At 38.5% G+C, this 144,179-nt stretch overlaps 7 protein-coding genes, 1 non-coding gene and 4 pseudogenes across 25 annotated transcripts in view; 5 read left to right on the forward strand and 7 right to left on the reverse strand.

Annotated features, from left to right (window-relative positions):
• Positions 1-812, forward strand: part of LOC146474808 (gamma-aminobutyric acid receptor subunit beta-like) — a 31,949-nt gene extending 31,137 nt beyond the window's left edge. For all 11 annotated transcript variants that reach the window (XM_085116583.1, XM_085116580.1, XM_085116576.1 and 8 more), the window contains one exon: positions 1-812. This exon is cut by the window's left edge and continues 211 nt beyond it. In XM_085116583.1, the coding sequence (XP_084972709.1) occupies positions 1-122 (122 nt within the window). In that variant the 3' untranslated portion in view covers positions 123-812.
• Positions 813-5,899: 5,087 nt separating this feature from the next.
• On the forward strand, positions 5,900-17,529 carry LOC146474810 (gamma-aminobutyric acid receptor subunit rho-2-like). The gene is made up of 9 exons (XM_085116265.1): positions 5,900-5,996; positions 7,458-7,528; positions 8,670-8,791; positions 9,062-9,129; positions 10,164-10,384; positions 11,134-11,216; positions 12,780-12,917; positions 15,993-16,378; positions 16,790-17,529. The coding sequence occupies exons 2-9, from the start codon at positions 7,458-7,460 to the stop codon at positions 17,171-17,173; spliced, it is 1,473 nt and encodes a 490-aa protein (XP_084972391.1). The 5' UTR covers positions 5,900-5,996; the 3' UTR covers positions 17,174-17,529.
• Positions 17,530-18,501: 972 nt separating this feature from the next.
• Positions 18,502-23,989, reverse strand: LOC146474811 (QRFP-like peptide receptor). The gene is made up of 2 exons (XM_085116266.1): positions 23,150-23,989; positions 18,502-21,633 (listed from the first exon to the last, which is right to left on the reverse strand). The coding sequence occupies exons 1-2, from the start codon at positions 23,862-23,864 to the stop codon at positions 21,320-21,322; spliced, it is 1,029 nt and encodes a 342-aa protein (XP_084972392.1). The 5' UTR covers positions 23,865-23,989; the 3' UTR covers positions 18,502-21,319.
• A 5,098-nt stretch (positions 23,990-29,087) lies between these two features.
• On the forward strand, positions 29,088-35,125 carry LOC146474812 (neuropeptide FF receptor 2-like). 2 transcript variants are annotated; one of them, XM_085116600.1, is made up of 2 exons: positions 29,088-29,837; positions 33,798-35,125. In XM_085116600.1, exons 1-2 carry the CDS (start codon positions 29,150-29,152, stop codon positions 34,145-34,147), a joined length of 1,038 nt encoding a protein of 345 aa, XP_084972726.1. In that variant the 5' UTR covers positions 29,088-29,149; the 3' UTR covers positions 34,148-35,125. The 2 variants fall into 2 exon arrangements, with proteins under 2 accessions (XP_084972726.1, XP_084972727.1); XM_085116601.1 differs by having other exon boundaries at positions 33,761-34,056.
• A 5,925-nt stretch (positions 35,126-41,050) lies between these two features.
• Positions 41,051-66,687, forward strand: LOC146474813 (QRFP-like peptide receptor). Of its 3 annotated transcripts, none has more exons than XM_085116544.1 (4): positions 41,051-41,171; positions 52,535-54,153; positions 62,357-62,606; positions 63,454-66,687. In XM_085116544.1, the coding sequence occupies exons 2-4, from the start codon at positions 53,487-53,489 to the stop codon at positions 63,716-63,718; spliced, it is 1,182 nt and encodes a 393-aa protein (XP_084972670.1). In that variant the 5' UTR covers positions 41,051-41,171; positions 52,535-53,486; the 3' UTR covers positions 63,719-66,687. The 3 variants fall into 3 exon arrangements, with proteins under 3 accessions (XP_084972670.1, XP_084972668.1, XP_084972669.1); XM_085116542.1 differs by lacking the exon at positions 41,051-41,171 and adding an exon at positions 43,014-43,273; XM_085116543.1 differs by lacking the exon at positions 41,051-41,171 and adding an exon at positions 52,104-52,387.
• On the reverse strand, positions 63,274-63,346 carry Trnav-gac (transfer RNA valine (anticodon GAC)). Its single transcript has one exon. It is a non-coding gene; the product is annotated as a tRNA-Val (tRNA).
• A 3,394-nt stretch (positions 66,688-70,081) lies between the features above and the next one.
• LOC146474815 (protein FAM149B1-like) lies at positions 70,082-102,291 on the reverse strand. Of its 2 annotated transcripts, none has more exons than XM_085116569.1 (21): positions 101,862-102,291; positions 95,371-95,632; positions 93,844-93,928; positions 93,469-93,526; positions 91,874-92,020; positions 91,293-91,354; positions 89,887-89,983; positions 89,594-89,729; positions 88,957-89,011; positions 88,412-88,521; positions 86,760-86,878; positions 85,634-85,670; positions 84,784-84,881; positions 84,403-84,469; positions 83,060-83,097; positions 82,383-82,448; positions 82,013-82,085; positions 81,762-81,805; positions 77,009-77,087; positions 75,791-76,022; positions 70,082-74,502 (listed from the first exon to the last, which is right to left on the reverse strand). In XM_085116569.1, exons 1-21 carry the CDS (start codon positions 101,954-101,956, stop codon positions 74,435-74,437), a joined length of 2,028 nt encoding a protein of 675 aa, XP_084972695.1. In that variant the 5' UTR covers positions 101,957-102,291; the 3' UTR covers positions 70,082-74,434. The 2 variants fall into 2 exon arrangements, with proteins under 2 accessions (XP_084972695.1, XP_084972696.1); XM_085116570.1 differs by lacking the exon at positions 101,862-102,291 and adding an exon at positions 98,348-98,661.
• Positions 102,292-102,733: 442 nt separating this feature from the next.
• On the reverse strand, positions 102,734-106,844 carry LOC146474816 (uncharacterized; annotated as a pseudogene). Its single transcript, XR_014866010.1, has 2 exons — positions 103,838-106,844; positions 102,734-103,501 (listed from the first exon to the last, which is right to left on the reverse strand). The product of XR_014866010.1 is annotated as an uncharacterized LOC146474816 (transcript).
• Positions 106,845-112,847: 6,003 nt separating this feature from the next.
• On the reverse strand, positions 112,848-115,601 carry LOC146474817 (histamine H2 receptor-like). The gene has a single exon (XM_085116267.1). It carries the CDS (start codon positions 114,751-114,753, stop codon positions 113,626-113,628), a length of 1,128 nt encoding a protein of 375 aa, XP_084972393.1. The 5' UTR covers positions 114,754-115,601; the 3' UTR covers positions 112,848-113,625.
• Positions 115,602-122,924: 7,323 nt separating this feature from the next.
• Positions 122,925-129,611, forward strand: LOC146474818 (large ribosomal subunit protein uL1-like; annotated as a pseudogene). Its single transcript, XR_014866131.1, has 4 exons — positions 122,925-122,929; positions 124,020-124,417; positions 126,819-126,987; positions 129,381-129,611. The product of XR_014866131.1 is annotated as a large ribosomal subunit protein uL1-like (transcript).
• Positions 129,612-129,843: 232 nt separating this feature from the next.
• On the reverse strand, positions 129,844-130,642 carry LOC146474819 (fibrinogen C domain-containing protein 1 pseudogene; annotated as a pseudogene).
• Positions 130,643-136,159: 5,517 nt separating this feature from the next.
• LOC146474820 (ficolin-1 pseudogene) lies at positions 136,160-138,233 on the reverse strand (annotated as a pseudogene). The gene is made up of 2 exons (XR_014866011.1): positions 137,932-138,233; positions 136,160-137,099 (listed from the first exon to the last, which is right to left on the reverse strand). The product of XR_014866011.1 is annotated as a ficolin-1 pseudogene (transcript).
• Between the last annotated feature and the right edge of the window lie 5,946 nt (positions 138,234-144,179).

The following is a 144,179-nucleotide window of genomic DNA, read 5'->3' on the forward strand; positions in this document are numbered from 1 at the left end:
TGAAGCAGCGATTTAGGTCTGAGAAGGGAGTCCATTACTTGGATCAATACTCGCGATTTTTGTTTCCATTGGGCTACGGCACATTTTTGACCATCTATTTTGTCATTTACATGGTAAACTGACTAAATAACAGGTTTCCAAGAAGGCTTGAAAGAGAGTTGTTAATTGAAAGTCATCATCCATCGCTGTCAAGCGAGGGGAAACGGCGACTTTGCAAAGTTGCAAGAGGCTTGCCAGGAAAAAGATCATGTGCCAGCCACATGGAAGCATTTCAAATTCGCCGATAAATGCTAACGTTTATAACTTAAACGACATCATTTCTCCACAGTTGACTGTAACGAATTTTAGTTTACGGGGCGGTTAACGATAAATTACAAATAATGAATGTTGCTGACGAAATCTCAACAACCAGGAATTGATGAAATCCGATGATGAATTGATGTTGAATTTGTGTACCAACAACAACGCAATAGCATGTAGTTTACAAGCAACTTTATGTAAATTGCGGACAAATAGTGGCACGCATGCGCACGAATGTTTGTATTCCAAGTTTGCATTTACTATAATGTCGGCCGACACGGAAAAGTAACCTGGCCGCGAAAGACAACCGGCGAAGTTTGACGAGTCTGCGAACATAAGTAACACTGAGTTTAACTTGGACAAAACTAAATGACAAGAGTACTTGTATGATAACTCAAAGAATTAAATTTCAATAAATTTATTCTAAGCTTCATTTTGCTACCAGGAAGGTCACCTCGGACCGGGCGAGTCTGTAATTTTACTGATTGTTAATAAACAATAGTCTATCGTCATATTGACCATGGAGATATTGATGTATGTTGCGTAGAGATTTTTAAAAAAGTGCTATAATCTCCTGGGTTAAACCTGCTACAAAATACCTAGTCCATTTACGGAAAGTACATTAGCATCAAATGGAGACAACTATTACTTTTTGGGATTACCAATGAATGTAGAACTTTTACTTTTTTCCTTTAAAAAAAAATCGTAACGGTTATAAACATAGAGAAAAATAAAAAGTTGAAATAGAAATGCGATAATCTGTCTTTGTTGCCGATTATAAGGCACAGGCATGATTGCTATCATACTTGAGCTTCAAAACATTATGGCTCGGTCAATTCCAGGCGTGCGACCCCCCCCCCCCCCCCCCCCTTCCCCAGGCATTTGTTTGGCGTATGTCATTTTACATTTTCGACAACTGCAAATATCAGCCAATATACACTCGATTGCAAAAACGTTGTCACCTAAAAAGCATTAACCGTGAACGATGAGACACAACGGATTTGTGGGTAGTGTTTAAACAATAACTCATTTCCATAATGAAAAAAAAAAATACAGCGCTGACTTAATTCTTCCGAATAATTTCCTACCAAATATTGCTTAAGTTCATATACTGATTTGAACTTAGGCAAATTGCGATTTGTATATCACTCAAATTTGCCCTGGTTGGCCAACGTGGACAGTTAAGGAAAGCTTCCAGTTTCCATCATTCACCACGTGCAACTAATTTTGGTCATCAACTGTCGCACGAGAATAGAATAATATGCAAATAGATTTAGTACACTTATACCCATAAAGCCATTGGGTCTCATCGTTCACGGCTTATGCTTTTTAGGTGTCAACGTTTTTGCAATCGAGTGTATCCAAAAAGGTCCCACAGTATAGCTTACAACTGAGCGCACAAATGCTCACGGGACAAGACCAGAGTATATTTTCATGCAAACAAGCTAGAATTCTCAATACCAAGCAGGAAAATAAATACAGTTGAACATCATTAAGAAAAGAACTTTCAATATTACTTTAACATGGCATTTTAATTCTGAATGTCGCTGACTGTGAAACGAGCTGTCTTGTCTTTACTACAAACAAAAATGATTGTCAATATTTTTTATATCAAGCGATGTTCACTGGTAATTACCCAGAGGGTACTGAAAGGGTACACAAACTAAACAGAGGACGAGGCGTTTGACACTAGCAATAACGTGTGAATTTTCCCATTGCTGGAAAATATGACAAACAAGAAGCTGTTTCCAGCTTATACTCGGGCCATATTTGACTGTGTGGTGCGTAAAGCCTACAATCGTTTAACAGTGATAACCTCCAGCATCGCCAATTCCCCCAAAGAGATAGCATGCGAGCAAGATCTCTTGGGGGTGGATCCTCTTTCCCCCTCCCGCCCCCCACCCCCAAGAGAGCTTGCTCGCAGGCTACCAAATAGATAGATACAGAGATATAGTGAGGCAATAAGTAACCACCAGATAGAATTGCATTTCTTGCAGTCAGAATGAAGTACAGGGGAAAACAACATTTGTCATACGAATGCTTTTTATAATCCCCGGGCTTTAATTCTTATGTTTTCACCTTTCGTTTAGAAACAGAAACCATTTGTACGGTCCTAATATGCATGTGACACCGGGTCAAAGACGGATCTTAATTTTCGGTATGATCTAGACCTGGGGGGGTACTCCCTTATGTGACCTTAACGAGGACTTGCGGCCCGATAGGGTCTTGAACGGGGTATCTATTTCATCACTTTCTGTCTTAAATAGGGTATTCCTACATGAACTAATGGCTTAAACCGATTGTGATTGCCAATGCATTAAAATACAGTAGGAAACTAGTGTATTCTTATTTCATTCTAAAATTGTAAATGGTTTGAACCCAGGAGTCATGTCATAAGTACGTAAATTATGATCATCCGGGTGAGTGTAGTCCTGAGAAGGACTGTTTGTGGTGACTTTGACTGACGTTTCGACAACCTGAGCGGAAGTCATCTTCAGAGTCAAGTGAATTGTGGAACGTCAGTAGGTGGTATATATACGTCTCTGGTTGTTAACCTGATTGGTCAACGAAGTCCAGAAAGTCTTAAACAGTCTTAAACAGTCTAGTCTTAAACAGGGTGTGATTTTGGGTTAAATGTCTTAGAAAGGGCCTGAAAATTTTGAGTTCTGGCTTAAACGGGATAGGGAAATCGGAGAATTGTGTCTTAAACAGGGTCAGGGTTTGAACGCCCGGGCCGCACCTCCCTACCCAAGCATCTGATGGGTACCCCCCCCCCCCGCCCCTGTATCTAGAGTAACGTTACGCATCACGCGTACGTTTATATCCTTGTACGTTTTTTCATGTTTCGCTGTTTATATTTTTAAATGAAATTCAGGGTGAAAGCATTTGTTATTTACCTTTCATTTGAAGACAGAAAATGTTTCTACATTGATTGTTTTTCTATAGTGAACATGAGACATCTTTATCTATCTTGGCCCGCGAGGTCATACACTGATTTAGTTGCCAAATTTTCGGTCAAACAAAACTAACCTTGAGGCACTCAGGTTAGCCCAAAAAACACTCCGGTTAGCCTAAAGAGCACTCCAGTTAGCCTAAATAGCACTTAGGTTAGCTTAAATAGCTCCTCAGTTAGCCTAACAGTTAGCAGTTTAAGTTGGGGTTGTTCATGCCTCACATGTTTTGTTCATGCTTTGCACGTCTGGCTCGCATATTGTAAACACTATTCACGGCCCGAAAACAAAGAACGCGACTGAGAATTTAATGAAAAAAATAACACGACAGAAAACGTAACTCGTACCAGTCGAGTACAAAAAACGAGACCGAGAACAATAACTCGAGGCCCGAAGTCTTATCTCTCGGCCCATCGCGACCCCAAAAAGAAAAAGAAAAATTGATAATGCTACCGAACCCTTAACTCGGTCCGCCTTACGACCCGAGTAATAACTCAAAATGAGAAATTCCTTCAAAGGGTTATTTTTAAAATAGGGAAACGGGAAATCTTGAAAATTGAGAACGTTTAAAACGGAGAATCTTCAAAATAGAGAATTTTTGAAACGTGGACTTTTTAAAACAGAATTGACATCAGTGAATATCATTCTTGATAACTTGTTCAGATGGGTATAGGCATGGGTTGAGGCTGTTGTTGACCCTTTTCATCACCAGACTTACAGGTGCGGTTTTCGCGCGTATTTTAAAACGCGTAAGTGGTCTTGTTTATCGCCCTTGTTTAATAAGTTCAATTTGCTATAGTTTTGTTAGTTCAAACTGATTATTTTGATGTCAACCTTTGTTGATTGATTGCTATGTGTGTCAAAACGACTCTTTGTTGATCTGTACATGTAAATTTGTAAATTCTTACTGAAAGGTCGAAAACTACCAGACAGATTTAACCCTATCTAGGCCCAGGGGTCGCGATTGTGCCCAAGGCAACTTTGAATCTGAATAACTTTTTTAATATTTGTGCAAACGTCCTCAAACTTCAGGACTTTTTCAGAAATTGATGTGGAAAACTTTTGCTGTGGTCGGTTACACACTGTTGGTTGACTTTGATGTTACCATGGCAACCAGTTTTTTGACAGGCGGTTTTTTCACAAAGTAGAAAATCCCTTTTTTAAAATGAAGAAAAATCATTTTTCTTCCCGTGACGTTTATGTATTTAGCTCATATTAGTGTTCTTTTCTTGGTCTTGATTACTTTTCGTTCAATTTGGGCGCTTTTCTGAAAAATCCAGAAATCCAAAATGGCGGATGCATGATGACGGCCATTTGGTAATCATGACCTAATTACCACGCCATATGACGTCATCACTTTCATGATGAGAACCTCAAAGGAGACACCTTTGGACGTACTATCTATCCTCCAAGTCTCACAATCGTAGCTTACATACTTGCGAAGTCTTGGAGGGGGCACAATCCCCCCCCCGGCACCAAAAGGCCTAAAAAACCCTGGGGTTTCAAGATAGCCCTTGAAAAGTGCCCGTGGGGAGGGAGGTGGTTACCCTTCACTGAGCCATTTACTCAAATGTTAACTGCGATGCCAGACTATGATGTAAACGGCTGATATTTTTAGGTTCAGAATTAATCTTCCATTTAATTCACCTACCGGTCTACTGTTTTCATTTCATACCCCCTTGAACAAGGGATGCAAACAACTAAAATAGTGATGAGTGGACAGATTTCCTTTCAGAAAAATACCGTTCTTTTCTACAGTTTTACCGCTCTATTCGTGGCTAGTCTGTTGTAAATTCTGCTATAGAATTATTTTTGGCTGGTGAATTTAAAGGAACTTAAAAGCTGATTTTTCTTTCTTTTGCTTTTTGTTAAGTATTTGAATATACCGCACAGGAACTTTTCACATTGGATTACAGCTCCCATGTGAAGTTTACATTATTAAAATGCGAATTCACCGGTCGATAAGATTAGTTTTATAAGCAGGGGTGTCATCGGCGCTATAAACGAATTCAATGACTGAATGCATAAATGTATGAGTCACACAATTCTTTATTATTATTGATGTAGATTGATTTGAATCCGAGTATTGGAGTTTTCACTTCAATTGCAATGTTTAAACGTTGCCCCTAAATTCTGTAATCAAACAAATCATAAGCACAAATAGTAATTGTTCAAAGACGATTGTTCCTCGTGAACGTATGACTGTACCGTGTGTGTGACGAAAACTGAAGAATTACTTCGGGGTAAAATACTTACCTTTTTTTCAGAGATACTGTTATCACATTAAAATTCAGAAAATGTTAATAAAAAGATGTTTAAAAATTAACATGCACCTGCGAGGTTTTTTGTTTTGTAGTTCTCGCTTTTGAAATTTATGAGTGTTAAGATATCATTTATCTAAAAGGTACTTGTGAATCAGGTTAAGTGAATTTCTATCTCTTGGGTAAAAAAATGAGTTGATTCGCAAAAGTTGTCGTTGCTTTTCAGAGACGATTTGTTATTATTTGAAATGAAATTGATGGCATAGTTTCCCCGAAGTTAGAAGACAAATGGTTCCCCGCTGATCCACACGAGGTTACCATGAAATAAAACAATCCTTTATCCTTACGGACAACTGATTTGCAAATCATTCAAACAGTACGGTAGGGTTTATGTTATTCATTCATTTCTCCATAAAGCGAAAGGCAGTAAAGGTAGAAAATTTTGAGATGAAGGACGCGGTGCTGACTTCCAAGTCTTTTAAAGGTAAAACATAGCAATGAATCATAGTGCATAATATCGAAAAAACATATTTAAATAACTTTATGAGCTTACTGCTGTAGATGTTTCACTTCATAGTGTTATTTCCATTGATATCTGCTCATCAAATGAAATGATCGATCTAAAAAATGCATATGAACTATAGTAAAATAAGGGTATAGAATAATTTCTTTGTCTTTAACATGTTTTGAAAATCGATGACAGAGTACAATCTACCCTTAGCTACCTGATAAATGAAACAAATTTTTGACAGCCATTATTACTAAGTAGATTAGGTCCGATTGAAATTGGAATTGATTTTAAGTACTCTTTATCAATTTTCTTTCGAGGTTGAGAATACATTTTCTAACATACGAGGGAAACTATTTCAATCCACCGTGGTTGTTTTTTGTTTAGTAAGGACCCTTTTGGTACTTATGATAGAAAATATCAGATATTTGTATCGAAAGGTAAAACTTAAGCATCCTCTGTTTCCGTGAAGGACTAATTTTAAAGCGAAGGTTGATCCGACTTAACATTCTTTTAATTAAACGTTTTGAGCGATTTAAACCTGAAAACGTTCTTAGATCTTATTTAAGTATTAAGAGAAGTTGGCTTGGTTATGCGGGTCACCCTCCTTGCAGGGCCAACGAATACCTTTTAACGCGCGATTTCAATAATCATGTAAGAGAAAGTACCCCTGTTGACCGAGTCAAATTTGAAACTACTTAATTATTTAAAACCAAGCGTACTCAGTACACCTCTTTTCTTTGGATTTGTCTCCATAATTCACTCACTGTGGTCAGTTTTTATTACAATTTATCTTCTTTCATGTAAATCTCTGGCGAAACTCTCGCTTTTGAGGCTAACCCGGACTTAACGGACATGCGCGCAGCAAGTTGGTCTGTGTAGGCGGTCACGGTGTTTATTATATGAGAAAATATCGTCCCGCGTAGGGAGGTCACACTACCTTGACAAAGAGTGATTCTTACGGGAGGGGCACTCCGCCAGTGAACTTTGAGTTTCTCATGATTATGCGAAGAAGAGCGTTCTGTGAGGAAAGACAGGAAATGTCTCAAACGATGGTTCGCCTTAAATTTAGCTTTCCAAAAGAACTTAATTTTGGCTTGGGGAACATTGGCAAAATAAATAGTCTTGAGACTCCAGACCTTCAAGGAACAAGTCCACCAGAAATTTTTGACTCTCTTACTTCGATTTTGCACCTGAATTATATCGTTCTGCAGACCCACTAAAAAATATACCGTATTATTTTGATCCTTATATCATATTGTTGTAATTAGGTTTAAATTTTAATACTTGTCATTGTAAATTATTACGTAATTCAGCCTTTAGGCTGCGAAGAAATTTTAAATAAACTATCTATCTATCTATCTATCTATCTATCTATCTATCTATCTATCTATCTAGTTACGGCTTATTTTTCCTCCCAATATTTGCATATTACAGATGGCATCTAGAGGTACAAAGGGGATCGTTCTGACGTTTCTCTTCGCTGAATGTTTTGCTTCTGGCATATTGTGAGTTCGTAGCTTCTTTGATCGGGTGAAAAGCAAACGGTTTCCAGACCGTGGTCGTTCTTTAAGTGCTTGCCGATTGCCGAATAACGGTGTTCGTCAATACGTTGGTAAATGTCGACATTTACACCAACGTATTGACGAACACCGTTATTCAGCAATCGGCAAGCACTTAAAGAACGACCACGGTCTTGAAACCATCGGCGACCTTACCGAAAAGCAAACGTTAGCCGAAAACAGTGGAAGTTCTCGAAAGTGACCCCTGTTAAAAACAAATAATGGATCAGAGAATTAACTCTGCAATGTAAGCTAAGGCGCTAAAGTGAACCCATGAATTTCCCACTTCAAGCATTGGCCCTAGTAAGGAAATGGGAGATCGCACGAGACAAAGAAAAACATATCCGACCTCGGCGGGAATCGAACCCACGACGTCCGGATTTGATCGTCCGTTGGTTTACCGACCGAGCCAGGAGGCCAGCCGGGAACAAGTCGTGGGTGACAATGGTGGTAATGGTGGTAATTTGCGGCAATGTTAAGGTTACAAATGAATGTTGTGAAATGTTCCTTCATTTCTACTGTTCAAAACAGTCAAGCATTAAAGTAATTAAGCAGCTAAAACTCGTTTTGAGGAAATTTATTTACGGGTGTTTACAAATTTTGGTTGAGAGACTCAAGACACTCCTTTATCAAGAATTAGGACACTTCCGAGAACTTTTCACTGCTTTTTGTCTTATATTTGCTTTGTAACAAGACTGTTTTAAATTATGATCTAATTATAATGTTAATAAATGTGATACTTCCATACCACCAAGGGGAAGGCACCACGAAGTAAATTCTCAGAGGAAGAACGATACACGGTATTTTTTACGTTTATTTTCAGTTTACAGCAAGAGGAAAGAATTTTAAGTTTTAAATTGAAAGTTGTTGTAATTCACATGGAATTAACCTAACTAGCCAAAATCTCGGTTGGAAATTAAAATTACGGACATAAAACCACATTTGCGCGCTTTGCGCGAGACGTTTTTCTGATGAGGAAAAGGAGACCAACTCGGTCAATACTGAGGGAAGCCGTCGATGATCCCAAAAAGCACAGACAAATTTCCGTGTATTTTTTCAACTTACTTTGTTTTATTTTTTCTTTCAGACAGGGTAGCAAGCACACAGGAAAACCAAATTCTACGCTTATACAGCCAGGCATGAATATGTCTAAACTGCTAATTGCGATCATGATAGATTACGACAAGAACATGAGACCATTTTACGGAGGTGAGGCTTTTTCTAAACCTTCAGGCCGATTCTTATCTCTGGAGTTTTAAATACGCAGGACGATTTTTCTCTCTAGTTGGATGCTAGTTAAATCTCAGTGTTACCCAAGTCAGAAATTCTTTAATTTTTCGGAGCAGGTCATTGGTACCCGTTGTACTCTTACTCGAAGAGAGACAACCCGAAGAGCACTGTAGGTTTACACAACTGGTTAGGTTTGTGTGTGTTCAGCTTAAACGTCAACTGCTAACGTACTGATTACGTCTTTTCTAGTGAGATCTGTTGATGTTAAAGTGGACATTTTAATCTTGTCATTTGGCGAAATTCAAGAAGCAAATATGGTGAGCATGAATGGATGAATGAATGAATGAATGAATGAATGAATGAATGAATGAATGAATGAATGAATGAATGAATGAATGAATTTTGCTATATAGAAAGTAAGTTTCTTTCCCAGAGGGGGAATTTGATTTGTGGCACACTTTAAGCTTTTTTGTACGAGAAAAACGGTAATCGGAACGGGTTTTCGTTTTTTATAGTCCCAACTATCACAGTATTCCAACTTCTGTTCATTCCTCAGTAATTTCGTAAGGTTCCTAGTCTGACATGCGCAGCTGCGGTTGTTTTTTGTTTTTTTAGCGAAGTATTTCAGTCTTCTTCTTTAGTTCTCTTGAAGAATATACAGTAGAACCCCGGTAACTCGAAGTCCCGTTTCCCTTGGATTTAGCCCTACTTTTCAGTCACTTTTACTCGGATAACTCGAACTCGGATAACTCGAATTGCTCGCTAACTCGAGCTAAATTTTGTTTCCCATGATCGAAATTTACCCCGATAACTCGAAATCTGGTTCTTGCAACGCACCACTGATGTCATCCCATTAGCTCCTCCTGTAATGTTATTGGTAAAAAACACTGGAATTGACCCGAAAGCCTCAGCTTACATGGGACTTACAGTTCCTGATGAAAGTAAGTTTAATTTTTCCTGGGTTGTATACTGAAGTGCTGATAATCAACAAACTATAATTTATTTACATGAAAAGTCGAATTTTCGATCTACCCCGATAACTGGTACCCCCGCTAACTCGAACAGTTTTTCGTCTCCCTTCAGAGTTCAAGTTACCGGGGTTCTACTGTAATCGTTAAACCAAAAGTCTGTGACACCTTCCAGGCGACATCCAAAGATGTTTCTTTGAAGTTCAAAGAACTTTTTTGTTATCAAAATTGTCACTTTTATTGAAAGTGACCTTCAGTTCTCAAAAAGCTGCCGTACTCCTCAACTAGTATGATCTCATTCCCTTCTTTCTCTTCTTCCATACAATTAGAGTCCTCCAGTAGTTTTTAATAGTAAACACTTCCTTATTTACTTTCCTTCGTAGGAGTTCAGCATGGATCTATATCTTGGCTTGTTTTGGCAGGATCCAAGGTTTGACTTGGGTCTTAATCAATCACTTACACTCGGAGGTCACTTCACCGATAACTTCTGGCTTCCGGACACGTTTTTTGTCAATTCAGTTCAAACAAACGTTCATGAGACAATCCTACCTAACAAAAAGATCTGGGTAAATCTAAATGGTGGACATATGATGCTCAGTGCGAGGTATAATCAGTTTTTTTATGCTTGTTTTAATTTAGATAGTAGCATTGTTTAAAGTCTAATACATCTTGCAGTTAATTGTTGTTTTTCTTTCCCTTTCTTTTCTTTTCTTTTCTTTTCTGTTTGACTTGGACAAATAACACGAACCAACTGTATATCAACCATTATCAAATTTAACTAAATTTTAGAATTTTTGTAGTTTTAGCTTTTTTGCTTTTATATTTCTTATTTTTTATCAATTTGAAGTTTTTAACCCCATCGATGATATCTTTGTAGTTTCAGCTTCTAGTTTGAATTGCTGTTTTTATCATTTTGTAATTTTGTCTTATATATTGTATTTTTTAACCTTTTGTATATTTAATCTTTATAGGACCTTTCTGAAAACCACGTTTAGTGAACGGAAGGTTCCTAATAAAAGATTATTATTATTGTAACTGTAATCTTACTTTTATCATAAATTAAATGAATTATATCTTTTCGATTAATTTCTGAACCGTGTTAATAGTCTTGGGCCAGCCTTACAGCCACTTAGATAGTCCAAACTTCTTGCCAGATTTTTATGTTCAGCTTTTCTTTAATTTAAATTTACCCTGCAATAAAGATTGTTGTTTAGTTATTACATTATCCTGTTTTAAATAGGCAAAAGAAAGGTCATTGAATTGAATTGACAATAAAAAAAACTTTTATTTGTAACGAATCGCAACCTAATGATAACTATCCTACAACTGCTAACGGCTATAGCGTTTCTTTAGGATGAAATCCACTGCCTCCTGCAAAATGAATTTACGGAAGTATCCAATGGATGATCAGATTTGTCACTTAGCTTTGGAAAGTTGTGAGTATATAGTTATACCGCTCCGTATGATAATGTTGTTTAAATGTTGGTCTACTTATTGGTTTACTGAATGGGGGCGACCTGGAGCCCGTTTTTCGAAAGTCCCGGTAACTTATATCGGGCCCGATAAGTAAATTTTTAAATGTTTTTTCGCCGATTAAACAGTGATTACAGACATGGTACTTGGCCAATGTTTTCAAACAATTAAAATATTTTAAAATTTAGTATTTAAAGCTAACAAAAATTGACTTCTTTTAAGAAACATTAATCACCAAAGACACTGATCGGGCCCGGTAAGTTACCGGGACTTTCGAGAAACGGGCCCCTGCACCGTTTGCAGTCTTACATGTTTCGGCCGAGAGAACAAAAGAACGACCAATGGAACAATGATCCCAACCCTAAAAAAACAATGCAGCTGCAGGTTATCAGAGTCCAGTGAAAATAGAGCTTTTGAAAGGTGCAGGTCTACTGTAAAGATTCTTTGATTGACAGGGTAATGTCAATTATGGCCTACTAAAAGGAAGAAAGCGCAATGAGAAGGAAGCATAGAAGGCAGCATGATTTCGAAGACGAAACAAACTTTAAAACTAGTCACTGCCTAGTGCAGATTAAAAATATTTTTCCTTTTTCAAATTGTGCTTGCTTATTGACGAGGTACATTTCTAAACGAAAATTAATTTTGGGTCTCGGATATCGGTCGTTGGTCACAGTGGTCAGGTTGATGGGACTTTTAAATAAGAGAGTTACTGAGCTTCTATCTCGGCTACGAGGAGATAGTCATATTAACTGAATTAGGCCTTTAGATAGGGTGGTCTCTTGGGTCATGATAAGTATTGACGAAATATTAGGGTTAAGGTTAGGGTTGGGGTTGGGGTCAATTTTAGGGGCGTTAGGGAAAGACTTGGGTTAGACTACTGATCTTGATAATAGAAAATGGCTTCTTTTCTATTGATAATTAGTTCTAAACATTTGTCGAAGTTCAGGAGCTGAGGTGCTCTCCACTTACATGGAAAACACAAAGCTTCCGGAAGTTCAACTAGTCCGCGTAATTTCATTTGGAAAGTTTCTGAAGTTATGGAGCCCCCTGTTGAGGCGATGCTTTTGTTAATTTTTGTACGTAATTTCATCTTTCGTCAGGACACGCTAAATCACGTACTTTGTACGAGTGAAATTTCCAACTGATTGCTATAAAGGGCCTCTGTTATCTAATAAGGAAACTTGTGGTATAAATAAAATGTTAATTGTACATTGGAGTAATTAGAAATGGCATCTAACTAACCACTTTAAAAGGGCCTTATTCAGCCACACTTTTGTTTTTGTTTATGTGCGAGAGTTTGGCTATTATAATTTATTCGGAGCATGTCGAAATGAACGAAATCACTGTGAAACTACTTAAGATAATGAAACAATTATTTTCAGGAATACAATTACAGTAAAGTAATAAGATTTCGCCTCACCATGCAATATCAATAATTTCGATGGCATCAAAAATGGCGGAGGCTGACTAGGGTCCTTTAATATTATCATTTTATCTTGTGGATTGCCGATCTAATACCTTTTCAGTCTCTTATGACAAGGACGATCTGCAATACACCTGGACGAAGGAAGTTGGACAAGAAATTTACATATATGACAAGGAAATGGCACAATTTACAGTCATAAACGCAACGAGGCAACTCAAGCACCCACTGTACCATTCAGGTAACAGCTGAAGGCGAGATAGAAAACAAAACTTTCAATTACGTATCAAGAAATGGTCTATTGTTCCGGCTCAACTTTGGTCATTGTGCCGTTAGACAATAGTCTTTTTGTCCTTGGTAGCGCTGAGGGACTTTGGTCGAAGCTAAGCGGAAAAGCTCATGACTGTTCGGGAAATTGTCGGCGTGACAATTTAGCTGTATTGGGGTAGTGGGCAGAGTAAATTTGCACTCGACAGGTCAATTGTCACTGGTGTACCCCAAGGAGGATTGACCACCGGTGCGCGCATACGCGCATCAGACTGATTAGAAAGTCGAGAGTTGAACAACAACAACAACAAAAAAGTCCGCATGAGTCTCATTCAGATTCGACCACCTCTCTCTTAATAAAATGCCCGGTATAACTCGAAGCACTAAAACATTTATATTTTATTGCGGCGTAATCGAAAGCTAAGTAGCGATCAGGGGAACAATGCCCGGTGTATGACTTTGAGGCGCTCAGCTGTGCTTAGGGTCTGTGTATAAATCATCGAATTGGAATTTGGACATTTCTCCTTCTTAAAACAAGCCTTATGCTAGCTTTGAACATTCTGATCAAGAATTTTTCCTTGTTTTCAGCGAAGCGCTTACAGTATGATGAGCTTGCGGTCGCTACGAAAAAAATTACAGGTCTTGCGCGTGTTAATCTCTCTCCGAAAAACTGTCATAGTTCTAACAGTCTACGTAAAGATATTCTGTTCAAAAAAATTTTTTTTTCTAGTTTTCGCCGAGCGTGCTGATTATGACTTTTCAGTTTGTTTTCAGTCGAGCGCGCGGCGTTTCATAAAGGAAGTGTGATTTTTCTTCTTTCAATCAAGCGCGCGGCACGCAACTAAGGTGTGACTTTTTTTGTCATTAATTGTAGAGTAAGTCGAATAACAGGTCTTGCTCGCTGGTAAATAGGTATCCAATAGCTTTTAAAGTCTTAAACCGAATCCTAACAGTCATTTTAAAAGAAATGGCGTTTAATTTTTTTTTCAAGTTTTCACAGTGCGCACACATTTACGCAAGTTGCATGTCTGACACGGTAGTAAACATAAATAAACTTTCACAATAGAATACCGCATGCTTAGCCAATAAGCAATTGTATTTCAAAGCATATTATTATGTGCAAGGAGCGCTTGTATTATTTCAGTTTGATTAACAGTCACTGGAAAAAAAGACTGTTCAGAACATTTTTTTTTAGATTTCGCAAAGCCTACACAACTTTGTAGATATCAATCGAGCGAGCGGCACGCAACGAAGGTGTGACTTTTTTTTCCATGAATAGAATATGCCGAATACTAAAGGTCCTGCTCGTGAGTAAATCGGTCTGTAACGGCTCTCAAAGTTTTAAACCGAATTCTTACAGTCATTGGAAAAGAAATACTGTTCAGAACATTATTTTTAGTTTTCGTAGAGCCCACGCAGTTTTGTAGATATCAAATCAATCAAACGCGCAGCACTCAACGAAGGTGTGATTTTTTTCCCATAAATAGAATAATAGGTCTTGCAAGTGAATAATTCTCTTTCCAAAGTTTTTCATACTTCTATTGTTAAAAGTTTTACTCTAGTTTTCGCAGAACGCGCGCAACGCTCGAGTAAAACTAAAATGGGCATTCAGCAAATGATTTCACAATTGGATTTAACAGTAGCTATTACAAAGTCACTAAATTTTTTTCTTCTGCACACTAAACGCGGTACTAAATCTGATTTATGTAACGCGACATTTGAATGAGCCAGAGCGGCGGAGTGATGATTGAAATACCCGCTGAGCGTAAAGCTAAAATATAAGCGCCCCCAATAACATAGCGCCTCCAATTTTCGTGGGATATTGTCCGCTCCCGAATGCTTTTTCGCCGGACTAAATGTTCGCACTGGGGAAAGAGGCGCCAGGTTCGCAGCGCTTCCAAGCATTAATCGCTGGCCAAATGCATGCTTTCACCTCCAGTGCACTTGCCACGCGTAGTGCGCCTCTAGATAAAGCGGTTGAATAGTTCTTTTGCCAGCAAACACTGGCAATGTCATACTTGTAACCTACACGGCAGCTTTTACTTTTGAGCACAACCCTCGCCCTACCAGCCATCCCACAGTAACTATTTGCATCGAGATAATTATACCGGTACCACCTCCCCCGGGGAGAATTTGTCTTCCGATCGTTCAAATTTCCCGCTCGTATGGTAATCGGAAATTTTTGAAAAATCGCGCGATTCTTTAGAAGCTGTTGCCGCCATTGTTCCCGTCATTGTTCCTAAAGGCCATATAAGGTCAATTTTAGTTCGTATAACAAAGCCTATTGTTGTCAAAGTTGATCCGCTTTTCTTGATACGATAAAACTACCAGGTTACAGCGGTTTTCAATTGAGTGTCGTGAAACCAAACCCAGAGGAATTACTCTGACCAACAACAACAGGGGTAAACCACGCAATGAACCAATCAGAATTCGATGCAAATAAACGTAGCCGGCGCCAAGCGCGGGAAAACGCGTGCGACAAGGTCACGATTGGTTTTGGTTTTGCTTCTCATGGTTAAGAAAGTGGCGCGTGTTTTGCTAACCAATCACAAACATTAGTAAAGCGAAACCAAAGCAAACGCGAATTAATTTCGACACAATTGAAAACTGCTCTAAAACTGTAACTCTCGTTACATATTCAGCAATACCTCTTGTTCTTTGTTTCCTTTTGTTTTTTGTTTGTTTGGCTTTCCTTTGTTTGGTTTTGTTTTGTTTTGCTTTGTTTTGTTGTTGTTGTTGTTTTTGCAATTTTCAGTTGGGAAGCGGAGATTTTTCCTTCACGCGTACCGTGTTTCTGTCGCGCGTGTAGGGAACATTGTCAATGCGAATTTGTTCCAACCCTTTTGTTCTTGATTGTAGTTGGCATTTACATGACAAACGAGTACGGTTTGGTTTTTTTATTAATTGCTAATTTATCATACATAGTTCTCTGATAAAATACATGTACATGCGTAAATTATTGCATTTAATCTAATGCATAAAAGGCATTAAACTTCCATATCACTTTAATTATCTCTCTCTTCTGTTTTTTTTTTTTTTTTTTTTTTAGATTCGTTTTCTGGTTTAACTGTGACTGTACACTTCCAGCGCCGTACAATGTACTATATCTTCCAAATGTACATTCCCTGTGTGTGCATCGTGGCTCTCTCTTGGGTGAGCTTCTGGATTGATCCACACGCGATTCCCGCACGCGTCGGCCTGGGCATAACTACAGTGCTTACTATATGTTACATGTTAGGATCTGTTAACTCCAACCTACCACGCGTGTCCTACGTCAAGGCAATTGACTACTTCCTACTGATGTCCTTTGGATTCATTTTTCTCACTCTGGTGGAGTACGTTTTTGTTCTGAGGTATTCCAGAAAGATGAAGTACGTTGGAAGTTTTGTTCCTGGACAAAGGACGCATCCTGATTTGGTTGAAGGAGGAAACTGGGTAAGAAGAAAAATAATCGATTCTTGGCACCCTTCGTGTTTGTCATTACAATCATGACAAATACCAACAACATTGACAACAAAGCCTCTTCGCCAATCCATTTTCTTGACCTTATTCTTCTTCTTGGCCAAAACCCAAATGATTAACTATCATCTAAAATGATCACTTTTCAAATCAAATTTAAGAATCCACAAATATCCCTTATGACAAAACAACTACAACCGTACTGTATTATTTTTAGCCACAGAATCCTAAATAATAGGAGATTTTAAGGAATGAGCATAAGAAAATATTAATAGACAATTAATATCTAAAGCAAAGGGCAGTAGACAATTTCACAATATATTTTCCTGACAATGATTCACAGTACCCTCGCAAACCTTTTCTTTTTTTGGTTGTTTCACATTTTAGGAAGACGAACATCACAAAATGGAAATACGAATTTCCATGGGTGGCAAATCGTACGTTTTCACAGACACATTAAACAACGCTTTCAACATTTCCAAGGGAAATAAAAATGGCAAGCTCTACAAGCACAGTGGACTAAAAAATACCGTTAGAACTTGCAATCACTCAAGGCCGGTTTTAAGGAGAAGACGGAGCAGCGATAAAAAATCACTCCTGGAGAAAATAAAGACGACACTCGGTTACACTGTGGAAGGGAATCAGATTGACAGATACTCCAGATTTCTGTTTCCTTTTAGCTATTCGCTGTTCTTAGCAATATATTTTATGACGTTTATTTTGGGGGGCCAGTCGCAAGCAGAGGATTTTCCTGACGGAGAATTCAATTGACGTTGTTTTTAATCTTTGTATTTATAAATTCATCTATTAATATAAAAAAAGCCTTAGAAAACAATCTGGGATGAAAGGATTTACATTGCCTTTTGGTGTGAAACAACTCTATGACAAAAAAGCACAGACTACTGCTGTTAAAAATTCTTGTTATGTGTATTCGTAACAAACCCAAGTCGACTACGAAAAAAACTTTTTCCACGAGAACTTCTTGTTATTTTTGAATTTTTCTCTATATCATGCAATGAGGTTGTACCCTGTTATTGTGTAAATATACTTCGCCGCCATATCTGGTGCTGTTCGCAAATTCCTAATCACCTTTAGACAGCTCCTTCCCAATACAGGGCACCAAATGGATATCGACACAAAGTAATGAAACTTTATTTGAAATAAAAATTCATACAGAATAAGCATGAACTGATGTCAATTATCACGTGTTAATAAGGGAGTAGAGTGCATCTATTGTGATGTAGGAAACTGCTATTCGCTTCTTATCGGCACAGGGGTTCTCATAATTTCGTTTGGATATTCCAACAGAGAGTCGTCGATGCACGTCCTCGTCGGCTTCATCGTAGTCGTCGAGGTACTGTACACTTCTGTGACCTGTGACTTTGACGATATCTGAGAGTCAGCTTTCTTCAGTTTGCTGGCTGTTGTTTTTCTTGCACTGTAATTCGTGAACTTGTTCTCACTTCTTATAGGCTAGTAGCCGCATAGTGCAGACATTATCTGTCTCGCAGTCGTCACCATTTTTCGTTTTTCACTTCAGAGTAGAATGTTTCGTGTAGTTTGTTCAGTTTTTCTGGCTCGTTTTCCTCGATTCTGTTAACGATATTTTTCTCTTCACGCCACGTTTTCCACACAGTAAGCCAGAAAGAGGTAGTCTTAACTGTGTTCGGGTCTTTGGGATGATTTTTAGCTGTTCTATTGTTGTTCCGCTTGCAAAACCAAATCGTTGTTTGCTGAAAACCCCGGCCATTTTTTCTGCGTTTCATATCTCAAAATTACCGCCAATATGTTGCTATAGAAACAACTCTTTTCTGATTAGCTGTCGTTGGCTTGTTTTGTTTCCCAGCCAATCAGAACCCATTTGTAATAGCACTCGTGTTGCACGAAAACTGCACTCCTTTTTAGCCAAACAGAATGAAGTAGTTTTTCATATATATTATTAGGACAGTTACCGTTGCACTTGGATATATTTCCAAAACCAAATGTTGTTTTCATATCTAAGTAAAGTCTAGGATGTTTTTGAAAAGAATTGGGATATAGAAATAACTAATGTGGTCTTTTGACGTTTATGCCTCCACACAGAATTTGAACGGCTCCACTCGATTGTATGACCATTATTTATTAAAATTCGATTCTTTGAACTACGTTCACCAACTTTGTGAAGTTATTCTACTACATTTGTATTTGTATTTAATTATTTTGTATTTGTTGTTTTAATTATTTGTATTTAATTATTTGTATATAATTATTTTATGTTGTGTCTCCAATTTTCCAGTGTTACGAAATTTTCAGCTGATATTTTGCCGAAAGAAAATTACGATTGTTTAGAACTAAATCGGAATTTCTGAAGCGATTAAGGCCATCCAACCAGAACAGTTCTTTAGAATTTATTTATTTATTTATTTATTTATTTATTTATTTATGAAGGTGCTGCCGAGTTTTTTGGGAAAGGTTGTCTTTCAGTTCCTGTAGTGCCACTACGACGAAAATTTTGACTTCTATTTTCGCCCTTTTCGTGTTCCAGTTCATTTAATGAGTTCGTAATTGCAAATATAGCTATTAGTTAGCTTTATACAAGCTTAGAATAAGTGGCCGAAAACCGTCGAAAACCCGTCCGTCATTACTCCGACGGCAAAGTGACGCCCGTGGTGATTCTAAAATGCGGTTGCTTGTATGAGAACTCTGTGTGACGTCATACGCGCATCAAAACGTGCGTTCCTTGCAAGAACTTCTATCACTTCTACTTTCCAAAGATGAAGAAAAAAAGGGATGCAAAAGTTTGATCGTAGTGGCACTTTAAGTCTTTTTTTCCCAGTCTGTAGTCCATTTTCAGGAAAGAGAGGGCATTCGGAAACCAAACATTTTATTTGAATGGCCTAACTGCAATCGATATATTCTATCTATTCTGTATTACACTTTTAATATACTACGTTCTTGTATTTTTTCTTCTTGTCCGCATATTCATTCCTTTTTTTACATCTGATATCTTCTTTTAACTGATGAATATAGACTCATTTATTTTTATTATACATATCTATTTCAAGAAGGATTTATTTTCTTAGTGAGTTGTATTCTGTGCAAAGTTCAGTTTTTCGGTAACTAGCTTTTAGTGTTGCGTTCGTGATTAGGCAAGAAGTCGCCTTGACTCAAGACTATAATTTTTGAATGAGAGAATAATTTTAATACTTGGGGCAAGACAATTCAAACTAAAGCGAACCTCTGGAGCTGAAAGTTGAGGATCTTTGTTGAGGTTTGAACAGCAAATCGGCAGTGAGTGTGAATTACTGCCAAGACTAAAATTACCGAAGCTTAAATAAACAGTGTTTCAGAGGACTTTTTTAAGAAAATTGCCAGCTGGAATAAAGCTTAGCTTCGAAAATTCGATTCTTTAGTGTATTACTGAGTTGTCATATTAGACGCTGAGTCTATGTGCCTGAAATTCTCTCAATTTTGAGCAAACGCCATCAAATTGCATTGCTTCTTAAGGGCCCAGTTGTTCAAAGCCCGATTACGCTAATGCTTCAAGTTTAATTACAAATCGGTAAAGATGCTTCCAAAAGATTGTTGACCCTCAGTTTTGACTCAGACTTTTCTTTACCTTTAGCTTGACATTAGGCTTTAAGACCACTTTTAATGAGCGAGATGAAAACTTCGATTAACTTTTAATCGTAGATTAGCGTTAATCGGCTTTCGAACAACCCGGCTCAGAAGTTCATCTGAGAACACTTAGTAGGGTGCTTTCGATTTGTAAGAACTCGCCGGTCAAACCGATCAGTTCCTAGACGGAATGCACAGATGTGAAGAACACGTTTTATCCCAGTCTTTTGAATTTCTTCAAAATAACACATACCATTTTCGGAGTGATTATTTTTCAAGATTTTGCTGCAACATCTCTTCAAAATGATGCATTTTCAACCTAACTTAGTAAGGCAGGCTGGTACTGGGTTAAATGATGCTGTTGCCTTGAAGGTTGACTGTCCTTGGTTGGACAAAGGCTAAGGGACCTGCCCATACAGAAAAGCTAAGGGTGCCGAAGGAGTTGCGACCTCGATACTATTAGCAAACTATAAGACAAGATAGCTTACACAAATTTGCCTTTTAAAAGCCATAAAATGGAGTGGGAATGCAGGAAGACAACCTTTTTAGCTATTTTGCTTTATTGTTCTCGCTTGTTCCCCTTGTATACTTCGTCGCGCCATGATTTTCCAATACTGTTTCAATTTTCACCAAACCTGTGATTAGCGGAATAAATGCAATGACAAACCTTTTTTCGGTTTACAGACCATCCGGTCTGGCCGGCCAGTCCTGACAAATGGAGACGGTGCTTAACAAAACCGCGTTCTAAGCCATTTTCAATTTTGCCAACAGTCATTTCTAAACATTGTCTACTGCTGACGGTAGCAAGAAGGCTTGCATCCCAGACTGGAAAACTATTTTTCTACTTAAAATAAAACACTTATAAACAGATTTGAAGGTCCAGTGATTGTCTCAAGCCGCGGCCCAAGTTAGACTCTGTTTAAATAAATGGCCCTTAGTGTTCGTTGAATTTGATGCAACAATGGCAACCATCTTTTAACAAGCAGATTCTTCCGAAAATGGAATCTTCGTGTGTTTACTGGAAAGAAAACTCTCCTGTAGTAACATTTACGCTATTAGCTCATTTTAGTGTTCTTATAACTGGTTTCACTTGCATTATTACCCGCCAAACAGGGATTAAACTATATACAATTACCTGTACTATCGCACCGTTAGTTTCTGTATATGGTCGAAGTATCAATATGATTTCAGGTTACAATTATTCTCTACTTCGTTTTTATAATAAATAACGCTTCTATGTTGCTCAAACTTCGTTTCCGTGTAGACACTACTATTTACACGTCAGTTGTTCTGGGGAAGGTGGAAGACCACATTTCTACGTCATACCACACGGGGCGCAGTTTGAACGCGAATCAACATATTTCTTGGCACGCGTGATGGGCGTCTGAAAACCATCGCAGCAAACACGCGCTTGTAGTTGTCATTTAGAGCCGCGTACACAAACGGATTGCAGGCGCTGTTTGCAAACATCAGCCACTGAACAAAGAGGGTGAAAGATGTCAGAGAAGAGGAAAGCTCGGCCAGGCTCATGTCGAGGTACATGAAGACAATGTGATATGGTAACCAGCAGAATGCAAACAGCAACGTCACTGTGACCATCGTGCGGACGGCTTTCCCCTGAGCTCGGTTGTTTACTAAAACAGAAAAACAAATGTCATTTACGGACACTAGAGTCACTGTCAATTGAAAACTAAAGCCTAGTTTTCATATGTCAGGAAAATCGCAGAAGATCGGGGATTTTACTGTTTCCTGGCCCTCCCAGACTTTCCCGCATAATGAAATCTGGAAATCGTAGACATCCCCGATCGTCTGGGATGGTCACAGACAAATCAGGAAAATCAGGAGTGTGTCTGTTTTCGCGAGGTGTCCCAGATTTCTGCGATGGTCGTTGATCATTCCCAACACTGATATGAAAACTCAAATTTGTACTGCCGGAGACGTCGGGCGACAGTTTTAGCTGGTTGTCAATCCCCCAAATTGCTTCGCTCCAGTTCCCCACTTCCCCCCGACAAAAAAAAATGACGTCTGCCACCGATGAATACCTCAATTATGCGATTTTCCGATATCTCGGCAAAATCTGGGACGGTCAGGAAACAGTGAAATTTTTTCAACATATGAAAACTAGGCTTTAAACTGAAAGTGTTTGACTGAACAACACTCCGTCTGTGGGTGCTAACCCCTGGAAAAAAATCTTCATTTCCTTAAAAAGCGCTTGTAAGGAAACCAAATTAAGGAAATTTCAATTCAAATTAATTCGTAGAAGATAGTTACCAAAAAGGAGCTATATAGATATGGTATTAAAACTGACGACGAATGCTTGTATTGTGGTGACCATGACTCCACTGACGACGCGTTCGTTGACCGCCAATTTGTAAAGTCCTTTTTAGGGTATACACTGCAACGAACAATTCTCAAAATACCCCAAATGTCGAAAAAAAGCTTTCCCGGCATCTTAGCGGGTCCATATGAAAAAAGATGTTTGAAATTTAACTATACGACAATTGTTATGACATACTTACAGATGAACAGTGAAGCCCTCCCCCTCCCGGTTTTTAATAGCAAACTTTCATCCAAGTACAAAGTAGAAAACTTAACATACTAGAAATATGAGAAAAGGACTCCTTCCAAATTCGCTCTTATTAGGCCCGTGCTCTTTTTCGTACAATTATTATAATATATTATTGTAATAACTGTATGTAAATTGTAATAATACGATCTAACTTATAATTTATAAATCATAGACATCAATGTAGTTTCAAGTAATCTTCAAATAACAACACACTGTTTTGAGTTTGAAATACATGTTTCGGATGACCTGGCTACATCCATCCAGTTTCGAATACAAATAGAACCGCTAGTCGATATAATAAAAATACAACTGAATAACAACATGGATATGAATGAATGAAATTAAAATCAAAGTGATAGATTGACATGATTGACTTGTTTGTGTATTTCAAACTTAAAACTATGTGTTGTTATTTGAGGATTATTTCTTGGCTGCTGTTATTCCGTAAATTTGGAAGTCTCAAGTACTGTATAACGCCACTGTAATATGTATGTAGTATTGTAAAGTAGCAGGACTGTGTTGTGACTGCTTAAACCTGATATTTCAGTATAGAACAAAACAAAACAAACAAGACTTTATACCCATTCCTATAATTGGCAAGCTCCTCAAGAAAAGTGTAATCTTCAAGTACAGAACACAAATAAGCGACAGCGGGATAAAATACAAAAGGAAAAACAGCAGCGTGGTGAAAGCTTGTTTGGATTTCACATTGGGCCATTCCTCGATGCAGATAGGGACTTCCTTGTCTCCTAATTTCCACTTTGCGATTTTGCTGAACACCGCCAGTGGAAGAGGGATGAAAACGGATACCACCCAAATGACTGCAACGGATTTGTACGCTTCACGGACGGTGAGATGACGTTTAGTGTAGAGAACAACGTGATAGTAACGTTCTCCAGCGATGGCGACGAGAGTTCCAACCGAAGCAGCCAGCGTCAGCCCTTGAAGGAATGGGATAAGCTTACAGAGAAAGGCGCCGAACGGCCAATACACCATGAAACTGTAGGCAGCTACAGTGGGAATGTTCACAAGAGAAACAGTAAAGTCTGCCACAGCTAGGTTTGCTAAAAAGATATTGCTCACGGTAATCATTCCTGGCTTTCTACTGGCGAGGATAACCATTAGATTGCCACAGATTCCGATCACACAGATGATGCCGTAAAAAACTAGGTAGAACCATTTCAAGAAGGAATTCGGGGATATTTCTGGTTCACTTGGAGTACGTGTTGGAACGAGTTGCGTTGAATTGGCTGTGCTGTAAGTGATGTTGCTGGAGTTTGACAACGACGAATCCATGTGGTTAGCCGGAGCTTCAATACCAGCAGCTTCTTACATGTTTTTTTTTTTTTTTTTTTTTCTGAAGTAAGATTTAAGACTTAAGATTTGGGAGAAGATTCTTCAACTTTTAGTAGTCTGCGAACGTAACCGTCAAAGCAGAGATTAAGATTAACAATCTGTTTGTTTTCGGAGGCTTTTTTATTTCGTCTTTTGCGTCACGCGCTTCCCGTTTTGTCGACACGACAGAGACGCTGTTTCCCTTTCGCATCAAACAATCTTCCGACTTATTTTTCCTTTTAACCAAACCTGTCAGAAGTGGTTATCTCGATTTTCTTTTGCTGGCATCCAAAAAGGTTTTGAATTGCTTTGCATTATTATTTTAATAATCGAGTGGGCAAGCACGCAATTTTATCAAGATTTACTAAACAAGTGAAAAATTTTGCATACCCTTGCCTGCCCTGAGAAACCCGAATTGCTTAAATTTTAAAAGCTTAAAGCCATTGCAAAAGGGTTTTAATTAAACCAGATTATACTTGCTTTGTGACAGTTGCTTTTAAATCAACCTGATACCCTAAATTTTTCTTTCTTCAGTTAGATTTGTTGCGAATTGAATCTTAAGAGATAACTATCAAAAAGAATGACATGCATTTAGCATAATATCCTTTTCAGCGGAAATGAAAAATTCTATCCTATTGAGATAGTTTGACAAAAAGTGTGAAAGCGACAATACTTAAGGAAACCGAAAGCTTCGTTTCGGAATATCTGTTCGGAAATACATTAATCGCCTGAAAAGTTCGGACTCCATTGTAAAGAAAAACAAGTGCTTTCTTTAGCGAAGGGTCACCTCAAACTTTCGCGACGCGAAAAAAAAACAAATTCCTCTTGTAAACTTTGGAGGGGAAAATACGACGTAAATGTAAATTTGGGGAATAAGTTTACGTTATGAAAGAAATGTGATAGTATATTTCCAGCCTGGTGAATGAATGAGAATGATGTATTTTTCTAGAAAGTGACACAGGCATACTCGGAAAAAAGAAATCCGAGTGCTCCTATCAGGGGTCGAACCTAAGACCTTCCGATTACTATAGTTCGGATGCTCTACCACTGAGCTACAGGAGACTCGTGGGAGCGTTCAACCTAACTTTAGTAAGGCAGGCAGGTACTGGGTTAAATGCTGCTGCTGCCTTGAAGGTTGACTGTCCTTGGTTGGACAAAGGCTAAGGTACCTGTCCATACAGAAAAGCTAAGGGTGCCGAAGGAGTTGCGACCTCGATACTATTAGCAAACGATAAGACAAGATAGTTTACACAAATTTGCCTTTTAAAAGCCGTAAAATGGAGTGGGAATGCAGGAAGACAACCTTTTTAGCTATTTTGCTTTATTGTTCTCGCTTGTTCCCCTTGTATACTTCGTCGCGCCATGATTTTCCAATACTGTTTCAATTTTCACCGAGCCTGTGATTAGCGGAATAAATGCAATGACAAACCTTTTCCACCTCAGAAAGATTGTAATTTTCTCCTATGTTGAAGGGTAGAAAGGAAAGAAAAGGCTGAATGACAGAACTTGAATTTTACTTCCTCGACGTGGTGACACCTTTGACTAAAACAGCAGAGAGAAGTTTAGAATTAAATGAAAGTCTTTTGCAACATTAAATTAACAGGAAATCATCTTGTCATTTTGAAAACTATTTTTCAATGACGTCTTGCTTTATTTCTGGCGGATCTCATCACAGACATCTAGTTGAAGCGGCAAACAAAGGGTAAAATTAGATTAAATGGACCCAGCTTATCTCTCAAACGAAATATCTATTATTTTAAAATTGAATGTTTTCAAGATATCATGATTGACTTAGAACACAATTAGGTGGTCTTTGTATCTTGCGCAAGCTTACGTATCGATTAGCGAAAACGAAATTTCCGTTTTTGGAACTCGCACTCACAAATCCCTTGGTGATAAATTTATAGCATTATTTGTGAGAAAGGAATATCTAGTAGCCACACTATACACCTCGCTTCTTACCATGTTATAATTCAGAGATTTCTCCATTCAATTTTAATTTAGTTCAAAACTGAACAAACAGAAGCACTCGGACAAGTTGTATAGTTTGGTTTTCAAGTTCAGATAGCAAATAAATTAGTAGTTAAATGGAAGTTTTTTTATGACATTGGACTCGATGGGAAAACATATCACTAACTATATGAGAACACTGAGCTTAGGCAGCTTTAAAAAAACCATTGGTGTCATTCTTATTTCATGAATGTTTAGGCAATGATCTCGTCCCAGATAACTTTTTCGAAAAATGCACAAGGAACACACAGAGACAAAGATCTAAAGTGTTTCTTTTGGGAGAAAATTGACCTTAGTGGTTAAACAGGTTTGCATCGATTATTTACCTTTATAATTGCGCCCGACTTTGCGTTTTGTGTAAAGTAGCGTAATTTCGCTTTCGTCAGCAAACATACATTTTAAAATTTTTTCGCCAACGATCATATCCCAGATAACTTGAAGACAAACAGCTAAATGGTTATGTCGACCTTTCCATTTTATTCAAGGCATATTTTAGTTTGCTAATATAATGTTCATCTTGAAACAATGCATGCGTTGACTTTGTGACTCACGCCGGGTAAAGTACGTTTAATTTATCATAGCACAACTGACATAGTTTTTTGTAAAACGAGAACTTTTAAGTAAACTCCTTATACCGAACTGGAAGACTTCGAACACTTCAGATACAGTTATTTTTGTTTCCCTAACTTTATTTTGTTCTATTGTAATTTCTACTTTTCGAATGATTTAAAGTATCGACTGTATTCCGTCCACATTGTAGTTTTCGTATCATTTCTGCATACCTGCCAACCCCCGGAGTACAAGAATCTGGAGACATCTAGAAATCTTCAGGGGCAGCCAGCAGAACCATGTCAGCAATAGCGAAGAGCCTCCGAGGGCTGTGCCAGCAAGGCTATATTTAGGGCTTCAGTGGAGGGAGGAGGGGGGTTTCACCCCGTAAAAAGCGGGAGAGCGGGAGACGAGGCAAAAAAGCGGGAGAGTTGGCATCACTGGAATTTCTGTCGTCCTCAGTCAAAGTGCCTACTCGCTAAATACACGTTGGAGTGTGTACATTTCGTTGTAACCTTTCCGTTTTCTAAAAGCTTCGTTTTTACCTTCCATATTACAACGTCTACCCGGTGTTTTCAAATTTATCCAGTCTGGAAAGCGTTTTCAAAAGGGATGGGGGGGGGTTCATGTTCATGTTCGGTCTTCTAAAGGCGTTCATGTTTGGTCTTCTACAAGGCCATTGAAGTATGGAAACGACTGATGTGTTTTCAAATATACGGTTTAGCTGTGGACCGAACCGGCTTCGAAGAAAAAGTCACAGGAAATTGAACTTGAAAATTCGAAGGACAGCACGAAAAATTGATCGCCTTCCGTATTAATTCTAGCACAGACGGCAAATCGAATAAGAAATAAAGCTTTTTAGAAATATGAAGAGGCCATCTCGTGACAAACCTTATCAGTAGGAAACAAAATCATAAAGGAAAAACGATCTCAGGTAAAAATATTTGCTATTGGTTATGTGGCTTCCGGATCATTATCAGTAGCTGGGCACAGACCCTGGCTTCCTTTATTTGTAGATACCATTTTCATTTCAAACAGCTCAGTTTTAGAAGCGGAAATCGAAAAGCAAAATCAGTGAGATGGATTGATTCACTTGAAGCTCTCAAGTAATTATCTGTCACGTGCAGAAGTTGAATATACTTTTTGCTCGCGTTTGCGTTGACACGTTTGGGCGAAAAGGGCTGTCATGATAAATGTCTGCTTTTGTAACGCGCGAAGAGCGGACAGCTTGTTTGACGAAGTTAATTTGTACTTTTACAGGGAGCAAGGATAGATAGTTTTCTAATTTAACTTTGGCTAAATGGACATCATTTTTAAAATCCATATCATTTTTGAAATGCTTTGTTAACCTCAGTTTTAAACTGCCACATAAATATCGCCGTTAAAATTTCATAGTTATCATTGTAAGGCACCTTGCGGAATTATTGATTTGGCTCTATATAAATATATATTGTTATTGTAAGTTAATATGCCTTAAGGACGAATCTTTTACAACACAGTTTCTTATCACTTTTTTTTTTTTTTTTTTTAGTGATAATGAAATACCAATGCTATAGTCGCCACAATGTAAGTGGAATTCGGTGGCGTATGGGAAGAAAAATATAAACATTTTGGACGTCCAAAGCAAAAATTTTTATATTCAATTTTGTAGAGAATATGTGAAGAACGTGATCTATAAAAGAAAAAGTAGAGGTCAGCCAAGAAGGTTAAATTATGCAAAGTGTTATGCGCTCGCTTAGCACAAAGAAAACGTAAAAGGAAAACTTCGTTAATCTTCTTTATTCATCAAGCAGCTTGTTTTCTCTAATAATATCTCACAAATCACGTCTTACTTTATAGTGTGTTGTGAGCATGTTTCCAACCAAGGCCAGATGGTTCCCTCCAAAGATAAGAAGTAGGTTTTACCAAAATACACCAACGGACAGTAACAGTACAACTGTTATTAGGAAAAAGATTAAAGTGCAACCTATCAGGTTGACAATATGTTCAGCTGTTTGTCATGAGAGGCCCTCACCAAAGGTAAAGAAAGTTGGCAAACCTGTCCACAACACAACTGTTGACTCTAGTCTTGGAATAACAGAAAAATATCAAATAATCTCGAAAATGCTGCCAAAACTATCGAAAAGGAAATAACAGCTTAATCCATCCACAACATTCGTAAAATAAGAAATACACCCTTGAATTAGATTCACCAAATAGTTTTGTTTTCGTTCTCTTCCTTAGCGAATAGTTTGTATGTATACCACGAAATGAAAACAACAGTCTATCATAAAAATAATAGAACTGTAGATATAAGATTTAGTGTGAATGCAATAACAGTATTTATAAATTTAAAAAAACAGGCAAAATAAGCAGATATGTAGATTACTAGATAGTCTTTTCTTATTTCAAAAAGTAGCAGGTCAAAAAAAAAATAAATCCAAAAGGTTTAGTCGGCAGTGTAACCTGTTAAGAAACTTCACTATACAAATTGTAGCGATGTGCTTGGCGGGCTTTAAACTCTAGTTAAGCGGCCGAATGCCCTCGTTCGACTCGGAAAATATGCTTATGGAAACATGCAGTACGCGCACCTCACTTAACTGGCATTGAAGAACTTTAGAAACAAAACAGCATACGTCACAGAGTACACCGCGCGCTAAACGAAAGCTTCTTACAAAGAACAGTTCTTCGAAGAACGCCGTGACAAAATGTCACCGCCAAACTGCTCTGTTCTCAAAAACGCTTCTTTGTCTCCCAACTGCACTGTTGCGGGAACAATTAGCGGATACAGAGAAATGGAAGCTCTGAAATGGCTCCGTTTGTTTGCTTATGCCGTTATATTCATTTTAGGCGTCTTGGGAAATCTGCTCGTGATTCTTACGATTCGCCGGCCACACATGAAGACGGTAACGAATGTCTTCATCACGAACCTCGCCATAGCTGATTTCCTGGTTTGCCTTCTTAACGTTCCTATGGTGACAACACTCGGACATTTGGGATACTGGCCTTTTGGTGAAATCTTGTGCAAGTGCCTCTCGTTCCTTCAAGGCGTGTCACTATCCGCATCCGTGGGAACGTTGATAGCCATCGCTGCAGATCGTTTCAAAATGGTTGTTTTGTACCGTACCCCTAACACAAAAATGCACAAAGCATATATTTTCATCGCGATGATATGGGTTTCTTCAGTGGCTCTTCCCTTCCCGCTGCTCTTATTTTCCCACATCGACTCTACGGGAGCAGACGATCAGTGCGTTGAGATTTGGCCTGATAGTTCATCACGGAAAATTTACACCCTGTTTGTGGCAATTTTTCTCTATGTCATTCCACTTGGTGTGATTTCCGTGCTTTATTCGCTCATTATAAAGAAACTTTGGAGTCTGGTAGAGCCTCAGCAAGGTGAGTTGCCACAATTCGGTGTTTTATGATTTTAAAAAAAAGGCTTTTGCCTTTTAGTATTCAAATAATAAACTTAACGGACCTCTTTCTACACATACAGTTGTTTGTACCGAAACGACTTCAAATGTATCGAATCGACTTTACATATGTATCGAAACGACCAGTAATCCGCAAGAAGAATGGTTTTCAATCGTGGTTTAAGAGCTTCTGTTGTTTGCTTTCTACCATCCCACACAACGACAGTTAAGTGAATCGGCTTATCACCCACCAAATAGTCAATGTCGGTGTTGACACCTCTACAAAACTGAGATAGCTCTTTTTAGCAGATTATTAGAGATAATTCGCTTCAAGAATCTGCAAACAGAAGCCTTGTATTTTGGCGAAATTGTGTGTTAAGTAATATGTCAAAAACGAGGGCGAGTGCTTTATCACGGGTTCCAAATACTGAGAAACAGATGAAAGCACGAGGCCGCAGGCCGAGTGCTTTCATCTGTTTCGAGGTATTTGGAACCCGTGATAAAGCACGAAGCCCGAGTTTTTGACATGTCTTCTCAAATGAAACAATAAGAAATTAATCTCATTAAAATGCAAATGTTTGATCTCAGATGAAAAACATGTTTCATCTCAGATGAAAACCTGGTGGTGTTTCATCTGGTGTTTCATTGGGGTATCAAGATTCATCCACCTGACCGAAATGGAGGTCATTTATTGGCTTTTGACTGCATGAATTATTAATGAGTTTGAGAACATCTGCTACAAATGCATGAACATTGTTAATTGTCATTCTGGCTTTGTTCAGTTGGTCTTAAAATTAAAGAGTCCCTGTCATTTGGATTTCAAATTTTTCTTGAGTTTTAAAACTAATTCTTCTTCAACTCACTATTCTCGAGGCCTCCGTTCAAGTCAGTTCTTAAAAAAATTCGGCTGTGAAACGTATGCTATAATCTTTGTCGCAGGCTACAGAAGGGCGAATCAGCTTACTTTTTCGTTATAAGGTATGAAAAGTTTGAATGACGGACGCCTATTGCCAAGTGGGACCGCGTACCAGTCAATTTATCATACTTCTCATAATTGCTGATAACACAATTTCTTAAAACATTCATTGGTCCCGAGAATGATGTATTTTTCAGTTAGTGATACAAACATACTTGGAAAGAAAAGAAATCGAGTTCTCACGACAGAAGTCAAACCTATGACCTCCCGATTACTTTTTCTCGACGCTCTACCGCTGAGCTATAGGAGACTAGTGGAAGCCAGGCCATCAAGCAGGGTTTGTACAACAAACATCCTGCATATTGATGAGATTTGAATGTCGACTATGTGGCATATCCATTGTTCCTGTTTGGACTTCAACTTGTTTCAGTTCTTGGAGGTTTTAGTCCTTTGACGGTCTACTTCGTACAAACTACACGTCAGTTTGATGCACCAGACTTAAGGAGGTATTCAGTGTTACAGAAATTTTGCTATGCTGTCTTGTTCAAACATGAAATTGCGCCTTGAGCACCAAGAAAAACATATTAAGTGCTTTCTCTAAGGAGAAACAACCGATGATAGGTTTTTAGCGAAGCAAATCTTTTGTTTCCATCCCTGCTTCCGTGTAAGTTTCAAAACATCCAACAACAACAGCGAAAATCAATCCTTTGTCAAAGACGAAATATGTATTGTCTTGGTAACTGTTCTGATATTGTTGGGTGAAAGTGAAGCATATCATTTGTTTCCATCATTGCTTCCGTGTAAGCTTGATAAACATCCGACAACAAGCAATGTCAAACGCTTCTTCAGGGACTTGTAGTGAGCTAGTGAAACACGGAGTCTCTTTTTAAACAGCAATCTTACGATATAGACATAACATATTTTTTTTCAAACATGAAATTACACCTTGAGCACCAAGAACAAAATATCAGTGCTTTCTCTAAGAAGAAACAACCGATGATCAGTTTTTAGCGATTTTCCCTTTACACAAGAGAAGACGTGTTGTAATCCTTTTCCATCCTACCATCAATTGTTTAAGCTAAAGGATAACGTAAAGAATCTCCGAGAAGTAAATAAATTAGTTTATTAGGTTAAAACCACATGGCATGGACTGTTTCCAAAGCTTGGAACTCTCTCTCAGGCGAGCATCTTTCGAATAACTTTTTCACTGAATTACACATGTACATATTATTTGTTTCTTTCTCGGCACATAAGCATGTATTTTGCCAGAGGCCTAAACAGCCTCAATCAGATCCGAGGGTAAATAAAGTGTCATTCATTCATTCATTCATTCATTCATTCATTCATTCATTCATTCATTCATTCATTCATTCATTCATTCATTCATTCATTCATTCATTCATACATTCATTCATTCATCCATCCATCCATCCATCCATCCATCCATCCATCCATCCATTCATTCATTCATTCATTCATTCATTCATTCATTCATTCATTCATTCATTCATTCATTCATTCATTCATTCATTCATTCATTCATTCATTCTGTGACCAAAGCTAACTAATACTAGCTCATCTGTACCTAACAGAGTACTTATTCGCAAAACCGGATCATTGTTTCAACTGTTCGAAGGACCTTAATCGCCTCAGAATTTCGGACTTAGTTGGAAGGACCTAAAGTTTTCTTCGGTAAAATGGAAAAAATGGGAAACACTGGAAAACTAATTCCTTTTTGTTTTCGGAGCAAATTTTAGGTCGTTAAAATGCAAAATACGGTCCCTAAACCTATTAAAAGAATGCTTAGAAAACCACTCTATAAATATTACCTTGCTCATTATTAATGATACTTTATTCCATTCTTTTCGTTTCTCCTTGTTTTTTGTTTTCCTTTTGGTATATCTTTCTTATTTTTTCTACCCTACTTAGTTACTTTTCTTATCAATTTACTTCCTTTAAAGGGGCACATGCATAGTATTAGTTTTACTAGAGGTTCCCGTCTTCTCTCCTTCCCCTATTTTAATTGTATTATTGAATTTGAATTGTATTTTTTAGCTGCGTATTATTCTATGTTTTAATACTATATTAATAATATATTTTGCGCTTATGTAACAGTAAGAGTGGAGAGTATAGATAAAAATGTCAAAATGTCAAGTGTCAAAATACGATCACTAGAGAGCATTTTCGTGAAGCCAACAACAGCTCGTAAATCTAGGGAATAAGATTCCATTCACTAAAACTTTGTGCAGCTTAAATTTTCAAATAACCCTTTCGCTCCCAAGATCTGAGAGCTAATTCTCCCAACCAGTGATCATACAAACCTTTTTTGGATTGTCCTGACAATTTGGTCTTGTTTCAAGACACAATCCCTTGCATGACGATTTTCGAAATTCTCATCACCTAACTGCTTCACATCATATGAAAATTGTAAGGAGAATTTATTTGTTTGTCACTTCTGGGAGTGAAAGGGATAAAGCATTCAAACAAATCAAACTGTATTAGCTTGCACTTGGCTTACACAAGTATATCTTTTAAAAGGACACGAAACCATCTGGGACTGAATACAGGAGACAGCATGTTGTTGGGGTTCGATTCCCAGTGTTCTCGTCATACGTGGTTTGAGTTTGTTGTTGGTTCTCGTCCCTGCTCCAGGGTTTGTCTCCGGGTACTCAGATTTCATGGGTTGGGTGGGTAGGATGAGGTCGCTAATGGACATACGCTGATGTAAACCGCATTTGAATATATATGAATAGAAAATGCGGTGTATAAATGCATTACCATTACCATTACCATTTTCGTCCCTCCACAAAAAACATATCCAAATTTCAGTTCGACCTGGAAAAAATTGTTGAAAGAGCCACTGGCTCCCTATGGAAGCACCTGAAATTCCCATTCATTTTTTCTTTTTCTTTTATTTGCTTATTTGTTTTAAGTATTTTGCTTAAACGTTCCCTGCAAAGTGACACTAAAACACCATGCCTCATTTTCAGGTAATCTGCGCACGCTCATGTTTGTGTTACTTGTTAGTTTCTCAACAGCGCCAGAGGCGGATTGTTCGTATGCTTGTGATTGTCGTGGCCCTATTCGCTGTCTGTTGGCTGCCATATCACATTCTTTTCCTGTACATGGACTTTGGACAGCCTGAAATGACGTACGTACTTGTATCCGTCATCTTGTCCACTCAGTGGCTTATCTACTCTAACAGCGCCTGCAATCCAATTGCATACGCGGTGTTCAATACAAATTACAGGCGTGAATTTTCAAGAATGCTGAGGTACAGAGTAAATAAGCGGCGTGCTGTGAAAAATAACGAGATGGAGATGGCTGAGAAGGAAATGGAAAAGAACACTTCATTAACTGGCTCGCCCGGGGTTTGATTCTGGTGGATCCACTGTCAGTAAGACAGCCATATAAATGACTTGGCCGTGGAGTATCACAAACCCAAACGAGCCTTTTTATGACGTTTAAGCCCTTCTCAGGTAGAAAACGTACGGCTCGTTGGTTATTTAACTTAAAACAGAGTTAATGCGGGCTATGGTTATGAAGCCTGACAAACTATTTTGTTATATGTTTTTGTTAGAATATTTGGCCTTGCCGTTCACACACTACAACAGATTTTGAAATGTGTTGGAGCAACTGTCCAATAGAAAAGTTCCTATTTTAAGCTTACCCAGGACCTTCAGAGGTGTCTCGCGTTTAAGCGATGTAGCGCGTCCAGTTTAAACTGAAGATACCTAAACCCCTATATCAAATTAAAGCTTATAGAGCTGACTATCAAACTATACCAAGAATTTTGAAATAAAATAAATTGTCGAATTTTTTACGACCTCTAATTGTGAGCGCCCGAATCACCTTTTTAAAGCTACAAGTCTAAGAGAATTTTGTTTTTTCCTAATTTAATTTGCTCCTCAGTTTCCGGAACCAAAGCGCTAAAAAAGCGTGTCTGCGTTTTGCCATATTCAATCGCAGTGAAAAGTTTTAGAGCATTTTCGAAATGGGATGAAAAAAATGTGGAGTAATCGTACAAAAATCACTCTTCGCAGACACGTTTTTTGTTGTTTATATGTTAAACTAGCTACTGTCCAAATTTGAAGGCAAACGAACAAATTCCTTTTGAGTTTTAGCTCTTTGAAGTGGCTTCTCCAAGTGAGAAAAAATTATTCGAGAAAACAGCGCTAAAACTTCGGCAATTCATTTTATTTCAAAATTCTTGGTTTAGTTGGATAGCCAGCTCTATAAGCTTTAATTTGATATAAGGGTTCAGGTATCTACAGTTTAAACCGGACGCGCTACATCGCTTGGACGCGAGACACCTCTGAAGACACCTCTGAAGGTACCGGGTAACCTTAAAAGATCTTCAACTGTTGTGTGAACTCGTTAAACAAAGGATTGTGCACGGTCACGGCCCTTCCAACATGATATTGCAGTACCTTTGTTGTCATGGCAACGTTTCATAACCATTCCCTCAATTAACTATGTTTGAAGGTTTTTTGACCAAAGACGCATTGTCTTGGTAGCTGTTTTGATATTAGGTAATAGTGAAGCATATTATTTGTTTACAACATTGCTTCCGTGTAAGCTTGATAAACATCCAAAAACAAAGACTTGTAGTGAGTTAGCTAGTGAAACACGGAATCTTACGATAGACATAATATTTCATTAGTAGTTGAGGTTTCAAATAGACAATTTTGAATTAATTTAAGAGCGCTTAAGTTAAGGGTAGAGACAAAGAGTAAAACTAATTCTAACGAACGAGGACCACTTGCATGATTCGACTCCTTCTCTGTTGTCGTTATTTTAAAAACATTTACCCCAAGGCGGCTAAGAGCAAGGAGAGAACTTGTTTTTCATTGCACACCGATTTACAGCGCACCTATTGTATTGCGGTGACCTGTGGGCCCAATATAACCGTAAACCTAACTATAGAGCGTTTTCATTCACGTGACTACTGGCCATATTGGTTTACTGAAACAAAAGAAAGTATTTGCAGAAAAATAGAGTTCAATTTCCAGAGGTTTAGTTTGGGACACCACCATGGCCGCCATTTCTTTGTTTTGGGACACCAGCATGGCCGCCATGACGCCATGTGAAAACACTCTATTTGTAACTCATAATTAATGTTATTTTATTAGCTGTTCCCAGAGGAGTTTTTCAACAACCAATTACACTTGAAATAGTTTACGCTACAACTGCTTTCGCTGTTTGAGGGGCACTGTCACGGCGATTTCTCTGCCGTATTTTGGTCAAAGATTCTTTTCTCTGACATACAATTTTTCTTAGAGTAGTTGGAGGAAATTATTAAGTGATTTTTCCGAGGAAGAACAAACTATAAGCAATTTTTAGAAATTTCTCTAAAATACACAGGACGAACTTGAAAAAAATAGCCAATTTTTTTTTTTTCAATTCCATTCAATCCATGCCATTATTACATGCAAATCCATTCCCATCCAGGCCATCGGCAGCAAAATGTAAGAGGCCATTTTTATGATGGCGCCATTTGACTACAACTACCAGAATTTACTTCGTTTTTCTTTTCAAATTTAAATTTTGTAATTCCAAATGAAACCAAAGAACAATAGCTCCAATTAGCATGAGAAAATAAAAACCAGAAGGATTCTGGTAGTTGTAGTAAAATGACGCCATAGTGAAAATGTCCTATTAATACCAGTTTCTGTGCACTGGTAGGTCAGTTGTTAACAAAACTTAAGCATTAACGTTTCGATCGCCACAAAGGTCAATATTTTTGGCTATTCAAAGTTATCCTAAAAACTAGGTGACACTACCCTTTTAAGATTTATCTGTTATAATCTGAGGTGCGAAGAATTCGCTTTTGGACGATGATGTGGTTGCATTTCGCACCTTTACATCCCTGAGCAGGATTGGTCATTCATGCTGTAATTATATGAGCATTCTTTGAAATCAAAGTTAAATCTGGTAAGTAATTAGCGCGCAAAAAGATAAAGATATATTGCAAGTAGGTCGCATTGTTGTGTAATCTCTTATTAGCTGTTCCCTGGCGAAGCAATCGTCCTAAAAAAATAACATTCACACGGTAAGTGAATATCTGTGATACCTAATTTTCGTATAATACATACCGTTGCTTACTGAGTCGACAATTTTTATGCAGAACTTTTCTCATGTCGTCACATTAAAAATTAAATCGCAATTAATAGAGAATTAAGCTTTTGTTCTTCAGCCTTACCTGAATTAGCTCAAGCTATATAGGTTTACTGATTTCTTTTTAGGCTTTAAGCCTTAAATGACTACTTATGTTTGTAACCTAGTTGTTTGTTCCAGAAATATTTAGATCTGATTATCATACTTGTTCTCGCTGTGGTTTTGCGATCACATCTACAAATATTTTTAAGTATAGGTGTTGCTTGGTTGTGCTCGACGTATGCCAGGCGATAGACCAAGTTAGCTATTTAGTTTGCAATTTAGAGCGTTTTAATGTCTGACTCGTAAGACAGAGCGAATGCCCGCTACAGTCATTGCCAAATGCCGAAACAAAAAAGCGGATTCACTCTCGTGTAGAATATGAAGCAACGCAGAAATCGTCAGTCGCCTTTCAGCAAAACAAACCCATTTTGAAGCATGTTCACTGTCAACGTTTGAGTGAACGACAATTTAGTAGTGTGCTCGAGAATCGAGAAGTTTTCTTTTGTCTCAACGGTTGAAAAACAACTTGACGCTAAGGTCGAAGGGATGATATCAACAGTCAAGAACGACTCAGATTTCGCCTCAAAGTGTAGACAGCCATTTAAATGATTTGACTTAACAGTTGAATAGTTCGCGTCAACGAGCGATCTGCATTTTAAATCTATGGTTGCAAGCTTTTCTTTCACCTGATTGAAATGTCGAATTGTTTGCCTCAACGGCAGAGATTTTGACTGAGCGGTTAAATTTATTGCCTCAACGGGCGAAGAATACTAGCAGTGTCAATCTGCTGGAACTCTGCATGTCTGTAAGGTCTTTCCACGTGCAATTTTAAGTGACGTTATCGCAGGTGTGGATATCCCGGATAAATAAAACCAACTAACTGCGCATGCTTTAGATCTTACATTCGCCACTATTGTAAGTATTGTAAAGAATAGTGTGCTGCCTCGCTAACACTCACCAAGAATTAATTTACGAGCTTCGTGAAAGAAGATACACAGAACAAGAGACAAAAAGTTTCAGAACAAAAAGATTAGTTCGGAAAGCCATTACTTCCGGAAAACCCAACGTAACCCGTTCCACATACGCCTCGAGGAAAACTATTCGATGCCAGCGAACAATCGGCACTCGATGTGGAGTAATTTTGAGGAGCATTAGTGACCCGAAATGTGCAGGTTTTTCAAGAATTTCGCTGTTACATTGAAAGGCTGTGAGGAAAAAGGTGTTAGGAGAGCTGTCAGGAAAACGAAAAACTAATCTAATCTTGCAAATTTACAGTCAAGCACTGATGTATAAGTTACTTTACTCGTTCGAAGAAGGGCTCGCCCTCGAGTATTTCCGAGAAAAGACCGCTATTCAGATGATATCTTGCGATGGCAAATCCTTTTCACTTGCACGGCTTTCCTAACTCTCCAAATTCTTCTTTTTACGCCATCGAATAATCTTTTGGGCGTCCTCGAAGGATAATTTCTTCGCCTTAAACTCGCTGAATTCGGCCATTTCTCTCGACGTTTCAGGGCCGAAAAACGACAAGCAGAAAATAGGTCCCCGGTTTACGACCGGGTAATTTTAAATGCAGTCTTATAGCTTGGATTCACTATGTATATTTGTCGATAGCCTCCCTCCACTCCCGCATCATTTTTACCGAGTATGGGCCCCCACAAAAATGGACAACTAGGCGTCTACCAGTCAGTTAAATGTCAAACCATTGCACTGTGCTGGAAGAGGCACCCAGGGTGTTCAATTTCACTATTTAGCGTGTGGCGAGTGGTGATGCGTGGTCTACATTTGTGATAACAACCTTTTTTTTTTTTTTTTTTTTTGAAAAATCTAATTCTATGATGTTAGTTATAAAAGAATATTTTCTTTATGTGAAATGAAAAACAAAGCAGACAATTAGGGTTACAAAAAAAGGTCTCTTATCTTAAACAAGGTAGTGCCCCCTCCCCCCTCCCCCCTCCCCCCCCCCCCCCGGTTATAGGTGGCCGTTCCTAATTATCTAAGAGCTGAAACCGTTCTTGAAAGCACTCGCCCCTCACAGAATTTAGAGGCGGCGACGAGGAGCGAAAGCGAAGCATTTCGGATTCCCCTCAAGTTTCTTTTAAAGAGGCATTACTTCAGTATCTTTCCACACGTATACAAACAGAGAATTAGCGAAAGAGCAGTCAATAATAGCTATAAGTGGTCGGAGAAAAGCGGGAAGTCAGCCTTTAATCACAAACGCGTGTTTATCTTATCAGGTCCTGGGGACTTGCTCGAGGGCATAGATAAGATAATCCTCTTGGTTCGCTTTCACGAAACTATCCTAAACCATAAGAGGCTCATAGAAACACATCTTATGAGATAACTGGTATTCTCGAAGACTTCCAATTCACAGATATGTCTTATTTTTTCTCATAAACTTAGGATGTCTGAAGTTTTCTAAAACATCTATGAAATGGCATTCACTTCTCCACTTTAACTTAGAAGGTCAAACCGACACCGACTTGAAATGTCTTATCGAGTGATCGAAGCGTGAATTAGTGTATCGGAATTTTTATCATCCACAAAAGCGCGCTATGTAAAGCAGTAACTGACTAGCCTACCGCTTAGTAATAGACAACAGTGGTGCCCGCGACGGGTAAATTTTGAAGACTCCTAAGTCACGTCTGTTCTAGAGTGAGCATAAAATATCGTTCGTGAATAGAACTCAGAACATCGCTTAGGAAGTACCCAAAGTTTGTCGTTAGTTATATGTATCTTAGATAGGATTTCGTAAATCTAGTCCCTGAATCTTATATATGTTAAACGTCATTCATGTTTTATAATCTGTACAGCAAAGCATGCAGCAGCTTCCGCTGCTATCATATCAATGAAACAGATTAGAAATATTGGTTGAAATAATCAGTGACCAGTTCAGTGTCTTATTGTAAACTTGAGATTGTTTCTCTGTGGAAGTCATGCTATTGTTTAATAGTCTTCCAAAGCTATCCTGAGTTGCTTTTGTGCGTCTGAAATAGGGCCAAGGTTTGGAGAACCTAACCGCACACCCCGACCAAAACTTCCCAGGGGTACTCCCCGGGGTTTGTGAACTGTGATCGAGTGTAGCCAAAGTAACCACTAAATCAATGAGAACAAAACAGAACCAACGCAATACCAATCCTGACAAAACGTGAATGGCGGAAGAGAGCTCGTGCAAGCAAGTCACGATTGAGTTTCGTTTGGTTTAACTTCTAATTTATTGACCGTATATATCCCGGAGGGATACTCCCAAAAAAATTGGGTAGGGGGGGGGGCCCGCTCCCCAAAACCCTTACCCTATTTGTGACCAAAATCTGCGATTTGCCCTACCCTTTTTATGACCTGACCAAAAATTCTTCAGTTTATAGTGTCTGGTCAACTTCAGTTCAAAACCCCCTGGAGCTTGGCGCGTGACCGGAGCGCGTGACAAGCCGTTGCGGCACGTATTGACAGTTGCCGTAAACATCATGATGAAGAAGTAGCTTCTTCTAAAAAAACGAATTCAAAGCAAGAGTGCAAAAATCAATACCCTATTTATTACCACAATGGCGGCAAAATGGCTTAAATCGATACCCTATTTATGACCAAAACGGCTGAAAAACCATACCCTTTGGGACCGCACATACCTATATAGCCCATATATGGGAGTACCTCTCCCCCCCTCGCCCCCGGGTATATAAATAGCGTTTACAGGCGTTTGCAAGCATTCGCGGAGCGTACTAAGGAAAAGCAAAAACCGAAAAAAAATGCTTTCAGCACTAAATTGACCTCTCAATTGAAAACTGTTTCAACGCATCTTAGTCTTCACTTTTTAGTTTTATTATTACACATTATTACGAGTAGTAATTTTCCGAGCTACCCAAATCTTGTAATAAGTGAACGTTTGATTATCGTGTGTTTGCAATGCCTGTCTTAAATTATAATTGATACTTGTCATGTGTTGTAATAACGTACCCATCACGGCTTCACAAGTTGCAATTATCGGTTCTATCGTAAATTGCTTTCTGCGAATACCCTTGAAGTGTTTCCAAATAAGTCTGTAATTCATAACAACTATCTGGAGAATGCGGTTGTAACAGATGACAGGTAAACATTTTGTCAGCTAACATCATGATTGGAGCCAACTCAGTCATTATTACTTGAAGTTCATTCTGCACTCTACGGTAAAGCAGTACACCGTCGAATATTGCTTGAGGAAGGCCATTTATGTCAACTGTTGTTATTCTGCTACTCCGTCCTCAACAGGTAACTGTTATATTAAGTTTTCACCGAAATGCGTGTACAAGGAGGGGGGGGGGGGACCCCTGTACCAGACCAAACCATATGCAGCTTTATCGTCAGTGCAACCTTATTCTATATAAGATGCCAAAACTTTGTACTCTACTCCTTTTGCTCGGGAAAGCAACAGAGACTGACACGTATTTGTGCTGATGAAACACAAGGGGGGTTGGGGGGGAGTGGGACAGGAGTTCTCCCACATACAATCATGGGTTTGTTCGGCTGTGAAAGGTATACCAGCAGTTAGGTCTAGGATGTCGCGTTCAAATCAGAGAATTTGGGTCTAGAATGATCTGTGATATAAAGGGTTTAGTCTGGAATAGGAATTAGCACTCCGAATTGAAATACGAGCCTTTGAAAGATTCCGTTTTAGCTTGTGTTGGACTGCGATAGTAACAGACCGTCTGAAAAATGGCGGCCGGGTTTGAGATAGTTCAGTCAGTTCATGCAAATACTGCTATCAGTCGATGTTTGAGTTTCAAATGGAGGGCTTCATAAATGAAGTAGAAGACTGTCGGCATAAATTGTAATCCCATAACACTTCGTTCGTGCAGTCATTGCAGTGTCTGCTGTCATTCAATGATTTTGAAAGCAGACTGCCGGAAAGAAGCGCAATTATATTCGAAATCTGTAGTATGCTTACCGAAAAGTTTGTTAATTGTCGAGCTTGGTGTATGGTAATTAGACTGTATTGAGGTTTTCATGAGTATGTGCAAAACAAAACAACTAAAGCTGGCTTCCACGACGGTCCAAGCTGAACAGATGTTTTTTCCGCACAACCGGTCGGCAGCTTTCGCCACCAATTTACAGCAAAACGAAGGGTCAACCTAGGTAGTTACCAAAGGTAAGCGGCATCCTCCTCCTCCATTTTTACGGAGTGATCATAAGAAGCTGATGAAACGAATGATTTTGATTAAAAAAGCGACGATCGATGAGTGTAGACAACATATTGTACAGCAACATTCAAAGTAAACAGAAAATTGAAATTGTTTTTTTAGAAGATTACACAAAATTATTTTAAGTCCTTAATAATAAATATCTTCCCGGAAAAAATAATCCGACAGCTCGGATTATACGAAATTGCGGCAACTTCTGTTATCACAATTATTTGCGATAGGTATGTTATTACGACAAATATTGCAAGACAGGAAAGTTATCACAGCTCAAGACAGACAAACCGCAGAGAGACGTCATCTTGAGCAGTCTGTCAGGGAGACACAACTAAGGCAACAAGAGATGGTATTTTCGAAATTACAGTCAATATTTTTGCCTTACTTCCTTTTGTTAGCAGTTCTCTAAATTGAAACTAGGCATACAATTTAAAACTCTGGAAATTTGGATTTACGAAGTTCGAGCTGTCTGGAGCTGTAGAAATACTAAATTTTGATAATCTCCCGCCGGCTTGGGTCATGTCTGACCAAATTTTAATCAAAATCAGAGAGAGACAAAGTCGCACCGGACACCTGACTCTAGCTTTGACCACAAAACACTTTGGGTTCTATACGTACACAATATTTTTTCATCTGTTTACTTCAAATTTTGGTTTCCGATTCCCTTATTTTCTATTTTCCCTAGATTTCCTCGACTTTGTTCTTGATATAGGGAAAAACAAATTTATGGCGCCTCACATGACTTGCGTGCACGGCTAATCCATTGAAGCATTTCTGGATTGCTTGAAACCTTGAACAGATAACAGAAGGTTGAATGTTGAATCGGAACAAACTTATCATATAACCACAATTTTCACCTCAAGAACTGAACAATAAAGGAAGACAATAAAAAAAGCCCGCCGGTATCTGTATGAATTTCTTTTTTTATAGCTCTCTGTTACGAAAGCTCATCAACAGCATCCGTCGCTTTTGGCTCGGTGGCTTTGAAATGAAAATTGAGTTTTTATTTTGACCTTTTCACGAAGCTTTACGAAACAGCCAGCAGAACTGAAATACATCAAGGCCGCGTTTTCTAAAAGAAAAGTGTACGCCTGAGCTGATTTATGTCTGTTTGAACCTTTCTGTCTTCACTGCAAAGGATTTCAAAGAATTTTTCCATCCTCTGATGTGGACAGTCAGGTACTTTCTTTTGCCAATGTTGCTTATGTTATAACAAAGTAATTATTCAGGCTTGCCTTTGAGTGCTTTTCCGTGATACAACACTGGACTTATTACATGTTTGACTGTGTGATATCGTGGTATATGTTTCACGAGTGTTAGACGGCGATATTACTGAAAATTAACTTTTTATCCTGAGTTACAGAAAACTCTACGAAACAAATGCGTAACAGGGTTATAGGAAGCACAAACGAGCCATTTTTTTTCTTTTTCTTTGCGAATAACTGCCAAAAGGTATTTTACTGCGGGATTTTAAACGTCTAAACATACTCTTTCATCCCGGCTGTTTCGTGCGGTTTTGGCCAGGGCTAAGTGGAGTTCGATAATAATATTGATCGAGCGAGGTAATACTAATTGTGACTGATCAAGTTTTAAGCTACAATTCTACCATTAAGATGAAAGCTAAAGAGTAATGCCGTTTCCGCGGTATTGTTGTTTATTCTCCACAAAGTTGTTTCAATTTTTGAGTCCGTGGACGAAATCCTGTTGACCATTCAAATGAATTATTAAAGCTATTGAGTCGTTCTTTTCCTTAGGTTCACTTTATACTGCTATACAAGGTGGTTCACACATGTACTTCACAGCTTGTTTCAGCTAGTCGAATTCGATAAAATCGGTAATTCAGAGAAAGAATGAAACTGCAAAATATCCCCAAAAAACTATATTTTCGCATCAGTTTATTAAAGCTTATAAAGAAACTTGATTATTAATCATAAGGTCAGCGTGATTTTAACGGAAACTTCAGTGGCTTTACAGTGAGTTTATATTTATCATATCGTATTGGATTATTGTTTTGAACAATAGTTTTTTCCTCTCACCGTGCCGACAGAATCTTTACTTTTACCAAAATATTTTAAATTACATACTTGCACCTGTTTAACTATATTTAGCATTGTTTTCATTTCATTTCTCAAGAGCAATATTAATTATTGTGTATAAGATGATGCCTCACTTTTTATTAAGAACACCAAAAAACCTGTCACACCCGCGTTGTGTAATCGTTTTCGGCAGAATTAACAAATCATTCAATTTCGTTCTTGCACGGATGTCAATTTACTGCATCCTAAATGAAGTACCACAGGAAACTAAAACAATAGTGTTTCCATCATTAGCGGCCTAAAATCATCATACAATTGGTTTAAAGACCGATCAGGTATTAAATAAGTGGCGATAGATCATTAAATGTCATGATTACTGTAGAGCCCGCTCATACCAGAATAAGCTTTGAAACGTTACGAAATTGCGAAATGGGCGACACTAGTTCATTTTCACTTTAAATAGATTTTCATAAGGAACTACAATTAGCTGAGTGAATTCTTACTGTAATATAATTTCGAAACAAAGATGCCGAGTAATTATAAGCTCTATTGAAAAATCTTTCCTATTAAAGGTCAAAAAAGTTCAATTGAAGCGGTAAACGAAACTCCATTCAACATAAAGTCACGGACAAAAAGTTAGATTTTAGCTCCCATTTCAGTCAGTCACAATGAAATTAAGTTGCACTTAGAAGTTTTAAGGCAAAAAAAAAAAAAAGAAAAGTTTCGCAACTAAAATACTCCGTTTGAGGTAGCCTAGTTGAAGACATGCTAATTTTGTATGATCTTTCATAAGGAAACAATTGTTTTTGATTGAAAACAGCCATATTTGAGCCGCTTCCGTAATTAAGCTATTGGGCAAGAGTGTATGAAACGTTTAAACAATAGATCATACGCAGTTGTGCTAAATAAATTTGCCACCACACTGTTGTTTCTTTCAAAAGTTTGACGTGTTTCACTAACTAGTCTTTCTAAAGGCCATGAAAGGTTGCGAGGTTTTGCTTTACTCCGAAACGTTTCTCATTTACGTGGACACAAGGTAACGTAAGACCCAACTTTACTAATTCCGCATCCGTATGCACGTGGTTCAGTTGTTTTGAGTGGTTAATTCCTGCTATTAAAAGTGTCTCCAGCTGTTTTTTCCAGCATTGAAAGCTACAAGAAACGGCCAATTTTTGACATCACATGGGTTGAGCATGTTGTGTGGTTTGGTACTGTTTTAGGGCAGTTTTTTACTGAGTGTTAGAAGCCATTTCGCGTTTGCTTTGGTTTTGCTTTACACGCGCCAATTTCTCAACCAATGGGAAGCCAAACCAAAATCAATCGTGACTTGCTCGCCCGCGTTTTCCCGCGCTTGGCACCGGTTACATGTATTTTGTTCTGATTGGTTCATTGCGTTGTTTACATCTGTTGTTATTGGTCAGAGTAATTGCTTTGCTTAACACGATGGTTATTAAAATTTGTAAATACTTCGTCTTTTTTCGCATTGGACAATTTTGCCAGGTTATCCCGCTTTCATTTAATTTATTTGACTGTTTATCCGTTATGACTTGAAAGATGCCATGGTAAGAGGGCTTTCAAAAGTTTTGGTTGATTAGTTTTGTAAATATATCAAACATTTACAACCAGCTATTAATCATTGTCTTTTCAGTAAATGACTCATTAAGAATGGTTTCGTGGTACCACTTTATTAAATAAAATGATTTTTTTAGTACTTTTTTTCTTTTTTTAGACCAGAAATATTTCAATTTTGGCATTCAGCTGAAAGGGATTTTTTTTACAGCCAGAGATTTAGAACTACCTCTAGAGGGACAAGATTGAAACATAACAAATTATATAAAATTAATTTTTATAAAAAATTGAAAGCCGAACGGCACTCTCAATAACTTAAAAGATGTCATGGCTGGAGAGCTGTTTTGGTTGGTCAGTTTTGTAAAAAAAAACTGAAAACTAAATATCAAACATTTACAACCAGCTATTTTTCATAACCTTTTCAGTCAATGGACTATTAACAGCGGGTTTGATGATATCAATCTATTAAAATAAAATGCTTTTTGACTGCTTAATTTCTTTTTTTAGACCAGAGATATTTCGATTTGGCATTGAACGGAAAGGTTTTTTAGACAGCCAGAAATTTAAAACTACCTCTAGAGGGACAAGATTGAAATATAACAAATTATTTAAAATTCGTTTTTGTGCAAAATTGAAAGCTCTCAATAGTTTTCATGTGAATTGTTACAGGTTTTAGGAGTTCATCCACAGAAGCAAAAATCATTCATAATAAAGAGCAATACAATAACCTTCAACTGAAAATATTCAACAGGGCATTATATGTTACTTATCTTTAGTCTCTATTTTGACTTGTATGAGCTCAGAAGTTAATTAGCATTCCTATTTAGTGCCACTCGATTCTTAAAAAAAAGGCTTCACTTCTATTAAATATTTTTCATTCGACAAGGTACCAGTTTATCACCAAAACGTACTTCTCAATGGCTTTCAATGGACTGAATTGGCTCAAGATTCAAGACACGCCCAGTAGCTGCAGCTGATCTAGACACGCCTAGAATCATAGCCATATCCGTTGTGAAGCTGAGGGCATATCACCTGAACTTTCCTTACCTCTTTTTTCCAATGTTGGTTTTCAACGGACATTTGTCATACACTGATTTTGCTCCATGGAACATCCAACATTTGAGCTGCAAAGGTGGGGGGATCGGCGAACAGAGAAAAAATAAATTATTACGGAACATTATGACATCATCGAATAAAAACTTTCTTATATTCGCTTCATTCTCAAACCTTCCCAAGGGAAATTGATTGCGATTAAAGAACCCGATAATACACATTACAATAGCAAAGAACTGCTCAGTAGCTTTAATTTAAATAGTCACACTGTTGGATTACATCCACGGGAAGAACTTTCATTCTACAATATAGTAAAATAATACTAACCAATATTTCTTAGCTGTGTAATGTTAATTGAAGGCATCGTGTCAGCTAATAGTTGAGTTTTGCTAAAAGTAACTTTCTTTTCTATTGCAACGAAAACCACTAAACCTATCGACATGTCTTTCTTTGAGAATAAGTGTAAGGGACTGTTTACATGGAGGGAGGAAGATCCTAGCACTAGGAAGATCCTAGAGGGTGGATCATCCTAGCGCCATATGTTTTCTCTTTTCAGTTTACATGCAAAAAGTTGTACTTAGCCCTAGCGTTAGGATCTTCCTAGAGACAGGAACTTCCTAGCTGAGAGATATGAAGATCCTAGCACCATGTAAACTACTTTCACTCGGAAGATCCTAGTGCTGGGGACAAACAGAACAAACATGGCGACAGCCGGGCGTTCAGCTGCTCAAGGCTATTTTTCTTTTCTTTCCCCACTTGGTGACCACTTCAGCCGAAATTTCTGCACGTAAAGCGCAAACGAAAAGTTTTTCCGCCTTCTCAGATCTTCCTAGTGCTAGGATCTTTTTCCTTCCATGTAAACAGCCCTCAAGTCTTCTTCTTGGTGCTATAAGGTGAATTTCCACTGTCGCGTAAATTTTACATGCGTAACTAGCTGGCTCTACGTACGTAAATAAGATAAGAAGCGATGTATTAGCCGCGTGCGTAAACGTAAAAAGTTGAACAGCGCTCAACTTTTTACGTTTAAGGCAAGCCGTTCATACATCGCTTCTTATTTTGTTTACATTCGTAAAGCCAGCCCAGTGTACATCCATACGCACGTAAAATTTACGCGACAGTGGAAATCCGCCTTCATGCCAGTCAGTGTTTCGCTCACAAGGAAGGGTACTTTTCGAAACTATAGAGTAATTTTGTCAAAGCGCTATCATAATCCCATCATGTTATTCCTGTAAGTATTTGCCTGTTTTTTCTTATATCAATTGTAATGTATTTTAGGCAGCCAAACCAAATGTAATCGTTAACAAGTTTTTAGAATGCGAATGCTTGTAAAGGAAACCAATGGAGTACACAAAAGAAATTTCCATGTGGGAATTTTGTTTAAGAGGAATTTATAAGCAAAACTAGAGGCAAGATCATTGGCGGTTGGGACAAATTCTCTTTTTCTGTTGAAATAACGTCATTTAAAATAACAATTATTCTTATAAGGCGAGCTGAATGTAAGATGAGAAGTAGACAAATGTTACAGCGGACTCTGTGCAATGGCAATTTTGTAAAAGAAATCTTTAAAAAAGGAGAGAAGAGTGTTTATTAGTCTATCGCCTTAAAAATGAACTAAACAGCTTACTTTATAAAAGATGATGTGATGACATGGAATAACCTAACCTTGTAAAGTACAAAACTTTAAGGTAAGGAATGAATAAATCTTTAAGAAAATGGTTAACAAATGGTTGCTTAAAAAGCGAAAGGTAGTTCAGTGATTGCTGCTGAGATCCATATAATTTTTTTTTTTTCTGAATCAGATGACAAATTATAGTGGAAACAAATGAGATTTCTTTAGCTGTATAAGAAAATAAAATACTCGTCAACCGGCCGACCCTGCGAAATTACGGCTGAATTTGTTTCCCGTTAGCTGAAAAAAAAGTTATGAGAAATGATGCCTTACTTCAAAAATAATCAGTGAGAAATTGTAATGACACTGGGACAAATTTTGGCTGAATGCCGTGACAACTCCCTAATAACTAATGGTCGACGTTTTAACACAAAACGGAGAATTTAATACCGCCCCCGGCCTCTCCGATTCACTCCTTTTACTAATAACAGGTACACCTTAAGATTATCATGCAAAATTTCTACTTTTACAAGTCGGAACAAAGCGATACTAAATGATAATCTTTCGCTAGTGATATGTCCAAAACTGGAGGGTTTGTTTTTCTTCTTATTTTAAGATTACTCGTGTTTCTTTTTCTTTTACGTTTTCGTGACCATAAAAAGAACGTTATAACGTAATAACACAAAAAGCTTTTTATGGACTGAGGCAAGATATGCTTTTAAAAAAAAACCAAATGGAAACGATTTATTGAAAGGAAAATGGATAGAAATCAGATAAAAAACCCGTAAAAGTAAAAGTCCATTATTTGTATCAGGTCCCAGTATTTTTTCGTTCTGAGTTTTTGCAATAATTGTTCTAAATCTCATATGAAACGGCTGGCTGGCGTTTTCCATGAATCTCATCCTTTTTTCGATGAGCACAAGTAAAAAAGGAATATTGGAAGTAAAGAAAACATATTAATACAGCTGGCATGATCAGTATATGATAGAGCCTTGTAAATAATGCATCTTTGCTTAAAGTGGATTTTCAAAACAGAAAGCTTTCAAGAGATAGACAAAAACCTCAGAAAGGAAACGGGTGATGACAACGATAAACTTAAAACTAAACACGCCTCTCAAAAAGTTGTATCAATTCCATAAACGTCGCTTTTATATAATCGTTGATTCACACTGCAAGCCTTTTTCTTTTCTCTGTTTTTTTTTTTTTTTTTTTTTTTTTTTTTTTTTTTTTTTTTTTGTAGGCGGAGATGGGAGGGCTTTAGGAATTAACTACTAAAACCTCTTTTCAATTTTGCTATGCTACATTACCTTTGAGAGTAATGCCATATTTAGGCGAAATGCGATTCTAATTTTAATTCTGTGGACGTACTCTAGCAAATGATTTTGATAAATAAATTCATAATAAAAGCTAAGAGCAATGAATTCGATTCTTCCAGTATCCTCTACGAAGACATTAAATAAACTTGTCAAAACTTTATTTCCAATCGTAGTCTTGGGAAGCATGCGCCAGCTTAATAAAAGGATAAAACCCACCGATTCCATATCTTAAGGCAAAAAAAAATCATGTAGTGTGGTTTTATTATTATTTCCCTTCACTGGAAATTTCCCGGTGTTTACCAAATTTTACTTCAAACAGCATTTATTCCTCACTGGAGTTTACCATGTCTACGGGTGGCCTTGAATACAAATTGAAATTTTCAAGTTCGTCGTTCGCAAATAATGCGTTTCTAAATTATGGCTCTGCCAATTATGGCCCTGTCGTAAAGTTATATGTGGTTTATTGTTACTTTTTCTTCAGGAAAGACATGTTGAGTCTCTTCAGTTGATTAAGAATACAGTGAAAGTTCCATGTGGCTTGAAAACAAGTAGGGACCGAGCAACTAAGCCCTTAATATGCTGGGAATTATAAAACAAATAACGATGCCGCTTGTAAAAAGGTTTTAAACCATAGGAAGTCTATATACGTAAAGCTCGAAATAGTTCAACACAATCTACATAGATAGCCAAAAAAAAATTAGATCAACTATTCAAAATTAAGCCATTGTAATCTTTTTCTCTCCTCCATGCCGAGGGCTAACATAGATTGCACATTTTCACTGTACCAGCGGATACAATAAAAACATTACTTGAAAATAATGTTTTGGCTTTTCAGTTATGAATAAATATTTGGTCGGAGACAAAACATGCGCCCACATGGCGAATCGACAGGGACTGTTTGGTAGTCTTTATTTTATTTCATTTCTATTGTTTGTTTTGTTTTTCAGTTCTTTTTTTTTTTTTTTTTTTCTGCAAATCCTCTTAGCTTGTAAGGAGGTTTGGCTAAGTTATAACAATTAATACACACACCCTTGGAGCTGTCATTTGCAATCGCCTGAGAGGAGGGTGTTTCATTTTATTATTACTATTATTATTATTATTTTATTTTTTTAACAGAAAAATGTAATGTAACGTTGCAATTCGTTGCGCAATGGCAAGCAACAAAGGTATATTTCCAACGATACGCTTAAAACCACAGAAGTGACTGCAATCAAAAAATGGCTGGCTTTGTGAATGTTATTTTCCGAGTTTTGGCGAAACACTGAACGAAACTGCAGCCGGGAACAAGCCCATTGGAGCTGTCAATTTCCTGTCTCGCAAACTGCCACTCAAATTGAATTTGTGTTTGCTAAAGATACCGCAATCACCAGAAGCTTTTAATATAGACACGTTTCCGTCAGTGTTTTCGCCCCAAATCGTGCGTCAGCTGTGTATTTACAAGCACAGTGAAACTTTCGGGGAGTCAAGTGCTTTGAAGGAAGCGAACCGCATCGGAAGTGAACAACGATAGTTTAAAACTAGCTAAGACATGTTAACTAGCCTTGCTAAGCGATGAAAACTAACAGCGCGTTTTCTAGGTATCGGTGAATTAGTTTTGGTTCAGTCCGGAGGTTAAACCTGAGAAATTTCATTAACAAAACTGTCCTGTGTTTGAAGATGAGATGACAAGTAATTCATGTTATAACTTAAATTTAAAATCGAAAAAATTTAAAATGGAAATATCATCAAAAGGGTTTGTCGCTTTTATGACAAAATAAAGTTACCCACCTTTTTTTTTCAGTGTTATTTTTCTCGACCGAAAAAGTACATAACAACATTTCTATTTTGAAAATTTAAATATACATTGCACTTAAAATTAAACACGAGCAAAGTGTGAAAATTTCGGGCGAGAACGTTTGTGCAAAGAAAAAAAGATTAATTTCGACGCGTGACATCCGATTATATTATACCTCACCAGATCAAAAATGAAATTTTGCCTCTTTGTAATAGGCTTACGATTTTAAGGAGGAGAAAAAATAATAAATTATTACAAAAAACGCTCGAATAGACACAATTTACAAGAACGAAGGCTGAATTTGCCAGCAGCAAGGAGCCGAGTCGAAAGGGCAAAACAATCTTTTAATTAAACATTTTCGGCGATGTTGAGTTTTGGAGGAAAACTTCAGCAGAGCAAAACTAACAATAAACGTAATGAGGAAAGAGTTTAAATACAGCAGATTTGAATACAACCTAAACAAAGCCCCGGCGACAGCTGCTCTAAATCCCGATTAGAACTATCTATACTGTTTACAAGGATTATAACACGTAATTTCCAACCGGGATGAAAAAAATCAATGTACTAAAAATGTATGTGTTATCGAAGAAAGACTTCGTGTGATAACGCTCTCACATCCGATAACCTCTTTATACTTGGGCAACTAAAAACCGACATCTTCACCTTCTTAACTTCTATGACAAACGCACGGCCTGTACAAACTGTGAAAAAGAGCGCATCTACATTTGTAAGACATTTGCACAAATTGAAAGCCAAAAAGAATCGATTGATACACGAGACTCGAAACTCGTAAAATGGAAGTTCATTAGAGACAATACACCTAAAGGGGTTTTTACTATAGAGCAAGATCACTGCACCGAAAAAGAAGATTGAAAAGAACTCATTATTCGCCACAGGGGGAGGAAAGATTTAGTTGTGACTGGCAAGTCATAGCAGGTGATGATGGGCTGTCATTCCAATTCTAAAGCTGTCGAGAGTGTGTTTTGTGTCGAAAAGCCGCGAAGCTTAATATTATATTTCTTGTCTCATTTGAAACCACGACTAACAACTAACTGTTGTTTTTACTCTGTCTTGAATCTATAGGAAGCGGAAAACATCTCTTTTAACAACATCGGAAGCCACTGGAGTTCTCGGAAAAATTTGGCAACGGGATATTGCAATGCATCTACACTGAATTCAACTGTTTGTTCGTCCGGCGATGCGATTTTCACTACGGATTTACGACCATTGATTCGCGTCACGTCGATAAGCCGGAAAAACGGCGCCGCATCCCAAAGATTCCACGACAAATTACTGGGGGACAAGCGATAAGAAATTATAGCGAGGCGATTTAATTGAAAACAAAATTGTCTGCTTTTATTTAATGAGTGGACTCGCACAGGTTATCCGGTAGATAATGTTTGAAGATGTTGATAGGCACGTCGGCGGGAGCATCTGCTTTAACTAAATATCCAATTGAAAATTCATCGGATGAAGTCAGTCAGCCCATGGAAATTGGCTATAAAGAACGGTAAAATTGGCTTCCCCGCGTTCATCATTGCTGCCTTATTTTCGTCTGGACCAATCGCGGGCTGGGGATTTGCGTTGACGTCAAATCACCGCCTCTGCTAAATAGAACTGTTCAAGGCTACAAGCAGATCTCCGTTAAATTAAAGGGGATTCACGGGCAGGCACGCAAGGCTATCAGAGTTAAGCGCTGACGCAACTTCCTGGAAACGAGCTCTTATAAACGTACAACCCGCCTTAACTTAAGCACTTCTGGACTTCAGGCAAACGTGTTAGGAGCCGAACAGTCGACCGCTCTCGAAAGCCTCGGTTGACGGAGAAGTGTCACAAAGGAGCAATATTATTTGCTCGCGTCCGCGCTCGCTGCAGGATCTGTCTCACAATATTGGCTTTTAAGGTACGACTGGCATTGTGTAAGTCTACATGCACTAATTTGCCGGAACCTAGCTACAGCAAGATCGAATAAAGAAAGAAAATAAATAAACAATAGACGAGAATACCAAGTTTGTTCTCACCGCTAAGCTGTATTATGGTGGACTCACCGCAAACGAACTTTGGCAATGTGACCTCCGTCCCGCCAGCTTCGTTGCAGGATGACATAGTCCTAAAGTGGGTCAGAGTTGTGTTTTACAGCATCATATCCATCGTCGGCGCCGTAGGAAACACTCTGGTTATCTTAGCTTACCGAAATCCTCGCATGCGAAGTGTCACGAATCTTTTCATAGCAAACTTGGGTGTCGCGGATCTAACAGTGACTCTTATAAATGTTCCTATGACAGTAACCTATCCCACGCTTGAGTACTGGCCGTTGGGTCTCGTCCTTTGCAAAGCAATTCCTTTCATTCTAGGAGTGACGATTTTCTCTTCGGTAGGAACGCTAATGGCCATCGCAGCCGACCGTTACCGAGCCATAGTACATCCTCTGCTGCCTAGAATTCGCACTCGACATGCTATCATGATCATCGCTGCCATTTGGATCGTCGCTTTAATCTACCCGATCCCGCTAATAATTTACCAAAAATATATTCCTTCAACAAGACATTGCATAGAAGAATGGCCAAGTCTGAGAGATCAAGAAATCTACACCGTGATGCTGTTTGTCGCCCTTTATTTAATACCATTGATTGTCATATCAGTGCTGTACTTTCTTATTTGCTACAACCTTAACACTTCAGAATCTGCTAGTGCACAGTCAGGTAAGTGCTTCTAAGTATATTTTCTCCAGATTTCTTTTATTGCGATAAATGCGAAACCAATGTCATCTGTTAACGGAAAGTCTACGAACGATCTAATAGCGGAAACGAAAATTTACAAGTAAGCTACCAACAAATTATTTTTTGCTGCGAACGGAAAAGGCTTACACACCGCAGTTTGTTTCGAAGTAATCTGTTAACTTAGAATCGATGTCGATTTTGCATCCTCTAATGGCGAAACGCGTGAATTTCGTAATATTTATATTACAGTTCTGCCTTTGCTTACATTAGTGGGGCAACTCACTGACTGTTGGAGATTTCTTTTTTTTTTTTTTGTTAACTTTCGTCCGATTTTTATTAACTCAATTGAATGTTGGAAGCTTTGCGAAGGTTCTTTAAGGTTTTCGAGCAAGAAGAATAAAGCTCATTTTACTGAGAATCGTAGCTAATTCAAAAACACTGTTTGCAGTTTCTAATCTATAAACAAATACTCTAAAACCAAATTTGCATTAATGATAGCAGTTTCTTCTGGCTGGGAATCGCTAGGAGACAAGGTGACAACTTCGAGAGTCTATGAAAACAAGAGTAACATTTTTACACCTTTGGAGAGATCGCGTCGAGTACAAATTTTCCCGCAAACCGGTGGATCGAATACATCTCGCCACAATAGTGTCCCTAGAAACAATGATGTCTAGCATGGCTACTGTTTGCACCACCCAAATATTTTCTATAAACACAGAAATATTTAAAGCTGCATCTATTATGCAATACAAATTTATTTCTTAAGTTATTTGGGGATATGCTCTCGTCAAATGTCGCTGTAAACTGGTTTTCTTTACAAATGATGTCACCCGTTTTTTGCTCTAGGGAAATTCACCGCTGATTTCGATTCTTAGTCATATAATCCGGGATTAATTCATGCGGTTTTATTTCACAAGTCCCTGTTTTCTCGCCACAGAAATAGCTGTGTTATTAGCATATGCAAAGACTTGTAATTTTTGAAATGTTTTAACTTGAAAAGCGCGATTGCTGTTTAAACAATAGCTCTCTTTCGCATCAAATACTTTTCTTTGTCTCATTGCATTTTAATGAGATTGGAAGCGTTAAGAAATGAGAATTGTTAACGACTTTTAAAACAAGAGCGTAAACAAGGCAATTTGCGGTGGATCAGGGAAAAAGGAGGATAAAAATACTGCGTGGTTTTCGCGCTGTCGAAACTTTTACTTTGCTGAAAATAAAAACAAAATTGAACAGGTAGTGTTAATTAATTCTTGAAATGCGTTGTTATTAAATGCAACCGCAATTCAATTGACGTTTTTCTCTTCCTTAAATTAAGGTAAATTCCATTTTCGTTTTCACTTCAAGGAAATGTTTTCAAAAAATACTTTTTATTTATTATTGCCCTTGGCGATTTTATCATCCGTAAATTAACACAAATGTTCAAGTCAATTTGGCAAAACGCCCTTCCCTTGGGCAGTTTTTATATAGTTTTTTTTTTTAAGCATTCTCGCAGCAATTAAGATATGTATAAGGAAATTCTGGCGACAGAAACTCTTTTTATTTGCGTGGGAGCTAAATATGCTTTAATTCAGATTGAAAACCATTAGTCTTTGCGGAAGACGAAAAGATAAGGAATCATGTTATAAAAGTTTACTGTTTTAAAACGTTGCCGGCATTCCATGCGTTTAGCGCCTCTTTTTTATTTAAGTCCTTTTACCAGCAGGGGTTTGACGTAAACCGATTATCTTACAACTAAAAGTCATATTGTTGCCTTAGGGTTCATTGAAGATAAAAAAGTCTGCCTCTTGAATCTTTCGTCGTTATATTTGCGAAATCGCAGTCAGCGCGCTCGGTAAATGCTCTTGTGTACGATGCGCGGTGGCAAAATGCTATTGCCGGGGAAACTCAAATCCCGAAAGGAAATTTGAAAGATAAATATCAACCGACCTCTGACTTCCTATTGACGCATTTTTACATTATACACAGAACATACTGTGTGCTAAGGAACTCACGCTGATATCGCCCAACAAAAATTGAAGTTGAATTGTTAGGGAATAAATTAAATATTCTAAGCCGAGTAAATAATTTTGGAAACTGATATTGGGTTAAACAATGTGCAAAAGTTCGTTTTGTGTACAAATAATTAAGGAAGAAGCACTTTTGACACCGTGTTTACTTCGTAATTTTACCATGTTTCAAAGTAAAGCTTTCCTAGGCTTTTAAGGCCAAGTTAACATATTACTGTACCTTTTTCCTCGTTATCCTTTCGCAATGGCTTGAGAAATTAACAGAAAGTCAAAATAGAAATTAAAGTGAAATTTCGTCTTAAACCCTTTTAATATTTTTACAGTATTTTCTCCTCCTTTTACAATCCATAAAGGAAAATGAGAACCTTGACGGAATTTCATTGCATCCCATTTCCGGGTAAAACGACTTGAAAAGATGCCGTGGAGCACATGAAATTACTATTTTGATTTATGAGTATCTACATGTCAAAACCTTTTTCTCTTAATGACTAAAATTACAATAAAGTTTCAATTGGTGCGGACCATTAATGGTTCCACCATTGAACATTTCTTTAAAGCGATTTGATCTTGGTATGTAAATTGTAATATTGACCAAGAACGGAACAAGGCAAAGTGCTTAATTTATAATCCTTTTTGTTTTATTTCGGGTAACGCGGCTTCACTAAGTTATATAGCAGGCCAGCTTTGCATACATCCTGTGGGTCGTTTGTTTTATTTATTGTTTTTAGCAAGAAGAGTTTAAAATAGCTTGTCATGGTAAATAACATTGAACTATTGCAGCTGCTCTTATAATGGAGTAAACAGCTTTCGGCAATATTTGGATACGCTTGCCTATGGCAAAAATATCCTTAATGGCATTTCAACATTCAACTTCTACGGACAACTAACATTTCAAAGTGTATTTCTAAATTTAAGATCCAAGTAAATGAAGTGAATTAAGTTTACAATGGATTGTATTTGCTTGAACAATGACGTTAACTCCCTCGAGTCTCGATTTTTATTTCTATGTTCCTTTGCAATGAGATGTCATTTTTTCTGAAACAAAAAATGCACCAAGCAACTCCCTCACAGGGTAGACAGTCAGAAAGGGCGTAAACCTCGAATCTGAATTTCAGTCATGTTTATTTACTTACATTTCAAAACGTTGAATGGAGATGCGTTTTATTCCCTTAGATCTAAATTTTGAAATAAAATAAAACATATCACTGTTAAACTGTCATTTTGATCCCAGCTAGCTTGCTGAACACATTAAATTAATTTGTTTGCCTTGGGATATTTTTGTGCCTTACTCTTAAAGCGAAAAAAAATCAAATGCCTGTGAGTAACGAACTCGTAATTTAAACTGAAAACCAATGTTCAAACATAGAAAGCACTTGCCTGACCATTACTTTGGATTACTTTCAATTTTATTGCAAGCATGTGTCTTTAATATCGACACATGCATACTTTTGCTTGAAGAGGAAGTATAATTATTAATTTGTGCCAATCTGTTAGATCAAAAACTAAACCGCTCAGGACATGCACATATATAGCAATAGTTTTTCCTTTCTTAATAGCTGAAAATTCTGGTTAACTGAGATGCACTTAAGCTTACATTATTAAATTCTTATTTGTCTTGAAAAGTGGTGAGCAGGTAATGCATTTTTGGGGAATTATACAGACGAACATTAAACCAATTTTTAAAGCAGCACCACAAAGCTATTTCAATTCCGCGGGCGCAATTAAATAAAAAAAAAAATACTTTCTAAAAAGATATTATTCGAGAGAGCAATTACGAAATGTATGTAAGAAATGTTAAATGTCAGTCATAATTGAACAGCAGCCAATTTAAAAACTTTTTTGAGTCTGTGAATGAAATCCTAAGGTGTGGTTATTCCCCCGGGAAAATCCTCGCCCGGCAACAGTTGAACTGACAGCTCCGAAGAATTACTTCTTTCGGGGCAGTTTGTCTGTTCATTTTTTTTTTAATTAAGTCTTGAATTTTAGTCTTGCTAGAAAAAAGTGCTAAGAATTTCCACGCCTGAGTTGAACTAAACAGGTCTTCATTGAAACATGCCTGTGCTTTGTTTACCCAGAACCACTCCAAAAAGCTACCGCAAGAAATAATTGTCTTCCCACTAAAGATGTTTCATTCAACATTTCTCTCTTAGTCCTTAAAATTATCCGCAGATTTTGTCGTGAACATTTTAAAATTGTTATGAAGTTGAATGTTGCTATTGTTATTGCATATTGTACTTTTAGCGTGAAGTATACTTTTAATTACGTTATGCTTGAAAGTTTGTATCTGTCATGCTGGTCTTGTTATTTAAGGTTGATCAAGTTCTAGGTTAACCCGCACACTTCTTTCACAAATTCTAGGATGTAATGTCTATTTTAAATGAATACCTAACACTTTGAACACATGGTAGGCATGTGTGGGATCTAGCCGACCTTGGCTTTGCCCACCAAGAGAGCTTTAGTTTTGACCAAGCTTACTTTTTATTTGTTTTCTTCCTGAGCTGCTCATTGGATACTCGCGCTATTTGCCTGTGTGCTCATTAAGATGTGTTTAGCTTCCTTGCTGTAGGTACTGTCTGGAAATTTCAAAGGTTCATAGATAGGGGACCCAAACATGTCTACAAGTCAGATTAATATAACTGTGAATCGTTCAGCTAGACTTATTAGTTGGAGTTGTGTTGGGTTGGCGTTGTAGATGAGTTGTCAGTTAAATCCTGTGAGGAAAACTTCAAGAAGACTCTTAGTACCTTTGCCTCTGCGAGTTGCTAACTGAGTATTCAACAAAATTAATTTGAGTCCAAAAATAAAGCAGCAGCTGGATTGTCTAAAGATTTCTTTTAAACAATGAATCCAAATAATCAATCAAGGACACCCAACGGTTCATTCGGTGGATATCTTAATCCTTAATCAACTCCGAAATTCGGATTTAGTCGTAAGGAAAAACTACAGTTTTCTTCGGCAAAATTTCAGCTCACAATTTCGCAACACTGGAAAACTGGGGTTCTTACCATTTGAAAACCCGGAAATTCCAGTTGGAAAATCAAATGGTACGCATCATTCCATTTGGAGTATACTTCTGAAATTATGGGCTTCTGGTCAAAATGATTTATTTTTATTACTCCTTTTGGGATTTACAGCTGATATTCATACATTTTGCATGTCATCCATCTTCTGTCAAGACAAGCTCAATCATTTCGTATTTATGCAAAAAAGTTCCATCGGGGTGGCTTGTACAAATTAATGGTAAGCACCCCTGATTCCTTCATTTTCGGAAGGGCAACAGCTACCAGTTTCGAAAAAAACTAACAACAGTTCGCAAATTCGAGGAATAAAATTTCGTTTCCTAAAACTTTCTGCAAATTAAATTTTCAGCTAAAGCATCAGAACACATCAAACTGAATTAGCCTACAAAATATGTCTACAAAAGCGCAGAAAATTATCTTGAAACACAGAAGACAACATTTTAAGAAATTTGTTTAAATTTTCTCATTGAATGCCACTGATAAATACTCAAAGGAGTGGTCAAAGTCACACCACCAAAGAAAATTCTCTGCAAAATTTAGCCACACCCTTGTGTGGCGATAAACGTACATTTGAAAGGAGTAGTCGTGGCTGTTATGAAATATTGTGTAAGTTTAAATTGTTTTCAAAATGTGCAGGCTGATTTCATGGGAAACGAGCATGTGGTAAAACGAAAATGGCCTTTTGTGTTTCTCTCGTGCTATTAATTATAAGCTATGAGTTGACCCCCTCCAACTTGCATTGAAATCATGGCGATCCAAATTAGAATACAAAAAATAAACAGACGCGTAAAATGCTTTCATTGCATCATGTTATAAACAAATGATAAACTCGACCTCAATCCGCTGTAAATTGAGTGAGAATCTTCGTGGAAGCAACACATGCTCACAAGATGTTTCCTCAAAACAACTTTACCAGCTAAAAAGTTTAGATATAATCACACAAACACTCCCAAGCGCCCCTAAAGGCCACAAGTTGATTACGTTTTCTTTAGCACGAAGTCAGTGCAAACTGGAATATTACTACTTCTCTAAGAATCACAGGCGGATAAATTTAGCTTCATCTCATTAAGGGGGCAATTTACCTAAATTTGAATGAAATTTAAAGAGGTTTTAAGAAGGGATAGAAGAGAGAAAATGATTTTTGGAACACCAACAGACAGTTGATACCCACGCAAGAGCACCCCGGGTTGTTAGTGGACTAACTTGGTATCCTTCTATTAATTATTAAATACAAACTCTAATTTTAAAACTTCACTAAATCTTCAATATTTCTTATCTCTCTTAATTTAACCAATCCTTCTAAAAAAAAATACTCCTCCCAAATATATCCAAAAATCATCCAAAAATTCACAAAATACCCCACAACACAGATTCACGGGATAATGATGGGAGGTTTTTGGATTGCTTGAAACGTGAATGAGAAATTGCCATTAAAGCCATGTCAAGTGGCAGAAAAATGGCGTTTAAGTGAATTGCCCCCTTAATGGCCGCACTGGCTGTACATTCATTTCACCGATACTGAACACTTTTTGTTGAATTTTGATACGGCAAAGTTTCCAGTTTCTGTGGTATTCAGAATTCAGTTTCATCAGTGATTAAAAAAACACAAATGTTCATTTTTTGACGTTCAAGTTTTTGTCACACTCAACAAGCAGCCATTTAATGGGTCTAGACATCTAAGATTTCTTTAGTGTAAAAATGGTAATTGTTAGTGCACCCTTGAGTGTAATTTATTCATTGGATGAAGAGTAAAGTTTCTGCATGCATGAGAAAAAAACACAACAGCAAAGTCCAAGCTGGAATGTCATGCGCGCTAACTATTCTGCCACGCTTGAAAAATTCGTTCCAAGAGAAAAATATAACTAACTTCTACCTTAATTTTACAACGACTGGGGCAGCACTCCAAGATAATAAGCTTTGTGTTGTGCGATATGCTTTCGTCAGCTTGCCTGGAAAAGCAGGGACGTTTTTCTTTTGGTTTTCGCCATTGTGAGACGAGTACACGTTTCCTAATATTATTATCGAGCAGAACAAAATACTTCGTCTTGTAACTTACAGTAATTAGCAACTTGAACTAGACAAATGGTTGCAGGTTCGTGTTTAAGCGATCCTAGAAGTTTGTCCTTTTACATGTAGCCTCAAAGATTAGTGATTAAAAGTATTCAGACAAAGACTGCCCGCCACTTCACTGGTGCGTGCAACCAGAAGCGCGCGCATCCTGGACAACATCATTCATGAGATACTGCGCATCTACGTACGGACGGACGTATTTCATGAGTAAAGCGTTCCACTCCAGCAAGCCTTCGAGATTCTAGCACTGGAGACGATCTTTATTTTGCTATTTTTCTCCCCAACACACGAAACTACGCATAGCGCAGGATATCTGTAGACTACAGACGACGAATATTCAGTGCACCATGACCATATTTGGGCAGCCCTACAGTGTGTTGAATAACGACATCTCATATTATTTAACACATTGTAACACTGCCCAAATATATATGGTCATAGTGTACTTGATATTCGTCGTCCGTACACGAAAGATATGCGATGTACGTAATTTCGTGGCTCGGGGAATCTATATGGCAAAATAAAGATCGTCTCTAGCTTTTCTGCAATAAAACTCTGATTTATTATCAATGTGTTGAATAATAAAACAATTATCCTGCTCAATCTTGCGGAATATCCACTGACTTTAGCCAAATCAACCTACAGCCTCGTTGGCAAAGTATCAGGCGTTATTCCCTTTATAACAGAAAAAGATTTAGAGATTCGCTTACGGCATAAGACAAACATGACCGCGTTTATCCTACATTTGCTCGCTGTTTTCAGTTTCTTATTAAAATTTGGTAGTTTTGCGTTAGCATCAACTGCCAGAATTATTTTGCGCTATTCTCATCTATTCGCTATGTGCTCAGTTTTTTAAGAAAACGTAAACGAGAATCTCACGTTTGCCGTTTGCCCTAAACGCGATCCTAAATCTATCTAATAATAATAATAATAATAATAATAATAATTATAATAATAATAATAATAACAATAATAAACATTCTCCACGAGACTCCATTTTCCCCGAGATTTGCTCTGACAAACTGATCCCTTCCCGGAACATAAGATGTATGTTAACGACAATTTTTTTTAACTTTTCCCCACCCACAGGTGGCAACCGAGCAAGAAAAAGTGTCATTCGAATGCTGGTGGTTGTTGTGGTGTTATTTACAGTTTGCTGGCTTCCATATCACATTATAAGCCTATACCAAAACTTTAAAGGTCCCGGACATGATTCGAACTGGTTCTTCCAGCTGTTGATGTTTAGCCTATGGTTGATGTTCGCCAACAGTTGCTGTAACCCAGTTGTTTATGCGGTCCTCAATCGCAACTATAGGCGAGAGTTTGTGAGGCTGTTAAGGTAAGATTTCAAAATTGATGCAAAAACTCTGGAACCAGGCATTTTTTAGTTAAGTAACATATAGATAAACGATGCCGCAGCATCGACCAACTTGTGTTGTTCTACTAATAATGAATTTTTGCCATTGAACAAGTTGCTAGCCTGCGTCGCAGACACTCTATACAATCCCTCATATAGGCCTATATCGAGTTCTCTATAGGTCTTGAGTGACAAGTCCGGCTGCAATGCAGGCTAACAAGTTGCAAGCTACCCGCGAACGGTACAAAGCCATTCGTCTGGTTCTTATGCTAATACTATTATCATCATTCTTATCGTTATCATTGTCATTATCATTATTTATCGCCAACCAAAACCAACTACTGAATTGGTGGTATACAAGGTGTGTGACACGATGAAGCAGAAGCTTAGCTCACCACGAGATTACCTTAGCTTAGTTTTGGTAACCTTGGCTTGTTTGGGCAAGGTCATGTGCACGAATCTTGTCGAAAACTCTATTTTTTGTTGTTCTTGTTGTTTTTGGTTTAATTTATTCCATACCTGTGGCATCTGATGTTGAACAAAAAGTTTCTTCGTTTTTCTTGCACCCGCCTCGACTACCTGAATCGCTAACCACTCGCAGTTTTTAACGCAGCTTATGCAGTTGCAAAAAGAAGGCCTGAATAACTTCAGGCTTGAACGGGATTCGAACCCATGACCTCTGTGATGTCGGTGCAGTGCTCTACCAACTGAGCTATCAAGCCAACTGGGAGCTGAGCCGTTGAGTTGATGAGATGACAGTGCAAAATATGAAATTCGTATATTAAAGGTTTGTATATTTATAGTTTCTTTATTTTCTCTCTCTCCGCAGGTGTCAATCCTTAAGTAATATGCTGTATGGAAACCCGGAATCCACTTGCTATCGAGACAGGCGCTTTTCTTCCGACACAAGGAATGTATCAGGTTACGTAAATAAAAACTTTCTGAAGAAGAAAGGGAACTCAAAAGAAGATGTTTCAATCCAAAATGGAACAACCCTGATGACATGTACCACTTCTTCAAAGAGTACCCGAAGCGACCACTCCAACGGAAGTGGGGTTGACAAACCAATTATTTGTATTGAGTCTAATTTGTGACTCAGGGCTGAAAAAAGCGTTGTTGATCATTGCTTCTCTAAAAAACAATAAACTGATAAGTTTCGCGTTCAAGCATTGGGCTTGAAATGAAAAACAATTGAGTTACGATTGAACTACGGCCCATCGCTTCAGTTGGAACTGAAAGCGCTGTCTATTCTGATCGGCACTAGTCAATTCCAGCAAGTGCTTATCACTCCAGGCAACGGTGGAGCATTTCGCCACGTTGTTCGTCCCAACGCTTGAGCATTAGTCTACCCTGGGGCATTTGACTTCCTTGTTGAATTAGAAATCATTTGTTCCAGTAACAAGTTTATCCAACAAAGAAGAGAAAGGAGGCCATGATTATAACTCTCTCAGGAGGACATTCCTGATGAGATGAATGACGACAGGTAGAATATCGAGAAATAACACTTCAGCATGCGATATTTTCGCCTGGATCGGCTTTAGGTATTATATACATCAAAACGAAGAATCGAAATTGACTCCTTTCTTAACTTTCGTGCGGGGTTTTCGAACATCTCTGGACATTTGTCCTCACAGTGTGGTATTCGCCAGTTAGTTTTACTGTGGAATTGCGATTTGCGATATATAACGACCCTCTCTTAGCAGTGCTCGCCTTCTCATTCAGTTTTAGCCAGAACTTCAACACGCCCGTGACGATCATTACCTAGGAGTCTGCCATTGCGGTGTCGTAATTTCGTTTACGTTGATGAAATTGAACAAATACTGTTCCGGGAAAGTTCTAAAGATCACGGCTTGTTTCAAACCAAACACACGTTTACCGGCATGTTTGTTAAGAAGACTCCGCAAATATCCGTATTGTAAAAAGAACCATTGTTTCTAAGCAAATAGCCCTGTACATAGTGTTGCCAAAGATACCGCTAATAACGAGGGTTCGCCACCGCTATCTTGAAGCGGGGGAGGGGGGAGCGGGGGAAGGGGGGATTCGTTTTGCCCGTCTGCCACTTGGTGTTAGTCCGTGCAATTCAAAATCTCAGACGCGATGGCAAAGATCATTTATCATTACGAGCGTTACTATTATCTTTTTGCCGAAAATTTTGACACGTTGATAGCTTCATTAAATCCTATTTTGTATGGTATATATTTCGCCAAGATGAGCTCGGATTCGCCAAGATGAGGTAGAAAATGTAAAAACACGCTTTTTCCGTGAGTAACTTCGAGGATCATTTAAAAGTGTATTCTCTAACCGTACGTTAAAAAACCCAGATAAATGGAAAGTATCACAGCCAGTGTTAAGGACAAAAAAGAGCGACTGGTGAACGCAATAACGATATCGAAATGGAGGGACTTACAGTGTACAGAGCACCGAAGTGACTTGCACATTTATATTTACCTTATCAATGTCCAAAATTGAATGTTGATTCACGAAACCTTTTCCAAATTTGGATGGTTTGAATTTAAAAATTCTACGGGATATAGCGTTTTCAAGAGAAATTTCTGTTCCCTAGAAAAGCAGAAGTAAGATAAAAAAAAGTAAACACAAGCTGAAAATAATTTAAATAACCTAGAATGTCGAATATAAGTTAAAGAAGTCAACAGCAAAACTTAAAACATTAGATTACTGTATTTGTATTATATAAGAACATCGAATACATAACAGATACTAAAAGCACAGGTATTATTTTAGTGATATCAGTCAGTCCTGTATTAAAAAAATGTAATCGACTTTGCGCGAAAGAGTCAAGGATTCCTTCCTTGGCTGATAATAGCTTGAGATCACGAGTGATACCCGAGACTCAACGAAACTTTCATGTTTAAATTGATACAATGACACAACCGGGGATTGAAGTTAAACCAACTAGGTGATTATATTGTCACAGCAGAAGTAATTTGTTTCTTAAACATCCTTTCAAACAGAAAGATTTATGGCTTCAGATTTTACCATGGACAATTTTACACCTTTCTTGAAGCTAATCACTTCCAACGAAACCTCAATGTGACACGAAAAGGTTTTGGGTGATCACTGAGTGGCGGCTGTCACAGTCGTTTTCAAGAAGAAAACCAGAAGACAACTCAAAACTGAAAAACAATTCTGTTGTGCTATTCCACCATTCCTCGGTATCACGAAAAATTTTCAACCAATATATTTCCCGCCCATAGCTATAAATCTGTTTAAAAGGAAATCCCCTTTTCAAGCTTTAGCCCTGTGAATTTGCTTCTTCTTAGGGAACTGGTCATAACAAGTTTGTTCAAAGAGGACCTACCTTGACTGGGGTAGGGTGGGGGGGGGGGTTGTGGAAGACACCACCTATCTCGTGAATATTACGGACAAAATTTCATTGGCTTTAAAATTGTGTTGACACAGAAATATTCAGCTAGAATTGTTAGATAAACAAGAAAAGCGCGGTTTGAATCTCACTTTCATTTTTTACTGCTGGATAGAGGGGTGGCTATGGAAAAAACACCATCTTTTGAGGGTGAGGAAGGGGGGTGCAGGCAGACGCCACCATCTACTTTGGGGTTTGGTGGGTCATGTTCGAGTATAGTAGTTTTGACCACTTCCCTTATCACTCGTGGCCTTAAATTTAAAGTAATATATATAATCAAACATTGTTTCATCGGATTTCCAAACACCATGCAAGAAGTTGGTTGAAAAAACGAGGGGCAGCCGGGTTTAATTTTTAAACCAACTTTGAGGATTTTGGAAATCGGATGAAACACCCTTTCGAGTGTTCGATGTAGCTTCTCAATTCACTGATAATTCTTGGAGAAATTCGAAGCAAAAGTTCACCGAATTTTATGATATTATCAATGACTTTGAGAAAGATTTTTCTCTATCGCCAATGTTGATTAGCCTAGGCTTGAATTTGCTATTCCATGTTGCTTCGCTGGAGTTACATTTTTATTTATTAATCTCCAGGATTGGTCAACCTATAATTTCTTCCTAGAGTATTAATATATTGCACGGCACATAGAAGACAGAAATAAAGAACATCTAAGCACTGAAATACTCTCTTGTCTTGACTGATTACAATTTATGTAATTTGCTCGCTACTCATTCCAGATTTGTCGTGCATACCCGTTGCACGTACTTAGTAGATCACTCCCACACACATTCAGTGTGCCCAGTGGCACGTGGGGCTTCAGAAAAGGTCCTCCGCTGCTCCCGATTTTCCGCACGTCTCCCTCGATCCTTTAGTTTCTCCTCCATTGTCCTGGCCACCCTAGGCGTACCTCTTCTTCGCCTCCTTGCGGCATCCATCTCAATGCAATTTCTGGCAGTGAGTTCCCTTCCATTCGACGGACATGGCCCAGACATATCCACCTCCTCGTTTGCACAACAACTTATTTATTTATTTTTTATTTATTTATTTATTTATTTATTTATTTATTTATTTATTTATTTATTTATTTATTTATTTATTTATTTATTTATTTATTTATTTATTTATTTATTTATTTATTGAACACGACATACAAACATAGAAAGTTACAATGAATAATAGACTAGGATTGTACATAAGTTTAGAGTAAATAATAATAGCAAAAGAAGAAGAAAGAAGTGGCGAGGAGACCTCAAGAAACCCCCGGGCTTATACTGAGAGGTCTCCTCGGAGATATATTAGGACTTTAAGACCAGTAAAGACATTGTATTGAGATTTTTTAACACACGATGGTAAACTATAAAGACATAACAGAGTCGGACGTTTCATGCAATTAACTGAGGAAATTAAGAAGCTTTCTTTTGAAGGTGGATAGACTAGGGAAAGACGTAATTGACAATGGCAAAGCATTCCATATTTTTTGCCCTCTATAGAGTATAGTAAATTGCTTGATATTGGAACTGAGAGAGCGGCCCTAGATTATAAAATTTCAGCAGGTCTGGTCAGGCGAGAAGATCCGCCTAATGTGTTGAAGGCATTTCATCTAGAGGACGTCCAGTTTCTTAGCAATCGTCTTGGTCACCGTCCAGCAATCACCTCCATACAAGAAGACACTTAACACATTGTTCTTGAATATTCTGATTTTGTTCGTAAGTTCAACTTAGTGGATTGCATTGACAGCATTGAGCATCCCAAAAGTATGAATTGGTTTGCCTTGGACAGTCTTTCCAACACTTCCTTTCCACTGTGGTTTTGCTGCCCTGATAATTAAGTGAACTCATCCACTTCGTCCAAGGTCTCGTTGTTAACAGTAACCGGTTGGATGTTTGTGGTATTCAACTTCGTTAGCTTTGTTTTTCCAATTGCAACATCCACGTCCATGCTAGTTTGGCTTGCAAATTAGGTAAGTAGGTCATTTTCTTTTGGATGTCAATGTGGCGGCCGCACAGCAAACTAATATCGTTTCCAAAATCCAGATTCGCAAGCGTTGTGGTAACTCTTTTTTCCTGTCAGCTATCGTCCACCTGACGAGCCGATTCATGGCCAGAAGATAGAGGAAGGGGAATACCATAAATCCATGTTTGATGTCTAGGGACTGAAGTTTTATCTTCATACACCATCTTAATGATGCTACCAGTCACCGAAGAGACCTTAAAAAGACAGCCTGTTAAAGAACGGATGAAAGAGAAAGAGCTTCTCTGGAGATAAATGTAACTGAAAGAAACCTTATGCTACGCTGAAATACAATGCCCGGGCAGTAAATAGAACGTTTGCTGAGACATCGGGAAAAGAAACTGCTTTTGTTCTTTTGCTTATTCCAACAACCCTGAGCTATGGCAAAACATTTCCGGCCAATAAATCACGTGCATATTAGCGCAAGTACCCGGGAACAATGCCAGAGAAATGCACTTGGCGATAGTAACGTTGCTCGGGTAACGTGCTTGAATTTCCTTCGCGCTAGCGCTGAAAAAAAATGTTCACTTTAGATGCCATTCCTTGGATGATGCATAAGACTTGATTTAAAAAATAATTCTCACTCAAAAAATTAGAAAATAACAATAATAAAAAATGAACATGCGTCCTTTTAGAACCGCTAGTTCTCGAGTACCATTCCAGAGCACCCAGACTAAACGGGTTTGGGGGTTAGGCCAAAATTTAGCAACGCTGGTTTTCTCTTGAAGGGTGTGTCGTTTCGCCTCATCCCAGGCCAAGCGGCAGTTCCCATGCAATACCCACAATCTTTGGCGCTGAAAATTCTTAAAACTTTCTTTGAACGCCTCAAATGAACAAACATCTTCCAACAGCTACTGAATACCTGCTTGCATCATCAATTCAAACGAGAGCCGCGCAAGGGAACGGATTAGATTGCATGGCAGTTAGCGGTGTATCGACAGTTAAATTAGTCTCGTGGACTCTCCTGCAGCAAAATTCCAGCTGCAAAGTCGAGGATTCTCATCACAGTGGCCTCAGTCGAGCTACAATTGCAATGTGCCACCGTAATCCCGATTAACCACATACGTGCAGCTGTTGTATCTCTACGGTCACAACCTCAATGACCATGGATCGGGTCTCCGTCATACTGACTAGCTGACTTGCTGGTTGTTCATGGTGTCTGTACCGGTGGTCAGCAAGACCAAACCTTCCATGCTAGAGTTGTGGAGGTGCAAGATTGTCGAGGAGAACGAACGAGAAAAAAGTCAACTGTAAAACGACAGTGACATTTTGAACAGTTTTAATTTGGAACGGAAGGGCAGAGAGTAGCTCGTCAAACGAGGGCGACAGTTGGTACTCCTCGATTCTAGCTGGCAGCAATTAAAATTTTGCTGGTAAACCAGAATCGACAACACACAAGAGTTGAAGCATTGCAGGTCAAACGAAAGCGATAATTTGAATTTTCGGAAACGGTGTTTCTTATTTGCCACGATCCTAAAGCGATACTTATGTAATGTTTAAAAAACGAGCAGGAGTGTTTTATCGGGTTTAAAACCACGAGGTACACGTGCTGCGAGTTTTTTTGAACGGCTTCAAAAACATTCCTGGAAAAGGGTGTGAACGTTGGAAATTAGAATACGAGAAAAACACCGCATACTAATGAGGAGTGTTTTATCAGCCGATAAAACACCGCATACTAATGAGGAGTGTTTTATCAGCTGATAAAACACCGCATACTAATAAGGAGGAGGTTTATCCATATGAAGCCACTGCACGTGATGTATTATCGACCATTTGATAGGTCAATGGGCGTATGAATTATTAATGAGTTTTTGAAGTAATAGATCAAACACGAAGAAGAGTGTTTCATCAGATATCCAAACACTGAGAAGTAGAATGAAAAAACGAGGCGCAGCCAAGTTTTTTTAAACGACTTCGAGGTGTTTGGATATCTGATGAAACACACTTTCAAGGCTAAAGTTGGCAAAAGTTTATGGTAATTAGGATCACATATCCAAACCACGGTCACGGTAGAGATTTTCTTTGTTTTCTCTTGATGAATTATTAATGAGTTTGAGAAGACCACTTCAAGGGATATGATTTATTGAACAATATAAGAAGAAAATACACATCTTAGGCTGCTAATAAATAAGCTTCGTTATATGTTAACTTTTAAGGAAAAAAGACTAAAATAAATTACGTTTTTTTAGATATGATACAAACAGTCTCATCAAGGAAGTATTTGGAGAAAATAGTCTAATCGTCATAAAAAATCACGTCTGGAATTTCATTTAATCAATTAATAAGATACCCCTAGGTTAAACTGTTAATTCATCCCTTATTTGAATCGGTGGAATCGTCGAAATAATGGTTCAGTTTTGTTGACAATAACCCTACTGGTACACAGAAACAATGGATGGTTGGGATAGAAATGGATTACAAATTGAAAAATTTGGTCTCTTTTTTCAAGTTCTTCCTGCGTATTGAAGATAAGTCCCTAAAAACTGATTATAGTTCGTTCTTTCCCGGAGCAATCCCTTAATAAATCTTCCGGACGCTTTAAAAGCAAATTTCATGTTAGAAGCAAAACAGGGGCACCCAACGGCAGTTTTCTCTCGAATCCTTTGAAACGCAATTTCAGGCTATCTGGAGTGCCTTTAAAGCTCTGTAGGTTCATTTCAGGCCGCCCTATAATATTGTTATCTGTTCGGTCATTATAGGGGAACTTGAGTCTTTTCGAAATTACTAGGGCATTTTTGTCCATTTCCCGAAAAACTTAGGTCTTATTTCCTTTCCGAAAATCTTAGCTGACCTTTTTTCGGTATCTGAAACCACATTTTTATCTATCCGTAAACACTAGAACTTAAATTTCCCATATCACGAACGTTCGAGGTGAAAATTCCCTTTAGAAAATTGTAGGGGATTAGGACCTTCCAAACAGATAATTTACCGAAACGATTCGTTGGGTGCCCCTGGCAAAAGCACAAGAGTCCGTACAAACTATTCAAAAAGCGCATGCACAGTGATTAAGAAGATTTCAACCCTCTTGCTGGCGCTTGCATATTCACGGGGAACCCTCGCATCCGTTATGAACAAAACATAAATGAAAGTTTGTTGTTGCTGGAATTTTTTCATAAGCAGCGCCATTTTGAATAATTTGGGCGTGGTCATCCATCGCAAGGAATGGGACATTTTCATTATGGCGTCATTTTAACTACAACCACCAGAATCCTTCAGTTTTTTTGTTTTCCCATGCTAATTAGAGCTACCGTCATTTAATCCCCACTGGGATTACAAACATGAATTTGAAAGGAAAGCGAATAGGTCAGTTCTGAGTTGCAGTGAACCTCATTATGATAGCGAGGTTAAGTGCAAAGTTTTTATTATGAAAATTAGTTTTCATTCATATGCAAACAAAACTAGTTTTCATCTGAAAAGCTTTTGCACTTAGCCTCGCTTTCATAATGACGTTCACAGCAATTCGGAAATGGCCTATTGAATTCTAGTAGTAGAATATCATTATTACTATCATGAAAATGGCCTGTTCCTCGGAGTTTCCGACCACGCGTCGGATTCCAACGGAAATTCGGTCCAACTCCTCACAATAGTCGACCGAGCTGAGATTATTCAAATTGGTTAATCCTTGAAGACAGATCCCAAAACAACAAAGGCAAATCGGAGGGCTCCATGTGTGTTTCACAGTGTATTGGTTCTTGAGTTTGCGTTTGTGCCAGTGAAAACAAATAAACTTACATACAAAGCATCTGATTTGATTTGATTCCGGTTCAGCAGAGAACATTTTGTAGCACCGGGGTACCGAGTACCGGCGTGCGTTTCTTAAACAAAAACAATTTCAGGCCAGAAACAATTTTAGAAACAATTTCAGGCCAGAATAACTACTTTACATTGACAGAAAAAACGAAAATTCGATTTTCAATAATTTTGAAAGCTACGTTTAAGAAACACAATCGGTTAGTTTGCACGGTAAAATACCTCCCAATCGATAGAAAACGGATTTGACGAATTCCTCTCGGAATTTTGACAAAACGGACCGGAGTTTTGCATGAAGGATCCGTGATTAGAATTTTTCATAGAATTGTTACCCTTCTAAACTCATATTATAAGTAATTATGGATTGCGAAAAGGTTAAGAAGGCCTCGTACCTATCCCTTACCCAATAGCAACGCTATCAATTGACAATGATATATATAAACTTAGCATTGCTTTCTATTTACATTATGAATACAAAAATATATCAGAAAAAGATGAATATCCGGGAGACAAAAACCCTGTCACCAAACGACTAAGCCTTGAGTCCAGAAATGCACCTAACCCTGATTTTGGGTACTTCATATAAACCAGACCTTTTTGTCGCTGTCATACGACTTCATGTTGACAGAATTATGTGTGTTTTAGTGAGAATTAAGGTTAGGGGGTACCTGGCGGTGTCTATCATACAGTTCATGAATCTCATTAGCGTGCATTTCTGGACATATCTCGAGCGATACAGTGAGGTTCTAACGACGGTTCAAAGAGTTGCATCTGCTGGTGAAATTCAAGCGTCAGCAGTGAGATGAAAGTTGCTAGCACTCTTTCACGCGGTGATGTTGGTTTGTTAATTGATAAATTATGGGCACTTTGCGAAATGGCTTAGTTTTCTTGGACAGGGTTCCTGTCGTGGAGTTGAATTCAGTATGAACTACACCTTTTGGCAAAAATGGAAATACGTTGTATTATAAATACATTACTATATAAATATATCCAGACCCGGTACCCGAGACATCTGGGGATAATAAGACTGTCTGAACCAATCTAACTTACGGTTGGTTTAAACGTATGACGGAAGTAAAAGCCAAAGCGTACACAAGCACAAAAAAGGGCCCTCTTGGACACAGAAGTGAAATGAGTGCGCACGCTTAAGCCGCGCGCGCCATTTACGCGCGCGAGGAAGCGGCTACCACGGTCTTTCCATGGAAACAACCAGGTTTCAAAATGGCGGCAATTTTAAAATTTCGCGTATTTGTTTCAATTCGCGGCAGAGAAGGCCCAAACACAACAGCTACGGTTGTTTCTTTCAAGACGTTCCCAAAGCAATTCGATTGCCACATATTATTTTTAGCGAAACAATATCTTTACAACAATGGTACGTTTTCTGCCTGAAGGTAGAGCGCTCACAGGTAAACATGAACTTCCGTCGTTTCTAAGCCGTTAATTTTCATTGAAGCAATTCTCGTTTTCGGGTTCTCTAAGGGTGAAAAGGTGAAAAAATCTGTTGTCTGAAAGGAAAAATTTGGGAAAAGTTCGTCTACAAGGGAAGGATGATTGTCATAAGTGCAGACATGACTAGAGAAGAGGAGGGTGAACGTAGGAATTTCGTCTGAGAATTAGCACCGATTACAAGGAACAATAGCAACAAACATCTGGTCGTTGGAGCATGCGCACTCATTTTGCCGCTGTGTCGTCTTCTTGTGCTTGTGTCTTCGCTTACGCAGTTGTGTCGTCACTGTAAACTGGGACGATACAAACATAAGCGTAAGCGCAGCAAACAGTGCCTGCCACATGTCGCCTTGTACTTGTGATAATCGTACATGTAAACAACCGTGTACTTTATGTTATGCTGGCGTCCTACCAGCCAAGCTTACTACATAACGCCAGCTCCAATTAAACGTCAAAACTTAACAGCCTATTTCTGCCGAAACATGTACTCTTTCAATTTCAACTGGATAAAATCTTTACCCTATTAGTAAAACAAATCAAAAGGTTAAAAAATCCTACCCCCTTAGGCTGCGTAAAAGCTATGAATCATATTCAAGGGAATTACTTCACCCTAGAAGTATGCAAAATAACAGTTTTGACAGGATTACCGCTTAAACTGGCATTATTTGGAGCTGGCGACGAAAAATTACGTCTTCCTACGGGCCCTTTTTCTATTAAATTATTGAAATAACAACACGATTCCATTCGTGCAACTAATTAAACAAAGGACCGACAACCTTATTAGTCGCAAAGCTTGCAAGTTTTCTTATTTAACCAGGACTTAACTATTTAACCTAATCTGCTTTATTTGCGCTGTCAAGAAACTGCGCCTTCCCTGTCTGAACAGTTTGGTTTTTTTTTTTTTTTGACTTTTTCATCTCTACCAATACAAGTAATATTTAGGCAATGTAGTGTCTGCCGGACCTGGACAGTCAACTCAATAAAAGCGATATTCGGGCCACTTGATTGCCAGCAAAACAAAAATGGCCACTTTCCCACAGACGGCCTCCCCAATTAATTTACAAAGATAAAACCGTTTCTATGGAATAATTAATAATAATTATATCTGTACAAAATATATTACGATCAAGGATCTTTACATCTCCGTACCAAATGTAACAATTATTAAATAAATTATCGTAGAATTGCCTCCTTGATACTCAGTTGTCATTGATTTTAAATGCTACCTAATGGACGACACATGCACTAACTTGTTACGTCTTTGCGAATGCTGGCTTGAAGGTCCAGGGCCTGAAATCACGACGAGAAAGACACGAAAATGAATTAAATGGCCTCGAATAAGATAGAGCGGTTTTCAATTGAGTGTTGTAAGACCAAAACCAAAGTAATTTCTCTGGCCAATCACAACAGATGTAAACAGCACAATCAGCCAATTAGAACTAATATACATGTAACCTGCGTTAAGCGCGGGAAAACGCGTGCGGCCAAAACACGATTGGTTTGGGCTTGGCTTCCCATTGGTTGAGAAAATGGCGCGAACTTTGCGAGCCAATCATAGAGTCTACTAAGTAAAGCAAAACCAAAGCAAACGCGAAATTACTTTCGATACTCAATTGAAAACCGCTCTAATATGTTGAAGTAGTTGCTGTTCGGAAAATTAACATTCACCATCATATTGAAGGATACTTGGTTTAGTAAAATTCAAAGATTACAAGTGAAAAATAGCTGCGCGGCATGGACGCTTTCAGTTCCGAAACATTTAGATGCCAAAGACCTGACAACAAATCCGTTCCATTCAGGAGTTTTCCACGTAACACAATCAACTTACATGTACGTCGGAAGAAACTGGACTCGAGTAGGAATGGCCGAGTGGAACGGAATTTTGTGGTTGTTCCGATTTTCTGGAATGCTAGGATAACCTCGCGAGGTTTACCCAAATTCCAAAAATTTGATGCCGGGTAAATTTCTGCTCCATTCGATTCCTCACCCGGAATTCCCGGAATGTTTGGTCGAATGGACAGCGACCCATGTATATGAGATTAGGAACCAGTTTCTTAATAAGAGGCATGGAGTCACTTTGAGAACGACGAACGTTTTTCTTTGAAGTAAAATTAGGTAAGTTTACAGGCATCACACTCAAATAAAATACAGCCTTGCAATGAAACCTCGGCTGGCCAGCAGGAGGCTAGGCCGATCCGGAAAGAATGAGGCAAATTACAATGTCACAACATGGGAACTCTACGAGTTCGCGTAAAATCCTTTTGTATAACCTATCCGATTTGCCTTAAAAAGGGTTTTATATTCTTTTCAATTCAAAGAACTTTGACCAAAGCCGTAAACAACACTTTTGTTTTTGCACTTTCTCGATTTTGACGACTAAATTGTTGAATCGTGAGTGACACTGTTTTTCTCTCAGTCAGGAAAAATGGAAAATGATCTATTACAAAGGATATAACCACGAGGAATTCAACCTAGCTTCAATATTTTGTAAACCACGAGGCAAAAAGGGTAAAAGGATAACCTGGAGAGAGACACAGAAAGCTACAAGACTGCAAAGTTTCCAAGGAACAAAACTCACTTTTGAAGCCTTCATACTCCTCGTCGCTAACAGGAGAGATTCCTCGGCCATCATATTGGTGATTATTTGATGCCGTATTAGCCTCGCTTGCAGGATGGTTGCCGATTGGCATGCTTACTCCTGTAAGCGTCAGGGGGCTGTGTGCGTGCCTGGTTTGACCCCGTGAGTACACACCTCCGGGGTTGATCTGATGTCCTAACGGGGTGGACATGCGTCGGAAAGGTACTTCACCCTGTAAAAAAGAAAAGAAATGAGCAGCCTGATCGCTAGTTTGTCAGTCTCGAGTTTAGACAGTTCTCAAACTGTGGGGCAAAAATGGAGGAAAGAGATAGCACTATGACGAGTGTGATCCGCTTTCCTTGACTGATGTGGCTCGGTTCAGGGGGTTAGTTTCTAAAGAAACTGTGTTGCTGCGACAGTGGAGAGTACAAACGAATGTTTGGTTTATCAACAGAGTTGATAACTAAACTGGGTAAATTCATTGGCCACCGTTAAGAGATCCGAGTGCTGACGTTTCGAGCGTTAGCCCTTCGTCAGAGCAGGGCTAACGCTCGTCAGCACTCGAATCTCGTAACGGTGGCCAATGAATTTACCCAGTTTAGTTATCAACTCTGTTGATAAACCAAACATTCGTTTGATTAGCAGTTGTTAGAGTGCCAGACTGCAACAAGAGACGTCTTGGGTTTGGACTCCCAACAAGGATCAATCATGCTGGTTGTACTGAACACCTTGCCTCGATTCAGATGATCGCGCTAGTGGGGGGTTCCCTGTAAACGACGCAAAAGTTGCTCGGGTTAGCAAACAAGAAAACACTGGTTGCGGAAACAAAATGTTCTGAAAAGAATCAGAAGCAAATGTTTCATGTGCGCGAAAACAAAGTAGCATTCAGGAAAAATTGTTTCGTAACAACGTTTCCTCGTATGCGGAGGGTCTGACCTTGTCTCCTGGAGGTAAGACCCATCACTGATCGAAAAGAGGAGACGTAAGGGCCGTAATTGTGATCTAACCTTTCCATATTTGATGGGTGGGGTGAGTGAACTGACTGTGTAAGGGAGTTTGATGACAACTGAAACAGAAGCTGTGTTTCTTTCTCTCGTAAGTGTTACATATTCAATAAGTTAAACTAAACTACAGTGTATCTTGGAGTACAGTTGACTGTTGGTTCTAGGCCTTGCTATCTATCTCTCCTTTAAACCAACATTTGCTAATTTTAGTTACCTTGAGTGAATGTGTAGCAGAAGACGTATTGGGTCTTGACGAGTCTCCAAAACTTCTGACTCTTTCTCTGTGTGATTGCCTGAAGGATAAAACATATATTTAAAAAAAATGGCATGATTCAAACACACAGAAACAACTCATTTTCCAGGTACAGAGGTCACAGCATAAACGAAATCGCCCAACTCTGTGAGCTGGCGAGTCAGTAAGGTTCTTAATTGCAGTTCTGTTATAATTTATAATAACGTTTCAAAAATTTATAAAGCGCAAGTATCTATATAGATGCATTAAAATGCATAAATAATTCATAAGCCCATTGACCTATCAAATGGTCGATAATACATCACGTGCAGTGACTTTACATCGATAAACCTCCTCCTTATTAGTATGCGATGTTTAATCAGCTGATAAAACACTCCTCGTTAGTATGCGGCGTTTTATCAGCTGATAAAATACTTCTCATTAGTATGCGGTGTTTTTCTCTTATGCTAATTTCCAACGTTCACAAAAGCATAATTTTTTATGAACTCTATTGACACACGCTTTTCCAGGAATGTTTTTGAAGCCGTTCAAAAAACTCGCAGCACGTGTTTTATCGGGTCTCAAACCACTCGGCTGTGCCTCGTGGTTTTAAACCCGACAAAACTCTCCTGCTCGTTTTCTTTAACATTACATCAAATGCGCGATAAACTAAATAAATAACTGAAAGAGTGGTGTAGCATGTTACGTGAACTCCCTAATAGCTTACGCTCCAGCCTTGAACACAGTCGTTTTTCGGGAGGCGTATTACACTCCTCCCCACGTCCATCCAGACGGGGGGGCATATCACTCCCCAAAAATGACTGCGTGGGTAATCTCTCTCGCATACGCTACTTTTAGCTTGTCACGCAATCTTCCCTCCCAACGAGATTGCGTGACGAGCCAAAAGAGCGTCTGCGAGGAAGGCTACCGCGATAGTCCAGTCATTTTGTGGCTGGACCTGCCACTAATTGCAACAGGTTTCTCTTCGCCAATCATTAAGGAATTGTATCTAGATGAACATACTAAAAGTCCCAAAGGATCCAAGCACGGGAACATGTAAAAATTTTAATGACTAATAACTCCCGATTTGGTGCAACATGGAAACGAGGTTAAAAACCAGAAGTTGGTTTTATTCTGCTTATTTATTTCCAGAAATGCACTCAATTCATCCAAATTTGATCAATTTTACTTCAGATACTTCTGCGAACTTTCACCTTGTAGATAACTTTACTTAATACGTGTATAAGCTCAATTAAGCTCAAAGCCATACAGTATTTCAAATTTTCACTTAGAAAGGTCTGTACTAAAGCCATCCTGTAACATTTCATTATCGTCCAACATTACCCAGCTATTAGGTACAACTGGTTTTCAATGATACTGATAAACAAGATATGTCTGACAAAAATAAAATAGGCTTTCGCAATACTATCTACGAAAATTTCACACGTACGTACGCACGTTTTAATTTCTAACTCGTCGGAAATCAGCACTCAAGGAAGTTCAATTATACAGCCGTTCAGAAGGTATACGCGTGTCACTAGAAGAAGCATTTCTTGACGTGTCAACTACAGTTTTTTTTTTAGGATTCTGTTATTATTTCTCGATCAGTAGACAGAAGGTCAGCGAGAAACACGCGTCGCGGGTGTTTTTGAGCAAAATTTCAATGACAACATCAACGTCAACATCCTGGTCATAGTGGATGTTATGACAGCAAGGGAAAACTCTCGTTCACTATACATAATTGCCTGTAAGTAAGCCTACAATCAGCTAAAAGATTGGCATTCTAAAGAGGTTACTAGGGCGCAGAGGATTCGTAACAACTTGTGAGTGTCGGGATAGAAATCATGGTCGCATTTAGCCAGAGCTTTAACCGCGTTGTGTAGTGAAGATTGCAGCTATTTTCGGCGCAACGGAGGAGTTCAAAGTCGGTGACCTGAGGCAAAAAAACTGAAGTGCAACTTTGAGCTGATCGAGACAGTAGTCCTTCTGGGTAGCTAAGTGATCTAGCAAGGGAACTGCAAGAGCCCTCTTGAAATACTCTTCGGGCGTCGTTGCCTCCACCTCCCACGTTACTACGATGCTCCTGTCGGCCTTGGAATAGAGGGTTCGATGCCGACTTCTCTTGCAACAGTAGCAGCTGCCTCAAGCCATTGCTAAAACTGGGTGTCAATCTGCTCTCAGGATAGCTTAAGGTCGCCTTTGAGGTCATCAACTTGGCGGTATGCCTCCTACACATCAACGTCGTGTTTCTCAGTGTAGCCTAATGCTCAGGGGCTTTACGAACGATAAGTACTTCATAGCAGTAAATTGAGTGATGAGGAAGGGAAACCTCAATACGGCATTTAAAAGCGAACTCGCTTTATTTCGACTCTCACTATTCCAGTTCCATGTAGTGTTGCTGTACTGGTTTTGGAACAGTCGTTCATGGGAGATGGCCTCAAGTGTCTTGACGACAGAAGGTAACATGTCAAAAAATACCTCGTATGCCTCATGCCTTTCGACCCATCGTGTAGACTCAAAAGCGTTGTTTTCTTTCTATCGGCAGCCTCCTTTTCTATAACTGCGCGCAAAAGCTGGTTTCGTTTAGGGGGGTTCCGGAACCCCTGGAACCCTCCCATGGGTACGCACCTGATTTGACGGGTTATCGTAAAATTCGTCCAATTTTTCTTTTCTTAAGACCAGAATGTTCTGAGGAAAATAGCAGTGGAATTTGCTTTTTGGTCCTAAAGTTCACGCTGCACGCCTGATGATAAATGGCATCGGCCGCTGGCAAATCATGAACATGTACTACTTCTGCCCACTCATCTTTCCTTTCGGAACAGGTTTGTTACACAGTATCTTTAGTTTCGAGGGTTGTCACCCTGAACACACCCCCTTATCTTCTCTTTTCAGGTTCCTCGAAATCAACTTTCGTTTCACAGAATAAACAGTCTGTTGTAAAGTTGAAAGACTTTTCAGCCTTGCGATCAAAAGAACGGCGGCTACTTGATAATTGTGAAATGGTACTCTCCTGTTTCTTAGCTCTGGTGATGTTAGTTGGGTGGCAGTATGTGCGGCGGTATGTTTGGTGTACCTTTTGACCGGAGCAGGTTGAATGATGTCATTGCGCTCTATGCTTGCCCGGTTAATACCCTCCCTTCCCTTCTCACAAAAGAGTTACGACGTCCTTTACGTGATCAAGTGATTTTTGGCAAATTGCGCAAGTGATTTCTTCATCCATTTTAGGATTCTTGATGGTCTAAAAAATAATTAGAATGCAACTTAGAACGTACCAAGCATACTTAATAGACCTTGTCGCGGTTTTCGATGCAATTTTTGTTCACTGAAATATGCTAGAAAATATTATGTTTTTCAAAAAAGGTTTCGTGAAAAAAACAAAAAACAAACAAGAAAAACAATCAGAAATTTATTTTTTGGGGCAGACAATTTAGCTAGCACAGGTTTAACGACATGATTGTGCAAGACGTCGTACTGCTTCTTTCTAATTTTTCTATAGATTTGTCTGTATGCAATTTCCCGCGGACTTCAATCCGGTTGAGAGTTTCGCGGGAAAAATTATTACTGACCACAAATTGTACGGGAAAATAAAACGTGACTGGGCGCTTTTCAGCACAGCTGCAGCCCCTAACTTGTTGTAGTTAATTGATGGCTTTGATATCTAAAGTTTTTAATTGAGAAATGTTTATCAAATTACTTAGTTTTTACGAAAATGCTTTGTAAGAATATTTGATATCGGAATCTCGTACACTGGTCACTTGATGTGTACTTGCATGTTTTTCCGTTGTGTAAATATCAGAAATCTGATTGAAAATATTCCGCAAGGTGTACAATGTCTTTTTCTAAAGAATCGCAATTAATAGGATTTACGTGTCTGTATCTTTTGTAATTATCTCGGTGTTTGTGCATGTTTTATTTATTCATGCAGGTCGACTCTTTCCGAAGACACACGTTTAGTGTGAAGAAGTACTTAATTCAATTTACTGTAATAAGAACTAAAGAATATTGTAGGTACTCTTGAGTGTGTCTTACCAGAACTAAACATTGCAGAATCACGTCTTCTAGCCATTTTGCTCGACAGAAATATTACAAACGTGCAAGGCAAGCACAAACACTCCGGAGTGAAATGTACATGTGTAACAGCGAGGGCGCCAGCTCCTACAAGACCGACTTCTAGTGAACCCGCTACGTTTTATTCTCCCACAATAATTTACAACATATTTAAATTAAACTATTTTTTTTTGAAACCTGAACGAAATCAATTCGGCGTGAGTGTAAACTTGAAAACAAAAACAAACCAAAACAACACTCTACCCAAAAAAGCAGACTTAAAAGTTTCACCAACATATTAAGCGTTTCGCTAGTACAGTTTTTTTTTTTTTCACCAAAACAATATCTTCTGTTACTTAAAGTATTATAGGAACACATTAAATTGAACATTTAAACACGAAATTTCATTACATTATTTTTATTAAGTTTAAGATCTTTACACGCGAGTTATAAAAAAAAGTATAAGTCAGCCTCGTTCCCATGCCGTCGTAAAACGGTTCTCAGAGCTTCGTAATAAATCCCGTTTTTTGGCAACTTCCCCTAATGGGATTTTTTGGGACTTTTGGTATGTTATTAAGGATACATTTCTGAGTCTAAAGCCGTTCAAATACCTTCTGTTGCAATTAGTGACAGGTTGACCGAATTTTCTTCATAAAATGACTGGACTACGAGTAGCGCTCCTTCTTACCTTGAACGGTCTGCACTTGATGCGCGGTCGAACGAAACATTTTTCTGTGAACAGGAGTGAAATAAATTAGTACAAAATGTAGACCTACAATTATTCAACTCACTCTATAAAATTAATTCAAATGAAAAAAAATAAATAATAATAATAATAATAATAATAATAATAATAATAATAATAATAATAATAATAATAATGTCTTTATTCATTAAATAAAAATACATATTGGATGTAAAAGGTTTCACTCTTCTCACCGCACTCCTTCGCCCTCCGTTTTGCGGCACTGTTGTTTCTCTCTCCAGCGGAGGAAGAACAAAATTTCTGCCACTAGTGAAAAAAACATGAAAGACAGTAAGACCAACGTAACAGCTTTGGAATTCGACGGGCCAATCGGCATCTACAACGCAGACAACGAACTGCTTTCATCACGCACAACTATAGAGACTCGGAAAAACGAATACATCGTCATGACCTTACGGACCAAACACGTCAATACCCTGAGACAAAGAAGCTTTGGCATGGGCCTGTGCAAATAAACGCTAACAAAATTCGTTAAGAGCACCAGGGGAAAGTTAACAAGGAATTTCAGAGAAGAAGGAAACTGGGCATCACCATCGTACTTACATGTAAAGCGCCGGTGAGTTGGAAACTGCGTGTGGCGGCGAAGAAAGTCTGTCTTTATCAGGAAATCTAGCAATTGGAAAACGATACACGACATTCGAATCAAGCAAAGATATATTACATAATGTTAGAAAAATACACAAAATAGCGCTCTTGAAGAAGCAGCCGCTTAACGGGAGTTGATTTTAGCGCGGGAGCCAAGTTTATCAGGTGGTGTGTGAAAAGTAATAACGTGAAAATATCCTAACCAAACAACAAATTGATAGGTGCCTGCTTTATAGCTGTGACATATACTGTAAGAGAGTTTCAAAGTGATGGTGCAGTGCTTATATCTACATGTGTAGACGCCCGCAATAATCTTTGAGGCTTGGTTCAACAGATTATAAGGAGCCGCCTAGCAAAACTCTGAATTCTACAAATATGAAAAGAATTCTTAACTCAGTAAGCAGGGCTGTCTTTGACTCTTCAGCCACATGTTGCAATGACCTTCAGAACCAAAACAGCCTTGTTGCTTTTGAAGTAAAATGAGTCAGCAACCGTCAAAATTACCCGTAACAACAAGGTTCTTTCAAGAGTATTCAGCCGTAACAGGTGTTGAGGATTGCGGCCGTTAAAGACAGTTTTGAGTACGCATGCACATACAACCTCAAAGGAAAATTCTACATTAAAGTGAAACTTACAACTTTTTGCCTTGAACAATGCCGCCCATGACATCATCCTAACACAAAAACAAACATATCGATAAGGAAATAAAGATCGTAAATTTTAAGCTTGTAAGAACATGTAAGACAGACGTAAACTTCAACATCTCAAGAGCAAGAAATCCGAGTCCCCGAAAAGAAACGAACCCTTTATCTTCTATGCACCTGTAAGACGCACTAAACACAAGTTACTTGGAGATGTGCAGCAAGCTATGTGTAGGTTACAGTACTGGCCGCAGGAATAGCGGCATTACAGGCGCATGTCATGCGTGTAAATCCGCCATGTTGCGCGCAATTTACGCGCAAATTACTGCGTGTAATTCATGACAATTTTAACGCGCACGTTACGCGCGTTTGCGCGTAAATCCGCCATATTGCACGCATTTTACGCACGTGTAAGTGCTGCTATTCCTGAAGCCAGTACTGTATTTATTAACACGTGTTTTACTCTGCCATAAGTCTACCCAAAGTTCGATAAATGAAAATTAACACATTGAAAAGAAAAACATTCACCCCTAGAGCGATGTATACTGAGCTTTCATTTGAATGGACACATTTTAGGATTTCATCCCCAGACTTAAAACCGCCCTGTACAGCATTAAAAACAGTAGCACAGGAAAGCAATACCGAACAGTCTCACTTGGATGGTCACACTTTAAGAGATTACACAGTCAGACTCAAAAATTGAAAAACAACTCGTAAGAATATTCTACATGTATTTCCGTACATGTAATTGTAACATGTAATGTTGTTTTTGTTGTTGTTGTTGTTGTTGTTTTGTTTTGTTTTGTTTTTTGTTAATGATTTTATGCATTCGTATTAACCAATAAACGAATTTTATCAATAGCTTTCATTTGAATGGTCACAAAGTTATAGGATTTCGTCTACATTGGGCCCAGTTGTTCAAAGCCCGATTAAGCTAAATCCATGATTAACGAGAACTTTGGTTCGAATTTAATTACTAAACTATAAAGATTTTTTCAAAAACATTTCATCCCTCACTTTTGACTTTGACTTTCCTTACCATTAGCTTGAAATTAGACTTTAAAAACGTTTTTAAATCGGGTTTTGAACAACCGGGCCCTGGAAGGTACCACTTGACCGCAGCTTTCATTTAGGATATGGTCTACAGACTCAAGTTTTGAACAGGCAACACGTTTGTTGACTCAAGGTTGGCCTTGGTACCACGTGTTCACAACAATTTTTCTCTCAGCTCAACGGAGCCTCCCAGTAGAGTCACCATCTCCCTTAAACAGCCACATCACAAAAAACCAACGCACAAAGGAAATAACTGAAAACACTTGGTTTACAAAGTAACGTACCTGTACACTGGGAGTTCTAGGTTTGCCACTCTCGAAATGTGTGAGGCGATGAAGACTTGGCAGGTTTCTAGATATTCACAAGGAGCATTTGAATAAGTCAGTTCAGATTATCCCATTAACTAAAGATCAGGTAGATCATCGCACAGGTGGGGCTAAAGTTTTCAAATTAAGATCAAAGGCTGTCCCTCATGACAATAACTTTGCAATATAGTCTGTACAACAATTAAGTTGTCTCGAAAGAAGACTGCAACTTCAGTTGACAATACAACGTTAGTTATCAATGTTCTCTCAGCAAAACGATCATGTTAAAACGAACACTGTTTATATATTTGCATAACACTGCAGACCGAGGGGAAAGGTGCTCTTTCTTGCATAGCTTACCTTCCTTTCAGCGTCCTTTTCATGAATGTTTCTGAGGTATGGCCACCAATCCGCCCTGTAGATCGTGAAGCCACCGTGATACTCGATTCTGGACGAGCCTGCAAGAGGTTTAAATCAAACACTTAACCTAAAGTTAAGTATCGGTATATACAGTGTAACTGCAATGGTCTCTTATTCCATTCTTTCGTCTCCAGTTAAAATATATGACATTTCTAAAGGTATATTTCCATCTCTAAACCTTTTACAGTTTTATTATGAACTCACAATATGACCAGCTCCCAGTTGGCGTGATAGCTCAGTTGGTAAAGCACTGCACCGGTATCGCAGAGGTCATCGGTTCGAATCCCGTTCAAGTCTGAATATTTTCAGCATTTCCTTTTACAAAAATCTGCATATATTACTGAGGTGGTCTCTTATTCGTTAAATGCAGTAAGTACATAAACATACAATATTGAGAATTTGTTCACTTATTATTCTGGGCAGTCAGTCACAACAAATACATACATGTATGAACAGCACCATGGACAATCAGAATTGACTCGCATGCAATTACAGTCAAATCCTGTTATTACAGACATCGTTGGGACCAGAAATAGTGTCGGTATTGTTAATTTTAAGGAAAATGTGTGGAGTGGAACCAAGAAAACTGTCCATAATAACCAGTGTCCATATTAAGCAATTGTCCATAAAGCGGGGTTCCACTGTACAACTAATGCAGAGGAAAATACTCGCCACCAAGGCATGATTGGTTTGGGTTTCACCTCTCAGCTGATCACAAATTTTAGCAAAAAGTAAAAAAAGCAAAGGAAACACACAACATACTTTCCAACAATTATTACAGTAGACATACCGGATGATAGGGTGTCCCTTCTCTGCTTTCAAGAACACTATTAAGATAAATATGGATGTTAGGAGTTCTGATGAGGAGTTTTTGATAACATTATGCAGTACTATTTGAAAACTTCGGTGTACCTGCATACAAAAGGCCTATCTTTAATTCAAAATTTAGATTAATTTTTGGTTATTATCCAATTTGCCACAATGTTTGCACGTAAAAGTTAAAGTAACCTACATGTACAAATTATTTATTGGCAAATGATTTATCTTGGCCTGTAATTAATATTATGTTTTGTCAGATTCAGCCATCATGTCATAGATAATTCCCTACAAGCAAGCAGATGCCCTACTTTAGAAGCTCAATCAATCAGAGAATATACCGCTTCCAATATATTAAAATTCTACATGTAGCTTGGTTACGAGGCTTGGGGGAATAAAACAAAAGAAATTAATCATTCACTCATCTCTGAGCCTCAATGTAATTTCTTTTGTTTTATTCCCCCAAAACCTTGCAGCCAAGTAAGAATTTTAATATATCAGAAATGGTCGATTTTTACCAATGCTGCAGCCAAACTCCAGAAATAATAATAATATTTCTCAAATGAATTGTACAGTACATGTAGGCCATACAGTATGTCAAAAATATGGAAAATCTGAAGAAATATATAGAAAAAAGACATAACATTCGGCCCACACTCTTTACATGTACGTATCCAGTAAGGCCTACATGAACAAACCACATTGACACAATGCTGCTGTTGCACACAGAAAATAATGGATGTTTAGTCACAAATCATTTGAAGTTTGAATGTGTGTTAGCCTGACTTTTACTGCTGTAACTGTGAACTAACAACAAGTTATAAATATCCAGGGGGCTTACAAATCAGAACTGGACATGATTTCATCTGAGATTTGACTGGCTTGAGTTACATGTAATAAGGAAGGGCTAATTTTTTTCAGAAAAGCTTGCATTTGAAATTTAACAATATATTTTGCACAAGCAAAAGTACAAAGAGGTGGAAGCCACCACAGAAAGGGGCGTGAACCATGGACATGGGCACAGGTGATGGAAATCAAACACCAGATACCCCTGTTCACCCTTCCCAATCCCCTATCCCAAAGGTTATACATGTACTTACTGTGAGATAGAAGCTGAAGGAGCTCTTTGGTTCAAAGAAAGTGACTGGATCATTAGCGCACTGCGCACGCTATTAGGATCCAGTGGGGGGTTTAAACTTGCTGAAGTCTTCAATCGCATCTGTGAAAATACAAAAATATATGCAATTATCACCAGCACTGTTAATATTTTTATTTTATTTAAAAAAAAAAAAAGGTTTTTGTATTGATGGTTTGCATGTGATGTCATGGCGGTCAGGTTGGTGGAAAGGAACAATAAGAATTTTCTCCTCTGGGAGTTCACTGCCATTTTTATGCAAAACAATTATGTGAGCAAATTTTCTTTTGTTTGTCCACCAACATGGCGGCAATGCAAACCACCTATTGAAGTGCCAATTAGGGAACTTGATGATACTAGAAGGAAGCAAAGGTGATGGTCTAAACAAATCCACATATCAAATAAATTTACATGTACACTGTACAGGAATGACATCTCTGAGACACTTGGAAAAACAGCCACCTAAGCACCAAAATATGAGGAACTTACATGCTGACGTCCGATCTCACCCCACAGAAGAATAAAATTATTGTAAACTGCCATGAGACTTTGTGATATCACTTTATTTAAGTGGGGATGCCATCCGGATCGAATTGAAATTTAGAAATGTTGGTTTTGAGGTGAGGGGAAAACTGGAGCACCAGGAGAAAAACCTCTCGGAGCAGGGACAAAAACCAACAACAAACTCAACCCCGTATAACGCTGGGCCACATTGGTGGGAGGTGAGTGCTCTCACCACTGCGCCATCCCTGCTCCCCATTATATAAATGCATTGCCATTGTCCAAAACGTTAACACAAAATGTTTGTTTCGATGTTCTTGCTTTGCTGACAAAAAGAGTGCCATCTTTTGTTTTCAATAAATGTTGTGGATGGTTCATTTTGTTCACACTAAAGTGGCCTCAGGTTCAAGTTGTTACAATGTTCTTTTTCCTTGTTATTTGTTCCATTTCATTTTTCCCTTTAATTTTTCCTCCTTTTGGGTGCGTTATTTTCATGTGGCTAAGTGTAATTTAGGCAAAGTTAGGCTCGAGCCAATGCAGTCAGCGATCAGGTTTGTGGCAGTATGTGATCTGTGGGGTGGTCCATAGGTCTTGGCAGGGCAGGTTCGTGTCACGTAATATATTAAGCGTGAAATTTAGCTGATCGCCGCGGATCATTTGCGGTGCACTGAATCGATGCAGATTCTTGCCCCACCACACCCATTCCCATTTTGGCTAGGGGACTCCAGGTAAGTATGGGGTATATCCCCTATATGATGCAGGCTGCTTTGAAAATCTCAATCAACTTTTTCAATAAAAGAACATTTCCAATTTAACTGCAATGTATCCTGCCCAGGTGCAATAAACACTTGCCCAACTGTTCAAAATCTCAATCAAACTCCTGTGTATACAACTCAACAAATATTCTGCAATGAACATGTAGCTGTTATGAATTCAAAATTTTTTTTTTTTTGGTTTAAAAATTTTTCAACCAGTTTCATTTTCATTTTCCTTTGTGCAGTATTCATTAACCATAATCTAAGACAAAGGGAAATAAAAATCAAAGTGGTTTGAAAATTATTAAACCCAAAACATTTTGAACCACAACAAAATTAGCCATCTTGTATGAGATCTTACCTGAGATGGAAAATGACTTCTGGACATAACACTTTGGGAGAATGGTCTGAGAGGGCTCTCAATGGCTCTGTCTGAAGGTACCACAACATCTGCAAGGAACTGTGGTTTGTCTGAAAGGACAGTAGGAAAGACACTTCATTATATTTGGTTGTTTTTTGTTTGAATTTGCTTTTTATCCTTGAAAAAAAATAAAGCCTTATTCAGTGAACTACATGTAGCCTTTAATCAAGCCAAATATTGTATAAAGTGGAGCCTCGATTTAACAAACTTCTATGTAACAAAGTCCTCAGTATAACAAATGATATTCCCCCGCCCAGCCTTTTAAAATGTATGAAACAGAACCTAACAAACCCTCGATATAACAGACCAATTTCCCTTAGTCCCTTGGCACTTCATTAAATCGAGGTTCCACTGTAGGAAGTTTACATGTTAGTAATCTAAAGAGTATCTGAAAGCAATTTTGCCCGAAATCTCGCTAAAAATTTATCAGAAAACCAACACATCAAAGGAAGATTACTTAGGCTAACTTTGTTAATTTTACAGACCTCTTAACACTTTTTGTGAGTAAAGGCTTAATAAATCTCTGAGCCATAACACCACCTGAAAAATAACAGAAAAACCTTACTTACCAAATATTATATGTACATGCAGGCTAGCATGGTTTGTAACGTTGAATGTTTATATTTTAATTTCCTGCAGTACATTTTCAAAGTATAGAGGAAAAATTCCCAGGAGCCTAAACTCTACATGAAGTGCTACATGTACATACAAATACATGAGTGGTTACAAATCAAATTTCCCCAGTTACCATTGATACACTGTAGTTTAATTTCTTGACATGTAACATGTCAATATACTATTGGGGTTCACTACTAGTAACACATTTTTGCAGAATTTCATAGATGAATAGACGGGGAATAAAACAAAAGAAATGAACAATTCATCTCTGAAATTCAATGCAATTTCTGTTGTTTTATTCCCCTAAGCCTCATAGCCAAGGACAGATTTTAATATATCGAAATTGGTCTATTGTAGCTTGCCCATGCCAACTCGCACATCTGTGCATGGGTGAACATGGTTAATTATAATTAACTGACACCTTACAATTTCTTGCGACTCCACGAGCATAGTGCAGTACACTGTATTTTACCAAGTCAAGAAGCAGCAGTATCATGAGCTCACCTCTCCCCATGCCTGATCAAACAACTGGCTAAGCACAGCATCCTTGGCACATGCATTTGGTGTAACAGGGGGATAGCCTCGCCTCTGCTGACGACGATACCTGTTACCTGCACTGGGCTCTATGCCCTCTTCCTCTCTGCAAAACAACAGGCAGATTATTGTAACAGTTGAATTTTACTCTTTTTTGCAACTGAGAATGTATTTACAGCATGCAAACTGCACACATTTCACATCTCAAAGAAAAACCACTCCCACCATGACAACGATTATAACGTAGGTAAACTGAAACTCACATAGCAGATCTATCATAACCAAAGAACTCTTCCACTTCACCATCTTCTGCTAGAACTTCCTCTTCAAACTCAGCGTAGTAGCCATCTAGCTCATCATCTAGTGTATCAAAATAATGCAAGTACATGAAAAAAATGTGTACGTTCTATAATTATTTTTAGGAGAGGTAACTGGACTTGCTAGAGTACATTGGAGTACCGTGTAGTCAATTCAACAGGTAATCATGTCAGCACTGATTTCAAATTGGCCAAGATCACAAGTTACCTTTTTCACTCAGAATGTCAGGGATATATTCTATAATATGTTTTGCTAATGGTGAAGAAACAGCAAAACCAAGCCAATTTAAGGACGGTACCTACTTTTGCTACTGTGCATACATTCTGCGCATCTCGCGATGTTCCTTGAAAGTCGGGTTTCTTAATATTGGTGCCTGCTAAAACAGGCCGGGATGCTTTTGCGCGGTTTATAACCACCTGGAAAAAGCAGATCTTGGCAAGGGTTTTTAGGATCTGAAGAAAAAATTCAGGGTAACCACGCATTTTTCAGAGATAATTAAGCTTCAATTTGGGAAAAATTCGATACATTGTTTTGTATTTTGAAACTTTTAAGAATTATTGTTGCTTTAGTATCTCTAAAAAATGTGTGGTTACCCCCAATTTTCTTTTTGAATTCCAATAGCCCTCGCTAAGATCCACTTTTCGCTCATTGTCATAAACCAAGCAAAAATACTTCGGTATTAGTAGGCACCGTCCTCAAGTTCTGCACATCTCAGGGTGGTACAAAAAATTATGGAACGAGTTAATCCAAAAAGAAACTTGAGGTAACCTTCAATTTTGTGGTCACCCCCTATTTTGTTTTTGGATTTCAGAAGCCCTTGCTACAAAAGCAAACTGGTAAGTCCTGAACAGTAATACAGTTAACAATGAAAAGTAATGTTTATGATTGAAGCTATTTGTTTTGTGCTTATGTCTACATATAATTTATTTGGTATTGACCATGCAAAAAACAATAGAAAATTTTCTGTTTACATTAAGTCAATCAGAAATAGACAGCTAGTATGAGAATGTATTGGACATTAATTAATGAAACAAATCATTGTACATAGACTGTATTTTACCCTTAAGTTCTGATGCCTGTGATAATTTGTTAATTGTTTTTATTTGTTATTGTGTGAGCTCTGTTAGTTATGTTCTAAACATTATAACTGCCTCAATTACATGTAACCTTAAGTAAGCTACTTGCAGATTATACTGAGTACAGAATAAATTATTATTATGATCTTGTCTGGGACATGAAATAAAGTGTTATGGTTGACAAACTGACTAAAGTCTACTAATATTATTGACATCTTGCACTTTTCATAAATGTAAATTGCCTTGTTCAACATGTACATAACTGGATTTCTTACCATTCATATAAGACCCTGGAGGTTCTGGTATGGGGTCAAGATGAAATCCTTTAATGCATAAACTACAAACAAAAGAACCATACATGTATAAGTGAGACATTGTTACCTCTACATGTACGCTTGAACACTTGTTAAATTCTAAATTATCCTTCACAGCTAGGAAGATCCCAGTTAAAAGTGGAGGTCTTCAAAATACCCAGTAAATATTATTTTCTCAAATTGTTGTCAGTGGTGTCAAGTGTGATGGAGATTATATTGTAACTTGAAAGGTTTCAATCCATAAAAAAATAGTTTGTATCACCATATGTAATCCAAGCTTTAAAACAGCAACAGATGGAATTATTTTGCACAAGATCAGACAGGTAAATAACAGACAAATGTAAACCTGTCAGAATCTCATACCTAAAAAACCTTTAGGGGTAAAACGAAAGCAAAGCATGACAAAGCTTTACAAATTTTAAATTGAAAACATCCTACATGTAAATACATGATTGTAACAGCTTCCCGTCATTATGAAAACCATGTAACACCACAAGCCCATCCCCACACAGGGTTATTACAATGTTCATGTAGGTTCTTACCCTTGTGAATCAAAAGCTCCAAATTCTTCCATATCTTCTAGCACAGATGTCTGTGGTCGCTGACCATACAACAGAGGGTCCCCAGCAGGAACGGGTATAAGCTGCGTCCCATCATCCTTGGAAACAAGCACCTGATGGCCACAGATGCTAGAGAAAAGAAAATTAAAGTTTTATTCATGGCATCATTTATTCATTCATTCACACTGTTCCAGACAAAGCAATGTAAATTAACAACCTACATAAAGTTATGCTTCACACCAACAGTTTTAAACAGTTATGCTGAAGGGCTGATTACAAGAGCAAGTTCTTGAAACGGGAATGTTACAATCATAAATTGGGTTATTCCAGAAAAAATCCACACCCCCTGACGGATGGGGTCATTTTTTAACCCCCCCCTCCTCTCACCTGAATTTCCTGAAGCACAAGACCCCCCCCCCCCCCTCCTGTCTGGATTTCCAAAACAAAAGACCCCCCCTCCCACCTGGATTTCCGGAAAACAAATATTAGGCTTAAATTTAATTTATTTTCAATAGATAATATGCACAATCACGTCTAGAAGATGTTCTTTTTTAATTTCTAAAGCTTCGGCCAATATTAAAAACTCTATCGCGTGGAACTGAAAAAAGAAAGGAGTAACAACGCGACAAAGCGAACAAGTTCATCCTTTGAGTATGGACAATACCCATGGAATCTTAAAACTGCACACAGAAAACACACTGGCTGCTTGTTCAACTGTGCTACAGACGATGGGACTTCAGAGAGGTTACCACTGTATATGTTGCAGGAACCCGTCCAAGAACTTCCTCCTTCTGTTGCTTTCGCAACAACTTACGTTTCCAAACGTTTTTTCAAAGTACAGATGGCTACAAGTTCCTCTCGAGTATTTTCGATGAAGAGGGAACGTTTGGACCAAAATTCTTTGGAATTATCTTCTTCAGCTAATAGCTCTGCATCCTTGCTTGCACAAGTAAAAAATTCTTCTGCCTGACGCAGTGGAATCTACGCTAAGAATGCAATGGCGGACCAAACAACCGAGAACGTGAAATTACACAACGGTGGCGTGCTGGGTCTGGTTCGAGTAGAAATGTGTCAGGCGTTTCAAACTCTTTGTTGCAACAATGTTGCGACGGCTCGTTCTTTAGTATCTTGTTGTTCCCGTTTTCTGCTATAAAAGGACCTGCGAAGGAACTTAGTTTATCATTTATTTTAGGTGAGAAATATGTGAACAAAGTATTTCTACTATTTTCAGGGTCTGAGAGGGCTAAAGTGTCACCGGACTAAACGTTCGAATCGCGTGAACTATCGGTCAAAATGACCCCTGCAGAAGACTTTCTTAAGTTCAACCCCCCCTCCCGCCTGGATTTCCAGAGTCTTTGATCCCCCTCCCGTGAGAATTTCCAGAATCCCATCCGTTGGGGAGGTGTGGATTTTTTCTGGAACAACCCATTGCAGTAACAAACACTTTACATGATGGGTAGAAAGTGGAAGCAAAGAATTGACGATTGGCTCAGAAAAAGTACATTAATTTTACAACTACATGTACATTCACATGTACAACAGTTGTGTGTATAAGTGATGTAGAGTCCTGCACTTACCGTAAATGGGGAAATTGTTGAAACCATTCTTCACATTCAGACAGCAACTGAGCACTTCCTGATAAGGACAAAAAAACATAATCATTATGACAACAACAACAAAGGTGCGCAAGGGACACTGGTTGAGCGTGGTCGTTTAAGAATGGAGCACTACAATTCTACCAAAGGATACCTGTTTTCACCATTTTCACAATTATAAGAAATAACATTCCCGTTGATGTTCATAACGAAACCTTTTCCTTGGTAGTTAGCAGAATGAGAATGAAAATGTCACTGCATCATAATTTGTTGAAAAACTCCCTGATACAACATACTTTCCTATACTTACAGTGCTGTAATTTGAGTGACCATACATGAACAACTTTCACTGCTTACCATTGAAAGGTTTTCCTTCAAAAAGCATTCCATCGATCTCATCAAACATACGTTTTACCGTAGCTGAAGCCTGACGATCAAATTCCTACAAAAGTAAATCAAACTCATATTAACATCGTGGTCATATTCCAGGATAAGAAAAGATACTAACAGTGACTATGATATTGTCTTGTGTATAAGTCAACCTTTTTAGTCTTGAAAATCAGTCCAAAAACTCAACCTTGCCTAATGTACAGTACACAGGCCGAATCACAATGGTCAATCCATCAGTGAAAATATGTAATACATGTACTTCATGGGCATAATACATGTAGATTTAACAATACAAATTGAAAACACAAAAAAGCAACTGCACAGTAGTGATCTTATCTAGAGGAGGACATTTAATGGTAAATACATTGTAGCAGAGTATTGAATGTTAAAATTGCCTGGCTTGCTAGAGATCTCATTCAAACCCAACAAATTATCAAAGATTAAGTTTACACTTACATGTAAATGTACAGTCATATATGTGTGCAGACAGTGTTATCACATTTTAATTGAAGGGTTTCCTGCAAAAAAGGGCTGTGGATCCATACTTGCTTTCTACCTTAAGGCTGAATTTCAAAGGATTTGACATTACATTACACGCCACTACATTAAACCAGGGCCCAGTTGTTCGAAAGCCGATTAACACTAATCCCCGATTAAAAATTAACCAAGGTTTTTATCTCACTTATTTCGAATGTTTTCAAGACTTAATTTTAAGCTAATGGTAAAGAAATGTCTAAGTCAAAACTAAAGGATAAAAATCTTTAGGAAGAATCTTTATTGATTAGTCATTAAACTTGAACCAAAGTTATGTTAACCCAGGATTACATGTAGCTTAGCCAGGCTTTGAACAACTGGGCCCAGGAGCAAAATTTCAGTACTAAAGTAGCCTTGGTACAACAAAATTGAAACATTCTATACCTTTATGCTAATGAACAAAACCTGCAGTCCAGGCTTAAACTGGGTAATGCCGGCACATTTTTTTTTCTGATTTTTTTGGTCGAAAAGGCAATACATGCTTCTTTTGCAAGCAACCCTTCAATTTATGATTTTTTTTGGGGGGGGGGAGGGGGAGGGGGAATTATTTCCTTTTTTCAACAATTTTATTAAGATCTACACCAAAGTTCAATCAGGATTATTCAAAAGCTGAGTAATGCTAAGCCATGATTAAAAGTTAACCAAGGCTTTCATCTCACTCATTTAAAGTGGTTTTTTAAAACTAATTTTAAGCCCATGCTAAAGACAAAGCTAAGTTAAAACTGAGGGACAAAAATCTTTGGCAGAACCTTTAATGATAAGTCATTAAACTACAGTATAATCAAAGTTCACACTAATCCAGGATTAGTTTAATCAAGTTTTGAACAAATGGGCCCTGTTTGCTAAATCTACAGTGTAATTAGGTGAATGAGTGTTCATTAATTTACATCAAGATTTAAATATGTACAATGTCTTGCTAAGTACTGTACTTCAATTATTGTTGTACTATCGCTAACTTACATCTTCATTGCCCCAGGAGTTGACACTACAAGTGCTCCTACCAGTGAGTATTCCAGTGTTAGTGGACCATGTGTTGGATTCAGACAGTCCATTGACTATACTAGGGGTGTTGTCAGTGGTGGGTGATGATCGGCCACTGGTGTCTGGCGTGAAGTTAGTGAGCGCGCTGTGAACTGTGCCAATGTATGACAAGGGCAGTGATTCCTCGGGTCTCTCAGGAAGAGGGTGGAGGGCATCCACACTAGTGTGACCAAGTCCACGACTAAAGAGGAATAAAAATTGATGCAGTGATTAGAGACTCATAACAAATCGATGGATGCTTCACTGTGAAATAAAAACAGTGTTAGTACAAAGCAATGAACCTTTCTGCTTATTGTACTCTGTGTATTTCCTCAAGTATTCCTTTAAATGTTACTGTCATCCTCAAATAAGTACCACCTTTTTAGGTGCATATAGCTTTTCAAAATAACTGCTTCAGTGTATTTGAACACTGTAGACTAGCATTAAAATAATTCTACCCCTTAAAATATATCCTTGTTCAATACACATGAAAAGAATCGACACTTTTGGCTGTAATTCAGGGAAGTGATGGTACTTTTAAATCAGTGTATACAGAGTGGTTTTTTTTTTTTGACATTAATAGTAGGCATAACTATCGACAGCAAGCCAACTATCAATGTCAAAGAAACGCTCTCTGTATAAACAAATACTTATACTGTATTTGGATTGAAAACCAAAAAGAAAAATGTATTCCATGAAACGCAAATTTTTCCTTGGCATTAGCTAACTAACTGTCCAACATCAAAACAAATACCAAAATTTTAACTTGCAAATTATTTTAAATGTTAAGAATGTTCCCTGGGGAAAGATGAAATCACTTTCATTGCTATTTACATCAGCCCGGCCTGAAGAAATTGAGCTTCAGGCTAATAATTAGGATGAACTGTGTACAGCAGATGATTCCCACTCTCTGAAACACTCAGTTGTAAAATTCCTTCCAGAAAACAGCAGTCAGCAATCTCAAATTGTACCAGCAGCCAGTGACTGTGTTGCCTACAGACAACAACTTGTCACCTAGTTCACAGCAATTATCCCCAAACCCCTTCGAACTTAGCTCTTTCTGTCCACTATTCCCGTCATGTTGCCTACCAGTACAAAACATTTTGAGAGGACTGAGGAGTTCAAGATAACCAGTAGCCAATTACTGTAAACCAGGGTCCGAAATTGCACTTTCCTGGTCGCCAATGCAACTAAAAATTTTGCACTGGTGACCAGAATTTCACAACTAGTCGCCAGCAGGCAATTAACTATTTCATGCCACGATCATTATACAAACAATAACTTGATTTTCAGCCAAATCGATAAAAATAAAATTCAAAGCCGCCCGCCAATAATTGGTCACTTACTTTTTACCTTTCCACTGCTTTTAAAGTATAAAACCGATTTTCCTGTTATTATAAATCTATTACAACGCTTCACAGCTCGAGCAGTGCGAAGCTTCGCCGCCATGTTTTTTTAACCAGAAATGCTGCACGGTTGTGGCCTGGTACGAACAACATGGCGATCCGTCAATCGTCTTGACAGAACGCGAAAGGAAAGATCGTTTACGGTTTTGAACATAGAGCAAAGAACCAACCGGCAGTTTTTCAATCGGGTACATTTCTTCTCCAAAAGGTAGAGACAAGAGAAGGTATAAAGTTGACTTGAAACATTTAGCAGTCTTATGAAACTGCGTATATAGCCAGCATTCGATTCGTTCATCGTGGTTTTTCAGTGGTAGGTGTATAAATCGCCATTGCAGTCCCAAACGCGTTCTCTTTGTTCTGATTCTTAAAAGAAAAATTGGCCAACAGAATTTTCCATCTGGGGACCAAAAATTTTGGTTTGTGTTTCGGTGCGAAGGAAAAACTTTATTGACACTTTTTTTTCTGCTTTTTGGCGACCACATTTTTCCATATGGCGACTGAAAAAAAAATTTCAGTAGCCACTTGGCGCCTGCCTAAAAAAGTTAATTTCGGACCCTGTAAACACCGTTCAATGAAAACAAGTTTCTGTTCCACATAGTGCAAATAACAAACAGTGTGAATTTTCTTGCATATTCAAACTCACTTCGCCTGTTATTTGAACAATACTACGTGGAATTAGATAATAAACCCTGACAGTAAGAAGTTACTCTTTCTGCATCCCTTCACGCATATAGCAAGAGTCAAAACGATTTATACATCTGTATATAAATTAAATTTGAGTTGTGCATAAATCAAGCCCAAGTTCAAGTCTAGAGCATTGCTCACACAGTCAAAAGCCTCCAACCTAGTTAAATGTGTCTTGCATGATGCTTCCATAGCACACTTCATTAGCACAATTAAGTTTCAATTTGTACTACCCGTTGTTCAATATGCAAAGATTCCACAACAAAGTGAATTATATATTGTGATCACTTTGGACAATGAGGTTGAATGTACTAAATGCTGAAGATTTAATTTAGAGAGCAAAAATGGTACATGCATGTCACGACTATTATATTAGAAGTCTCCAGCTTTTTGTCGTGTCTAAGTATATTAATTCAGAGGCAAATTACAAACTTAGTGGATGAACCACTTAGCTTGTAATACTCTGATGGCTTGAAGAGGTAGGAGTTCTTTGATATGTGGAATGCAAGTTACCGATCAGTTTAAACGTGTCACTCATAGTACTTCAGAGTTTGCACCCACAGAGACATACGATATCCACGTTAAGAGAATCGTCCTAACGCAATTTTTCTCCGGTTGGGCTAATATAGGCGACAACTTCATCCCGACTGTGCTCCGTATAAAATATTCACCGATATTCACCTTGACTTCGGTGGATAACATATTAAAATTAAGACTTATCTTACACGAGCAAGCTGAACGTTTGTGTACACATTCAGTAAGAAATTAGGCCAGGCAACTTTTCTCAATAAACTAAAAAAGCTTTTGTAAGAAACGAAGCGACTTACATTTCAAGAGGATAGGCCCTACTCGTCATCTCTGCCTTGTGGGTGAAATACAAAATTCCACTCCATTCGGAGCTGAACTCCACAGCACATCCATGACAACAAAGTGTACTAAGCAAACGGCCGCTGAAATCCACGCCAAATCCGCTCCTACATAGTTTTTTTTGACTCGAGCCTATTCCTGCATAAGTGCTTACACCTTCCCGTCCGAAGTCAGTGGCTCAAAAAACCGTTTAACATTGAAAAACTTGACTCAATTTCCGATATTGACTCACGACACAAGTCCCCAAAACAACAAAAATTTAGATCGAGTACAATTTTCCCGGCGGGCGATGCGCGCCCAATAAACAGCGAGAGGTTACCAAGAGATCGCAACTCGCGCCAAAATAATTAAAACAGAGGGCCTGGTTACGGAAATTTTGTTATTAGTATCAGGCTAGATCCCGGCTACAACAGGCAAATTAAAAAAAAAACGTTTGACTTCTTCTAGATTTAAAACCATTAACTTCAAAGCATAAAGACATTCCGCTATTCTACATCATGCAAATATCGCCTGATCTTACTCTTAACTGCTTATCCAGAATTTTCACGTGCGCATGGTTACACTGTTACACTGGTTACATACTATAAATGGCTGCTTTTATTTTCATTTTCTCCCTTTGGCTGTTCACGCTGATTTTCGAAAATTCATGAAACCGTTCTAGGCAACTGCTACAACTGATGTACACTGCTCCCTCATTCAAAATACTATACAAGCTCAAAAGTCTCGTTTTCAAAGCTTGTCAGTAATCTTTGATTTTGCTATTAATTTTTCTTGTTGACCCACATTTGTACTGGAACATTAGCCTCGAGGTTTCTTTTAGATTATCTCGCCAATTTTGTTTGTAAATTTTTTTTTCTTTAATCTCTATTGTAAAGTAAAAATAAAAGTAAACTGAATGATTTTGTTTCTCTTCAAATAAGAACATACCGGGCTAAGAAAATGTCAACAATGACCGTTCGCCTTAGGCTTATAGCATGCAATTCACTCAGCGATCTTATCTGCCAAAGTTTAGCCTTAATGTGTTGCAAACATAGAATCAGAAAACAAATACTCCATTAGAGAAAAGAAAAAATATTTGTACTTTATATGAGAGGTTGACATTAAAGAAATACTAGATTTCCCCTCGAAATTAGTGGATAATATACGTTGCACCGATTAATGTTTGTCAAACCCTCAACTACAATCCGGATTGAGAATGATGTATTATTCAGTAATGACACAGGCAAACTCGGAAAAAGAAATTCCGAGTGCTCCTATCAGGAGTCGAACCTAAGACCTTTCCTTCATACTCTTGGGATTAGAATGCCAATGAGTGGCATATGCGCAATGAAAGGAAATGTGATGTAATATTTTAAGCCTGATGAACAAATGCGAATGAGGTATTATTCAGTAATGACACAGGCAAACTCCGGATTGTAGAAAAGTCGTAGTTGTGGTGTTCCAAAACGAGCAATTTTTTAAGCCTCTGACAATGAGTAATTGACACAATTATGCCACCTGGAAAGACTGACATTCTCCTCGGTGTAATATTTCACATATAGAACCTATTTCCTTTCAATGAAATTTTCCAGAAAAGTGTGAGTCGTTAGACACCTCCGCAAACCACTAGTATACAAACAATATTACCATGGAAATTGTAATCCTGTTTTTTAAAGTTAGTTCAGACCTTGTTATAGCAACTGACCGCAGCATTAAATCTATTTGTTTCTCGTTAATAATTTATGCAGGAACAACTGAGCGTAATTTTTAAAATTGACGCATAATAAAGATTTCTAGAACTTGCGCGAAAAGGAAAAATTTACAAAAAGAAAACTAGTGAATAATTGACAAAAATCTTTAAAGTTTAAAAAAACCGCGCGAAAATCCGCTATATTAATATCAGCTTGCACCGTATGACTAAAATCTCCACAGGAAGACGTCTTTTGTCTTTTGTGATATTAACAAACATCCAACCACGAACATACCGTGTTTTAAAATTCAAATTTCCAGCCGCGCTGCTTAATTAACGTTGTACACCTCGGCTTATACCTTCTGTACTTACAAGATATTTGGATAATTCTCTCACATAATTGGTAGAAATACGAATTTCGAGGCTATAATTACTCTGGATGTACCGTATGTCCAATACCATGAAATAAACTTTGCCTTGGTTGGGCTTTATAAAATAATTTTCTCGTTTTTATGATAAAAAAAAGACTGATTTCTGTCGCGAAACGCTTTAGTTATGAGTATTCAGTTTACAAATTGATACGAATTTGAAATTCTAAAAGATTCCGAAAACAAATACTTTTTATATTTGGCACATAAAAATCGAAGAAAAAATACAAAAATACGTTCTGGAATATTAAAGTAATCAGTATGTCCACTGAATGCTCTTTAATGTCGTCCACTTTGGATATCAGAGAGCTTGCATGCGCCGATCATTAACAGGGAGGTGAATGCTAATGTTGGCATACATTGAATAGAATTTAATTACTAAAAAACGGAGATAGCAAGTTGAAACTAAGGCCGCTATTAATAATTCCTTGGCAGCAATTTTCTTTTAATTAATGGCATGTTGCCCCACTACAATTTTTTTAAGTTCGAAATCAATTTTGACTTTGCGGCAGTGAGCGAAAAGGCATAACAAAGTTATTTCTTTTAATCAGACCGTTGACACCCATAAAATGAAAGTCGAAACTTTTCCGTACCCAAATATTATTTTTTTTAACCGATTTCTTTATGAATCAGCAGATGTTTTGCGATATTCATTTTCAAAGCGAACACAACTCGCTGGATAATGGATACAATGAACCCGCGACAACTCGAAAATAAATACACAAGTTAGAGCACATGATAAGAACAAACACAGCTATCCTAAGCTGCATAACGAAATCATCCCGGTTCGACCACAACAAAAGCGTCAATTTTTATTCTTTTCCCTTTGTCGAAGTGTTACCAGGCAATGATAAAATCACAGGACCTTCGAATGGATGTTTTAAAGCATATCCGTGTACAAGAAATTACCCCATTTTCACCTTTCAAACGCGCGTTATGACAAAATAATGCATTGTAGACCGTATAATAATTCATTGCTGTCAGGTTTTGTGAATGTTTCCTGATTATATTCTTTGTCGTGTTAGTCAGATATTATTTCACCCATCATTTCTGTGTGTTTAGGGGAGGCTAAAATTTCTGAAGCTTTCATTCAACGAAAGAAATATGTACAGTAGCGATTCATGGTACGAGAGAATTGGAGCGAAACTACGAAGCGCTTTCGCCATGTGCTATTCAAAACACTACACTTCCGTTAATAAAGAACATTATCATAAAAAAATTGAACCACGATTCTGCAAGTGTCAAGTTGAAAGTTTTGCTGAAATCGTCTAGTATTGTAGATTTAAATATAATCGTCGACATTTGCAAACCTGGAACAAAAAGCCTTCGGTGCATTTACAGTGATAAATACATATATTTCATCCTTTTGAATCTTACCCCCTCAAGATAAAGGACAGTTCCTTGTTAGTTTCTTCTCGTCTCCTTGAACGATAGGCAGCCGGGAGGTACATTAAATCTCCCAACAGAGTCATCAGGCTTGATATCCATTCGGCGCGATTTATATCCCAACTGATGTTTCCTCGCTGAAAATGTTTTGACTGCCGTTAGTCGCGCGTCGTCGTGTTTCCAAGCGCAACTTCTCATACAGACGACGCTTATTTTCAATATTCTTTATAAAATGCACATTTTCAATTGTGCTTCCCGCCAAGGGGCCAAACATATGGTCACATCCGGGAGACGAACCTTGAGTACTACTTGCCCGGATGTCTAAGTGCAGAAATTCGAGAACTTCCAACCCATGTCGGTGAAAAATCGCTTTTCGGTTTTTCTTCTACGCGTACTTACAATGGCATTTATCCTTTTTCCTTTAATTTATGCAGCAATACAAACATGGACCATGTGTCTTGATCTGCATAGTTTGCCTCGGGTCATTTCATCATGATTTCAATAGTAAAGATGCATTTGAAAATGTGATGCGTGAAATTTGGCAAAATACGTCACATGTTTTCAAGAAAACAGCCGTTTGCGTAAAAACGAAACAACACTTGAATAAACGTGACAACCGTGAAAATGAATAATACTACAACATACGTCTATAATTAGACAGCCCCCCAGTATAAGAAGACGAAAATATTTCAACCGTGAAGTCACGAATATATAATTTTATAGACGGGTAAAATCTAGCATTTTCTGTTGTTTATCGCACTCCTCTGAAGGGAATATCTTTCCAATGGTTTTACTTTAAGTGAAATAAAACAGCTGTGAAGTATATTATTTTAGATGAAGATAAAAGAAGCATGACACCCCAATTGAGTTGTACTCTTTCGTTTTATTTGGACGTTTCTTGGTGATATTGCATCTTCACATTTGCATAATTAACAGTATTTATATCCGACCTATATCTTAATTGACAACAGTTTCGAAATACATGTTATTCGCCGCGTTGATTTATTTGTAGCATATTTATTCACGTTTTGTTCGACCCGATTATCTAACCCTAAATGTAGTTACTCTTACAAATGATTACTACAAAGCCGTTACGAAAATACAATGTAAAGACTGACTCTAGCTATGACAAGCTGCCTCTTGGAACAATGAGTTATAATGACCAATAACGTTATGACATCAAAAATCTCCTTAGTGATTAAGTGCCACACTCAGTATACTATAAACTCAGGTTGTGTTTCTATAGTGCTTAATGTAATGAGTAAAACAAAACACCCCTTGGGGGTAACATCCCTCTTCTCTTTATGCGAAGTAGCTCTTAGCTTTCACGGTTGTAAGGAGGTGCTAGGTGGAACCAACCTTGTGAAAACCAAATGGATTTCTCATGTCTTAAAAGGGCGTTTTAAAATACCGCATTTCCTCGAACAAGGCGCCTTTGGCTGCCTCGTCTCCAGGCGTCGCTCTTTAGTCGAAAGTGGCGCGCATGCTTCTACAGGACCATCAAGCCCTGCGCCCCCATTCTCGTCCCCAGAGCCCCAACGTTTTTTTTTTTAAATAATGAACGAGTGGCTCTGGGTCCATCCAAAAATATCTTTTTTTTTTTATTGGCTCGCTCTCGAAAACCTGATGCGCTATAAGGTGAAAGGTGGAGGCGCGGTGGTGTAGTGGTTGGCGCGTCGGACTTTCGATCGGACGGTCGGAGGATCTGAGGGTCGTTGGTTCGAGGCCAGGTTGGTCTCTTCATTGCTGTGTTGTTTCCTTAGACAAGAAACTTTGCTCCACATTGTCTCTCTTCACCCAGGTGTATAAAATGGGTACCGGCGACATACTGCTGGGGGTAACCCTGCGATGGACTAGCATCCCATCCAGGGGGGAGTAGCAATACTCCTAGTTGCTTCATGCTACAGAAACCGGGCTAAGCTCCGGCCGTATGGGCCACTTAGGCTCTTGTGCGACTTTACCTTTACCTATAAGGTGAAAAATGCCACGCTTCTGCGCATTTGTCTTTAATTCCTAATACAATCTCGTTCCTCGAGTCTTCGTTCCTTACTGAACGAAGACTCTGGGTAAGAGAGTGTTCCCAATACTGAGCGATACTGAGCAAGCGCAATGGTAATTTATCACACTGAGCGTGTGCTACCGGATGTCGTGAGCTAACGGCTGTTACCAGGGCCTACGATCCAACTGCTGACTAAAAGATCGTAGGCTCTGGGAACGAGGATTCTGCGCCCCGGATTTCCCGCTCTTTTCTCGAAATGCGTGGCGCCCGAGCGTGAGGCAGTGCCTGGGAACTAACTACACACTTTGTACTCTTTTGACGTTTAAACTAGTTCACATCTTTGAACTGAAATTTATTATGTATGTCTTTACCTCATGCATAATTTCTAACTTCTTTTCATTTGTAAGGGCCTGTGGTTAATTCAGATTTCGTGGCAGCAAGGGATGGCTTATGTGGGCCACGCAGTATATGAAAACTCCTGCTGACACAAGAAATTCAGAATAAAGATTGCGTCCCTGAGTTGTTCTCAATTCGTGGCTTGAATTTACCCATAAAATTTATCATTAAAAGTTGTTTCTAATAGTCGGGGCCTAGGGGCCCGTTTCTCGAAAGTCCCGGTAACTTACCGGGCCCGATAAGTGTCTTTGGTGAAAAATGTTACTTAACAGAAGTCAATTTTTTGTTAGCTTTGAATACCAAATTTCAAAATCTTATAATTCTATAAACACATTGGCCAAGTACCATGTCTGTAATCACAGTGTAATTGGCGAAAAAAACATTTAAAAATATACTTACCGGGGCCCGGTAAGTTACGGGACTTTCGAGAAACGGGCCCCAGGGCCCGTTTGTTCGAAAGCCGATGAACGCTATATCCACTATAAAAAACTTTACCTGGGTTTTTCATATCGATCGTAAAAAATTTTCTTAAAAGCTAATTTTAACTGAGCTTGTGGTAAAGAACATGAGGAAAAGTCTGAGACAAAACTATGGGACGAAAATCTTTTGAAAGAACCTTTATCGATTATCAATTACACTCGAACCAAAGTTCCCATTAACCCATGACTTAGCTTTATCGAGCTTCGAACAACTGTTCCCTGGGCACTGAATTCATCCAGTCGAAAGGGCTGAAAACATCTGAGCATGTTTCTTATGTCACCGCAGTTTTCCCTTCTTTTACCAAAGGAATTAAATTTCTGCAAAACAGGAAGGAACGCAAATTGCCCCGTATAGCGCGAACTCGCTAGGCAAGCTTGGATTTTCGCGCCCGAACCACACACGCCCAGTCCCACTTTACATTCCTCGCTCGCCCTTCGAAGAACGCGCAGGTTCGTCCTGGACAGAAAACACGAAGAAAAAGGACTGTTTTGCAGTCTAACTAAATTAGGAAATAATCAGCAACAGCGGTCACCTATAACAAAACTCCAAACGATTTGAATTAGCTCTGCTTACACTTACGGATCGTTGCTATATTTAATTTCCTTTTGCTATCGTAAGCATTCAGTTCAGCTCTGTGTACCTGGCTTAATACTTGCCCGTACTTAGTGACTACTGAAGAAACTTGAGCCCCAGTCCACACAGGGCAAGAAATAGCGAGATATAAGGGAGACTAGAACTGCAAGTTATCTGTGAGAATTGGCACTGCGTGTTGGAAGCATAAAGCATAAAGCTGTCAAACTTTGAGCGGTCACTGAATGGATGATTCGGCTTCCACTGCAAGGTTGTGTTTAACTTTCTTGTCAGCTTTGAATACGTGCGAGTGAGGCTGGCAGCTTGTAACCATGGATGAAGAAAGGCAAACACAGAGTATAGACCACAGACGCTTAGGTGGTAAAACGTTGGCCAGGATTGCATGTGCGAAGACTGAGTTAAAAAAACAACCACCACGTAAACGATAAGCCGGAAGTAACACGCGGAGTTTAGTAGAAACCATGACTGATACACCTTGATTGTCTTCATTCCGATTTTACAAAAACGCTGATGAATTTCAATGGCGTCGTTGACTGTACCACCCTCCATTTCAATTATCTGTTCGTTGCTTTTCTGCGCTTGCGCAATGGCTCCGTTTATAACCGTGGCGTAGACGAGGCAAGCGATCACAGTCAGCCACATGACGATAGACCACAGGGCGTTGAATATTGCGCAAATTGGATCGCAGTTGTCACATACTCCCTTCGAGGAACAACAAAAATTTAGCACGTTTGACGTTAAGAGAAGAATAAAAAATCCAGTCAATTGGAAGTTCACGACGATCCACTTTTTCGGTTTAACAATTTTGTAGGCTTGCTCCAAGGGCAAAGCATGCGACTTGTAACGGCTTCTACGAACGGAGAGACCCATGGCCACGAAGCAAAATACTTGAACTGCAACACCAAAAAATCGCAGATATTGATAAATCTCATATTCCTCGACGGGTAGCCGAGGTCAGATAAATCCCCTCCGGTTTTGTGACAAAATGTGTTATTGATGTGTACAGAGTCCTGTTTGCAAAAGAACACAGCCACTGCCTCTCCAATCAAAACTAAAACTATCAGAGGAAAAGTAACAAGTATTGAAACGAAATTCCAATATTTTGAACCTGTCCAGAGACCTGCAGCAGAAGCAACGCATTTAAGCAGTGATCCTGACGAAATGATGCTGTACACAAGCCGTCGTGGAGTAGATGTTTTACCTCGTTGGATTTGACCTTCATGTTCCAAGACGAAGTTTATTTCTTTGCCTTCATTCTCTACTTGACTATCTGCAGCATTTTCAAGGCCTGTGAAGTCGAAAGAATCCATTTTGGCATCTGGGTCGATCGTTGTGTTAACCGTGTGCCCGTACCTAGCGTAGTCCATACATCACTCGTTTGCCCAGATCATCGGAGGTGTACGGGACCTCAGCACATATATAAATCTTCAGAGTAAGTGTCCTAGTGTAGCTAGATGTCCACTCCAGTTGTTTTTCTCATAATATAATGAATCTAGTTGAAAAAGGGTTTGAAGAAGTTGTCAATGTTTGGGAGATCTATGGATCACATGATCAGAGGGATCAAATTTGCGAAACGCGATATTGCTAGCATGCTTTTGCTCTGACCTTGTCACGAACTCTTCGCTTATCATGGGAGTTTGATTGTTTAAAAAAGTAGCAGAAAAATTAAGATTAGTTTAAAAAAATGGTGTGGAATCCTCCGTTTCAAATTGAGTCACCTTAATTGTGTTGCCAAGTTCCATTGTTCCGGTTTTCAGCTGCGCTTGGCTGGAAAATTTCGGAAGTTCGTTTTCAAAAGGAGACCAAAAGTGAAGTTCTGTTTATGTTTTCTCATGCTCAATATCATCAAGCGCTCGAGCGAGATGGATGGGGGGTTTTATTCACCGTGACAGGTATAAGTAGGCGTCTTCAACTCGTAGCACATCCGTAATTGCTGGTTCATGGGTGGGCCTTGAACATCGACTGCCTTGCACGGTATTGTGGAGTTGCAACACATGACTGTTGAATAAAAAACTTCAATCTCATGCAGTACCTCATGCAATACCGATGGAGATCGTATTTTAGGAGATATTGTTCGTAGGGGACAGTTTTCATCTTCCTGATAGTAATATGTGATTAATGTTAATACGTTCGATAAAAATACAGTCCGTACTCGATAAGAATGTGACAACTATCACAAAATGTAATAGTAACGCAAAATGATATTGCCCAAAAAGTATTATTGAGAACAATTGAATACTTGTTTCGAATTTACGACATTCATCATCAGTTGTAAAAATGCACCAAGAAAAGAAAAACATCAGCAAAAAATGCACTGTATGGTGGACTCATTGGATGGTTTAGTAAATTGTTAGATCGAGCGCTACAGAAATGGGTTATTTTTTCAGGCTCCAAAAACACTAGTTGATGATGGTTTATCCTGTAGGTGCAACATATGAGTAGGCAGACAGAAGTATTTTTTTGAAAATTGATACGAGACCTCAAGAGGGAACGAAAACCTATCTGGCAGGCAAACACTGGTTTTTCCACAGAGGGTGAACAGAGGTTTGAGAAGAGGGTGAATTAGCAAGGATTGACAGGCCATACAATTTCTACCGAACTGACATTTGAAACTTTTATTTTTTTTGCTTTAACCAGTGTATTCATGTGTTTTGTTAAACATACAATTGGTGATTTTTTTGTACATTTTCTCGACCATTTGGGCTTCTTATTGAAAGGATTTGATCGTGACCTGATTTGATCGATTTTATCTCAGGGACTGTGCATGGGGAAGGTTGGGAAATGGGTAAAATACGGCTCAAATTAAGTGACTCAAATTTCTGCAAGGCTGATCGGACTGCGTAGAAAACTTATCACGACAGCGACATGATAGAGACCAAACCAAACCAAACGTTGTGCAGTTCCTTGATAGAGACCAAACCAGACCAAACGTTGTGCGGTTCCCTGCAGATTGTTTGCTCAAATTAGGTCGCACCCCCTCTCACTAAGCAAAACTTCACTTTAACCCCCTCACCTACTGATAACATTAAGGTTAACCCCCCCCCCCCCCTCTCCTGTTTCCTCTCCCCATTGGTTCCCTCATACTTAATTCACGTGTTGCATGTCTTCCTCAGGCACGAAAGTACGTGCACAATATTCCAACAGGTAACGCAAGCGATTGCGCTAACAGAGCTTATCTAGAAACTATGAGGTGCAGGGCCAACCCAACATTATCTGGAAAACACATTTGCGGTTACAAAACCAAGATGGACCACAAAATAATCAAAATTGTGGTCGGAGTTCGAATCCATTCTCACTGTAATCAATTAAAGTCTAACAGTTTCCATGTAACCAAATACGCCATAATTTAAAATCGCCAAAAGGTAGATGGTGGAAAGACGATCGAGAGGAAAAAGGGTGGAGATGGGCTAAGAGAAGGAATCAAAGAGTGTAACTACATATCTTTTGTACGTAAATGATTTCATACCATTTTTACTAGTCCTACAATGAAACATTTTATCTCCGGCATGCCAAATCCAATTTTTTTTAAATTGGCATTTAGTCGAGAATCCTAAAATGTTAGCATATAAGTTAAAGCCCACTTCCTCGGGTAACCTGTGAACAGGCGTCTTTTTGATGAGATGTAGGGAGGGAGGGTATGATCACAGGTTTACTTCCTGAACGCTATGCTTCCATTCCTTCCTTTCAACCGAAACTTTTGACGATCCTTGCATCTTATTATATCTTTCAATTAGTACGCGCGGTGCGATTGGTCAATTTTGCGAGCCGTATTTCACTGTACAACCCGCTAAATTTGAAAGTTTCCTTTCCTGTAGGTCCGATTAGCCTCAGAGATATAATAAATATCTTACTAACCTTGTTTTCTCGGTCCGTACTGTAAGTTACTGATCCTCGTAAACTCGGTCCGTAATTTAGAGTACGGACCACGAAATCTGTTAGTTAATGGTATTTAATGATTCACGGCGAAATTTTGAAGTGATGCCCTAATAAAAGTTGCCCTTAACAACAGTTGATCAAATCCACAGGTCGTGGGTTCGATTGAAACCGGGTTAAGCCCAGGCAATGTGGACCACTGTGGCTCGCACAGCGACTTTAGCATTATTAGTTTAATGGAAATAACTAATTCGAATTCGTCACATATTTTTCCTTCGCTGACCTTTGGTCAAACCGGGATCAAACAGTTGTCGCTGATTCAGTGGCGCCATATTTACACCAAGGATAAACATAATTTGTTTCCCTTATCCAGCTGTGTCATTTCACTTCCTGCATCTTTACGTCGTTCATCCTTTTGATTACCAAGGTTAGTTTTACCAAAGCCAAGGTAAACAAACCCTAGTGGGGAGGGAGGGGAGGGAGGAGGAAATTGCTGGAATTTTTGCGGGAGGTTATGTTTGTGCTCAGGAAAGTACCCAAAGATGAACTTTCGTGCCTATTTAAGACGTTACTACTAAAATGTTCCTTTTTCAAGCCAAAACGGCGAAAATGTTCCCCCTATTTCGGACTGTAAGACAAAAGTTACTTTTAATATCACAGACAACACTTGTCAAGATCTATACTTCACTCACACAAATGTTCGGACGAATAATTAAAGCCGTTTCGGACAGAAAAACTGTGCCAGCGAAAATCATAGTATCTCGTCCGAGCAATAGCTCGAATATTTCACTGTCCGAAACTTCTTCGATTTTAGATGTATAGATAGCTCGGCATTATTTTCCGATGAAAGCGTTTGAAATCGTACGTTAAGTGCCATCTTCCCCAAACTATTTAACAGCAGTTTGCACTAAAATATAGATAGACATTTTAGACAGTCCTTTTACGATTTCCCAACCTTGTCGCTTCTCCATTAACTGCATACATATTCAAAGTAACTTTGTTTACTCGTTTTCTGTCCACTTAAAAAGTAATCCATTTTAGCCTTGCAAACATTTTGTAGCCATGTTAACAACCTGAAAGCTGAACTGAGGGGGTGTCTATTACAAAGAAAAACCATAGTTTACTCAAATAAAAGGCCGCATGACAACTCTCCTAAAACTACTGGAGGAACAAAATTAAAATAAATGTCATTTTGGTAGAAAAAGGCCACCTACAATTTCGGAAAATAAATATTTGGTTTAGTCTGCCCAAATGCTCCATTTAATGGTCATAAGCGATGTAATGGAAAAAAGAAATCTGACATTTCTAACTCCGCTTAGCTTACCTTACTTGGTGGATTCCCAAGGATGTTTAATCCTTTGAAAACCAAAAGCTAAAACTTGCAGTGAGTGTTGATAATAGTTTCAGTAAAGAATTATAGTTATAACAAAAACGCAAGTTTCAACACATGGTGAGAGAAAGAGCCGAAACGTTTTTATTTTTTATTTATTTTTTTTTTCTCAGTGAGACAATAATCTAAATGAGAATAAAACCGCTAAGATTTCACCAATCTCTAAGAAAGTATAATCAAAATAAATTTTCTAATGCAATTAGCCTCATAAATTTAATTCCACTCACACTTTTTTGATTTTAATCTAATTTGATTTTGATTTTAATCTAAGAGAGCTTTAAGCGGTGCACGTAACTGACAAATTTAGGCAAAAACACTTTGACTTGCTTTTTATTTCTGTTCTCGTATATCGTTTTAGATCCTTTTAACGGGGAAATTATGGGCGAACTGACTGAAACCAACATCCTATTTTAAGCTAAGATCTGGCCTGTGCGCTTCTTTGGACTAGATTTTGATTGGCCAGGGGCATAAATGGTTTGATCAAAACAGCGTGTAGGTTTCACTGGACACATGTGCTGTACAGTGGGAGGTTCTGGTTGTGGAAAGGGGGATTCATTTGGTTCAGTTCAAGACAGAATATTTTATCGCTGAATGGTCAGCTATTCAGCGTGGTACATCGGTTAAACTGAGTTGTTTTAGCTATTTTTCTTATTTCAGCCTCTTTTCTGAATTGCTATTTAATTCCTATCAATGGTTGCCGTACGACTGATCAAGTTGCGTAAAGGTTCTTCTATTTGCTCTGACAGACGAATAGCGCTCGAAACATCAGCACGGTGGCAAATTATCTTACCAACACTGTTGATCAAATCAAACATTTGTTTCACTCCCAGAAACCGGCTAACCATCTTATTTATTTGTTCTTCAGGAGAAACTGTTTCACATATTTTTTATCGACATCTCTGACACTATTAAATTATAGCAGTTTTACGAAACTACTTTAAAGGGTTCGTTGCCTGCGTGAATTCTATGAAGAACAATTCGAATTTGTAAAAGTTCGAATTAAATCTTGTCCAGTGAGTTCCATTCTGACTTTTTCAGCTTTAGTGACATTGTTTTTCTTCAGCGAGGGATAAAAGTAACTTACATTATTTGTTCCTGTGTTGCAAGAGCAAATAATAAACACAACCCCGTGTAAATTTTTTAAATTAATGCAAGTATCTTATTTCTTCTGCAGGAAGAAAAGCTTAGCGAACCTTGACAATCCACCCCCACCAGGTCTCACAGAAGCAGTCATGTTTTTATTGCCGTCTTGTTTGCTGGGCTCTTTTCAGCTCTTAAATGATCTGTGAAAAGATAAATGAGCAGTTTTATTCGTTGAAATAAATTAATGTCACTTCTTGACTTGAGTTTAATTCAGTTTTGCCTTGAACTTAAAATGTAGCTTCTAAAGAAAAGGAGGGCAAGTTTTTTCAATAAAAACGCAATTGCTTGAATCCCTTTGATTGGCCAGCTAGAAACCATTACTGTCTCTCATACAGATGCATGTGCCGAGCTTGTTAAAGTTGATCTTAAAGTTAAATGTTGTTTAGAACTTCTTTGTTGGGTGTGAGAAAGAGAAAAACAACACCAAAAAAATACAACTTAGTGATTGCATACGAGTTCCTGAAAAACAAACATGGTTTATATTAAAATCTGAGTTTGCAACTAGCCCACGGAAAGCTAATGTTAACTAGTTTGACATTTGAATGGAGCTGAATTTCAAAAAATCTCAGATCTCACCATATAAACAACGCAAGTCACCAAAACAACACTCGGTGAAGGAAAACTGAGTCCACAATTTGTTTTCATCTTTCACGCTGTGTATAATGTGACTCAATTGAATTTTCCTATGATTAACTATTTCCGATTCCTTCGAGTTTGTTTAATGTTTGTTATTATATTTTCGCTTGCTGTGCCACGGAAGAAAGTCTTTGATAAAGCGGTGTTTTTCAAAGTACGCCCTTAGATAAAAATGTTCGAAATTAATATTAAACTAACTTTAAATTTGCTTAAAATCCGCCTTCAGCTATCGCCCTTTCGGATCTCATGCGCATTTAACGTGCCGCTAATTTTCGGCTACGTTCACTTTCTATTAAACATTTCGTTTACATAAATCACATGTTCACGCAAACTTAACTTCGCTCAGCATTTATACAAACTTTTTTTGCTGGACTTGTCGACTATCCCAGCAGATCTGCTCGCTCAAACTTCGCGTGTTAAACTGCTCAATGTGGGTGGGGATCGATGATTGCCATTAGTTTGACACGAATGAAGATGATGATAAATATGTTTTTATTCTGGAACATACAGAGACAACAGATAAAAAAAAAACTTCTGCAAGACCTTGCAAATCAATCGCCGCCAATTGTAAGCTTTGTTCCCTCAATTAAATTAAGTGTCGTGATTCCAACCAGCCTCAGTACTTTTTACAGATCCGCTTGTCATCACTAATTGTCACTTTTTTCGTTTAAAGTAAGGTGTATTTTTGAATTCAATTCGGTGTTTAATTTAATTTGCAGGCTTGCCTGATTACATTATGGCTAGCCATAGTTCCATCAGATCAAGTTCTCAGTACATCTAACTTAAGTTTTACAAATATTCGCATGTTTGCAAAATTCAATATATCTATCTGTCTATCAGAAACGCTCTATATAATTAAACTTAAACATATCGGGGCCAGCTGTCTTTCCCTTTACGTTTAAATTCCTCGTTTTTCTCAGTTAATTTATCCGTTTCATAAACTCTACGAGGTTTATTTTTCGATCACACTATATTTCTCCATTTAAGCTGATTCGTTGTGATGTTCAAGTAAATATTGAGTTTCTATCTCCTTTTTCTCAGACAAAGGATATTAATATCTCCGTGGTTTTTTTTTTTGTTTTGTTTTTTGTTTTTTTGGTTTTTTTTTTTGTTTCTTTTTTTTTTTTTCCTTTTCGCTGTACAACCGTCCATCTTGTATCTTGTCATCTTTTTGTAGCAGTTATGAAGACTTGTTGATTTAGGTGAGTTCAGTTGCTAGCAGTCTTGTAGTTGTCAAAGTAACCGGATCAAACGACAGTACCAACAGTATTTTGATGGTAAACTGACGAGCTCCCTGACGTCGTTCGCGTACGGCCCAAGCGCCTTCCCATGTTTTGCCCAGAATTCCTCCTTCCATCTGCGCTCAGAGCTGCAGCAATGCGGCGACACGAATTAGCGAAGCGCCGAATAACAGCGTACAGCTGGTTACACGTTTTAGCAGCACACTTTCTGAACACCTCGCGAAAATCCCTGCAGAGTCCGGCATACAAAAACGGGTTAATCGCTGCGCTCGCGTAGCAGAGAAAAACAAACGTGTAGTGAACTAGTTTGGGCGGCGGATTAGCCACTCCAGAAAAAACGATGAGGATTTCGATTACGTACGGAAACCAGCATATGAGGTACACCGCCGCGATCTTAGCCAACGTTTTGGCGCCTTTGAAGAGTGGACTGCGTGTTTTCTCCTGTTCTGAAAGCACCTGGTTCCTGAGGATTTTGATGGCATGGATTCGGGCAATTCTGAAGATCAATCCATAGAAGACGAAGACAAGCACAGCCGGTATCAACCAGTTTACTGTCAAGACAAAAACCATGAAATTAAACTCGAAGGAGTAATCGCAGGTTTTCTCATAAATCGTTGAGGGGTCACTCCTCCATCCCATCAAAGGTAACAGCGCTGTGACCCCGGAGTAGACCCACACCGCAGCGATTGCCGAAAGAACGTGAAATGACGTTACCCTCTTCATGAAGAACGGGCAGGCAATGGAGAGATAGCGATAAATGCTTATCACCAGCAAGTTGAGCGACGAGGACGTTAAAGTTAAGAAGTAAATCGTGTACATCAGTTCGCAAACGACGACACCGTGGATGAATTCGGAGCGAATGTGCCATTCCATCTCCAGCGGCAGCGATATTCCCGTGAGCAGGAGATTGGCTACAGCCAGGCTCACCAGAAATCCATTGATCTTGGTCCTCAGGCGGCGGTGTGTTATAAAGACCAGCATGACCGCCATGTTAGCGATCAGGCCAACAACGCAGATCGAGACACCAAGAACAGAATAAAATGTATCAAGGGCAGCGAGATCCATACTCAGAGAAGCAGGTAATGTGCTGTTTATTCTGTCACCGCTCGATGTGTTTTGATTAGCTGAAGACATTGCCTCTTTAAATACGAACTGGCTAATACGGGTTTACCTTCGGATGGCGAGAACGTCCTCAGCACGTCGACTAGGCCAACAGTTTTCGGTAGAGCTTCTTTATATCGCATATGCTCACCACCTTAAAAGGACATAATCAAGATGGGAATGAAAAGTTGTGCTTTCAAATCGCATTTTTAAAACGAAAACGCTTCCCAACCGAGATGTTTATTCAGCATGACACCTGGCGAATTAAACCGAGCAATCAAGCTTTAGACAATTTCCCTCAGGCACATATAAGATCCACTCACATCCCTCTCCTGAAGAGTACAACTGTCTATTTTACCACTGACAAGCTCTTAAGATAAAGACCAATGAGACTTAAAAGCTCATTTTCGCTTTTCATCATCCAATCCGTTGGCCTGATTGAACATTTTTTTTAACGTCATCTCTTTAGCCTATGTCCACTGCGTTTCCGTGCAAAATACAGGGAATGGTTCCGTCAACAGAACTTATTATCAATATTCCCCTCTTTAAAGAACAATTCTCCAATCAAAAGATTCGAGTTCAGAAGGTGTTAAAAAGGACAGATATGGGATGCAACAAAGCCAGTGAGATGTGATTCTATTAGACAATCGCCTTTGCTTGAATGAACGCAGTTGTGTTTAGAAGGCTAGTGTTAAATTATTCATGACAAATTTACGGCGGTCGTATAATCGAATCAGTTCATTTTGAATTCGATTTCGTCTCGCGAAAGCTAGGTAGGCATCAGTAAATTGCATTTAATTGCTTATGTGTCAAGTTTGTTACTCCAAGGTAGAACGTGCCTTATCATTGTCAGAAGGAATCACGTCTTGTACATTTTTAGGATTTTAAGATTACTTAGGCCATGGACTGATTTCCTTTTTTTTTTTTCAGCTTCAGGAGTGTTGATTGTTATTTTTTCTCGTGTCCGGCTTGAACATAATTAAATGTTTTGGAGAAAGTAGTGTCATTTGCTATCATTTTTTTTTTCTATTTTATCCCTTAAAAGCAAATGGATTAAAATTTACCTAGCTGAAGTTCTCAGCAATGGTTAATGGACATGTGGCTTTATTGTCATGATTGAAAAATTCATAGGGAGACATATACAAATATATTAAAACAACGTAGTAAAGAAAGATTGAACCGTATTTCCTTAAATATTGTCATAGCGAAACGTGCGGGAGGTAGTCGACTATTAAACAATCTCCGTGTGGGAAGAACGGCAGAACAGCAAGCCCAGATCGCTAGTTATTTATGAAATATTTTCAGTGTTTTTTTTTTTTTCTCCCTTCAGGTTTATTTTTTATTTTATTAATTTTTTTATCAGTTTTTCATACTTCGTTCTTTGGCGTTTCAATCAGACGAATTCTCACCCAGGCAAGTGCAGAGGAAGAAAATTTGACTGCCTCTCCAATTTAATTCTATTGAGAACTTAGAAAAAATAAATGAACTTGTTTGATACAATGAATGCAAAACGAAACAGTTAACTGCCCTTTCAGTCAGACTACACTCATATTCTGGTGTATACAATGAGATTTTAAGGCCAGAGATGTACTCTTTGCCGTCACAGATAAATTGCTTTTCTTATTGATTAGCCGCAGAATGTGATTCGATTTAACTTTTAGATTTATCTACAGGCCTAAACATAACAAATTTCAAACCACGCAATTTCTCTTTGGGCCGGTCATCTTTGAATTTCCCAGATATGTCTGAAGATTATGACGAAGGTAAGCAAAGCGCTAAAGCTTTACTGGCGCACTCTCGCTTTCTCAATTTAGTTCGCCTGGTCGCCCCCAACTGGGCTTTTAGTTTACACAAGTTTTCATTTTCATTTTCCTTTTCCACTTTATCGAATCTTATCACAGGATTCAAGACCCAATATAAATATTTTACATAAACTTTTTATCGCGTTGCTATCTTCAATCTAGCACAGCGGTAGGAAATACGAAATTGTTTGAAGATTATAGGTTCTTCAAAGTTCCGCATCGTAACCTGGGGCTAGTAAAAAAAAACAACTGTAGACGACGAGACTTATCTTTGTTGTCGTTGGTTGGCCTCAGTGTACAAAAAATGTTTATCATTAGGAGTAACTTTCTTGAAGAAAAACAATAAGAGCTTCATGTGCGGCGCGCTGGCTTATTAAAACGTTTTCAATGCACGCTGTGCAAGTCGATCTTGTTTGACTTTCATTAATCCGTGAATATCTGCGCAGCTTTTGAGAGATTTTATCATGTATTTGAAGCCAACACGTTAATTACAATATTTCAGGAAGAAGCTTGCGCCATGTTTAATTTCAAAACACTTTTAGTGTACATCAAGTGCCATGATTTTCAGATAAGGCTCTTTCTCAAGTGAACAAGTGCCAACTGCAAGAGAGGTGGAAAGTATGCTGAATAGTAATAGCGCTCTCCGCCCAAACCAATCAATCATGATAGATATAAACATCGCAATGAACCAATCAAAATTCAAAGCAATTAATGAAAATGGCGTCAGCCGCGGAAAGGGCGGGAAAATGTGTGTTGCTCAAGTGATTCGTTGAGGTGACACGTTCAGAAAAGGAAAACCAGAGCAAACGCCGTCGCGAAATAACTTTCGCCAGTTTGCGCTTCTTTTGTTTTACCCAAAAGTTTAAGTTGAAATGATCCGACAGTGGACTGAATTAAGGGACACAATTAGAGCGATTTAGAATCGCTTTCACGGCAGATGGCAAATGTGAGATTCGCGTTTAAGTTCTCTTGCAAAAAAAGAGCACATAGATGAGAATAATGCAGACAATTCTGACATTTGATGCTGACAGAAAACTACTCAGTTATACTGGGAAACTGAAAGTAGCGATTGGGTAATGTAGGATACACATGGTCTAACTCTCTGGCCAAAGAATTCCACGACCGTCGGCTAAAAATAGTCGTTTCGATCGCGGATTCTTCGGAGATGATAGTATACCGGTCGGCATTATCGAAAAACAACAGGCGTGACAAACCGAAAACCTAAAGAGTTGAGATATTCAGCCGGCTTTAAAAAGCACAAAGTGTCCGCCTCTTCTCTGTTTGGCACAAGGAATAATTATTTTTTAAGCATTATATTGTTTGTCAGACCTCTCTTGCGACGCGACGTCGTCAAGCGTACAGAAGAGCCTTTGTCAAACACCTTAATGAACAGAAAATTTTCAGCAAAACCTCACCATTTACAATGAACACAAGAAAGATTTTAAATCCATTTTCATCTGTTAAACATGCAGACTCAAAAACAGTCCGTATTTTTGAGTGCACACGGTCTGCGAACGAAAGCCATGAGTCGAGAGAGGAACAGTCCAAATTGACACTAAAGAGACAGTCCACGCTTTCGGCGACTCGCGTCCCCTTCCTTACAAATTCAAGCGTAAAAAACGCCATACTGCTTTGCCGTCTACCCATGATAGTTTTTCGCCGTGATTTGCCGAAAGCAGTGAAAAATTTGTCAGGTCTTTCTTCAGCCCTTCAGCTACGATGCTCTCATTTATTTTCCTGTCCATTTTTAACTTTTTGAAACACTTATGTAAATATATCTAAAAGTTTTGGCTTAGCTTTCAGGGTAGTCCTTCTTCCTTCAGTGTCGGATTTATTTCGTGTCGGCCACTGCCGGGAAAAGGCGTTGGAAATACGTAAGTCATCTGCAAAAGTTAGAACTCCCACACTGCTGAGAAATGAATCAAGTAGCGAAATATAAATGAAACGTTTAATAAGTCGACTTAAAGGTTGTGTGACGAACGAAGAAATTGTTACACTTTACGGTTATGCATCGTGGCCATACAAGCAAACAGTTCAAAGAGTTCTTTTTAACGTTAACATTTCAGGAACAGTCTGCGTTCAGTTCTATCCACTGAATCTTAACAGTTAGATGATGTTGGTATAAGCTTTTCTCAGTACTATCTTCCATTTTTGTCTTCCTTTGATAATAATCCATGTTTCAGTTACGAAAGAACGGACAAAATTTCTAACCATAAGAGATAAACTGAAAAGCAATTACCTAAACAAGCAATTCCTTTTTTAACATCCCAAATCAGAAAACTGGAAATTAAATTTTTGCAATTTGACCATCTCAATCTGAAATTGACTAAAACCCTTTTTTATAATGTATACGGTATTCCGTTTGTAAACCCCAATTTCCCTCGTTCCCGGCAATAACTGAGAAGAAAAGAAGGCAAAAATTTTGAATTAATCCTATTATGAGAGGATCTCCATTATAATGAGCCAAACCGGGAACTGAACCACAATTAAAATCTGGCAAGCCACCGAAAGCACTTGAAGCCACAGTTAAAAGAACAAAACAAACTAACATCCGATATAGAATTAGTTACGAATATTAGAAGATATTCCCTTTCCTTCCTTCCGGAAGAAGGAAAGGGAACTCAAAGCTTTTTTCCCACAAATCGATTCAGTCCATGATTCGTTTATTTCCTTGAATTATTGTTCTTGCGTTCTTAGGCTTGAGTGTGGATGTAAAAAAGTAAAATCCAATTTATCGTCTGTTTTGCCTTTTTTTTATTGATTGTAAAAGTTTGCGGTTTCAAAAGCTTTCGTGTTTCGATGTTAATCATGTTTGGTAGCCGCTGAATTGATTAATTTAGCAAAATCGAGTAACTTTACTTGTTCTTTGCTGTACTGACTCGGCTTTCGAACAGTAATTTCCTTGAAAAATGACACAAAAATTATAACAAATTACCTGCTATGAGAATCTTAATTTATCCACGACAGTTTCTAAATTTCGGAAAGAGCCATGTTACATTTTTCCAGGATTATACAGGGGATTTCTGTTAACTTTAGACCTCAAAAGAACGACGCAAATATTGTTTCATTTTCAGCAAAGCGTTAGATAGGATTACAATAAAAAACGAAATCGGAACTGCGACAAATGAACGCTTTGGACATTAATATTTGTTAGTTTCCTTCACTGATTTATCTGAGCCACACTTGCAAACAAAGGAAGATGACTTCGGCCATCTGACGCCGTGTTCTGAGAACGCTGACGCTAAACTTCCTGAAAATATTAAATTACTAAGTTTTCCGCGACAAGTGTACTCCAGAAAAGGAAGATCAATTCGGACATTCGTAAGCGATAAATGTAAAAAAAAAATCAGCACAGAGAGCAACATACCATTTAAAATTAATGCACTGAGTAACGTGAATTCCAGGAAGTTCTACATGTCTTCATTATTCAGTACTAAGTTACAACTTACGATCTATCTTGTTTTCCGCACGATGTCAGAAAAAAAGTGAATAGGAACTAGGGTATTAGTATTTATAACATTGACAATGTGAAGGCGTTATTAGACTTCTAGTACTTGAAATCTGACTGCTGTAGTAGGAAAGAAACGAAAGCGGCGTACAAAATTAATTGACCTGAGATACAACATGATAAATTGTCATAGTCTGCGAGCAAGCTCTCTTCGGTGGGGTAAGAGCATGCCCGCAAAGTAGTAATTTAAAAGTTTCCTATCAAGGTATTTAGACCTCAACAAGGTGTTCACTAGTATAAGCTCGCATCATCATCATTTCTTTCAATCAACTCAAAAACTCTTTAATGGAAAAAATTAACAGTCAGGTTCCACCGCGACAGGTTTTCACACTGCTGAAACCACGAACGATTCTCATGCAAGCGGACCAAAGTAAGCAGCGGCGTAAAGAAAGCCTGAAAAAAATTCAGGTTTGAACAGGATTCGAACCCATGACCTCTGCGATACAGACATACGGAAAGCTGGTCGTGTTAGGAATTTGTAAAATCCGTAGAAGTGCATAGTCATTCAACTGGGAGCTGGATGATCAGCTATACCAGTTGGCTTGATACCTCAGTTGGTAGAGTACTGCACCGGCATCGCAGGGGTTATGGGTTCGAATCCCGTTCAAGCCTGAATATTTTTCAGGTCTCCTTTTCGCAACTGTTTAAGTTGAGTTCATAACTGCGATTGTCTCTCATTTATTCGTAAATTACTTTACAATAAATAGTGGTATCCAAGGAAACGATTCCGACGGGCTAGTGATCGATGGTCCGGTAATCGACTTCGTAACCGTGAAGCCCCGGTTAAACGGCGCATGATGATAGTCCAAAATATAATCAACTATTATCAACTATCAAGCGGGTGGTCAAACGGCTCAAAGAAGCTCATGATAGCCGAAGATAGTTTCCCCTTAAGGCCCGTTTAAACGGTTTCAACATTTGCCCAACATTCGTTCAACTTTTGCTGAACAAATCAGTGTTGGGTAAATGTTGAATGAACCGGGAGTGTTCAGACAGTTTCAACGCCATTTAATGTTTTCAAGAACAAAGGAAATGTTGAAGCGATGTTGAATGAAAGTTTAAACCAATTTAAATTTGATTCAACACACTTTCAACCAGCTTTCAACATTTTTTTACGCTTTCAACGATGTTGAACGACATGTTCAAACGTCCCCCGTTTAGACGGGCCTTTAGTCTCTAGCGTCAGGAACCTGCCGAGAGTAAACATTGCAAACATGGCACCGCGTTAAGTTACAAAACTTCGTATGGATGAATTTTTTGCGGCGAAAGAAATCAGCTGCCTGCTTCGTGTCGTTCAGTTGTTAGAAGAACTAACGGAAAATGAATCTAGAGAGCACTAATGGAAGAAGGGAAGGACAAGGTAGTGGATCAAAAGGGGAGAAGAGTGAGGAAAACAGCTGACCGAAAAACTATCATCGACTATCATGCGCGTGGTCAAATGAGAAAAACTATCACCAAGCGTATCATGAATTTGAACACGCTCAAAGGGAATGATAGTTGATGATAGTCGATAATAGCGCATGATAGTTGGTGGTCAAACGAGCGCACGAGTTTTAGCTATCATTGACTGTCATCAACTATCATGCGCCATTGATGAGGGTTTTAATAGAGTTATCAGGGGGCGACTATTTTAAGAGTATTGAGCCCAAAATATACAGGCCGGGACTTATTTGTCAGCCAGCTGGATTTGATATCTGAAATTAAAGGGATAAAAAGGATTTTAACCGCACTATTTTAAAACCGAGATTCTGATGCCTTTTGGTGTGTTTTTTTTTTCCCACTTCTCTCCGATAGGCACGCCTGTCGTTTTAATATGAGATTCCCTTCCCCCACCCCTTTAGGAGTGATTAGCAGGAGTGTTCGCCGATCTTTGCTCCACAAGAAGCAGCGTGGCTTTCCTCCGAAAGATCCAGATTCAATTTGAACGCTTGAAACCCGCTGAGCTTAAAATACGACGCTACATAATCAAACTAACCTATAAAAAAAATGTAAAGTAAAATCCTGACTAAGATAAATGAAAAATTCCCTTATATCAAAAAGATTAAGTAGTTTTCTTAGTAAATAATTCCTCATCATGACAGCCGAGATTAAAGCATCCTGTATGTAATAAAAAAAAAAGTTGTGGAGTTTTGCCCCATGCTGATACTTTAGAAAAATGATCCGGTCTAAAAAACCAATGTCGCCATTATTCTAAAATTAAGTGCTATTGCGCGCTATACTTTATTCAACTTATACTACACTTGTCTCATCGCCAGACAGTACTTACACAGTATGAGAACAAGTTAAGTGAAGCTTGTAGAATCTGCATCGGCCCACGCCTTCCACGCAAACCTTCCAGCATTGTCTTCCTTCCACAATGACCTTGACTTAACAGGAAATACGTTGAATATTATGCTAAATTGTACCCAAATATCACACAGACCTTTGGAAATCAAATAACTGCCCAAAAAATACAAAGCTCGAAATTGACTTTTGTGTAAATATTACCAGTATTACTGGATCGTTAATCTTCACCGGTTTCCATTCAAATGGTGACAGACCCCGACAGACATGCAAACATTTTACTGAACGTCAAAAAACATTGCATCCCGGCTCGGATTCAGAGTCAAAACAAACTCTAAATATTGTCCGTACGAAGCTAAAAGCCGATGAAAACAGCAGGATACTGAGGATATCTTCTTTTTAACTGGTTATTCGGGTTTTTAAAAGTAAGTTCAAAATAAAATTCTGTAGTCGCAGTCACGCAAAAAAAAAACATACCACCAGCTAAATAATTCCATCAGCTGAGTAACTTTAAGTTCTCGCAGAAAGTATGTTTAGAAGAAATACAGGAGGGGGAAATTCCTGTTGCCAGCAGATAGACTTATATTTGAAAATGAATATTGCAAGCAATTATGGGGTAACTTGAGTGGATCAGTATCTTTTTCGCAGGCAAAAGAAGAAGACAATAAAAAAAAGTTTGAGACAATTTTTTCAACAACTTTTATTTCGAGCTAGAACACCTCGTTCGGCGATGAAGGAGTGACAGTGCATTTACTTTGATACGACGTATACATCATTGGGGCACTTGTGGCTTTCCACCATGAAGTATACCGTTTTTTCGTGTACTTTTTTTATTATTGGTTTTACCATGCATGAAATAACTATCTTCTCAGCGACCAACTGCTAACTCAGGGCTGTCAACCTCATACGTCTTCAAATATGGAGAACATGACTTCCCCGGCAAATCGCCGTACAGAGGCGTCGCATTAAGGCCAAATTCACGGGTTCAGTGGGGTGGGGAAGGGGGGGGGGGGGGGAAGGAAGGCGACGTACATTAACCAGTTAAAAAATACACTACTAAACATTTCAGATTTTTCAGTCGAGCATACGACAAATGGCAAACTTCGTCAATTATCCGGGAGATTACAGACATAAATCTGGAGAAATCTGGAGACCAGAAGATACGCCTCAAAATCTGGAGATTACAGACATAACTCTGGAGACCGGGGGATAGGTTCAAAATCTGGAGACTACCGGATTATCCGGGAGAGTTGACAGCCCTGCTAACTAAGAGGTCGGCCGATCCTTTCTGTCTCTTCACCAGCGAGTTGACAAAGATGAGGTGACGGCCTGGCAAAGCCCAGACAAAAACAGACTGCGCATGCGTTTGTTTTATTTTTCAAAATGGCGGACTTTACAGGTCTATAAAAGATGTTGCAAACAGCGGCAAATTTGGGAGGTTAAGCAGCGACGACGGCAACGGCAACGAAAAGGTCACCTGGAAATATAACTCTACTTTCTGTAAGAGTTGGGTGTCTAGGCAGTTAACTGACTGTATCTTGTAATTTATCTAAATATGTTTGAATAAAAAATAAAATAAAATAAACATTAGGTATTAACCCCTAACAGTGATCAGCATCAAATTTCAATGCTTATTCAACCCCTGCGTTCATGAGAATTAAGGATATGATCACCCAAGGTGATACTTTTTAATAACCTTTCCCCAGCCCTTTTATAAGAAAAGTATGGGGACAAGATAGGAGAATTTGTTCTTTGATATTAGGGGTTAAAGGGTTAATTGACCAAAACTATACCCTACTTTTCAATAAGCTTTACCGTGATACACTGTTTGAGTGCTGCAATACCGTCCTGCAAGGAGCCAAGGACAAAAAAAGCTAAAATTTGTAGAAACAGTTGAACTCCAGATCAGCTTAAAGGATTACGATCCTCAGAAGGACAAGCGTTTCAGTCGAACTGTAAAGCTCAAGAATATTCCTTGACCCAAACTCAGGGTTTGTGTTCTTGGTGATGCATTGTGATGAGGCCAAGATATATGATATTCCTTGCATGGATGCTGAAGGTTTAAAGAAGCTGAACAAGAACAAGAAACTTGTTAAAAAGCTTGGTGAGTGAAATGAAATCCGAGTGCAGCATAGTTCATTCAGAGAGGAAAATAGTGACCTTTCACTCCATCATGTGAATTATGTCCAGAATGGGAAATTCATTCAATGCTGTAGCTCTATAATATTATTATAATGCTGTCTCAAATAGTCAGAAATGACCTGTCGACAGTGAAAGGTTGAATTAAAACATGGCTTTGTACAGTATACTACAGGGGCGGATCCAGGGGAGGTGAAATGGGTGAATTTTCACCCCCCTTTTTTTGAGCCCCCTTCCTTTTTTTTTTTCTTTATCCGTCAAATATTGAAATAATATTTGATTTCTCTAATTGAGGTGGAGAATGTGCATTAGCGATGACTGGTTCTACCAATCAATTTATTCATTTTGAGCCTGTTGAAATGGGGTTGATCATGACAGACCTACACGACTCCCGCTGTGTGCCCATTGTGTTGATAAAAGCCTTTATAATTTTGCTTTAATAAGCATGTCTTTAAGCGATTTCCCTTTTCTATAATAGATAAAGGGAGGTTCCTTGTATATCTCTCTTAGTAGCGGCTGGTTTTGTATTAAATGCCATTCAGTGTTCATTAGAATATTTTTTAAACATGGCAGTGATGGTTGAAATTGTGTCACGAAGGGTAGAATTTTCTTGTGCACTTCCTGTTTTTGTGTAAGAGCGTTCTTCCTTTCTGCGAAGTTAACTTCGGAGAGGATTTTGTCCACCAGGTTACTAGGATAAGCTCTCGATACCAGGCGTGTTTTAAAGTTTTTAATGTTTTCGTCAAACACTACTTTAGAAGCGTTTGTCCTCAGAAGTGCCTGCTGGGTGGCAGCTGTTGTAGTTTGTGTACTGAAATGTTTTAGTAGGTTTGTAATGTGTGCGCACGTCGAGAATCGATTTTTTCTCGAATCTCTGTCCCTTATGGACTGTTGTATCCAAGAATGTTGTTGTTTGTTGTGAGACTTCAGCGGTAAACTTTATGGTAGGGTGGTACGAATTTGCTTGCTCAATGAATTTTCTATTTCTTCATTGTTTGTATCCCACAAGTAAAATACATCGTCAATGAATCTTCTCCACATTAGTGGTTTGTGAACGCTCTGCCTTGAGATCTCCTTTTCTATAGATGCCATAAAGATGTTGGCAAAAGCTACTGCCATTTTAGTGCCCATGGCAGTTCCGTGTGTTTGGAAGGAGTTCTCCTTCAGTATAAGGCTGAGCATTTCTGTGAGGAAATTTGTAGCTATAGGAGGGTTATTGGCATGAAAGTCCTCGTATGCGTTGCATACTATAGTGATTGTTTCAGTCCTCCTGTGGGATATTCGTGTAAAGGCTAGTGACATCCATTGAGACTAGAAAAGCGTTTCTAGGCACCCTAGTGCTTTCAATAAACCTTATGAAATGTGTCGTATCTTTTAGAAACGAGTCCTGTATTTGTGCTATTGGCTGAAGTAGTTTGTCTACGAATGATGATAGGCGTTCTGTTGGGCCGTCACACCCAGATATGATAGGTCTTGACTTCCGACTAATGTCGGTTTGTGAATTTTTGTGAGGGTATAAAACACTGGGCTTCGAGGCGGATTTGGTGTTAGGTTAAACCATTTAACCGTCATTTCGTCTATGCACCCTGCTTGATGAAGGGCATTAATGAGGTGTTTAACTCTCTGGGATGTGTCTCTAACCATTGGTTCGTCTAGTGGCTGACAGTTATTTCTATCATCCAATTGTTTCTGTCCGTCATTGATTTTGTTTTCTCTGTTCATAACGACGGTTGTTCTGCCTTTATCTGCTTTTTTGAGAATAATTTCTTTGTTGTTAACGTTAATAAGCTCCTTGAGAGCTCTTCGCTGCACAGACCGCAAACACCTCAACCAGGCTTTGGCTCTATAAAAAATTACATTATTACAAAAATTCACCCCCCATTTCAAAATCCTGGATCCGCGCCTGTACTACTCTGTAAACTCCTTCCATCTTTTTGCTAGCACCATCTTGATCCAAATCTATGCAGTAACCATACTGGAAAGTTTCTATTTCATACGCTGAAGGTTTACGCCACAATCTTAGCACAAAAATCGCTACACCAGCCTCAATTTAAGTCAGTTTAAAGGACCATGCCAAAAAGCCACGCAAAATATATTAGAAGTTGGCGGAAATCGATTAGCTCCTCAACGAAGATCTTTGGCATAACGTACATGTTTTCCAGTATGGTGCAGTAGTTGTATAGTAATTCAATTCATGAAGTTTGCTCTGTTGTAAAATTCTAATTCAGTCCTATCCATACTGAAACTGAATGAAATTGGTTTTTCTTCTGAATGTACTTGCATGTATTTACGTGAACTTCAGTGGTCTGCTGTAATTTTCTTTTATGTACAAACATGTACTAATTTGGGCCTTTTTTTCTTTTTAGCAAAGAAATATGATGCTTTTCTGGCATCAGACAGTCTGATCAGGCAGATTCCACGTATCCTGGGTCCTGGTATAAACAAGGCTGGCAAGTTTCCCACTTCACTGACGCACAATGACAACATGGTGCAGATTATTGAGTGCGCTCCACGATCAAGTTTCAATTGAAGAAGGTAGGATGCTAATCAGAAATAAGGCACAGTGCTCAAATCAACATGATAAACCAAAACCGTTGTGTTGTGGCATTTACTTGATCAGGAAATACCACATCATGCAAGCCCTCTAAATTCCATGTTTACTTGCACGTAAGCCACACCCAAAACATTAGACAGTATTGCCATGATTGCTACAGTCAGGGAAAAACAGATATTTTTTAAGGTCCGGGAATAACATGTGTTTTGAATCCACAAACGTCTGTCAAAAGGAGAGAAGGAGGAGGGAATTAAATCTTTCTGGCTTTGCCAGTAGTTTTTGAAACAGATTGTTCTTTTTGACATAGTACAGTCGTATCATTTCAAAAATATCATTCTTTGTATCCCCCAAAATACCTGCTCTTTGAAGGTAAATATGGTCGATATGATTATGGTTTTGAGCACTGGTAAGGCCTTATCTTCTGAAAGACCAGATCAGGGTGCATCCCTCTGGTCGGACCTGCACCCAAGGTCTTTAATCTCTGGGGAGACCTTAATGGTCGACCAACCGCTGTACCGAGAGAGGAGCTACACTGTAAGTCAAACGCTAAGTGGAGAAGGCAATATGCAGCTTTAGTAGGACAAATAAGTTGGCAAAATTAAATGACCATACACTGTATACGTCAGTATTTCCAATGATGAAAGGAAACGTAGAACATCGATTGGAACATTGAAACTGCTGGCTCCTGCTCTTTGTAAGGGTATTGAGTAGGTATTAAAAAGGATGTAGCAAAGAAAAACCTCAGCAAGCTCATTAGTAAACCCAGCCGGCTATTTTGGATTGTGCACTTTTAAAATCAAGTATTTGTGTTATGTTGCTAGTAGTGTTCTTATTTGAACATGAGTTGCCACCAACATAGAAGATTCAAATCATTCTTGTGAGAAATTTCTCAGATAACCAGCTCTCAGCCCTGAAAGTTATTTCAAAAGATGTTAAAACAACAACAACAATAATTGTTTTTATTTATTTACACACACTGTAAGATACATTTAACACTAAAGAACGCAAACAAGTTATAAACAAATGAAAAGATTTCACACGACCTGCAGTTAGCATTAGGTAGTTGAGGTGAGAGGTGATGTGTGACGTTAACTAAATATATTACATGTATATGTGTGTGTGTGTGTGTAGACTTAAATATTCAATTATACATTGGTAAAGATGACTGCAGTGATGAACAGTTATGGAGCAAAATGTTCCATGTGTGTCCCCCAGCACAACTGCTAACATATCCCTGGGTTCATAAAGGATATACAGTGTGAGGAGTGTCGTACAATACATTGTGACTATTTTACCTTGAAATCAAACTTACTCCAAATTCGTTGCCTTTCAAACTTGGTGGAACAAATTTACTGTTCTCTTTGTAGTTAGGGTACATGTACATCTAATGCCCCATTCGCACCAAGGCTTAAACACATTCAAAAGATGTTTAGTAAAGCACAGTTTAAAATTGTTTCCTTCATTAAAGCTGCTTTCGGATTTTTGTCGACTACAGATTAAGCTCAAATGAAAGCATAAGTTTAAGTTTACTTGAATCTTATGTCAAAGCCAATGGTTCAGCTTGCATGTTTTGTTGGTGTGAATGGAGCCCAAGTCTTAGAGCACTTTTTGTCAGAACTGGCCAACCAAACCGGTCAGTCAGGTAATGGAATGGGTCATTTTGAAGGCATCGTTCCACAAAATTTTCAAACTTGAACATTTCGAAAATGGTATGTATTACTTGAAGAATTCTAAAGGACTAGGCATACCGGTAACCAGGACTTTAAATTTCATGTATGCATTCCCTCTACCAACTGCCTGGTCTGGCTGCTCAGTTCTGACAATATTTATGGAAAGCGCCCTTTTATTTTACACTCCTAAGGTGTGGAATGGAGTTAAGGACAGTGCCTACTAATACAGAGGTATTTTTGTGCAGTTTATGACTATGCGGGAAAAACAGATCTTAGCAAGAGCTGTTGGAATCCTAAAAGAAAATTGGGGGTAGCCACGCATTTTTTAGAGATGATTAAGCAACAAGAATTCTAAAAAGCGCTAAATTACATGTACAAAGCAATATATGGCATTTTTTCCCAAATTGAAGCTTAATTAATTTTCTCTGAAAAAATGTATAGCTACCGCCAATTTTCTTTTCGCGTCCCAATAACCCTTGCCAAGATCTGCTTTTCCTGTGTACTTATAAACTGCGCAAAAATATCTCTGTTTTGGCAGGCATCACCGTTAAGAAATCCTAGTTTCTTGGCCATCTGAAGATGCGCTGAACGGATGCGTAGTAGCAAACGAAGGCATCGTCCTTAAGATTGCTCAAAAGTTTTCTGTTCATCAGCTACTGTCCTTGTGGTTTTCAGAAATAATGCTTTGTTTTATTCATCTTCAGGTTCTCTGCCTTTCTGTAGCTATCGGTCAAGTTGAAATGAGTGAAGATGAACTCGTTGCAAATGTCTATCTTGCTGTCAACTTCTTGGTTTCTCTGTTGAAGAAGAACTGGCAGAATGTGCGAGCGCTCTACATCAAGAGCACCATGGGGAAGCCTCAGCGTCTATATTAGCTTTGCTTATTGTAAACCTTTTATTCAAGGAATAATAAAAACTCTAAAAACTGATAAAAAAAATATATGAGTTTGTTGTTTACTGATTAAAACCTGGTTTTTCCAAGTGTTGCAGGCACAAAATGTGAACTTTGAACTTGTGTACTCCTATTCTTGGGTTTGAGCTAAGGCGGTTTAAGATGTGGCTTGAAGCTGTAAATGTCCCTCAGTTGAAAGCATGTTTGGAATTTAAGAGTTATTCACGTTTTAGTAAACCACTCCCCAAGTCGGTCTGTTCTCAACACCTTTTTATTTGCCGTCATCCAGACGCTTTTTGTCCCGTAAGCCAACGCACATGCTTCGGTGACGGTAAACGACGTCATCATGGATGGGTAACTTGGCTTGCAATTTCTTGGCTCCTCCAATCCAAGATGGCGTCGTTTACCGTGACAAGGTCTGTTTGCGCTTGTACTAATTAAGGTATTTGAAATTGACACGACTTAAGCTGGCAGCAGAAAGTAGTTTTAACGCGAAAAGAGGTAAAACTTTCAAAATCCATGCAGCGCAAAAATTCATTCGCTGAAGGGTCTGATCTTCATTTCACTGCTCTTCAGTGAGTACTGAAAACCTTTCCACGGGCTCCAAATGATTCCTCTGCCATCTTGTGGATTGTTAGAATATGGGCCAGTCAACAGCCCCTGGTGACAATTCTTGAACCACCAGCCGGCCTTGGACATTATGGCGCAGTTTCCTTGGTCGTTTCCGTCGTTGTCTGAATCCTCTGTTGTAAAAGCCATTCCATTTGCGCTGGACAACGCATCACCTGCAGTACCCGAGTAACCGCTAACATTAAGGGTGAAGTTTTCCTCTCTTGGTCCCACTTTAAACCCCGAATATTTGGCAAAGGCAGTATTTCCCTCCCAGTCTTCTAATTCGACAAGGAGTTCTTGATCTTCAAATTCAGTGACCCAACTGATATAGCCAAGGCCGTACCAGAATTCCCCAGAGAGTTTGCCAATCGTAAATCTGTAATCATGCCAAGATCGACGAAAGTTCACTGAGCCGTCCTTACGCCTCAGGATCACCAGCCAGCCACCACCATCGGTACGCATATCACAATAGACATCCCTGGATTCAGCACTTTCTTGCCCACGTTGTGGAATTTTGTATATACCACTGTCTTGGTAACCTTTTTGTAGCCACGCGAGACATGACCTTTCTTGAACAATTGCTGTAGTAAAAATGAGATTAACATTGGCCTCTTTATAGGCGCTATAGTTGCCTAAATAAACTCTAACAGCACTAGAGTCATCCAGATATAGAGTTCAGGGTTCTTATTATTATTTCTAGGAAAAGCAACCACGCTGCAAATAATGGCTTTGCAACAATTTGAAGGAAATTGAGAGGTGTCAAATTAGAGCCCATGAAAAAAAAAATGAACGAATAAGTGTTGCTGTTATATCAGGCTTTCCCTGGGTCATTCTATCTTGGATTGCCAACAAGGACTCTACGAGTAAGTTTGTAATAAAACAAATGAATAAATAAGTCACCTTATTTAAGTGTGAATGTATTAAGCGCAGAGCACTAATTCGAGACACTCTCAAGATCAAACTGATTGGAATTAGACAATGTTATTTTTGAGGGGAGGGGAAAACCGAAGTACCCGGAGACAAACCTCTTGGAGTAAGGACAAGAACCACCAAAAACACAACCCACGACTTGAGAATCGAACCCGAGCCACATTGGTGATAAGAGACACTACTCTCACCACGAAGCCATCCCGCTTAAAAGCTAAACCAACTGTTTACCTTCGCAGCTTGGTCCTTGATAAACATCACCAGGGCACATACACTGATAGCCCTTGTCTTCGTAGACTGGGTAACACGAGCCACCATTTTTACAAATTTTCTTGCCACTTTCGCACGGATTCTAAAAGTTAAAATAATAAAAATATGTAATTAGACAGCCTAGTTACGTCTTTCCAAAAGCAGAGTCACCTCGGAGATTTCATCCATTTTTGTTGTCTGTTTGTTTGTTTGTTTGTTTGTTTGTTTGTTTGTTTTTGTTGTTCATAGTGTAGAGTAGCTGCAGTAGACAGGACAGGACTTCCGAGAGATGTTAACGCACGCGGGGTTTTGGGCCAACAAAGTGCAAAGTTTCGACTAACTCTCAATGAATAAAATGGTCTAATTCCGGAGAATATAAACTTTGTCGGGTGTAGACCTTCTTAATACAAAACATAGACGCAGTGAAATTTGACGGTATTAAACTGGCGATCCGTGAGGATTACTAATCATTTGTATATCTTTGTACCAGTTTTTTTGTTTTTTTGTTTTTTTGTTTTTTTCTCAATGCTTTATTCACTGCTTTGAGCTTCGTTTTGTGATAAATACAGCAATCTTTCCCATGGTCATAGGTTTTTATTGCAAACGGAGCGCGAACCAGTGGATATAATATTGGAGCAACCTGGAATCGAAGGCCACATACAAAACTCTGGTGAATCTGAGCTAAAAAAAAACAAAAAAAAGCTATCTGAAATACACTATAGGTCAGTAATGCACCCTAGCCCTACAATTCAGTCGCTCCTATTCCTTGCTTCTGTCGAGGTCTTTGCGATAATCTTCGCGATTTGGCAAGGGAGCGATCCAGCTACTCTGCTCCACCTAAACGGGCCCGAGTCTAGGTTTTTCCCTCTACTAAAAGAGGGTTTAGCAGTTTTCCAAGTTATTTTTGCCGGAGAACCTGTTTATGTATGTTCATGGTGCGGGTAAATTTGTTCTCTATGTCTTCGATCGCACTTGTGAGATGCCGAGTCGCGCTGATCCTTTTCCGAACACTTTGTACTTTCCAAGCTAGCCTCAAAAGAGGGATTAATCTTTTGAAGATCTAACAACTCTCAAATTTTCATTTAAATACTCACCCTGATAAAGAAATGATGGAAGTCTTTGCTGTGATTGTACGTGGATTTACTGTTGTACTTGTCAGTCCGGATTAACTCACAATCGTATTTCTTTGCAATCGGATTTCCCAAGTTAAACGAGAAGCACTCCCAGTGTGCAAGGCACGCAAAAGTACAATCTTCCATTGAATCAACAACATAGGATGATATTTTGTGACTTGTGAGGCGATGAAAAACTTCCACATCGAAGTTAAAATATCTGAAGCCGCCGGAGCCTTCAGACTGCACTGCAAACTGAATAGAGCGTAGAAACAGAACTGAAAACAGAAAACTTACGGGGCAGTGCATAGTGAAACGATGCCTGCAAATCTAAGAAAAAATTTTCTAATTGTTAATATACAATGTTGGTGGTTTTGTTTCACTTAGAAAAAAAGTTCGGCAAATTGTTGATTTACACCTGACTGGCGGTTTGTATCTGACTCCGTGGAAACAATTAGTACAAGTTCATTATTTGTATCAAATTCCAAAACAGCGAGTGAATAAATTGGAACACCTGCCGTTTCTTTTCTTTTTTTTTTTTTTTCGTGTTCGTAATTTGGTTTTTGGTATTCATAAACGTTGCCAAAATCATAAACAACATCATGAGACTTTATTTTTTATTTCAATGACTCATTGTCTTACTAGCAAGTGTAAGGCAGAAACAAGTTAACAGAGATGTTACGAAGAGACCTAAAGACTCTATGGGCCACAGTTTATTCAGCCAGCGCCTCAAGTTAAACCTGTTAAAACAATTAATCAGAAGGAACTCCAAGTGAAGCATCATTGTTATAAGATCAGAATTCAAAAAGGAAGGCTAATTAAAAAGGTGATCTCTGTGATAGCAATGTTAAGTTTACTATTCATCAAAAGGTGTCATTTGTCAGTTGCGACTAATTTACTAATTAATTATAACGATTTTTTGCCACCAGTTAGTGGCGTTAATTGTAATCAGTCCCCAGAAAGACTGACAAAAAATCGAAGTAAACAAACTAAACAAGCAAAATGTAAGGAATTTTATTTTGAAAGGTAAACAGAGTGTAGGTTAAATGACTTTGAATTGTCCTCCGTCAACGCACCGAAACGTGAGGAGTAAGTTAGCCGGACAGTCTAAGTTTATAGAAGCAGTGGGGCTAATTTACCGTGAGCTTGCCTCTTTTAACTGTTATTTTTGTTCAATAAATATGTTAGGAGCAAGTTTGTCAGTAACTTTTTATTAAAATAAAAATACAGTTCCAACAAGACAGGTGGTACTTGAAAAGTAACGATGTGTGTGTGTGTCAAAAAACATGAAAAAAGAACCGAGAAAAACCTAACAAGAACGGTATAGTAATAATAGGTTCTCACTTTGTTTCTGGACGGTGCTTTGGATGTAATCACTTTGGCTCTTCGTATTTAACCCTGAGTATCCTGATTAAAGCCTAAATAAAATTGTTACAATTGAAATACTGAAAGGTATATAGAAAGTAATGTTAAATTTTTATGTAGGAAAAGCATCGGAAATCCACTTCAATTGCTGGAAAGAGCACCTTATAATTTTAAAATGGTCATGTTTGATTGTCTCCGCTGTTAAAATACCGAAGATATTGCACCGTAAATTAAGGACGGAAATTTTTCAAATGCCTGTAAAATTTTTGTATCTTAACTATTTCAAAAGGCAAGAAACTCAAATTTTCAAATGAAAGCCGGTTGCTGAATACTCTTGTGCTGTGTGCTACTTTTTACAAGGTGATAAAATTTTGCTTCTCAGCCATTGTGGAACAAATCTTCAACCATGACCGTTCACATGAAGCCTCTTCAACGACGGTTTCTTGAAGAGTTCCACGTTACGCCAACTTAATTTTAAATCTATGTACCAGTCTAGTTTTAGTCTTTCAATTATTTAAACCGACTTATCGTTTGTTCTTTGTTGGAGCGGTTCGTATTTACTGTTGTGTTATGTGTCCTATAATTTCATTTAGCCTACAATTGTCTTCACACTAAAGCGAGCATATGCTTCAGTTTAGTTTGCTTATTGTCAAGCATTAATGAGCTTAAGTTTCAGTGCCATGTTGTCAAAGTCAGTGTTCTATGTCTGAGGTTTTAGTGGTTCGGTTGTCCCTAATCAGTTCATAAAGCTATGAAGAGCGAGAGCAGCCTGACAACAAGTTACAAATAGAGTTGGTCGGCAGCTTTAGCAACGGCGAAGGCAAAGGCAGCAAAAACGGCAGTCACTATTAAAACGAATTTGCACTTTTTCAAACGTCGTCGCGATTGTTCCAACTCGCCTTAAATGTCAAATGTAGGTGAAATTTCCTGGAGTTGAATTATTGGAGACCGAAAGAGAAACAAAATTCGTCGTCGGGTGTTTGTGTCCTTAATAAAACCCCTAAAAAGGAAATTTTATGTCCTAGTCGTGCAGTGACGGCAAAAAAATGTAGCAAAAAGCGTAAGTTGTTGTTTTGGTTATCAAGCCTATTGCTTTGTTGACGTTCTCGTTGTCGTCGCCGTCGTCGTTGGAGAACCAATAGTCAGTCAAGACTAGAGCCAAAGAGTCAAAGGTTCAAACTGTGCGGGTTTGTCCGGTTCGCTAGGCGCTCGGGAAATCGTTCAATTGCTTTTGTTGTCCTAAAATTTTGAATCATATTTTTTTATGATTCCACAGCTACAAATTCCTTCCTTAAAATCACTCCCTGCTAGTCAAAAAATGCACGATTCGTTTCCTGACTTGTTCTACTTGATTCAAACTGTATTCAATGATCGACATTGCCACGAAATACATGAACAGACGAACGAATAATCAAATTTAATGTCAATAACACGAAGAGTGCTTGCACCATCTCCCGATCCAGAGGCTCACGATAAAGCGCTTGACAATAATTCAGATCGAATTAGAATTTGAAAATATTGGTTTTTGAGGAGAGGGGAAAACCTCTCACCACTGCTCCCCCTTTCGAATTCATTTCGTAAGTCGAAGGTCCTCAGCCATGCCCATTAAATGAAATGTTTCGATTTCTCGGGTACGACTAAGACATTTCTTTACCTTTACCTCGGAATTAGGCTTCAAAACCACTTTCTGAAGAGCGAGATGAGAACCTCGATTAACTTTTAATCGTAGATTAGCGTTAACTAATCGGCTTTCGAACAACCGGGCCCAGTACGTTAGTGTTACTATTTACAACAAAGAAGCAGCAAACACTACAACTATAGTTAATTGCGGCAATGGTTATGAAGCCTTGCCATGAAACCAATGGCGCTGCAATGGGTCCTTTTCAGCTAATGGTCACATGGCAGAAAATCACCACGCTGGAGAACAAGCTACCCACTGGGACATCTAAAACAAAGACAATTCAAATTTTACTGGATGAAGTCGCTTCGGTGGTTTTGGATGTCAAAGTGTGTAACTTGCTCTCCAGTATGGCGGATTCTGTACAATGTGACTGTTACCTGCATACGGCTCATTTATGTTGAAAGGAAGGGCCGTGACCGTGCACAATCCTTTGCTTTAATATTCACACTACAGCTGAACATCTTAACAGGAACGTTTCTATTGTTCAGTTGCTACAACACTTTTAAAAACTATTGTGGTTTGTGCATGGTCAAGGCCAAAATCATATTATATAACAAAGAAGTTTAATTTTCCATGCTTCATAACCATTACTTTTTATAAACTACAGTTGTATGCTACAATTATAGGCCACATGTGTGTTTTTTTAACTGTTTCGCTGTTTGGGGAATTACCTCCCGCCAAGATCAACATTGATGACGAGTTTTCTATTCGTTCTTGAAATACACACATATCAAAAACGAGATATGTTGATGTGATTGTATTTTGTGCCAAAAAGCAAGTCGGTGTTTTTAATTGGTATGTGATAATTCTGAAACACAAGTTCTCGAAGACTCATTGTGTCAAACGAATCATGCCGAAAGTCCAAAAGTCCACATCTTTTCCACATTTCATTCAGCTTAATAAATGCCACTGACATTACAAATTCATCCCCTCGAGGGCCTAATCTTCATCTCACAGCTTTTCAGTGAGTAGTCAGGACCTTTCCACCGACTCCAAATGAGTCCTCTTCCACCATATGGTGAGTTGGAATACGGGCCAGTTAACACCGACTGAAAACAATCCGCGTTGAACCACCAGGAGGCCTTGGAGATTATGGCGCAGTTTTCATTTTGGTTTCTGTCGTTGTCTGAATTCTCTGTTGTGAAAGCCATTTCATTAGCGCTAGCTAAAGCATCTCCTGCGGTCCCCGAGTAACCCCTAACACTCAATTTGTAGTTGAAATGTGCTGGATTTACATAAAAATGCTCATATTTCGCATAGGTAGTGTTTCCCTCCCAGTCTTCTAATTCCACACGAAGCTCATGAGGTTCTGCAGAGGCAAAAAGATGCATGTCATTAAGGCCAAGCCAGAAATTTACAAAGTGATTTCCGAAAGATTTCTTGTATCGACTAAAAGGCAGATGGAAGTCTTTTGAGCCGTCTTTGCGTCTTAACAACACCATCCAGCCACCTCCATCAGTCTGCATGTCGCAATAGACAGGAACATTAGTGCCATCCCCACGGGTTATCGTGTAGACCCCGTTTTTGTTATTGCCACTCTCCAACCACTCAAGACAAGATGCTGGTTTGGTTGTTTTGGTTGTTTCTAAAAGGAAATCGAACTCGTCATCTTAACTGGCAAATTAAGCGTCATTTTATGACATTACAGAGAATCTGGAGTGAACATCTATTTGCTGTCTTTAGAAAAACAATCGTCCAGGCAGGCAGGACTTTTGAGTACGAAATTAACGGTTATTGACAGAGGTAATTTTTCAGTCGGTGACGCAGGCATCTTCGGAAAAGCGAGAAAATCCGAGTTCTCCCATGCAACAGGAGTCGAACCTCCAAACCTTCTCAATCTTGGGAACTAGGCCATTAAACTAGGTTCATGTGACTAACATCCTGCATACTGCTAGGATTTGAATGTCACTATACATAGGGCGGCCAATGTGACCTAATGAGTTGATGAGCAAGAAAATGCTATATAAATGAAAATGAGAACCAACGCCGAACGCCTTCAGTAAAATTTAACAACTTTACAAATTAAAACTTGCCTCACAATTTCGTTGCGACACAAGTTGCATGAATCATTGCCTGGGTGTAACATGCGTGAAATGAGCATGTGTCGCAATTCTTTTGCTGCCGCAACAGTTGCGAAAAATAGAACCCGATTCTATTTCGTGCAATGGTGATTGCAACAAAAATATTGCAAGGCAAGTTTCAGGGCATGTTACACTACGCAACGTTTGGTGCAACTTGTGTTGCAACGGCGCAAAGAAATTGCCAAAAAAGTTTTAAGACAAATTGCTTAGGGTAATGTAACCTAAAGCTTGCTGTGACTTCAGGTAGAATCAACCTAATAATTGTGTAATACTAATCAAAACCAAATATACAGTAAGCATTGTGACGAAAGATCGACATGTACAAAAGCAGTTTACCTTTATTTTCGCAGTCTCGTCCGTTGAAACCGCTGGGGCACACACACTCGTAGCCATTGCCTTCGTACACTGGATAACAAGAGCCGCCATTTTGGCATAATGTCCTACCATTCTCACAAGGATTCTAAATAAAGAGAATAATCGAACAATAATTACAATAACCTTCCTATTCGAGTTGAAATATAGTGTTTCCAAATTTTCTTTTCTCCGGAGAACGTTATCAGATTACCCTGAGCTACGAGTTAGTTCAATCAAAAAGCCGTTCAATCAAAATGCCACTCTATTTTCTTACCACTCCTGTCTGCCTCTTTTACGGTTATGACTAGCAGCACGCTATTTCAATTATCTTTAATCAGTTTAATGCCTTCTCGGGCCTTTTTGTTGTTGTTGTTGTTGTTGTTGTTGTTGTTTGTTTGTGCTAAGTAGTATTTTGGGTTCTCTTGACAAGACAATCAGAAGACCGAAAGTCCAAGCAGATGAAGCTAGAAAATGAAGTTAAAATGTTTCACTGGATGCCCTTTCCAGCAGAGTCAAAATCGAAGTTGGTCCTTGCTTGAATTAATGAAGGACGTCAACTAAACATCTAAAAGGTCTAAACTGTTGACAAACAACTAAACAGTTTTCAAAACGACCTTATGTTAGCAACAATTTTTATCTCCAACTTTCGGCAATAACTACATGTGCCTCAAATAAGGAACTCACCCTGATAAAGAAATGATGGAAGTCTTTGCTGTGATTGTACGTGGATTTACTGTTGTACTTGTCAGTTCGGATTAACTCACAATCGTATTTCTTTGCAATCGGATTTCCCAAGTTAAACGAGAAGCACTCCCAGTGTGCAAGGCACGCAAAAGTACAATCTTCCATTGAATCAACAACAGAAGAAGTCATTTGGTGACTTGTGAGGCGATGAAAGGCTTCCACATCGAAGTTAAAATATCTGAAGCCGCCGGAGCCTTCAGACTGCGTTGTAAATTGGATGGAATACAGAGAGAAAACCAAGAAGAGAAAAATAATGGTGCCATTCATATCTGCCCTTTAATCTCGAAATTCTGGTCTGTGCTGTTGTGTTTCTCGATTTTCCCCAAATACCTAGCTATACCTTATCAATCATTTATTTTACATTTTTGTTTTCAATTTCGGACTCTTTGAATAAAATTTAGTTCACCCTGGACAGACCAGACATAAAACAAATTAGAGTGCGACAGTATTGCATGGTTCATTAGGGTGTTGATTGCGGCAATGCAATTAATTTCGTTTCTCTTTTTATCTACAAATTACCTTCATCATCAGTTATTATTTTAAACATTTATGTCAGCTGGCCCATTTCTTCGCAGTGATCCATTATTTTACATAAAAACCAAACTGCAAAGTAAATTTATTTTTATCCCAGTATGATCTACAAACTGATTTGAAGCGAGACATTCCAAAAAGTATGGCAATCGAAAGTGGACTTAAAGTGATCCATTAATGACTTTAGTCAAGGATCCAATTTCGAAAAATTTCGTTTCTCTTTTTATCTACAAATTACCTTCGTCATCAGTTATTATTTTAAACATTTATGTCAGCTGGCGCCATTTCTTCGCAGTGATCCGTTATTTTACATAAAAACCAAACTGCAAACTAAATTTATTTTTATCCCAGTATGATCTACAAACTGATTTGAAGCGAGACATTCCAAAAAGTATGGCAATCGAAAGTGGACTTAAAGTGATCCATTAATGACTTTAGTCAAGGATCCAAAATGTTTACCTTTGAGACACATGCATCAATTTCTGGTGCAGTTTTAACAACATCACTTAATTTCGGGTTAGCATTTCTTTTTATTCGTAGAATAAACATATAAATCAAAGAAGAAATTTTATTTGATCAATACATACGGTTTGGTTCGACCCGACTGAGATCTGTTTGATATATAAGATTTAAAGGGACACTGTCACTGCGATTTTGCTATATTTTCATCAAAATGGCTCAAATATTTGACAAAGAATCTTTTTCTAACCTGAAATTGCTGTTAGCATCGAGAAAGAAATATCAAGGGATTTATCTGGGGAAGAACAAACTATTAGCAGTTTTTGACGACTTCTCTACAATACACAGCAGAAACTTGAAAAAACTAGCCAATTTTTTCAAGTTGCAATCCATTTCCATCCTAGCCATCCCCAGGAAAAGAAAATTAATACTAGTTTCTGTGCATTATTAGGGTTATTGTTAACAAAACTGAACCGTTATTTTGACGATTCCATCGATTTAAATATGCTTTTTGGCTATTCAAAGTAACACAAACTATAGGTGACACTGCCCCTTTAAACCACTCTAAGGTTTATTTGCGTACTTCAGTATACTCTACTGACCTAGTTAAAAGAAGATTGCAATCAACTGTATCAAAGGCCTTCTTTAGTTCTAGGGGAACTATAGACTACAGGGAAGCGTGGATAAATGGATGGATGGATGGACGGACGGATGGACGGACGGACGGACGGACGGACGGATGGAGGGAAGGACGACGGACGGGCTGGCTGGCGGTGAGCGATCGGACGGACGAGTGGGTTGGTCGGTGGATGGTTGCGTGGAACATCATTATTAGCACTGGAAATTGGAGCATTTAAGTGATTCAGTTATGCCACCTTATTTCATGTATTTCATGAAGCACCGTTTTCCACCCCGCGTACATATTTTTGGACTTATTTAGTTATCCTGCATGCTTTTCTAGAAGTGACAGCAATGCGACACGAATTACGTTACCTCTCCAGCAATTAATTATGGGATTAGCTAGAGTTCAACCTGTGCCTGGAATAACCCATAGGAACTGAATTGTCAATAATTTTATAGGGAAAAGAATGTGGATCTGGAAAAGCAATCAAGGCCTTGCACTTGCGGTAAGCTGGGAAATGGAGTTGGACAATGTTGTTGTTTTTCGCCCAGCCATGCTGTTCCTCTTGGTCAAAGACCGGATTATCAAAAATCACAAGTGAAAGTTTTGGAATAGGGATCCAGTGGAGCCTTCTTTCCCAGCTACACGATTTGGACATCGCTGTCCAGTGACTAACTGCAACTTCAAGAAAGACAAGCCTCATCATAAAGAAGGCAAGGCCAATGCCATGCAAATCAGAGAACATTCAATAATTCTGGAAAACGTGCCAATGGAAGATACCAACTCGTTTACAAAACTAGGAAGTGCGATAGCTACAATGGAGGGACCTAGGGAAGCATGACGATGAGGAGTGACAGTCAAGATGAGCTTTCCTCAGGATCAGACTTGTCTGTCTAAAGATCAAAGCGTAACCGGAGTATATTCACTGCTAACCTGAAGAATGTGTTGATGTACTTGAAATAAAACTTGGAGTGTGACAAAAAGCCAGACCTTTGTAAATGGATTACTACTCTTCATCATTGAGGTCAGATGGGCCACATTAGAAGGGAAGATTTAGGAAATGAAACACCTTTAAAGATACAAAGCTCTAGATACAGAAACCGCCATTTCTACGCCAAATTTTAAAGACTTGTGGACAGTAAAAAACCAAAAGAAAATCAAACAACTTGAAAGATGTAAGGCTGATCGAACAGCTAGTATTTTAATAACATTACCATATCTCGGTTAGGGCAAACTAACCTTCATCAGCAGCTAAAAAAGCTAAAAAAACAAACTGTTATAATATTTAAAAGAAGGTAAGACAAATTATGATACATGATCGGCTTAAAAGAATAACTATGCTCAGTCTGATCAGAAATGGACGTGGGTACGGTGGATCACCGAGCAAGCTGTGTTCTCGGCCCTCGCAAAGGAAGAGGACGCAACGAAGAAGTAAGAGAGAGAGTATCAACATTGACTGGTATGTTTAAGAAATGGCTGCTGGTATTCAGATCAATGTTTTCTTCTTTTGGAAATTACATCAGTTTCATTAAAAGAGGTATTGCAATGTCTCTGGAACGCTTGAATTCATGAGAGATACACCAATTAAATAGCTTATGAGGCTTGCTTGTCAATTCTGGGTATATCTCATTTTCGGAGCCCCATCTTTGTCTGAAAAACTGCTGCAGTGATACGAAGTCTTGTACGCTCGTCTTTTTCTAGTTTCCTCAGTGAGAATTGCACACCTGAGTTCGCTCGTTCCAGAATGTGCAGTTATTAAAAAGGTTTAGCAAACTAATCCTACATAAAAAGCAAATTCTTTTAGTTATAAGTTCAAAGATTAAAGGAACACTTGCCGACAAATTTTGAAACTATTAATGTTTTGTTAAAAAATTCAATTAATTGTCAATTTTCGTCTTAATTAAACACGGCGGCCCAAACGATTTCAATAAATAAACCAATCTTTATTTGAATTCCTCGGTTAATTAATTTTTTAGTCTTTAATTTATTTCTTTACTTGGTTGTCAATTTTTTTATTTACAAGAAACTCTTATTTGCTAGCTAGTCTAACTAAAGCGAAATTAAAACTGATTCTTATGATCCATGTAAACAAATTTCGTCGCTAAATAAATCGAATAATGGTAATTCAGCATCAAGCCGCTTCGAACGCGTTAACCTTAGCCAAACTTTGTTACGTAAAACTTTACTACCAAAAAAATCAAGTCCTCTTGTTCTCAACGGGACGAAAAATATAGTTAATAGAGCGTGAGACTAAGGCCAGCTAGCTGCTTGTAAATTCGGAAGATAGGAATCTGTTCCCAAAAATTAGCTGCGACTTAAATTTTCATAATGTTTCTTAAACAATTTCGTTGGTCGTTGAGTCCCCACGATAAAAAGTGTCGAACACTGCAGAGTATTACAATACAACTGATTACATATTACATACAATATTACAATGTCATGATACATTTCATATCAGTGGAAAGACAAGGCTTCCAGTTTTCTTCTCGACGTTAGTTATCTTGCTTTCTTAGTAGCTGAAGCAATGCTTCACGGATCACTTTGCTTCTCAAACAATAGATTATGGGATTAAGCAGTGAATTTAATAGAACGCAAGAAAATGTTAAGGGTCTTATACTGACGAGTAATCGGCTCACCAGAGAAGAATGTTGAAAGAGTCGAGATGCAAAGCCACCAAGAACCCCTGGTGAAAATGACAAAAGCATACCACCTATGATAAGAGTGGTTGTTTTCCAAGCTTTTCGATCATTTAAAAACTTTCTTGTGGCCTCTGAGGGAACTTGTTCAGATCGGATCTGGATCATGTGTCGACAACATACAAGGTAAACCGAGACATGACACAAAATAATCACAGACATGCATAGAATTGCAAATGCATGAGTTGAATTTACCATTAAATCTGGAACAGCACGCCTGAGAACACGATGAACAAACCAAACAAACCAGCAACATACAGCCGCCATAGTAACACGGAATTTTGTCACGATACTCTCATACCGGAAGGAATATTTCATTGCCAGGTAACGTTCGAAGGCGATAAGCATCAGGTGTAAGAAGGATGCAAGGCATAGACAGGGGACTGCCACAAATAGGGTCTGCAATAACTTGTAATACATCGATCGTGATCCACCAGATATGCGGAAGATCTCTCGGGTGATGAACACCGGCTGGCAAAATATTCCAACGACAAGGTCTGTCCCTGCCATGCTTGCCAGCAATATGTTGTGCGCAGTCTGAAGTCTTCTTTTCGTCCCCACTGCTATTATGATGAGCGCGTTTAGAAGGACTATAAGTGGGCATGTAATAAAGTTTACAGCGATAGTCAACACTGCAAAGACTTTGTCTACAGCGACGTACTTGTCATCAGTTAGTGTAGAATATTTAGTGGTATTATTCATGTCAAAGCTTCCTTCAGTGAAGAAAATGACAGCTTGGATCAAATGTTATAATTTTTTTCAGAACACTACGGAATTAATGATGAAATGCTTACAGAACGTGTGGTCCAGCTGTGCTTATTGCAATGGCCGGGCTTCCTGTAGAGGAAATAGAATGAGTAAGGTACGTGCTTGGACCTTGTGGGATTTGTTTCCAACACTCATGATTGAAGTCTTTGGCCTTTCTTGACAAACAATCTTAGCAGCTCCACTCATGCATTTTCTGTGAAAATGAAACAAAAGATTTAGCTTTGATTAATTTCTACAAAGATTAAAAAGTTTACAGAACAGGTGGAATATTTCAACACTTTCACATCTTTTAGGAAATCATTTCATTTATGCCGTATATATCGAGTTTTATTGTGCTACATCTAATGATAATTGCATAATTGCTCCGACCTTTGATCTTCGTAAAACTGGATTCAGTTAAGCCCGAGAAA

This window comes from Pavona decussata, unplaced genomic scaffold (assembly GCF_977016875.1).
Source record: "Pavona decussata unplaced genomic scaffold, jaPavDecu1.1 SCAFFOLD_87, whole genome shotgun sequence".
In the NCBI taxonomy this organism is placed as follows: Eukaryota; Metazoa; Cnidaria; class Anthozoa; order Scleractinia; family Agariciidae; genus Pavona; species Pavona decussata.

What these genes read in the sequence shown, in the direction of transcription:
- LOC146474811 (XM_085116266.1), bottom strand. Translation starts at nt 23,864, where the DNA reads ATGGATTCGTCGTTGTCAAACTCCAGCAACATCACTTACAGCACAGCC. An exon ending in CTTGCCAATTATAGGAATGG is followed by an intron (nt 21,634 to 23,149) that starts GTATAAAGTCTT and finishes TTTCTGTTTTAG; the next exon opens with TAAACAACCGAGCTCAGGGG.
- LOC146474810 (XM_085116265.1), top strand. Translation starts at nt 7,458, where the DNA reads ATGGCATCTAGAGGTACAAAGGGGATCGTTCTGACGTTTCTCTTCGCT. An exon ending in CATGAGACCATTTTACGGAG is followed by an intron (nt 8,792 to 9,061) that starts GTGAGGCTTTTT and finishes CGTCTTTTCTAG; the next exon opens with TGAGATCTGTTGATGTTAAA. An exon ending in TCACTTAGCTTTGGAAAGTT is followed by an intron (nt 11,217 to 12,779) that starts GTGAGTATATAG and finishes ATACCTTTTCAG; the next exon opens with TCTCTTATGACAAGGACGAT.
- LOC146474815 (XM_085116569.1), bottom strand. Translation starts at nt 101,956, where the DNA reads ATGACTCTGTTGGGAGATTTAATGTACCTCCCGGCTGCCTATCGTTCA. An exon ending in TCCAGGGTCTTATATGAATG is followed by an intron (nt 89,984 to 91,292) that starts GTAAGAAATCCA and finishes TTGATACACTAG; the next exon opens with ATGATGAGCTAGATGGCTAC. An exon ending in CTCACAAAAAGTGTTAAGAG is followed by an intron (nt 88,522 to 88,956) that starts GTCTGTAAAATT and finishes CTGTCCTTTCAG; the next exon opens with ACAAACCACAGTTCCTTGCA.
- LOC146474813 (XM_085116544.1), top strand. Translation starts at nt 53,487, where the DNA reads ATGGTGGACTCACCGCAAACGAACTTTGGCAATGTGACCTCCGTCCCG. An exon ending in ATCTGCTAGTGCACAGTCAG is followed by an intron (nt 54,154 to 62,356) that starts GTAAGTGCTTCT and finishes CCCCACCCACAG; the next exon opens with GTGGCAACCGAGCAAGAAAA. An exon ending in GAGTTTGTGAGGCTGTTAAG is followed by an intron (nt 62,607 to 63,453) that starts GTAAGATTTCAA and finishes CTCTCTCCGCAG; the next exon opens with GTGTCAATCCTTAAGTAATA.
- LOC146474817 (XM_085116267.1), bottom strand. Translation starts at nt 114,753, where the DNA reads ATGTCTTCAGCTAATCAAAACACATCGAGCGGTGACAGAATAAACAGC.
- LOC146474812 (XM_085116600.1), top strand. Translation starts at nt 29,150, where the DNA reads ATGTCACCGCCAAACTGCTCTGTTCTCAAAAACGCTTCTTTGTCTCCC. An exon ending in TCTGGTAGAGCCTCAGCAAG is followed by an intron (nt 29,838 to 33,797) that starts GTGAGTTGCCAC and finishes GTTACTTGTTAG; the next exon opens with TTTCTCAACAGCGCCAGAGG.